The sequence below is a fragment of the Salarias fasciatus genome, chromosome 8, assembly GCF_902148845.1.
Source record: "Salarias fasciatus chromosome 8, fSalaFa1.1, whole genome shotgun sequence".
In the NCBI taxonomy this organism is placed as follows: Eukaryota; Metazoa; Chordata; class Actinopteri; order Blenniiformes; family Blenniidae; genus Salarias; species Salarias fasciatus.
In genome coordinates this window covers 13,979,968-14,094,429 of record NC_043752.1, presented here as the reverse complement: position 1 = coordinate 14,094,429, position 114,462 = coordinate 13,979,968, and the positions used below count along the sequence as shown (strand labels likewise).

At 41.7% G+C, this 114,462-nt stretch overlaps 9 protein-coding genes across 12 annotated transcripts; 4 read left to right on the top strand and 5 right to left on the bottom strand.

The window, feature by feature from the left end:
• Positions 1 to 13,983: 13,983 nt before the first annotated feature.
• On the bottom strand, positions 13,984 to 22,688 carry chatb (choline O-acetyltransferase b). The gene is made up of 15 exons (XM_030098411.1): positions 22,676 to 22,688; positions 21,974 to 22,094; positions 20,990 to 21,181; positions 20,332 to 20,450; positions 18,707 to 18,760; positions 18,410 to 18,590; positions 17,336 to 17,513; positions 17,064 to 17,233; positions 16,888 to 16,988; positions 16,643 to 16,771; positions 16,420 to 16,542; positions 16,188 to 16,329; positions 15,871 to 15,933; positions 15,458 to 15,595; positions 13,984 to 14,753 (listed from the first exon to the last, which is right to left on the bottom strand). Exons 2-15 carry the CDS (start codon positions 22,016 to 22,018, stop codon positions 14,487 to 14,489), a joined length of 1,902 nt encoding a protein of 633 aa, XP_029954271.1. The 5' UTR covers positions 22,019 to 22,094; positions 22,676 to 22,688; the 3' UTR covers positions 13,984 to 14,486.
• Positions 22,689 to 23,869: 1,181 nt separating this feature from the next.
• slc18a3b (solute carrier family 18 member 3b) lies at positions 23,870 to 25,742 on the bottom strand. Its single transcript, XM_030098412.1, has one exon. It carries the CDS (start codon positions 25,735 to 25,737, stop codon positions 24,169 to 24,171), a length of 1,569 nt encoding a protein of 522 aa, XP_029954272.1. The 5' UTR covers positions 25,738 to 25,742; the 3' UTR covers positions 23,870 to 24,168.
• A 5,214-nt stretch (positions 25,743 to 30,956) lies between these two features.
• On the bottom strand, positions 30,957 to 34,819 carry rgrb (retinal G protein coupled receptor b). Its single transcript, XM_030098044.1, has 7 exons — positions 34,610 to 34,819; positions 34,219 to 34,375; positions 32,799 to 32,920; positions 32,440 to 32,593; positions 32,236 to 32,353; positions 31,547 to 31,660; positions 30,957 to 31,375 (listed from the first exon to the last, which is right to left on the bottom strand). The coding sequence occupies exons 1-7, from the start codon at positions 34,683 to 34,685 to the stop codon at positions 31,235 to 31,237; spliced, it is 882 nt and encodes a 293-aa protein (XP_029953904.1). The 5' UTR covers positions 34,686 to 34,819; the 3' UTR covers positions 30,957 to 31,234.
• Positions 34,820 to 38,549: 3,730 nt separating this feature from the next.
• Positions 38,550 to 41,219, top strand: lrit1b (leucine-rich repeat, immunoglobulin-like and transmembrane domains 1b). Its single transcript, XM_030098043.1, has 4 exons — positions 38,550 to 38,671; positions 39,023 to 39,483; positions 39,677 to 39,982; positions 40,150 to 41,219. Exons 1-4 carry the CDS (start codon positions 38,550 to 38,552, stop codon positions 41,217 to 41,219), a joined length of 1,959 nt encoding a protein of 652 aa, XP_029953903.1.
• A 1,566-nt stretch (positions 41,220 to 42,785) lies between these two features.
• LOC115393182 (leucine-rich repeat, immunoglobulin-like domain and transmembrane domain-containing protein 2) lies at positions 42,786 to 44,881 on the top strand. The gene is made up of 3 exons (XM_030098042.1): positions 42,786 to 42,895; positions 43,112 to 43,893; positions 44,094 to 44,881. The coding sequence occupies exons 1-3, from the start codon at positions 42,786 to 42,788 to the stop codon at positions 44,879 to 44,881; spliced, it is 1,680 nt and encodes a 559-aa protein (XP_029953902.1).
• A 2,068-nt stretch (positions 44,882 to 46,949) lies between these two features.
• Positions 46,950 to 57,432, bottom strand: LOC115393181 (cadherin-related family member 1). Of its 2 annotated transcripts, XM_030098039.1 has the most exons (18): positions 57,184 to 57,432; positions 56,937 to 56,939; positions 56,654 to 56,749; positions 56,230 to 56,375; positions 56,096 to 56,146; positions 55,740 to 55,829; positions 55,423 to 55,509; positions 54,615 to 54,731; positions 53,900 to 54,043; positions 53,737 to 53,815; positions 53,519 to 53,619; positions 53,220 to 53,423; positions 52,961 to 53,113; positions 52,179 to 52,343; positions 51,485 to 51,552; positions 49,983 to 50,211; positions 49,643 to 49,897; positions 46,950 to 48,437 (listed from the first exon to the last, which is right to left on the bottom strand). In XM_030098039.1, exons 1-18 carry the CDS (start codon positions 57,242 to 57,244, stop codon positions 47,895 to 47,897), a joined length of 2,592 nt encoding a protein of 863 aa, XP_029953899.1. In that variant the 5' UTR covers positions 57,245 to 57,432; the 3' UTR covers positions 46,950 to 47,894. The 2 variants fall into 2 exon arrangements, with proteins under 2 accessions (XP_029953899.1, XP_029953901.1); XM_030098041.1 differs by lacking the exon at positions 56,937 to 56,939 and having other exon boundaries at positions 57,184 to 57,423.
• Positions 57,433 to 60,836: 3,404 nt separating this feature from the next.
• ghitm (growth hormone inducible transmembrane protein) lies at positions 60,837 to 65,141 on the bottom strand. Its single transcript, XM_030098630.1, has 9 exons — positions 65,046 to 65,141; positions 64,740 to 64,895; positions 63,725 to 63,827; positions 63,468 to 63,579; positions 63,155 to 63,296; positions 62,868 to 62,976; positions 61,769 to 61,957; positions 61,150 to 61,321; positions 60,837 to 61,069 (listed from the first exon to the last, which is right to left on the bottom strand). The coding sequence occupies exons 2-9, from the start codon at positions 64,869 to 64,871 to the stop codon at positions 60,982 to 60,984; spliced, it is 1,047 nt and encodes a 348-aa protein (XP_029954490.1). The 5' UTR covers positions 64,872 to 64,895; positions 65,046 to 65,141; the 3' UTR covers positions 60,837 to 60,981.
• A 4,071-nt stretch (positions 65,142 to 69,212) lies between these two features.
• Positions 69,213 to 71,804, top strand: LOC115393579 (carbohydrate sulfotransferase 3-like). The gene is made up of 3 exons (XM_030098629.1): positions 69,213 to 69,232; positions 69,859 to 70,075; positions 70,175 to 71,804. Exons 2-3 carry the CDS (start codon positions 69,987 to 69,989, stop codon positions 71,364 to 71,366), a joined length of 1,281 nt encoding a protein of 426 aa, XP_029954489.1. The 5' UTR covers positions 69,213 to 69,232; positions 69,859 to 69,986; the 3' UTR covers positions 71,367 to 71,804.
• A 1,521-nt stretch (positions 71,805 to 73,325) lies between these two features.
• Positions 73,326 to 79,264, top strand: LOC115393292 (carbohydrate sulfotransferase 3). Of its 3 annotated transcripts, none has more exons than XM_030098196.1 (3): positions 73,326 to 73,539; positions 76,759 to 76,977; positions 77,090 to 79,264. In XM_030098196.1, the coding sequence occupies exons 2-3, from the start codon at positions 76,898 to 76,900 to the stop codon at positions 78,291 to 78,293; spliced, it is 1,284 nt and encodes a 427-aa protein (XP_029954056.1). In that variant the 5' UTR covers positions 73,326 to 73,539; positions 76,759 to 76,897; the 3' UTR covers positions 78,294 to 79,264. The 3 variants fall into 3 exon arrangements, with proteins under 3 accessions (XP_029954056.1, XP_029954057.1, XP_029954055.1); XM_030098197.1 differs by having other exon boundaries at positions 73,326 to 73,543; XM_030098195.1 differs by having other exon boundaries at positions 73,326 to 73,548.
• Positions 79,265 to 114,462: the final 35,198 nt, after the last annotated feature.

Here is a 114,462-nt window from a genome sequence, read left to right as displayed (position 1 = left end):
ACAGTTTAATAAGGTCACACCTTTTATATAAAGTGTACATGACACCTCATTAAGTGAAGAGTAGATCACAGCACGTCCAGTCAGACGGGAGCGCCATGCATTGGGACTCCTGAGTGGCTCTGTCTTTTCTATCAAGATGAAGCCGGCCGATGGAGCCTCTTCACTTTCCCAAGTTTTATTCTTCAGTATATACTATTGTGATATTTCTGTTTGGAGTTTAATGACTGATTCAAATGAAATCAGCTCCGATGTCTGTCCTGAATGAACTCCTTCCAGTCTGTCAGTGAATGAATGAGTTTTAGGAGCCTCGGAGCTTGATGTCTGCCTTCATGAAATCAGGCCCTGAAGCAGGGGGGTCTCTCTTTGTAGCTTGCTGAGTTCAAAACCAGCCTTTGGTGGCGTCGCTCCCGAGGGGCTCCGCCACACCGCAGCGTGTATGGTGGTTTGATCCCCCTACTGTCAGCCTCATGTGTGCTTCTGACCTTTAGGCAACCATCTGCCTTAAAGTCATAAACGCGTAGTGTTTGGTCCTTAAACACAATCATCATGTTGCATTGCAGTGATTGGGAAGTGAGAAGACGACTGCAGTTTGCTGAGAGGATTATGAACTTTACACAGCTTCCAGGCACGATAGCCAAATGTTATTTATATTATTTAACCTCTTTTCAACTCTCTCAGCACACATTAACCAAAAATCAATCATATTCCAAGTGTTTCTTTTGCAACTCCTGCGCGAACTGAATCATTTCAACACATACAAGAAGGTTTCTCATTTTAATTACATGTGTTATTGCAGATTCCCAAAAGTCATTTGGTCTATATGTCCATAGTCGGGTAGGATTGATTGGATCTAATCTGAGAAATTTTGTTTAAAGCAATGATGAAATGATATTTGAGTGGGACGTGTGGCCCAACAGGTCACCAGGTGCTCAATCAGATAATTAGCCATGTCGATGGAAGCTTCTTTTTCTCATTGGATCTCATCGCACCAACATGAGAACAGTTCGTCTTCAGCTTCTTTTTGAAACTAGAACATCTCGTCACTCTTCTACTTTTGATTTGTTTCCATCCAATAAGGTCACCTCTGATAATGTAGGGTGCTGTATTATAAATGTGGCGGCCTATAAAAATTAAACATAAGCTATTTACTTCTGAGCTCTTCGTCATTTTTGATCATTAGTGGAAATTCCCTGCAGTGTTTGGACGAGCTTTGCAAGGATCTCTTGGCCACAGATTAAAGGCTGAATGTTGATATGTTTAATCAAACCCTGGGAACTGTGGTTTCTATTTGTTTGCGCTGAAGACATAAGACACAAACAGGATTCATTGTCATGAGCACTTCTTGGCTGATTATTCAGACTCTGTCCTTTCTGTGGTAACTATGAATGATAAATGTTTCATAAATACTGGTGCATCAAGGTTCTTATGGGATGCCGCTAATTTGCAATGAAAGTGTGCAATATAAGCTTATTTATTATTGTGATTTTACTCTATTGGTAGTTAGAATTGGCTGGTTTGTCAAAATAACCAATGCCACAGCACTTCTATGCAAATGAGATTTGCTAATATAACATCAGTGCATCACACATTTCTCCACTTGATTAAAAAACTTCGCAGTATGATCGTTCAAGTCAACTTTTTAAAATGGAAAATCAAACTTTTAACAGCGAAGGCTTCGTTCTCTGATCTCATTAGCCTGTGCACCGCGCTATTCAAAGAGATTTATTAAGACGTGTCTTTGGCAGGAGCCTGAACACAGGTGCATCTTGTTATTTTATTGGAGCAGGCCTTACAGCCGAGGTCACGGGTGAATCCATCATTGTTTACAGCGCATAGATCCAAAATGTGATCATGAAGTCAGGATTATAAACAAAAGTTAAATACTGATTGAAGTGATTCCTGTGTTCCAACACAAAAATGGTGCAGTTATTTAATACTGTAATTTATTTTATAGTTACCGTCGCTGGTTTGTAACTGTAAATGTTATTTTTTTTAATGTTCACATTTTTTTAAACATTTCTATTCTGTTGATCAAATTTCTGCCTTCACGACTCACACAGTAGATCTTTGTGTGTGATAATGTCCTCTGCTCACACACATGGATGTATCCGTGAGCACGCTTGAACCCGACTTGACCTAAATGTTTCCCCGCTTCCTCTGTGTCCTGTGCGACGCCCCGGCAGTGGCGTGGAAACCGTCGTTTGATGATAATTGTTCCTCTCCCCCGGCCCTGCACATGCTGAGACGGTTCCTCGTCCGACGGCGGTTCCTTCACCGCCGCTAAAACATGCTTGCTTTTGCCTTTTATCGAAATATCCTGCAGTCCGAAATCCTCTTGGATAGAAGCTGCTTGAGAAAGGGGGTGGAGGTGGTGAATAAATCCATGACAACAGCAATTACTTATCAGTGACAGCTTTCTATGGCCATTTTAGTGCAAATGTTTCCACTGCAATTGATCCAGAAAAAAAAAAAATCCATTTTATGTGATAGCCTTAGCTTTTAACCAAACTGACTGCCCGCTCTGTAAGGTCAAGGATTGAGTGAGTGAAGTTATTTTTTGCTGGTAGTGTTAATAGATTGCCTATCTATCATTGGGGTGTCATGTGATTGATACTGACTCAGCTTGAATGAAAGATGGAGCCGGGCTGCCGCAGCGTGCGCACGGCGGCAGGGAGTAGCCTAGCATTCTGCTCGTGTTTAAGACGCTCTTAAAGGAAATAATGAAGAAAAATGTTCCCGCTTGCTGCTTCTGTTCCGTCATTTTGCATTCTCGCTCATTTGAAACGAGTGTTGAAGTTTTCACACACGCTATGTTTCCTCGTGAAAGCTACAACCTCAGCATGTTTTGTAAAAAAAAAAAAAAAAAATAAGAAGAAAAAAAAACTGCTGGATAGGCAATTGCAGAATGATGAGTGCTCTAAGTATGTATGCAAAAACTGTTAATTTAAGGACAATGCTCATTTTGCTGACCGCGTAAAGTTGCACCTACCGTTCATTAGCTTTCATGTGTCATCACTTTACCATCTATTAGCACTCTAGACATCAAATTTAACTCTCCGGCTGCGGCAGGAAGAAACGATTGGCTTTTTGCGGTAGGCAGCTGAATTGGTTTACTTTCCAGAGTTTATCGGGCTTGTATGAAGTATGTCTTCAGGCCTTTAATTGCACACTTGTTACTCGTCTCACCCAAGAGGTAGATATAACACCATCTGTCCTCGCGTCCGCACAGGAAACATCACAATTTCAAAAAGAGAAAAGCATATTCAGCTCCCTGCATGGCAAAATACTACTTGGGAGACTTAGGAGAGTGAAACAAGGGTTTTATATTTGCTCTAAATCAAATAATTAGTTGATTTGAGAATGCTGCAGATGTTAAATTAAGATGAACTGATGCAGATGTTGATATTCTGATGTACTTTGAGCATCACACTGCATCAGACAGATGTTTTTTTTTCTCGAGGTTTCAAAGGTGCCAGAGACAGATGCTTCCCAAACATATCAAAGGAGATGTTTTACTGACTTTTGGCCTTGATCATGTTCAGGATATGATTAGATTCAAACACATGGCAGCAGTTGTGGTAAACAAAGTGCAAAGCATTAAGTTTGAGGATATTTCACTTCGGTAACTCTGGTTTCAAACAAATCGACAAAGGTTTGAGGTCATTTTATTTGTGGATTCATTAATTTGATCCACAGTTTAAATGATAAAAAAACATAACATGTCTTTTCCTTAACTCTCTCAACTGTTTTATGCATGTATGTGAAGAGTCTTTGACAACGGGCTCAAGGGAATTGAACCGCAGCGTGACTGCAGGCGAAGGCCTGTCACGTGTCGCAGGTTGACTCAGTGTGTGTGTGTGTGTGTGTGTGTGTGTCCTCAGAGAGGAGGGAGCTGTCTGCCAGTGCTCCCAGTGCTTTGCAGAGCAGGACTGGCAGGGGGAACCTCCAGGCTCTGCTCTGCGGCTCGGCTTGTTATGGAGCTGTCACTGCCGGGGCGGCAGCGCACCACACAACTCCCGCTTTTCTGGATATTTAACAAGAAAAGCCACAAACTGACTGTTACTCCCAGACAAATGGGGAAGCCAAGCTTCTTTTTTTTGTCTTTTTTTTCCCCATAACAAAGCTGTAATTACAGTGTCTTAAACAAGCACTGGCGAGGCTGCGCAGGGGGTTGTGGGTTTTCCTGGTTGAAAAGTGAATCCCTGCCGGCTTTTTTTTTTTTTTTTTGCTCTGTATTAATTAGATGTCCTCTGTGAAAGCCCTCCAGTTCTTCAAGAGACATCATTTTTTATCAAAACATAAATGAGACATACAAACGTGATAGCAGCTACCATTACTCAGGGGGATTTATGGCCTCTAATGAGTTTACAAGTGCATGGACAGATACTTTTATCTCTGCATTCTGCGATCTTATTAATGACTGAAGCCTTAATTGGAGGAATGGTTTAGGAATTTAAGCGTTTTAATATGTAGCTTTAACAAGGGACAAAAAGGTAAATGGATCATTGACACAAGCGTCATTTCATATTTCGAATCCCATTTGTGAGCTGTTCCTGTCAAGCCAAAGCACAAAGGAGCTCTGAGTGGAGATGAAACAGGTGATCTTTAGGCTGAAGGGAAGGAAGGAAACCATCAGAAATAGAACGAAAATACATTCTCGAGAAAGAAAGTGCACTCTGGTGAGCCTGGGAATTCCAAGAAAGAAAAGAATGTTGTATTAAAATGATGGAAAACATCTGGAATTCATTTCACTAGTACCTGATGTACAACATTAATTTTGGTTATAGATGGTTCTAGAATTGAAACACATCCACTTTGTGGTCTTCTGTTTGTGGGCTTTGGCTCTTTCTGATTTTGAAGTTTTACAGTGAAAATAGCACAGTACTTGTGCATTATATAGGATAAATAGTAAATAGATTTCATTTATATAGTGCTGTTCCACAGCACTTTACACTGTTATTTACGCCCGCCCGTTCACACAGTGACCCACCAGTATTCTGTCCAATGTACCCTCAGAACTCTGACTTTGCAGGTATTTTTTTGTCATGACGTTGGCCTTGTCACTGATGAAAACAACACGTCGTTGCCAGCTGATGGTCCTGAGTCATTTCAGAGAATGAAAATGCCACATAGTTTGTCTCCGTGTTGGTAATTGTAAACTACAGAGACAAAGCCCATTTGTCGTGCCCATCAGAGCTGTCTCGCAGTGCCAGTTTCCCTGACAAGTGTGGCTTGAGGGGCCATAAAGCGGCGCTGCCACCATCCCTCAGTCCGCTCCTCTATTCCATATCAACCAGTGGCTAAAATGACAGGCTTATTTACACCAGGACATATGTAGTCAAGATTATGCCATCGCTCCAGTGCCAAACGCTGATGGCTCCTAAACATATCCCATTGACAAATTACAGAGAGTTAAAGGCAGCAGGGAGCGGGTAAAGAGTCATTTGGTTTGGATGCGCTTCTTTTACGGATAAGTGGATTAGATCCTCTCCCTCCTGCTGCTCAATTACCTGAGCACCCATAAAAATCTGAAGTTGTGTCTCGAGAGTGAGATATTGTCACGCCGCTCGGCGCAATAAGAGCAGGATTTAGGACGAGCTCCTCCCCTGCGACAGAGAAGCGGCACTGGGACTCTCTCTGTCACCAGATATTGCGTTCCCCAGCCGCTCATTAAACACGGACCCGTTGCTTTACAGTAGCTCCTCGCTGCTCCTCTTCATCTAACTTCACAGCCCACTAGGAGTAAATAAACTCAAATGAGGTAAAGAATGTACAGAAAACACGCGAGCCAGATTTAGGAAGAGTGGCCATGAAATGAAACTTCACAGCTCGGTGTCCACTAAAGTTCTTAATGACTGTTTTCGTTATTTCTCACTGCACCTTTGTGTGGCTGCATTCAGTTTCTATCTGACTGCAGTCGTCTGTGAAACCTGCAGCTTACTGTGCTCACGGTTTGCAGTATTAGGGTTCCCTTTGGTGTTGTTTGTGTTTCAGCTCTCTTATTTACTTCACAGTGGAAAGACAGCCGCAGAACCTGTTTATTCATTTCCGCCAGTTGAGCCTGTTGCTACAATCTTTTGGTTATGAAATGCTGGATTTGTGTTTGTATTCAGTTAATCGCTAATATACCCTGTGTGTTCAGTTGGTGTTTGTTAGCTGCGCGTAAACACTCACTGGCCACAATATTAGGATCGCCGTGCCACAATACCAGATTGGGCCTCATTTTGTCTTAAGAGCATTCTTCATTCACAGTTTCAACATGGCGCTGGAAGCATTCATCTGTGTTTTCGTATTGCTCTGACTCCACAGCGTCATGCACTTCCTGTGTGGGTTTCAAACGACGGTGCTGATCTCATGCTCCATAATGATTTAATGGTGCTACACTGGATGATCTGGTGTCTGCTGAGGTGGAGTGTCATGCGTGCTCATCTTCGGAAAAAACCTTTTGAGAAGATCTGAGCATTGTGAATTCAAATGCTGAAATTAGACATCACAGCATAGTCTAATGATGATGGGATGGTTCTGGTCTGCTACGACACTTACATAGGCCAAAGTGTTTGAGTAACACTTCATTAGTGCTCCAATTAAAGTATATTTCCCACCATCACAACACACTGAGCAGCCTGGAACACTGATAAATACGACACATCAGAAAGGATCCACTGTCACATTGTTTGCATTGAGCTCTGACTCCCTCCTCTTTAAAACGCAGCAGAAATCGAAGATCATCCGACCAAACTATGTCCTGGTGAGTGTATGTAAAGAATAGCGTCCTGTATTGATCTTTCAGGAGAATCACTTGGTGTGGCGATACATTTGTTTCAGATTTTCAGAGATAACCTTTCAGAACTTGGACATCGCCTGTGCTTATTTGAGTTACTGTTACTTTATGTCTCCTTGGAACCATCTAATTATTTTCTTCTGACCTTCTGGTAGTGATTGCATGGAAGTATACTGTACATACATGGATGCTTACTTTTTGCATCTTTACACCCTTACAAATGATCTGACAAGTTTCCTATATACCACAAAAAAATGATTTTAAAATGTTACACGAAGAACTGACTGAAATATATATTTACTTTTTGTCCCTTCAAACTAGCTGCCAGAAACTTCATTAGCATCGAGACAGTCTCCTGAAAACACGGGAGTGAACACACTTCCGGCCTCACATCTGTTGCAGCTGCATCGGTTCGTTTTAATGGGTGGCTGTAATTGGCAGGAGTCAGGAAGCGAGCTCCGCTCCGCCGCCTGTGGTTCAGTTACTGGAGTCTTGAGAGGGCTGCAGCGACTGGCAGCTGTGGGCTTGAGGAAGCTGCCTCTTGTTCATCTTCCTCTCCTCTCCACCCCACACAACCCTGCTCCACAGGGACGGAGCTACTGGGACAAATGGCCACCTGGGAGCTGAGTATTTAATGAAGCACACCTTTTTTATTTACTCCTCTTCCCCTCAGTCAACCTCCTTTCCGAACACTAACAATCCCTGCATCTCACATCTGGCCTGCCGGCAGTCGTGGAACTTAAAGCGAGGGAGAGAGAGAGAGTGAATTACCGACTGCGAATAGTGTTTCACATGACCAGAGCCACGAAGCCTACATGCATGCAAACTCATGCCTTTTTATTTGTCTTCCTGACAGTATAGCTATTAGCTGCCTGGTGGCGCTTTTCACTTGTCAAGTGTTATGGGATATCCTTCAGGACTCATGGCCAGGTCACAAATTTCTCAGCATTACGGAGATGGCGTTTGTGAGGAGAGCGCTGCTCGCCTAATGAGTTCCTTCCATCTAACTTTTCTTCCTCCTGTCGCCTTGGATCGTTCATATTTGCACTTATGCAACCGGCTCTCATGCTGAATCGAGAGGCCGCGCAGGCGGACGAGCGGTTGTTACTCCGATGTGAGGAGAGCGTTTAAGCGTTTGTCTCTTTGCTGGGCCTTTTGTGGTTGATTGAGTCTGGTCTTCAGACGATGGCCTGGCACAATGATTTACCTTCCAGATCACTCCAGTCACGATTTCTCACTTTTCTTTTGTTTTTCTTTCATGAACAATCATTGACTCTTGATTTTTTTTTGCCCCTTTTTTTCTTTCACCTCTCACACTACGACTGTCTGCAGTCTTTCTGATTCTAACACCCTGACCCTTTCACTTACCATCCCCACTATTCATTCAGACGCCTCTTTCACTGAGGCCTCTCAAATTAGCCCCGGCTATTCGATGAGAGCCCAACCACGGCTGGGTCTGTCGCAGGACCGGGGCATAAATCATTCCCCGGAGCAGGAGCCGTGGCAGGGCGAGACACACATCCACCAACCGAGATTTACGCTGCACATCCAAGCACAGCCTCGCAATCTGGATGCTCTCCACCAGGTCATCTTCAAATTGGTTATTGATCTTCCAATCACAAAATGAATCATACCTTGCCAGCGCTGTTTAGGTACTGCGGTTACAGTAGCGTGGCTTCTGTTACGGCTGATATGCAGCCGGGGGATGGATTATAGTTTGGAAACCACGAGAAAACAAGTGGCCGGGCTGAATGGAGAGTTAATAGGAAAAAGAATTAGTAGTAGCCTACCTTGAGATGAATAGGTGTCATGTTGTCATCCAGCAGTGCCTCATTATAACATATCACAACAGCTGAAGAAACTGTTGACAGTCACTAAAAAGAAGAGCTTGAAGTTGGCCATTTTACAGCGTACGATCAAGTCATGTTAATATTTTCATTCAGTAATAATTGCTGGTGTCTATGATATCACTACGCTACTGTCCTTCAAAAATTAGGAGCAACTTGGGCTGTATTTGAGAAATTCTTCACACATCGTCTCGCTCATTCCCCGTATTTGCTTTAGAAATCGAGGAAGCAAAAAATGCACATTTTAGTTTTTCAAGCGAATCCGTCAAAGCTAAGATCAGTTCTTTTATCAACATCTTACTTAAATGGGACTGGTTCCATGAAAGCAGTTCATTTCAGCTCTTGTCATGTCCTATATTGCGGCATAATATTTAATGGCCCCTCACTTCTTGCCCAATTAGGCTTCAAGACGGTGTGTAAATGTAGCTGCTGCCCTGGGAGCAGTTTCCTTATAAATGTCAGAATGGCCATTATCAGATTCTCTTTGTGAGTGAAAACAGACAGATAAAATATAGACTCCGTCCTAACTGAGAGATTGTAAGAATAGCAGGATTGCTATTTTGGAGTTTCCACTTAAATGTCAATATTTGAAAGTGAGAACAATGGGTTATTTCTTTTCTTTTCCATTTTTGAGGGAAAATGTCAAGCTCATTTTCATTATCAAAGGCTCCACATTGTGGCTCGGGTTACAGAATTACTGAAAAAGTTAAGCTAATAGGCTGAATGGAGTCATTCTGTCATGTTATAGCTTCTGAGTTTCATAATGTGTGTGCGCATGTTCAATTACAGATTTCCATTACGATCACGTCATGTTGATGAGTTATCTTAAAGCTACATGCTTTGAAAGATGATTGGCTTTTACTGTTATCATGAGAGAATGAGACCTATGAGATCTGGCCAATAATAATTAATACCAAAAATGTATCTTTCAGACACTTTCTTGCAGATGCATGCTGCACAGTGACATTGGTCATCTTGCCACGTTTCAACCTATCTCCAACATTTTTCCAAGCAACCTTATTAACCCTCTTTCATGCTCATGCTGAAATGAAAAGCAGGCCAAAGAAATGACAATCCCTCTGCGTGTGCACACCTGGTCCAGGCACGTTCCAGGCTTCAACTTGCCTCAAATGTCCATAGTTCATATGCCAGAGAGTTAAGTGTAAGCGACGCTGGGGTGCGATAGGAACGCTCCTTCAGTGGACTTTCATTTTTCTCTTGCACTCTGGCAAAACCTGTAAGCCGGGAGGAGGGGATGTGGATGGACAGCTCCGCTCCCCTCTCCTCCCCGCTCCAGTCGATAGCAGCCAGCAGGTAAGGCTCTGACTCTGTCTGCCGCGTGGCAGACGCTTATTAGTGGTAATGTTCTCCCATCATCCATCTCCAGGTGGGCTTCCGCCATTGATCTCCACGCCAAGTCTTGTCACAAGCTGCTCCTCAAGCAGTGAAACCTCCAGTCACCGCCAGCCCCGGCTTCCCATGACCCAGCTTAATGTTCTGTCAATAGACTGGCGGTAACATGGCCAGCTGTGAGGTGACTCGCACTGCCGTGTGGGGTGTTTTCCTATAGTGGACAGATAAACTTATCAGATGAAGCCGAACAGTTTAGAAAACATCAAAGTCAACCAGGCTTGAAATTGAATTAAAAAACAAAGAAACAGTAGGATAGCAAATGGTAAATAGATTTTATTGATATAGTTCTTTATTCATTGCTTTCACCCATTACATATTTGCTCAAGGACACTAATGGACAGGGCCAGAAACAGGATTGAAACTGCAACTTTGCAAATAAAGTACACTGATCTTCCAACTCAGATACAACCAGCCACATAAATTATTTAATATCATGAAGGTATCGAACGTTTGTGAAAAACATGTGTTCTTCATTTGCTCTTCTTCCATTAAGGACAAGAAACAGACAATGACAGCTCAAAGGGAATGAAAAGTGATTCTGCTTCATTAAGACCATGATAACAAAAAAAAAAAACAATTTGAATGAAATGTGCTTCATGTGGTATGAATATTGTTTCCTTGTGCATAATATTTACTATTTTGACATTTTATCCCTTTTTATTTGATGTTTAAATGCTCTATTCTATTGAGGTCTTATTTTATAAAGATTCTAGAGATGAACTAGCTGTCAAGACAAATTTTAAAACTAATAGTTTCCTTTGAAAAGCATCAAAATATTCTACCCTGAGTTGTTTGTGACAAATATTGTGATTGACAGGATGACACCACCTAACTGAATTTATTTGTGTGTCTGCCATCAGAGCAACCTACTGAGTCCAGTAATATGGAGTGAAAGAGGAAGGGGAAGCGGAGGGACGACGACGCTGGCCCTTCCAAGGTAAGTTTGAGACGAAGTGACTAAGCTTCATGTCAACTGATTTTATTTGCCTGTATTATCTGTATTTAGTGGTTTGTTCTAATTCATACACATTTTCACCACAATGTTTCTCGTGTTTCCCAATGCAGAGGAGGAAGCTGGAGGCTGAGCCACAGGCTCAAGAATCTTTTATTTACCTTTTGCTTAAAAATTATTTTAGTCAATGAGACAAAACTGACCTTTCAACAGCCAGCTGCTGAAATTACTTTCACCAAAGTCTTACAGAGTGACGTTTCTCGTCTGATTCAAATGTGTTTTCTAACTTTGAGCTCTGTCTGAATCCAACCTGACATGTTTTACGCTTTTTTTTCTTTAATCTAATTGTAGAGATGGAGACAGAAGGAGGAATTGCGGCACCCCTGACTCTTCGGGTAAATACACCAGTGCCAGACTGAACCTAATCTATCACATTGTTCAGAGAAAATAAGCTTGATGGTTCTGTGAGGAATTGATGAATTTGTCATTTTATTTGTCAGATTTCCAAATTTGTGTCAGACCTGCTACATGAACTCCACCCTGCAGAGTCTTCTGACCCTGAACGACTTTGGTCAGACTGTCAACCGGATGAAGAGCGTCTGGAGATTAAACCCAAAGGCAAAGCTGCTGAGGTACAGTAAGATACACTGCAGAGAAGACAATACATTGAGAACATTTAGGAGTTTAGTTAATAATATAGTAAATTTTCACACCTGACCAGGAGTGAGAAGTGTTGCGTGTTTAATGTCCTCCTTCCACTGTGCCTCTTATCAGAATGTCTTCACAGGACTGCTGTACGTACCGAACGGAAGCTTGAATTCTTCTCAAATTCTTCCTCCAATCCACTTCCTCATTACAACAGCATCTTTTCACTTTTGATACAATTATACTTAAAGCGTACAACAATAAACTAAAATGTGAACTAGGAGTATAAAACTAGTACAATTACAGTAGAGAGTGAACTTGTATACTTAAAAGCAGTGTTGGGCAAGTTACTTTGCAAAAGTTTTTTGTTGTAGTTACTAGTTACTTCTTCAAAAAAGTAACTGAGACAGTAACTGAGTCACAATATTTTAAAAGTAGCTAATTACTAGGCAATGTATCTATTGCACTGCTTTAAAAAAATGTGTTAAAACATGTCAAAGAATTTGGATTCCCTCTCAAGGGAACTTGAAGACGCACGTTCAGGAGGATCCAGGAAACAAGAGAGTTGGAAACAATCAACACAAAAATCAGTGGCCTTGCTCAAAGTTTTTATTCTACATTTTCTGATGACCTTTGTGATAACCTGCAATCAAACCTTGCGTGGGAAAGATAATGGAGGTCTCAGTGATGAACGCAGGCCAACAATGATGGCCTGTGCAGCTGGAACTAAGATCACTTTTCTCATCGTCTGCTGCAAATGCAAATGTTTCTGTAGCAATGACTTGCATGCATGTTCGCCGCTCCTGGTGAATCCCTCTAAACATTCTACTAAGTGTCGCATTATTACATGAAAATTAATAGAATGTCTGTTCCTTTGGTGCATTTTTGCAACTAAAAAATCATTCTGTTTGAGTTGATTTAAGCCTGAAAAAAATCAAATGGGAATGGAATATAATTAAAAAGTAAATAAGTGGGCGCTGCTTTACACATGTGACAAAAAAGCTGACAGACTTCATAAAAATCGATTGAAGTTCCCTTTATTTATAGATTTATGCAACTATTTTTGATCCACATGATCTTTTTAATACTGATGATATTTTCATAGTCCCTCCTGAAACTTTTTTCTGCACAAAAAAAAGATAAATACTGGATTTTTCACTTCACTTAATATTAAATGATTCTAGAAAAAAAACAAACTATTATGCCTGTCAGTGACGTGTTACATATCAGTCACATTTACAAAATGTAAATTAATCAATCAGGCTACATCAATACCATATTGCAGTGAACAAAACAGCCTGAATGTGAACAACTCTTTTAACTAACCAAACAAAGACAGAACCAACTGATCAACACAGCAAACATTACATTCTTTTACATACAGGTACCACTTCACAAACACCAAGCAGAAACACTTCAAAGTGACGTCAGAGTTGAAACATACAACAGAATTTTACATCTCACAGGAAATGTCAATAACACTTTGCATTACTTCACTTTAAGGCATTTAGTAGTTCATAGTTAGTAATATTTAATTCATATTTTCAAGTGAACATACAAAAATACAGCTATGATGTAAGAATAAACATGCATGTTTTATCTCCTGACATGAGAACGTTATCCGTGCAGTTTTCACATTCACTTTGGCTTGATGATGCACAAACAAATAACAGACACTCGCACACACTTGCACACACCTCATGGACACAAGACGACACGTATCCTCATTGTCACAGCTACAGATTTCAATTTGCAGTACAGCAAACTGCCACAGATTGGACAAGACCCACATCGTACGTTTGCAGAAGAATCACCACGGTACACTTTGGATGGACGTTTCTGGGGGAAACAGCATGCACAATATTGATTTTTAGAACATTATTCTTTTTCTGCATATCAAAAATAGCATCTCTAGTGATTGATCTTCTATTTACCCCATGCATCTATCGACCTTCATTTTGCACAATGCTCACAGACTCAATTACTGCACTTCCTCTAGTTTTTATTGCGCCTACATTATACAAACACATCACTAACCTTGTTCTACTTCTAAACGCACCTATATATACACATGGACACAGTGGTATGCCTCAGTCGCCGTGGGACTGCATCTTGGTTACAAGATAATACTGTTTATCACACTTTGCACATATTTACTATTGCTATGGTATACATACAGTACAGTACGAGTGTGCCACGAAAACCATATGACAAAACTCAATTTCATCTCTAATCACAATATTTATATCTACTTCTCTTTGCTATGTCTATAAATATATTAAAGTGCCTCACCTGACAGACTTTATTTATGTATGTCGTCATTGCAACCTCGCAATGGCAAAAATATCACATTTAAATACATGTTACAGCATAACTTTTCACACACTGGTGCACGCAAAGTGAGGTTGGCAGGGTTACATTTACAGGGTGTTATGATTGTTATAATTCACTTCAACACACTTGTCTATGCATGTAAGATACACTTTTAGATGACTGAGTTACTAACTGACATAAATATTCACCCTCACACAGCAACACATGGCTTCCGTTTCCTAAAGGCAGCAGACTAGTTAACCACAGTCTACCAAGTCAAGCAGGCTCATTGTTGGACCTGAAATCTTTTGGATCCAAAATAAAAGTTATTCCATAGTTATCATTCATATTTTTCCAATATTTACATACTATATGTAGTTATATGTGAACTTTAAGGCTTTGCATTTGGTTGCAAAAGGAACAATATTGAAACGACGACACATAAAGGCATCTTAGCTACTGAGTCTAGAGTTAAAATCTAAGTCTAAGAGCACTGAGAGGAGCAGTCAAGTGGGCCTGCTCACTCAGTATGGCTTTACTTCCCTGATTTGTGAGGCTGGCTGGCTCCTCGGCTACTTTCGGCCAGTTTGCTCGCCTCAGCATTGCTACGATTGCACAGGTCCCTGATTTCCAGCAGGCCCTCGTTCAGGGCTTTGACGAAAACGGTGGAGCTCGTCTCCGTGTTCTCCCAGAAGCTGGACACGCAGAAGAGGATGTGGTCGGACTGGGGATTGTAGCAGGCGCCGTAACCATTTGGCACCACAGGGCCATAGCAGCAGAACATTTCCACTGTGGTAGGAACCTGCAGACAAGACAACGTTGCAATATGTTCTATTCTTTTAGAGAGAACTGTGTGGAATTAAAAATACATATATACTATATGTACAATACAAATATATTGTATTACAGAAGTTATAATGAACACGTTGCTGCTGATTGAAAAATGCTAATCCTAAATCTATATTACAGTATTATATACTAATATTATTTAATTTTGAAACAACTGTATGGCATAAATAGCTAATATTCTTTGTTTTGCTTTCTCACATTTAAAGTATCAAAGCTAAACGTCTCAGCCAGAAAACGGTGGTATACAAATATACAGTGTAATGAGTGTTTTCTCTGATGTCTTGTGTATGGTTTCCTTAAGCATCACACATAAAATATTTTTGATTGTGGAGATTCCCAGAACACCAGAATATCCTAAGTCTGTTCAACCCCAGAGGTTTGCGAGTATGGTTTGATGTTTGAAGTAGATTTTCTGAGTCCCTTGATGATCTCTGGCTTTGTTATTCGTGTTCAGTCAATGGACAATCAGAAGAAAATCAATATTTCTGTGTTTATCTTGTTGATCGCTTAATTTGTTCTAAACCTATTGGGTCCAGAATATGGAGAATATTATGTTTGTGCACTATATGCTTCAAATGTCATCCATCCGCTGCAAGTTTCAGGCAATAATCTAAGGACAATTATTAAAAACCAGAGTCAAATGGGATTGCATGTTACCTGGCTGGTGGAGAGGATGAAGTGGTTACTCGCCCGGTATGTTTCATCACAGAAGATATCTGGCTTCTCCATGCGGAGCTCTGCTGAAATCCTCAGGAGCCCGAGGAGATGATTGTCCATCGCCATCCCTGTAATAGCCTGAAAAGAGCAGCTGTCTATTTATTATCATCAAGCAAAATCGAAGTAAAATCCAAATTCCTTCCACTGAGAGGCGACATTCATGATAAACCAATTTCACAATCCTCGTTCATCCATTTAGCTTCTATCCTGCTTTCTCCTTCTCAGTGTCCACAGCGGCTGCAATAATCCCATCTGACTTTGAACAAGGACAAGGATTTTTTTTTCTTTAAATGACCTATTAACCTCTTCTATGTGTGTACATTAACATAATTTCAAAGATTTTAATTACTTACCGCAACTGTATAATTTGTCTGGGCATTTATTGCGTCCCTCAGTCGTTTCATTTTCTCAGAGTCCTGTTGGGAGAAATAAAAACACTTTTCAAGGGAAAATAACTATGGAGCATTTATCACATGTTACAAAAAAGGCTACAGTACAGGCGATCATTTTTCATAGATCTGCTAAATCTGCAGGGAGCTCATCTGTCTGAATTGGGACATTGGCTTCAGTGTGCCAAGGTGGGCCAGTCGCACCTGTTTCGTTTGAGCTGGCATGATGAACTGTAATCTGGGAGTTAGTAATTGGAGCGGAAGTAAGAAAAATGACTCACGGTGAAAGTTACCCTCTCATCTGTCATCGATTTCACGAAGGCCAGGGCTTCGGCGGTCGCCGAGCGAATGTTATCCACTCTGCCTTCCTGGAAACGCCGAATGGACGCACTTTCGTAAGTAGAAACGAGTCTCCCGCTGCACCTGAATTCAGGACAGACGCACCGTGAAAAGGTATGACAGTGGTAAAACGTCTCAGTTGAGTTCAAATCTAAGTATAATAAATACTTTTACTTGTAAAATGCAAGCTGTAAGGCGACTTGTATGAAGGCATCTGGACTCATCTTCTGTTTCTTGATGAACTCTTTTCCATAAGCTTTAAAATCGAATACATCCATGTCAAGATTGTTCACCAGTCTGAAGCAAAAGGAACAAACAAAAGGAAGTGAGATTCTTAAAGTTCCTTCAATTACAGACTATACAGTATGTATGTATGATTATCAGCTTTGTGTCTTGCCTCTGAAGTCTGTCTCCAGATGCTGTCAGGAGTCCTTGGATGTTTGAGTTGCATTTCCACCGCAGCCTCCTCGGAGGGGAAAGTTCTCTCAAGGAAGAGGAAGCAGCGGTCTTGGACGGGTTTCCTGTTCTGTTTAGCACAACGACAACATCATCAATGTTTTCTAAACTCCTGGACTCAGCAGCTTTCACTGGTGTCACAGCGTCCAGCGGGTAATTAAATGCTGCCGCAGGAATCCAACTTACACATATTTCATGAGGTATTCTGAGCACTGCACCATGACGATCCCTTCAAACGGGGAATGCTCACACACTACTCCACAAATCCCGTTCATTCCTATAACAAACTGAGACAAATTCGATCACCGACAGCATGGATTTTACACTCAATGAAGGCAGAGCCGTCTCCGATATGGTCCTACCTGCATTGACTTATCATACCAGCGGTTTGCACCATTTTTTTCACGCCCGCCTCCATGTAGCATCATTAGAGCTCGGTTTGTATCGCTGGCCTCCAGCCTGCTGGGCTCATCCAGACATATGACACATATACAGCTCTCGATCAAAGCCAGAGAGTCCTTGTTTGTTTGATCTGGATAGAGGAATTATCGGAGTCAGCCATGACTTGATGAGACAGTTGTGAAATAAAGTTATAATGATTAAGATAAAATAAAAGACAGAGTTGGCCTGAGACCTTTTATCAGTGCTTCTCTGGCTTGCGCCCATTCAGTTCTCCCATCAGACGTCAGTATACCGATCGGAGGGAGTCTCTCTTCTGCGTTTTCAGACATTTTCATGATCTTCTCCAGCTGTGATAAAATCTCCGCTTCATTGAGCTGCTTGCCATTTGCGATGATGTCCAACACGAAAAACTTGAGAGACAAGGAGGGAAAAGAATCTTCTTAAAAGCATACACAATGCACCTTAGTATGATGACTCATGTCTAAATATGTCCTTGCTTGAGAGTACTTTGTGAGACTGCAGTTACTGCTAAACAATATTAGAAGGACTACAGTAGCAAGGACATTCATAATAAAGACAGGGACTAAAAATGGCCACTTGCTGCCTACAATATGGCACCTTCACTGCGATCAGTTAAGTACGCAACTCAAGGAAGCTCTTAGACAAAATGGCAGATTTAATCAGCAGTAATTAAGTTAACTTCCTGGATCTCTGCGGGGACGGGCTCTTATGCACTGCAGATTGATAGCTCCCACAACCGTTTCTAGGTGAGGGCTCCTGCCTTTTTCCACGGCAATTGGAAGCCACAGACCTTGACCAAAATAAAATCAATATTGCAGCCTTGCACCGTAAGACATGCAGATGTTGGCATGAGCTCCGCGCAGTTATGTGAATGAGAATCATCAGCGAGGACTGAGATACTTTGAGGGAAATGAGAGGGTAATGACCACATGCTGGAGATTATAGTGAGGCTAAATTAGGCAAAGTTGAATTTGGGACTCGCTATGTGTGATCTGACGCTTCGCATAAAATCACACAAGACCACTGCTAAATGAAGGATTGGGTATATGTGCATCAGTTCAATTAAGATCAGTGCAGTGAAATGTAGAGTTCCCATCTGTAGCTCAGCTCCAGTGTGTGCACACAGGCTGCCTGCAATGTTTAGCATATTTGAAGCCTTCCGGTGTTGCTGTGACAAGTCAATTACATGGAAATGTTAAATTGTTGTATTTTGGTTTAATATGAACTATTGTTTGTATTTGTTTATGTATGTTTGAACGTCCTCCTCAGAGATCAGTGCACTGACCTGGTTCTTGCACGCAACAATCATGTGATCAGGCGCCGAGGAGGCTGTGTTCATCTGGACCTTCAGCAGGTCTGTCTTTAGCCCCGGGAATCGGTAGGAGGTAAAGAGGCGGTAGTACTGCTCCATGCAGAGAGGAGTCCCAGCAAGCTGACCCCGGGCAAAATCCACCGGCAGTGCTCGCCTGAGACACGATATTAAACACCTCACATGGGAACTCGTGACCCATTATTATACGTTGGTTTTACTTAATGTGCACTGTGTGAGGCTGGCAGGTAATCTAATACAGGTAAAACTTACGCATCAATGAGAGCCTTATACTCCAGCACTCCCCTGATGAGACGAGCAGCAAATCTAAAAAAGAAAAGATTGAAGTTATTTAAAAATAGGGGTGAAGAGTTTGCTCTGCTATATTCTACACAGAAGGGCCAGTGATTATATTTCGATGGACTCCAGCATCTCACAGGTCTAACAGTAATCATATCATGGTAAATTACTGAGATACAGTAAATGAGCCATGTGCATTTATCTGTGTGTGAGCGAGAGCAAGACTTTATGTGTGAGTAGGCGGCGTGGGCAAAAAAAAGAAAACACAGAGCCTTGTCAGGTCTTGTGTTGTATGTCATTTGTCTCGATGTTATTACGTTCAAAGCCAGATCAATACAAGAGAGGCAGCCACAGCGCACCACACCCCTAAATGAGGCCTGACTAGCAGTCTCTGTGGAGAGCTTGGCCCTGTCACTCCCAATCTAATAAGTGACTGTGTCAGTAGATTACCAGCTGCTTGGGGTGCTCTGGAAATATTCAGTTAGTGCGGTGTGAGCTGACAAAAGCTAATGTTGAGTTACAGGGCTGGATGGACCGGTGCAATGTCTGGTGCACCACGGCTCATTTAATAATGGGCAGAGAGTCTCCCCATGACTGTAATTCAGATCTTAATCTGAATCTGCGTCCGCCGAACAGGACATAAAGCCTGTCAGCAGCTAAAGAGCTCAGTATGTACAGTTCCTACATTTAGCTATGATTCAGTGCAGTATTATTTCATAAATGGCTTTTTCCGTTTAGTTGATGCTTTTATTACTTTGAAATTAAGAGTAGATCAGTTTCAATAAGTTTTTGTTCCTCGCTCAACTTGGCAAGTGATCTGTGTTATTTTGTCTCCCTATTTGCTTTGTTGTCATATTAGGGTTTTTTTTCTGTTATTTGTTTGTTTTTTAATCTGGCTGGCTCCAGAATTTAAGGTGATATAAATCTGTGGCTGAAAATAAAATAAAACCCTTGACTTTTAACTAAAAGTCATTTTGAAATTTGATGTCCTGAATTGAAAGGTTTTAACTTTTTGGTTACTTAATAAAATGTCAGCACTCAACATGGCATTTGTGTTTAATCTCCAAAGTATGTGTGACTGTAGTATTTCCTACCAATAGACTGAGTCTGGGAAATATCTGCATATTGCAGGAGACAGTATTAAAGTTACTCATTATCCAGATAACTATTGCAAAGCACCAGTTCCACCCAATGTTTTGGGAACAGACTGTGCAACAACTGGAGCGCTGCTGGTTCAAATACCCTGGACTTGCAAGAGGTTGCCGTGCAGAAAGTGAAAGTTGCTGCTTGTCCCCACTTCACTCCCACACACTGTGGGCCCTTGCACACAGCCCATTAACTCCGGGGGGCACCACAGTGCCCGCGCACAGCTCCTTTGGGAAGGGTTAAATGCTTACTCTTTCTTACATATTGCTTCTGTTTGAGATTAAATGCCTCACTTGAGGATTTCTTTTTTCATTTGTTTCTTTTTCACGTAGCCCAGATCATTGTGGTCTTTCTGTTTGAACCTTGCTTGAAACACTGTTTTCAAGATCTATTGATAGTCACTAAAAAAAAATAGAATGAAAACACTAAAAGCACACAAATAATCAACAAACCTGAGTGCATCAGCGTGATCCCTGAACGTCTGTTTAGGAAACACCATGACGGGGCTGGAGTTGACTGGTAGAGCCAGCCTGTTGTTCAGGTACATGTCTTCTAGCCAGTAGTCGTACACCTAGATGTAAACACAGGAAGATGTCCTTTGAGAAATGTTGTTTTGTCAAGTGTCCTGGACTGAAGTTATTACTCTTCGAGTTGAGATCTGTGGGCAGTGGAGTAAAAATCCATCACAGTGTATCACTGACGGATGAAAAAGAGAGTAGGAGAGAGCCAACGTGAGAGTGGGAGTGTGATAGATCTCGCTGAGCTGGATGACTTGTGGAGCGACCGAGATGCAGGACAGCAGACTGACGCACTAGAGAACAAGCAATAGCTCAGATAAATTGTCAGCACCAGGTGTCAGAATACTTTGTTTAACTTTTCATACAAATGTGTTGATTAAACTGAAAGTCTGAGTCAGTTTTATAATAAATCTGCAAAACTTCACCATAGTTCAGTCACATTGCAATATAACTAAAAGCTTTGCAAGGGTGAAGCACAGATGGGTACTTAGGCAGACAACAAAATACAACAAAAAACAGATCTTTATTGGAATCAGGGCAATCGAGTGTTTTATAAAATGTTCAACAAAAAGAAAGAGAGCTGTTGTTTTACCCAGTTGGTTGTCTTGTCCCTCCTCTCCACGAGCTTTTTCTGCAGAATCTCTCCGACACCTCCAGGAGCCCCGAACTTCTCCACGATGGTCTTCGTTTTTCTAAACTGCTCCTCTTTCACCAGATGCTGCACACACTTCAGGTATGTGTCCAGGGTTTGTTTCAGTGGAGGGACGGGAACCTTTGGCAACCCCTGTGAATAACAATAATAACAATATTAAAAAAATAATAATAATAAATTAAAAATAACAATAATAATAATAATAATATCAACATCATATTTAACGATTACTCAAAGAGAGCATAGGAAGGACATGAGCTGGTCAACATTTTAATATATTCCAAGACAACCTTCATTAAAAGTGGAGTTATTTTCTCTCTTTTTTTTTTCCTTGATGCTTTTATCATTAGAGTCAGAGTTAATAATTAATCTGGAGTGCTTCGAGGCATATTGGAGACTGTTTCTAAGGGTCTCATGGGTGTTGTTTAGTAACGATGAAAAGTGCAAATTTATTATCTTTTCCGTGTGATGTTTCTGAATTTGCATACCGGAAGCTGTTCGTAAGCCAACATGTTAATATTGATATATGGGAGGCTCTTCAAAATGACGTTTATCTGAAAGTTCATGGACAGGATGGTGTTGACATTTTGTGCAGTTTAAGGGACGGTTTAAACATCAGAATTTAAGTCATATTCAGTCAAAACATATAGTGATAATTATATTTATCACATTCAACTATTACCACCTGATAAAAGAAAGTACGGTAATACCCTGACAATTTGTTTAATAAGACTTATCCACCTGAAAATAAAAAGGCCTGCTGTGTGATTTTTGCCCCTAGTGGTCTCTCAGGCGAGTGACAGCGGCGCTGTCCGTGGTGCTGAAGGTGTTTCTGCTTTTCAGCACCGCGGACAGCGAAACTGTTCACTGTTCAAACTTTCAAGAATCAAATGGAGAATGTAAAAGACAAACGTGTTTTCCTACTTGACTTTCCCGGTCTCTCGCAGTCTCCCTCTCCAAGATAGGCATGTTTGCGATCCAGTTCAGTCCAGTCAAGGAAAAGTGATGTGGAAACCCCCTTGAGAGGGTTGAAGTTCAGCCTTCCCTGCACCAAGCATATGAACACATTTAAAAGAAAGGACATTGAAAGAATTAATGTTTTTTTTTTTCCTTATGTCTATTGAGGAATGCAGCTAAATGATGCCGTCTGGAAGTGCAGCCAGCAGGCTTCCATTCGTCATGATTTTTCAGTCCAATGCAATTTGCTGCTTGTCCTTGAAATCCAGCTGCGCCCCATTGCTCCCCGCAGCAGAGACATCTTACAAACCCATGTTATGTTATGTGTCGTTTTCAAAGCAGATAAATCGCAAAGTAAATTAAATGAAACATTATGTAATTTTAAAACACGCTTTATTTTGTTTCATTTTATTTTATTTTATTAAGTTTGATGTTGATATATAAATCTATGTTATACAGGAGATGGCTCTTTGTCGTTGGAAGTGAATACCTGTAGCAATAAAAACAACTCAAAAAGTTTGTTTTGTTCTTTAAGTTAGGAAGACACTTTCAAATAGTTTTCTCCAGCTTCTTGTAATGAAACATTTCCTCGCTGTGCGTCAAAGACGCTCATAAAGTACATATCAACTTTTCTTGTCAGCTTTTGAAAGCTAAAAAAAAATTCCTTACCCGATCAGTGCAGTACTAAAGGGGGGCTCAGAGGAGTGCGTGGAAGTTCACATTGTCTCGTATACTTCCACACCGTGAAAAGCCATCTCAGAGTAAAGGTCCGTCCGTCGTGCGGCGGTCCACGCGCGTGGCTCCACATTAAAGCGCACCCTGGAAAAGATGCTGAAGGTGTTGGCGTTCACCTTCCCCCTTGAGGCAAGAAACTCCTCCCATCGAAATCTATTCGCGGAACATATTATCTGACAGCTTTCTTCCCCACTCCCGCCCACACCCGGTAATAATTTTAATATATAAAAACGGCTCTCTGACAGTTTTTGGTTTGTGGTTGTGAGATCCGACCCATTGCCGGTCGACATGAAACCTGTGGGGGCTTTTTCTTTTTCTTCTTTTTTCATACTGAATGATCTGCAAATAGAAGCTGCTTTGCAAAAGCTTTATTATCTAAACTGTATCACTCTTGCATATGTTTATTTTGGTTTTTATGTTGTTAACTTGAGTGATTGTGTTTTTTTATAGACGTATCACTTGAATACGGGCAAATCTTTTAAATAACGTTTTTGATCCGTGTTTTATAATTGCAGTTTATTCAAATCCATATTTTTGACACTTTGAAAAAGATTTTCCACATGCCTCTTACAAGAGTAAGCAACAATAATCGCCTCATTTCGTTTTATTTCCGACTTTTGTTGCTTGAAATGAAAATGAACTCATCGTTGTCACGCAGATCCAAACAGAGATTTATTAAAACAACAATTTTTAAATGAATACATCTGTTTTTTTTTTCATCTTGAGGAGACTCTTCATAAGCTACGAGTTGACAAAATGTTTCACACACGCACACGCGCGCTCACGACACACATACACACTTCATAGAGGTCCACATATGTTTGAACAATTTACATTGTGCATATATCCACATATATACAGTTATTATTATTTTTTTTTTCATATTATACATTTAGTTTCAAACAACAGAAAAACACTTTAAATAAAAAGCTGTAACAGGCCCACTAGTTACAAAATGAAAACTGAAGAAAGACAGAAAAAAGAGGCCATTGATGTGCAAGTAAAAAACGTTTCCTCAAAGACTAAAAATATAGGCTATTTTGTGTGAGGGGGGGAAATGTGCTGCTTATAGTTGGTCCCATATGATCTTGTACGCACATTTATCTATTTATGTCTCCATTTTTTTTTAAGATACTCATTAATACACACAGTTTCAACATTATCTGATAGATCTCTCACAAAACTCCAGTTACACGTCCATGACAAACGCTACACAGACTTGTTGACACAATGAAATCACAGTCAAAAAAGAAAAGAGTAAACTTTGGAAAAACGGGTCACGCAATCATGATTTTGGTGATTGGGTGTTCATATTGCACATCGGTACTTACAAAAAGTTGAAATCACGAGATTAAAACCTGCCTGCCTCATCAACAAATCTCCTGGTGGGAATGTTCCGGGTGGCGCTCGGAGTGTGTGCGCCTGCTCTAAGTGTACTCCGGACCGGACGACTCCTCTGACAAGGACCGCTGTGCTTTGAAGGGGTCAAACCCGTTTTCATCTACTGACAGGCAGTTCCCCGCAGAACTGTAGCCTTTCTTTTTAGCTCTCCTCTCCTCCATCTTAATCGTGTCATACAGCCCCTGCGGAGCCTCCTCTAACAGGTTATCTCTCTCTGAGTAGGACGGTTTCATTTGGCACACGTTGCGCAGCAGCAGCAGGGCTGGCGCGTAAAGCACATTGACAAGACCCATGCCCAGATTAAGTTGTACAAAGCCGAGGGTGTGCACGATCTGCCCGGCTACAATGGGACCCATAGCATATGCAACGGAATAGGAGATATCTGCTATAGCGTAAACGCTACCGTACACAGAAACATGCCGCACGTCAACTAAAAACGCAAGCGTGGGCAACAGTGCAGTGTCTACAAGTGCAATGCCGAAACAAATGCCGCACAACGGGGCGATAAGCTGCCCGAAACTTTTGCATGCAGGGACCGTGCAGGAGCTCGCTCCTATGATAACCATGCCCAAGGCTCCGTAGAACCACTGCAGATGCGGACGCTGTGCTGCCAATTTTACGGTTATGTACACACCGAGGACATGAGGGAAGAAGGCTGGGAGCCAGGTAAGTCCCATTTCCCACTGAGAGGAGTGCATGGTGGTCTCCATCCAGTTGGCTATGGTGGGCTCCAGAAAGGCAAGGGGGATGTTGCAGACGGTGAGCGCCCCGGCCACCACAGCTATGTAAGGGTCAATCATGAGTCTGTAGATGGGGGTGCCGACTGGCATGTTCTCTCTAGTCCTGTTGGAGAAAGGCTTGATCACGGTCAGCAGCAGAAAGCCGTCCGCCAGGCAGATGCAGGCGAGCACGATGAAGGGCACTTTCTTGCCCGCGAACTCGTACAGGACACCCCCGAAGGGAGGCGCCACCAGGCTCCCGAAAGAGATAAACGCCAGGGCGATGCCGAGCGCCGTGCTCCTCTCCGCCTCCTCCGTGTACTTGTCTGCTATCATGGCGATTCCAGAGGTGTCCGCGAACGCAGACCCCAGACCCTGCAAACTTCTGGCCACAAAGAGAGTCGCATAGTTCTCCCCAACAGCAAATATACAGGTGGACACAAACATGACAGTGAGTCCAATTAAAAGTGGAATGTCATATCCGACCCGGTCTATGAAAGTTCCCGACAGCGGGTTAACTAACAGCTGGAGGATGGCCTTGGATGCAAAAAGTACTCCTATCTGGACATCTAAATTGTCCTTGTTGCTTTTGTCTTGGCTTGTGCTGTTGGCTGAGCTGTTGGGGTGCATCACAACGTGGACGTGCTCTGACTGCTCACTCTCCAGATCAGCAAGATAGTCTGGAATAATTGGCACGATTACCATGTAGAGCATATTGTCCAACAGAAGCGCCACGCAAACAATCACTAATATGATCCGTCTTTGCTGGTGAGGATCCCTCATCGCAGTGCCAAACTGCTTGGTTCTTTCGCCCATCTCGGACAGTTTTACAGCGGCTGATTTGGCCAGCCCGGAGGATCTTCCTTCTCCATCCATGGTGTGCTTTTCAGGAACGATTTTCGATTAAAAAAAAAACAAAAAAAGTAGTTGTGCTTCTCCCGTCTGTTTCCGCTCTTTCAACACCTCGGACGACTCATTGGTATTTTCTTTACATTGATGTTGTGCTCTCCGTCCTCACCTCGCCTGTGCGTAAAGGGAGAGGCGCAGAGGAACTTGGCTGCTTCATCGGTGAAGATGGCTTTCCTCCGCTTCCTCAACTCGTCCTCGGCTCTGCCTCGTCCGACGCTGTTTCATGATCTCCCGAGAAGTGACGTGATGAAATCGTCGGATTTCTGCACCTTGCAGAGATTTCGACCACTGTTCTTACATGGCAAAGTTTAGTTTGAATAGATTTCATCAGTTATTTGCAGCACCGCGGACGCGCAAACTGCCTCATCTCTGCGTTCATGCCTCCTGTCACCTGTGGCACTTTGGCGCTCTGCTCTGAGACCACGAGTGACTCCGTGGCCATTGGTGCACATTAACCCGCAGGTTTGGCGCTATTTTAGTCCCTTTTTTGTCTTCCCTTTTCACCAAGAGCTATGACGCATCACCAGCTTGCCCCCAAGTGGATCCCTTCGCCACTTGCCTCCTTTATGTTAATTTCCAACCGTGGCAGCAATCACTTCAACCAATAAGAGTCGGTGAGCACGACAAGAGCGAGCTTAGAGAAAATCTTTGTATTCAGAATGACCAGTATGTGGCTCTTGACTTTGATGTTACGGAAAAGTACAATGTTCCATACTTATAGAGATTTACGCACACGAGCAGCACGTGCTTTTCAGGGAAATATGCTTAACACTATCTAAACGTTAAAGGAAAAATCGTCAAACATACAACAGCCTACACAAGACTATTCAGGTTTTTCTCTTATGAACAATAAAGTCTGACTGTAAACACAATATAGATTAAAAAGCTATTTTAAAGATAATAATTATGAACGCAGTGTCTTCTATGATTTTAGAATCCTTTTTTAAACAGACGATTTATGTATGCGTTCACATAAAATTTGACTGAATAATTCATGAAACGCCCAAGGAAGTGATTGTGGTTTAGTGAAATTGCCTGTCCTGCTTTGAATATTCAGTGAAACCGCGCACCGGACACGAACTCATCCGCCCGCTGCTGCTGGAGCGGACAGGATTTCAGCACCACGGAGCGGTGGACAGCTCCGCTCAGCACGCGAAACAGCTCAGGTTTGCAGGTTTGACAGTTTGGGCAAGAACACGTAGAACAGCAACACTTCTGTTTCCTGTTTAGAACACAAGTGGAAACCTAATGTCCGAAATGGGAAGAAAGGAAAAAAAAAAAAAAAATCCCTGAGCCTGATGCGTGCAGCTCCTGTCCCGGAGTGCACAAGTCAGAAAAGCAGTAGATCTGCATTCGTTTAGGCACTGGTGACACCTTGTGGATAGAATTGAAAAGCACATATCACGATGTCACAACTCTGGAAATTTGTTTAATTTGCACACACTGTCCGACTGAGTCTGAAAATAGATCAATGATTCATATCAGTTGACAGTAAATCCTAATACTTTTAAGCATTAACATACTAACATTTGCGCGCGCGCGCGCGTGTGTGTGTGTGTGTGTTCTCCCCACCTTACCTCTACCCAAAGCTGGTGAAGGAAGAAGAACACAGAGGATTTGTGGATTTAGAAAGTTTAAAATACATGTAACTACTCAATGTTTCAAAAACATGTCTCACCTCCTGCCCGTAGAGGGCAGCAAAAGCTTGAAAATAAAAAATAAAACAAAGTCGTCATGTCGAGTCACCTTCCCCGCGCCCACTCTGAGGATCACCTGATTGGATCTTCCTCTTCAACAGCAAAACAACACGCCATCAGAAATGAAGTGAATTGGTTCACAGGGTCGTATTTGAAAATTAATTACTGGACAAACATTTTCGCTTGAAAAAAAAACAACAACAGAGTTCTGATTATATTGTCAGTAATGATAACATCACTTAGGACAATTAAACCAAGACACACTTCATTGGTTTATTGTCAACTTTGTAGTGTGTATTACAGATGAATCCTGCAAAGAAGAATATAGAAGAAAAAAAAAACAGTTTTGCCACAATCAATCCACAGTGAAATTTCCAAATATCATAGATACATAAGTGGAAGGATTAGGATTATTTCATAAAATGGATTTGGATATTTTTCCTGCTTTATTAACTGCAGGCTACATTATTATCCTAAGTTAAATTTACCAAATTGCTCAGAATATCTGACAGGAAAACTCATTTTTTAAGTTGCACATCAGAACTTGTTCAATAAACAGAATTCAGAGGATTATTTGAATCATAATAAAGCAACAGGGGGGAAATTATCACACCGCAGGAAATAACTGATATAAATAGCAGTCTGCGAGACACTTAGAATCTCATCTTTATCAGTTTGGTGAAGTTACAGATGTTGTTTTGGCCTGACAATGAGAAACTGCAAATGAGAATGAAAGAAGACTAAACAAAATACATATCCAGTGATGCACATTTAATCTTATTCTTCAAAAGTGTTTCATGAAAATGGCCAAATGGATATGAAACATTGACATTCTGATGTAATAAAATCACATTTTCACCCTGAAACCGTTGAAAGCAATAGATTCGATGTACACCAGCATTATGTAAGAGATAAACCCAGCTCCAGGTCCTGGTTTTAATCATGTGACGTGTTTGCCTTCAGTCTGTGATATAACCTGACCCGTGGACTTCAATATATAAAGTTCAATACTCTGATAAAATAGCCTCAACTTTGAGCAGGATTGAAACTTACAAGAGTAAACAAGTTCTTATTTTGACATTTTTGTCAATGCAAACGGGCGGAACTGCACCTCTCAAGCCAACAGAGTTAAGGCGAACAGTGTTTTCCCTCACTTGACCCTCTGTGCTGTAGTTGTCTCTCACTACTGATCCAGTGCATTTCAGCGGGGTTGATCCTATTCAATTGAACTAGTTCTAGTGATATGATTTGGGTGTATAAGGTCATATAAAAAGATGTAGAAAGTCAGAAATGTAGAGAGGACTGTGGTCGTCAAAACTTGCAATGCACACAAAAAGGAGTGAATGGAAATTACAGGAAACTTTTGAGTCAAATGCTTCAGATTAAGGTCACATGGAGTTGTGGTATAGTCTAAAATTGCGCACTTCAGATTAAATGGTGACACCAAATTTCTTGCAGGTGTGGATAAGAGTGTGTGGTTGTGGTTGCTGTGTGTGTCGAATGATGGACTGACCTGTCCAAGGAATTCTCTGCCTCTCATCCATATTCAGCCTGGATTAGATGCAACTCTCAGGACCCTCGGTTTGATAAAAGCAAGACCCACAGATGCTTGACATCAAACATTTGTCCTTCAACGTGTAATTTCAAAATGAATCTCAGTGATGTGATTAATAAAAAATGTCCCAGTGCTCTTAAGGTCAGATTTTGACTGTGATTAACTGAATCACATGTGTGAGCCCATGTGCGACAGCGCCGCTGTCTGTACAGTGTTCAGACAGATGTTTTCCTTTTTTAAACCCCTCTGTCTGTTTCTGTCATTAGATTGATTAGCTTTGCTGGTCTAAATCGAGACTCCGGTGAATAAGAAAAGCTTGTTGTCTGACTTTTTTCTTGGTACAATGAGACGGAACAAAGCTCAGTGTGGCTAAATCTGTCTGCTACAAGACCAACTTCTTTCTTCCGGTGTGCTTGCTCGCTGCTATAACCATCCACGGCTTTGACTGAATTGGATCACTAACCCACACACTCTCATGTAATCAGCCGTCAGCGAAAAGGACAACGGCTTCTGAGAATCTATCACTAATCTGCTGGATTCTTCAGGCTCCCCTGAGGAAAGCTGTGATCTTACAGGGTAAAAGTCGAGCAGCTTTGAGGGAGAATATGAGTACGCCCACCGTCCGACAGCAGGATTCCCATTAGGCCAAAGGACAGATGACCCAGATGACTGTTAAGCTCTGTAGGTGAACAGCAATACATCCTGACTCAGCTTCCAGTCTACTTCCATCATTCAGCTGATATTCACCGTCTCTGTGCCACAAATTAATATTTAAGGCTTTTCATTTTATTTTTATTTAGTTTGTTTTATCTATATTGATAAATGAAATAACAAGAATGCAACAAGATTTAAAGATTGAAAAATTATGTACAGAACAAAGTCTTGTTTCTATGCAGCCTCCTCTATTTTGTGATTGATCAGAAAATGCAGTCCTCTGATTTTCAGCATGTTGTGTCTGTGATAGTGTAGCTACAAGCAATCCACCGATCCGTACACGTCTGACTTAATGAACCTTAACACCTGTTTCAGCAACACACACGTTCAATGCAGGGCTGCATCACTCCGGTCTGTGTTTCACACATCACGGCATTACTATTTCAGGACTGTTGACACTGCAACGGGCGGAGCGGATTGCAGATGAATCCAGCCCTGTTAGATCACACCGCCGCTGACGGTGAGAGGATTTCACCTGCCGACGACAACGTCACCGCCGAGGTCAGTGTGACACAGACTTTGTTTCTGCGCGGCTTATTTCTGGGGTGGATGCGTTTAGCGGGTTGGAGAACGCAGTGGTGCCGTCATTAGGCCTCAGAGGCTTCACTGACTGTAACGCTTGTCGTAAATGTGGCGTTTAAAAAGACAGCAGGCGTCAAACTGCCAATAATAACACTACTTTACATTAAAGAGATTAATAACTCCTTTTCAGTTCTTTTATATGCAGAACAAGAGATATTTTTTAGTGAGTACTGGTGGAGATTAAACAAAAAAATGAATCCATCCATCAGTGTTTACGTCACCACGAGATTTTTAAAGCCTCGGTGCCACAAGTTTCACAAATAAGCTTTTTCTAAATCCTTCACAAGCAGCATTCATCTACTGATCAAGTAACCAAATTTGGTCATTTGCCTGAAAAAGGGTTAAATTCAAGCCCAAGATGACGGATTATGATTTGCCTCAGCAGCCATGCTTACAACCTGGTCAGTTTGCGTCCCGAGGAATTCAAGTCCCCGCTGCCTCAGGTGAAGCATAATTACATAATAGAGTCTTAGCACACTAAATGCTTCCTGACTATTTATAAAACTTACATCACAGCTCGCAGTGCGCTGAACAACACAATCGATTCATCTGTTTCGTTAAAGCTCGGGACTTCCGCGTCATGAAAATGGGATCTCTAAAAACTTCTCGCTTTAAGATAAATGAAGCATTCGGTAGAAGAGAGGCAGCATCTGTGTTTATTGTGAGTGGTTTCAGTGTGGACGGAGAGTTGCTGGAGAACAAGGAGAAACGACCTGCGGCGCATTTTGCAGATTTACACGAATCCAGTGTGAGTTCAAGGGACTGCAGTTTGATTTAGTGTCAAGTAAGAGGTACGAAAACGACACGACTGTACAGACATCCTCATGGCTCGGGCACTTAACAACATCTTAGCATGTAAGCAGGATGAGTCGACGTTGGCACTAGACTTTTTTCTTTTTCTACAAGCGTTTTCATCTCATTTAGACTTCTTGAGATTAGGCTCAACAATCTTCTGTCCAGTGAGGAAGTTCCAAACGCCTCCGCGGTAAAACTCATTCCCAAATGAGTAGAGGAGGGCGTTGAAGATCGGGTTTGTCTTTGCAACAACTGGAAGCACCTATGAAAGAAAAACAAACAAACATTATTTCAGCCATTTATAACATTAATGACACTGATCAACGTGAGTTTGATCTTTTGGTTCTCATTGGAAGCGTCATTAAATTGCAAGTAAAATCAAGAAAATGTCTCCTCCTTTTGATTTCGTCTGAGTTTCGATCCAAACACTCACCATCCTGAGCTTTGGAGACACCACCTTCACGTTCTCGAAGCAGGCGTAGATACACATGAGGACATACGGGCCCCAGCACATCAGCATGACCCTCAGAGGCACACTGGTGTTAAACTACAGCAAATAAGAATCCACAGTGTTACATGTGATACAGTGGATTTACATTCCAACAATGTTGCACAAACACTATTAGGCAACAAGTACCGAACACATTTTAATGAACAAGTTCTTTTTTATAGCAGCTGTTGCAATGGATGGATGGAAATAATGGAAATGCTAAATTTATATAGTATAATTTACAATGAAAAAAAAAACAATGTGTTAAATTCTTATTACGAGTTCATTTTTTCCATATTTTGTCCACCCTTTCACTGTTTCTATTCATGTTCGAGGTAAACACTCTTGTTCTATGGTTGTTTAGTCATTTTTGTAAATTTACTTACCAGACTGTAGTCATAATAAAACATTCCTGTTTCATTTAAATCACATAGAGTATCGAGTTAAAAACTAACCATACACTCTGTTATGTCTGACTGTCAGGTAAATGTTTGCTTTTTTGGTCGAACTATACTAAATATAACTCTACTTGTTGTTGTTCTTCATAGGCAAGTAAAAAAAGCTGACAACAGATTTAGTAGATTTAGTTCTTCCTGTGAAACGAGAAAAAAAAAACACCACAGCACATTTACCCTGTGGTGATGGATCTTCTTGAAATGTTTGTGGATGGCATTGTAACACGACAACATGGTGAAAGCTGGGAACATCAAGTAGAGCAGCACCAGAGTCAGCATGTAGGTGACGTAGTCCCTGTTCAGTGGGAACAAACGGGTTAAATAGTTCCCTTCAGAGTTAACGGACTGCAATCCCACAATTAGGAGCAAATGTTTCTCTACCTGTCCCCTCTGGTGTAGTCCAGCGTGCAGCACGTCCTCATGGGCTCAAAGTCATACACGCCCCATCCCATGAGAGGCACGGCGGCCCAAAAGATGGAGAGAATCCAGATGATAGCGCTCATCGTCACAGTGGTGCTCCAGAAAAGCTTCTGTCCTGCAGGAGAAACACATGGAACCTATCAGATTTACTGGGCTTCACTATGAAGGCTCAGCAGCTGCAAAACTGTATCAACTGACTCATTTTTCCAACTGGACAGCAATGATCATACATTAAACTGATGAAAAATAAATCTTCTAAACTATCTTTACTATTGCTACGGTGCCGTTTTAGTGGATTGTGAGTTTTGCTTTGCTCTCACGGGTGCAGTACTGGTGGTATCTGTCCCAAGCGATAGCAGCCATGAAGCTGATGGAGGCCAAGACTGAAATCATCCCCTGGAAACCGTGATAGGCGCAGCCCTCTTGACCGAACGGCCATTGCCTAAAGAGGGACAAAGATGGGTGTGTCAACAAATAGCATGCAGATGCAAAACTGACTCATAACAACAGTACAATAGAGAGAAAATGGCACATAAGGTTAGTTTCCTTTTAATCAATGCAGAAGAAAGTGCATTTTATTGTCCAATTTAGACGAACTATTGATTCTTGGTGGAGAATCCAACATAATGCTGGGACATAATCCAACATAATCCATGATGGGAGGCATTGATGTGAGTCATGACAAATTAAAGGAAACAATCAGTTTTGGTTGTTTTTGTTTTTTTTACTGGATTAATTTCAGATAGACTTACTATATTGACTGACTAACATACCAAATCATAAACACAGACACTGGGATGAAACAGCATCGACATGAATGCATGATTATGAAACTCAATTTATAAACTTTTGTCCTTTTGTTCGCCTACTTTTTGCATTTTGGATTCTGCCCTACTGTGTGTCAGTATTGAGCACAACATGCACAGATCAGCAAGGAGGCAGCAAACAATTTAAATCAGGGCTCCAAAGTAACTAATGAGCATGTAGTCTTAGTTTTCTCATCACAGTTTGGTAATTGCTCAAAGAAATTTAAATGTTCAGACTAAATGCATTCAGGTTTATGAAGTTTGGACTGAATAATATAGGCACTGATAAGCTTCTGCTTCAGCCTACTCCTTTTGGGCTTTTATTGAATGGTTGCATATTCTTGTTCATATGTTTGTTATGTGATATGCCCAAATAAATGAAACGAAACGAAAAAAAAAAAATCATTATAGGACATTGTTGGTCTGTTAAGGAACTTAATGAAGCAATAATGTGCTCACATGTTCATAAAAAGGGTGTCAATGGAAGAAAAGTTACTGATCTTGCATGTGTTTTGCAGATACGTGAAGTACGGTAAATATTTTTCAGATAACTTTTTATTTGTTAGTTGTATTTTCTACTTGCCACATTCATAAAACCGGTTTTTAACTATCGGTCACAGTTGTCGATACTGAAGCTGCAGGAATTGAAGAATTTCAGAGGGATCCAGTTGCTCACTGATGGTTATAGTCCTTTCAAAATATCAGCTTTAAATGCAATCCATAGTGTTTTTAAGTCCAACCAAGTTATTATCAGTTCAGTTCAGTTCAGTTCAGTTCAGTTTGTGAAGTGCAAACATGTTTTTGCATAGTCCAAAAAGTTTTTATGGGTTTTTTTTCTATATGAGATCATTTCATAATCTTTAGATTTACAAAATGAATCAATCAAATCTGTACCTCTACTTTTCAAAATGACAGAATTCTAGGTGTCTCAAACCTGAGGTAACTGGCATATGCAGCTGTGAGTCCATTAATATTCAAGCTGAGGTCAGCCAAGGCCAGGTTGAACACAAAGAAGTTGCTGGGGTTGCGCATCTCCTTCACTCTGAGATAGGACACGATGCTGATGGCATTGAGGAAGAATCCCAGCATGCCTGGAACAGAAAACAAGAGGATCAGATGTCCCTGCTATCACATTTACCTACTCACCCAGTGCCAATAAACGTGTGCCGTAAATTACTGTTTCTGATTGCAATTTGGATTTTAAAAACATTTTCACTGTTTTTGCGCACATTTCCTGGACTGACTGGACCTTTATTCCCCGGTGGCTCTGTCCCTTTAAATCCCTGCACACAGAACCCTTTCCGTGTTGGTGATCGCTCTCTTACCTCCAACCAGGAGCGCAGTGCCGAATGTAAACATGTCAAACTCCGAGAAACCCTCCGGTAAAGTGTACGCTGCCATGTTGAAGCGCGCGAGCCAAACTTTCACCGACGGACACTTTCCCTGCTGCGCAGCAAATAACTTTTTGCCTACAAAATGGCGCCTTTTAAAGGCTCTTTCACGTGAAAAAGCATAAAGACTAATCTGAGTAACCCCCCCCCCCCTCCCCCTCCCCTTCTTTCCCTCTTTTGCAATCCCCCGAAGAATGTCCTAACGAGCGGAGCGGGCGTCCCTCAAAACTCCTGCAGGCACACCAAAGTTTGCGCAGAAGTTGTTGATAAGTCTCTGTCTGATGAGTCCAGGGGTTTCGTTCCCTCAACTCCTGAGACAAATCAGGGAAGAGAATGGAAACATGGGAAATGTTGTTTTTTTGACCCCAAAGCCAGGTTAGAGTCCTTCAACTGAAAACACAGCAATCAGCGTTGACCTTTGAATGCAGGTCACTGATATCCTCTCTGTGTTTTTGCGCCTCTGTCGCTCCAGCTTGAGAAAACTTCTTTCCTCAAGATGGAGATTTCCTCCACTAGTGTTGTTTGGGGTCAATCTCAGGTCACGCCAGTTTAATCCCTCAGTCCAAAGACATGCATATTAAGTTTATTGTGGCGAACTCTCAGTGAGGAGGGGAGAGATCGTGGATGGGCGTGTTCCAGTCTCCTCAAACAATGGCAGTGTTCCAAATAAAGGCAACAGCTGTTGTGTTGTGTGGTTTGCTCAAGTTTGCCCATTGCCTTACTTTTTAAGTAATTCAACAGCATAACACAGATTTCACTGATTTCTATCTGTCTGGTTTAGAGTGAAACAGGTTTGTCTGCAAAGCTGTTACGGGTTTGTTCATATTCAGGGTATAAACTGGTGAGCTGAAACAGTTTTTAGCGTTTTCCCTGAGAACTGATATCAGATTTTAACTGTGATATTCAAAAATGGTAGTTTTCATTCATAAACTACTTGAGAAGTCTGAGGTCAAAGGTCACCTCATTCACTAAATCTAATTAAATAGTTGTAAAAAAAATAATTTAAACAATCAAGGGCAGCTGAAAAGCGAGCTCTGGCTCCCACAGCAGCCCGGAGCATTTTAAAATGTAGCATTTGGGCAGAGTCTGATTGCACCACTAATCTGCCCGCAGATTACCACAAACTCATTAACTATGGAGTAATGATGTGTCCCAATGGGCTTATAATACCCTTTTCTCAAACTGCCCATATTGTCATGACTGAAAGATCAGCGTTCGCCGCAGTCACGGACTTCCTCACGTCCAAGAAGAGCAAGCTTAACGCTGCATCTGCTGCTCCGACACATGGGGCCACTGAAACGCATGGCGTCTGACAGATAAACGGACAATTTGGAGCATCTGATTTGTATCAGAATATTTGTCTGCTGGCCTTAATCTCAATACGAGGCCTGGAAAAGTTGATTGTTTTTGAGCAGGTGTGAAGTCATACAGGCTCGTAAAATGGCCAATTTCGTCAGTGAAACATCCAATCTGTTAGTCTACTGCAGCTGATGCTGATGAGACTGGAGCCAGTCTGAACTGAAAACATGAACACAGAGGACGGATCTGCTGGTACGACGCATAATCTGCATTGTTTTGTGTTTTCAAAAACGTATTTGCTGATTGATCTTCTATCCCAGCATCATCTGAGTTCACCTTCTCATCATGTGTGGTTACAAATGCATAAATAAAAGAAACCAAATGTGGATCTGTAAATAACCTCATGTTAACTTCTATGAAAAAAGAATTTGTGCCGTGGTTAAACTCAAGTCCATTGGCAAATAGTTAATTACTCCAACATAATCTGCTGGCTTTGCAATGAAACAAAGGTTTCACTGTTGAGATTATATTTGTGCCAAAAGACCAGAAGATCATTAACAAGGAAGACAGAAATAAAACAAATGGTTTTGTTTTCAAAAATTGAGAAAATATAGACGGATGAATGGGTTACTAGAGGTTATTTAGTCACACAAAGCTTTAAAACTTTCATGAGTTTTTCAGTTTGTTATTAATTTCTACTGTCTGATCATTTTAAACATTTAACACATTGATATTAGATTTTATTTTTTATTTCACTGATGTATTTTTAGAAGACGGCTCTCTGTAACCTGCTCCCACTCAGAGAAAAGCTCGGTAGGGAAGACTCCGGGTTTAAGGTTGCCCTGTTTGGGACAGCCCTCCCGACAGAAAAGAAACAAAGACTGATAATTAAGTGACGGAGGGATGACTGGATTAAAGGATTTGAAATCCGGCAGTGCCGCCGTGTCCTTTAACCTCTGCACCTGTGGAAAAACCCCTCAGAGGATTTGAAAACACATCTGCCATCTACAAAGTGTGTCACTCTGAACACGGACGTTTTCTGCTTTTTGTGACTGAATACTTACACGTTTTTTTTTTTTAACTATCCAGTATAACAGCTACCAAAGGTTATCAAGCAGATGTGAAAAGTGTTTTAATGTACATCTAATCCCAGCCAGTTTTGAATTATTCCAAATAAACGTGTCAGTACATCAGTGGTGTCCAGTCCTGATCCTCAGCCCCAGAGCCCTGCATGTTGTAGATGCTGACCTGTACACCTGATTCTGAAGAGCAGCCCTGGATCGAGCAACACTCCTATAAATAACCTGGGAAATTTCACACCGCCATCTAGTGGTGATAATGCAGTACCATTTAAGGACAGGACATGTACTTCCTGTTTTGACAGTCATTTGTATAATCATTCACAGAAAAGATTAAAGTTTTCTATAGTTAGAACTTGTGTCTCTGGTTAGAAAAACTTTGTAATTTTAGAAAATATTGTAATACAGTAAACACTACTTAAGAAATATTTCATGTCTATTGATGTGAAATACGTGCAACATGCACGTATAATAATAATAATAATAATAATAATAATAATAATAATAATAACAATAATAATAATAATAATAATAATAATAATAATAATAATAGTAATAAAGGATAATTATTCGAATGCAATTTGGCTATTTACAGAAAGCAGTTTCAAAGTACAATGTTTCATTTCAACAGATGTTACAAAACTTCTTGAAGGATCTGGTTTGCAGTACTCGTTGATTCCGCCCTTATTTGTTCACACTCAAACAAAATATTAATGTGGACGATGCACAAAAGGGAAGCTCACTGGAAAACCATGAAGCAAAACCAAAGCAAAACAAACCAAAAAAAATGTATAGAGCATTTATTAAAATAAATCACAAAAAATATAGAGCAGATTGATTTAGCAATCACTCGAAATTGAAACATGTCCTCCAATTAAAATAAGAAAAATCAGTTGGTGGGTTTGACATACTCAGTCCATTTAGTCAAAATGTATTGAATCTTTATTGTGTTTATTTCCATCATCATTCTGTTCCAATCATTCCATTATTCCAATCATCAATAGTAGGAGGAGAATGAATATCCGCTTCCTGTACTGAACATTTCATTTCCTGTTAAAATTACCTGTTGGATAACCACCCAACCTACACTGCTAAAAGTACTGAACCAGCTGAAACACATTGTAGGTAATGACTGTAAACTGGACCAAATGCAGTAGATTTAAATATTCTAATATAATGATCCATCTCATTATCAATCATCCAATGAGTGGTTTGAAAATGTTTCTTTGAAACTGAAAAGTGAAAACCATGCAGCCTATCAGCTTCCAGGAAGCAATAGCCTAATCGTGTGAATGAAAATAACCCAAGTCCCTCTCTAATCCCTGCCTATCCTTTTTATCTGAGGACTCAGACCAGTCCGAGCAGTGTGGAGCTGCGAGCCTGCAAACCACCACCATGCATCCGATGTCCCGTTAGATCGACCACCTTCAGCCCCCAGTTCCCCCCCTGAATTGTAGTTTAGTTGCAATAGTGACTAGTTGCTTGCAGGGGGAAACATGAATCGACACTTCACTGCTGCTTTTTGTTTGGCTCTAGTGTTTTTCCCCTTGTTGAGCAGGTCATGTCCTGCACAGTGCAGCTGCTTCTTCCACAAACTCAGCGATGGATCTAAAGCAAGGTAAATTCTTTTTTTTTTTTTCTTCTTTAAACTAAATTCATTGCCAGTAGGGCTGTTTTATTATAAACTGGGTTTCAGTGTAGCTTTACTCTATTCAGTCACTCTGCAGTGGAGGATTAACTTGGAGTTGCTCTTTAATCTTCTTTGCTTGTTACTGTGAACAATAGGCCACTACGTTTTTTTTTCTCTCAAACTGAACTATATTATATTTAAAGAAAATGCAATTTTAAGGTGACTTGTTTTATGTGAAAACCACTGTTTGATTCTTAGGCTTTAAAGTAGTTCAAATATTAATCCAAAAACTGTGTTGATCTTACTTTTATTGTTTTCTTCTACTGTTATTTCTTGCAGGAGCGTGCTTTGCAATGACCCGGAGATTACAGTGATCCCGCCAAATTTCCCCACTGACACATCAAAGCTGCGCATCGAGAAGACAGCAATCACGCGGATTTCCAGCGACAACTTCCACTACCTCAATAATCTGGAGTTTCTTTGGATGTCTTTCAATTCACTGAATTCACTGACAGCCGACAGCTTCCGGGGACTTTACAACCTGATTGAGCTGAGGCTGGACGGAAACGCGCTCACCTCCTTCCCCTGGGGTTCTCTGACTGACATGCCAAACCTGAGGCTCCTTGATTTACACAATAACAAGATCTCCACCATCCCAGCTGAAGCAACCGCCTACATAAAGAACATCACCTATCTGGACCTGTCGAGCAACAGCCTGGCGACCATTCCCGGTGACGTTCTCACCCTGTGGCTGAGCGTGAAGCCGTCCCAGGAGAGCGACTCCTCCAAACTAATTCTAGGTGAGGATAATGCTGTGACATTTTGGGACATTGGGAAGTGTGTTTTTTAAGCTGCCTTGCACGGTGACCACTTCACTGACATCAGCAGTGTTTAAAGCTGGGTTCGGGATTAGTCTAATTATAGTTATTGTCTGTGCTGTGTTGGACTAATTCTGTTTATTTTAACGTGCTGTGCGAACTCTTTCCTCTGCAGGTCTTCATGACAACCCGTGGATGTGCGACTGTCAACTGTACGATCTGGTCCAGTTCCAGAAATCCCCCTCGTCGTCCGTGGCGCTCATAGACACGCGGCTGAAGTGCGCCGACCCGGAGAGCCTGTCCGGGGTTCTGTTCACCGAAGCGGAGCTGCAGAGGTGCCAGGGCCCCCGGGTGCACACGGCTGTAGCTCGAGTCCGGAGCTCGCTGGGCAACAATGTCCTCCTGCGCTGCGGTACCGTCGGAGTTCCCATTCCCGAGCTGTCCTGGAGCCGCGCCGACGGCAAGAAAATGAACGGCACCAGTGAGTTAGTTTGTTCATTTTTATTTTTATTTTTTCCCAGGATTAATCCAGATGTGCTTAAATTAGAACATTTATTTCAGTCCCAGTAAAAGTGTCAATGAGATTAAAACTATTGTTCCCGTGCTAATCTGCTTAACTCTTTGGATGTCTCCTTTTCGATTTTTCAGTTCAGGAAGAGGTCTCAAAGGAGGGCATCATCTGGTCGATTCTCAGCGTGCCCGCCGTCTCTTACCGCGATTCTGGGAAGTACGTGTGCAAAGCGACCAACTTCGTGGGCACCGCTGACGCCATCATCTCCCTGGTCATCACAGACTCCATTCGGTCCGAAGAAGCAGGTGGCGCTTCCCCCAAGAGAGCGAGAGGGAAGAGGCCTGGCGGCATTGGACGCGCGGCATACCAGGAGAAGCTCATTGCCAGATATGTCCCACCGCCGACCAGCGCAGCTGCGCAACCCATCATCGAACCCCTCAACGGCAAAGGCGTGACGGGGAAGTATGAGATTGAGAGCTACAGCGTCTCCGATGGAGCTTCGCAGGGAGCAGGCAAGGCGTCAGACCTTCAAAAGTCCGTGGAGGTGCCGCCGGATGCTTTGAGTAACTTGGCAGCTAATGCCTCCTCCTTACAGCAAGCCCCTGAGAAAAGGGTGGTGCGATCGGTGAAAGTGATCGGCGACACGGACCACACCGTCTCGCTGAACTGGCGGGCTCCGACGTCCACGAACACCACGGAGTTTAGCGTCCTTTACGCAGTGTTCGGCGAGAGGGACATGCGCCGGATCAATGTGGGCGCCGGAAAGAACCGCATCACGATCGACGGCCTTGTGCCAAAGACAAAGTACATTGCTTGCGTTTGCGTCAAAGGCCTGATCCCCAAAAAGGAGCAGTGCGTAATCTTCTCAACAGATGAGGCGGCGAGCGCCAGCGGCACTCAGAAGCTCATCAACGTGGTGGTGATAACCGTGGCGTGTGTGATTGCCGTCCCCCTGACACTCATTGTTTGCTGCGGGGCGATCAAGAAACGCTGCCAAAAACTGCTGGGGAGACAAACCAAGGAAATGCAGGACTCGTACGTCACGTTTGAGACCCTCGCCCCAAACGCCAGAGCCAGAGGGATGGAGGGCGAGTACCTCACCCGGCTGAATCCCGACGAGTCCAACAGGCTGCTCTCGGCGAGGTCAAGTGTTGACTCGGAGGCCACAGCCAGGACTGAAGGGCCGCCCAATGAGTACTTCTGCTAGAACCAAACATATCCCTCCGTTGTAAGAGGACACACTTTCTAACCGCCTGCAGTGTGAATGGAAAAACCGTCGTGCTGCTCAAAGACTCTTCAGAGGACACTGTTAGCGTTGGACATGCTGTGTGACGATATTTCACAGCTGTGAGTGAATAAAAAAGGGAACTTATACACAGAGGCTCAGATTTACTATATAAATGTGGTGTACATGTGTAAAAATAACTTTTTTTTTTTTTAATTCACCCAGCACTTTGAACGGTGATGTTTTTCGGAGAAAATATCTTGATAATTTTTGATCATGAAACTCTGTTAAACCCATTCAATATTTATTATTTTTTTTTTTCCAAGATACATGTAACCTCAGCATTGTGTTTGAATCTTTGAAGCACAAAGTATTACGGCAACCAGCAGTTTAGTCCATTTTGTATGTCAGTACCACGTCCATGTGCCAGCTTTACTGTTGGGTCCAAAACTTAAAATACAGTATGTTTTATAATGTGCAACTATTTCTAACCTGAAACATATGTGTATGCATAAATGTACTATATGTTTTTTTTTTTTTTAAATAAAAACAAAATACATGAAAAAACATGTATTGATACCTGCTTACAACTTCATTTTGCGCACAGTAAAAATTCTTTGTAAAAAAAAGAAGTGCTTAAGTGCATTATACAGCTATTTTGAGGCAGGCTACATAGCGTGAAATGTTTTTATGATTAAAAAATTTGTTTTTAAAGAAAGATTTCTCAGAGCTTGCAGTTGAAAGTGAAAATGCAGTTTCCAAATATGGAGGAGTGAGGTCTTGGAGATATAATTGATTGGCATTACAAAAACTCTGTTCCTATCCATTGTTTTAACCGGATAACACATCATTTTTTATCTTAAAAACCACTTCCCAGATACAAATCTATATAAAACATCCTAATATACTGCATGACATTGAATTTGAAACTTAAAGATTATTCTATTTAACTATAATTGTAGTTATTTAAAATGCTTGGACATAAAAAAAAAAGTTAAAGATTAAAATGACAGTGAGGTAGATCCTATGTTTTAACACTTGTAGTGTTCACTAATTCGGCCTTTAACAACCTGAGTGGCGACCAGCGTTGAGCTTATTGAGGTCAGATTACAGCTCTTTCCAGACATCTGTCTCTGTCGCTGTGCAGCCCTCCCTCTCAGCGCCGCTAAGCCTGACGGGCTCCGGTTCGCTTAATACAGATGGACCTCCTGTCCTGACAGCGCTACGGCCTCGGCGGGGCAAGGAACGAATTCAATTACAGTGATGCACAGCATTTAGGAGAAGTTGTTCCTGAAAATAAACAAAACAAAATGAAAAGCATCTTTTGATGAAGAACAGATTAGAAATGCAAAAAGGTAAACGTTTCTGTTATTTCATGCAAATCCAACAGTAATTTCCAAAGTGGACCATCCCTATAAATACACCTTTCCTGTGTCTCATATGTCTTAAGTGTTACGTCAAGGAAGATTAAGGTAATAGGCTTTCTTCCACTCAGCCCACAGCCATGTCCAGCCCTCACAGGCCTATTTCACATGCTCATCCAGGAACATGGACACCTTCGGTGTTGCATTACGTATCGCTTTAGTCATGTATCTCATCAGCCCTGGATCATCAACTTGTCTGCTCGGTTGCTCCTGTACAGATGAAAACCTTGGGAGGTAAGTTACCACTGAATCTAGAGGCTAGAGGTTTTTAAAGGAAGGGCACGACTCAGGAATAAACCTGTTTAGAACAACCAAAGCTCCGGTTAGATTGTGTTGACTCCTTTAGAGTGACATCAGAAAGTGGTAAAAATGCTTATAATTGTGTGAAAGATAAAATGCGTGCTCAGCGTGAGTGTCTCTTCTCAATATATGCTTTATCTACCATCCTAGATCTTTACTATGTATGGAAACCTCCCTGGGGCGAATCCCGGAAGACATCCCTGATAACTTCACAAAAATCAGAATAGAGAATTGCCACCTGACCGAGTTACCTCACAGATCGTTCTCCCACGTCCGTGCCTTGGAGTTCCTGTGGCTAAACTTTAACGACATCACCCTCATGAACATTAAAAGCCTAGAGGGGCTCGATAACCTGACAGAACTGAGGCTACAAGGAAACAAGCTGACTTCAGTGCCATGGACAGCTTTTCAAGACACACCCAAACTCAAGATTTTGGACCTGAAGCACAATCGACTGGATGTGCTTCCCGAGCACGCTCTGAGACACCTACCAGGACTGACCTATTTAGATTTATCCTTCAATCAGCTTAGTGTCATATCAAAAGAAGTTTTCACCAATTGGCCCCTTTACCAAACGGCCGAGAAAGCCTGGGGCAAAGAAGGTGTGGTGGCCAATGTGGTTCTGGCGCTCCACGACAACCCCTGGTTATGCGACTGCCGCCTCAAAGGCTTCGTTGAATTCATCCGGACGGTCGGCCCGCCCATCATTCTGATGAACTCCTATCTGATGTGCTCCGGGCCCTCTTCCAAAGCAGACAAGTACTTCCACGAGGTCCAGCTGAAAACGTGCATGAAGCCCGAGGCCTCTGCTCCAGAAACAAACATTTCATTACCTCTTGGTGCAAATGCAACACTCACATGCTTAGTGAAGGCCAGGCCGGGCCCGACCATTCACTGGATGTACAGACTGAAGATTATAAGAGGATTTGCCGGTAAGATGTTTTTATATGACTAACATCCATTAAACTGTTGTAAACCTGTTGTGAGCGTACTTAGTGAGGTGTATGCGATTTTTCATCCTGGATGATTTTCTGAACAGAAAAATGCCATTATACGAATATTTATACTTACTTTGACATGACTTATGTTGGCAGGCTGCTTTAGTTCCTGATGCCCTGTGTTCTCCTCGCAGCTATAGAGACCCAAGCAGACGAGGAGACTGTTACCTCTCAGCTGGTGATTCCCTCGCTCCACCTGGTGGATCGAGGAGTCTACACCTGCACGGCTAACAACTTCATCGGCAACTCCTCTGTCAACATTTCGCTCAACGTCAGCTCCTCCAATTCCTCCAGCAGCCTCTCTCCGCCTGTCCCCATGCTCTCGTCGGATGAAAACGTCTACATTGATATCCGCATTGCCAAACAGACAGTTTACGGTATCACCCTGGAGTGGCATGCAGTAACAGAGAACCCATCGGAAACCTGGTTCACCATCCACTTTGGTAAATACGATTCGCCCAAGAAGGAGATGATCTACATTGGGCCCGGCATCAATAGCTACTCAGTCAGCGATCTGCTTCCCGCCACCAAATACGAGGTGTGTGTGACCTTGAAGAACCACCCGCCCAGAGACGGCCAGTGCATCGTCTTTGTGACGGGAAGCGACATCAGTGAGCTGGAGCAGCGGGAGCGGCTCATCCACATCATCGTGATCGTGTGCGCCATGGTGCTCTCCGTGCCCGCCGGCATGTACGCCTGCACCACGGAGGCGCGCTTCAGCTGCGTGGAGCGCTGCGTGAACCTGTGGAAGAAGAGAAGGATGCGGGGGGAAAACCTGCAGGCGACGGACAGGCAGGGCACCTTCGACAGCCTGCAGGCAGCCAGCGATGAAGGCCTGTGCAGGGACTCCAAGGAGAAGCCCAAGAAGAGGCGGAAGTCTGAAGATCGGTGCAAAGGAGGCAGCGCAGCTCATCTGTACTAGCAGATTCAAAGGCTGTACAAACGCATGCAAATAATGTCTGTAAACAGCATATCTTAAGAGGTTTGTGCCTGTCATACAGAAGCATCTCAAAAATATATACACATAAGCTGAAATATTTCAAGCTTTTTTCTGTTTTATGTTTTGTTTAAGCCCAAAATAAACCATTACAAATTACTTTAATATTACCTAAAAGAGGTTTTTTCATATTTCTCTATCCCGAGGTCATTTTAAAGATGCATACAAATCATATGCTGTGAATGAAACGTATCACAAAACAATTGACTTTTCAATGACAATCTAATATATTTTTTCACTTGTATTTGAATTACATTTCAGTCAAACAGTAGAAATGTTCATTAAGAAATCTTCAATTTCCTAGGAGCTTATTTCTCTATACACGTTCTTCTAACTGTTGTTGTAATACTACAGAAAACATGAGATGCACAAAGTTAGTGTCTGCTAAAATCATAAAATGCCTTTTTTTAATCCTGTTATAGGGAATGTTTGTTCATATAAAATGTTGTTATAATTGTACAGAGCAATGTTTTGATACTGAGTGTATATAAATGTATTTTTATGTACCAAACATACAATCCTGTGCAGATTTCTTCAACACCATCAGCAGACTAAATGATAAATAAGGATCTTTTGTGAAGATTTATGGTTCCACTGCGCTGAAAACAACACATCTGTATTATTTAGTGTTATATTTTTACAGACTGCTGATTTTATTTATTTTTTCAATCAAGTCATGACTTAAAATGTGTTGCTTGTGGATTAAAATGAACTGAAAGATGAATGCCGAGACATGCTGAGATTTTTTAGCACAATCACTCAGAGGATTTGTTACATAAGCAGTGTTTTCCTGTGCATTTATACATACACTGGTAAGCAGATTAAAGCGATTTTCTGTCCGAGTCCCTGTCAGCGGGACATGATATTCCCATTTAATGACATCTCTGAACTCCCCTAGTCAGGACATAATAACGGTCATTTTAAATGATTTTTGTTCAGTTTACACACAGCATTGCACTCGCATCCACATTAAATTCTCACAGTGTTTATTTGAATGAGTATAGATGTACTGAATAACTTGTATTTTATTTTATGCATATCATTTTAGGCAATGTTTCAGAAGTTAGAGTTAAAAAAAAAAGACATTTTAATGATCCTGTACAGGAAAACTGCTTGAATTAATATAAAGTTATATTCTAAGGTAAATTAGAAAAAAATTAAAAGGCCATACTTTGTAATTTAAGCTCTGCGTTGAGTCCTATAGGGCTGAGGATATTGGTAGAAATATCAGATTAGTGGGAAAGAAAGAAATATGAACAGTTTTTATTGCAGTTTCCATTTGATTCTTCAATTATCTTTTAACTTTTAAAAATCACAAGCTAGTCTAACAAAATTAAGAATACCTCCAGTTGAAGCTGGCATGTGTGTGAATTGACTCTGCATGACTTTCATATTCATTTAGGACTTTTTCTTTTGCATCTACATTATTTCAATTACAGTTATGGGCGCTTTAGTTTACCCCAGCTCATTTATACTCAGCAAAAATATAAACGCAACTCTTTTGTTTTTGCTCCCATTTTTCATGAGATGGACTCAAAGATCTAAAATTCATTCCAGATACACAATATTACCATTTCTTTCAAACGTTGTTCACAAATCTGTCTAAATGTTTGGTGGTGGGACGGATTATCTCAGCAAAGCAGAAGTGCTCACTATCAAAACATTTAGACAGATTTGTGAAAAACGTTTGAAAGAAATGGTAATATTGTGTATCTGGAATTAATTTTAGATCTTTAAGTCCATCTCATGAAAAATGGGAGCAAAAACAAAAGTGTTGTGTTTATATTTTTGTTGAGTGTACATACTGAGGCAGAAATGCAGACAGAAATGTAAAAAATGTCTCTGGGTGATTTCCACTTGTTTTATGACTTTTAGCCTTTTGTTTTGTGCCTTTAGAGACATTTAACATTAACCTGACAGTAAAACTACATAAAGGCAAACTAGTCTAGCAACCAGGAAAAAAAAATGAGCGGAGTCAAAACTATTTTCAAATATTTATTCAAAATCAAGACAGTACAAAGACGGTACAAATATGTTACTTTGAAGGACCAGGCAAATGCAATCCACATTTAAGATATATAGTTGACCCTAACTTACTTAAAACAGTAATAAGTTAAGATATAATCAAATACTAGATATTCATTACTCTGATAACATTTTATTTGCCTACATTTGAAGGCATTGAAGAATAACATGGAAAGTATCATTGTGGACCCTGAATGTTTGAAACCGCATCTACATTTAAATATCTGAATCCTCAAAGTAATTGTATACATGGCAATCTGATGGCATGTACTATTGCGAGATGGAATTTGAATCTTGTTATATATGTAGTCTATAAAATAAGGAAATCATGTCACGCTGCGTAAATAAAAGGGGCCCATGTACAGTTATATAAAAGCATCTTTCTGCATTTCTTATATTTACTCACTCAAATAAATTAAACCGAGCTCTGTTACTGGGAGAATCTACCGTGGCACATTGTAATCATACAAAAAAAGCAACTTCTCAGCCGCCGACGTAACACAATAAAAATATTACCACACAGGTCCTTTAGCACTTCATAAAAATCTGTGTTTTTTTTCTTCCAAGTGTCCTTCATTTGCATGCTCCAAGAAGCATCAAGGATTCTTTTTAAGGATTTAAAGGGCAAAAATCCTTTTTTTTCTCTGGTTGAATATATTACATGTTCCTCTGGGGGAATTTACAGCGGTGCTTCTTTTTGCTAAGCTGATGTAATCCTCCTCAAGATGGCAGTGTGGTGTGTGATCTCTGACTGCACCAGACTGTTAGACTTCTTCCCCTGAACCCGGTTTGTCAAGGAGTCCATGATTATATTACCTTTCTTACATCTGGGCTCATCCTGCCAGATCTTCACATGTAGTTCAGGTGAATTCAGAGCAAACAAAAAGCTGACAAAGATCATGGTACGCCATAGTTAATAATAACCTTGGTTGCTCTCATTGATTTTCTGCTCCAGCTTCATTTTGAGCTCCGACACTAAAGCGGAGCTCATGTTTCCTTCTTTGCGGCGGCCTGACTTCGCCTTCTTGGAGCCTTTGGAGGCCAGCGCACCAGATATGGTTGGGACTGCCCGCGGCCTCTCGCAGGACCGTGTGCTGGAGGGGGGCGGAGGGGGGAGCGAGGGAGCGATGGGAGGCGGAGGCTTCGGCCGGGGGCTGCCTGAGTCCCGCTGGGGGGCGCCCTCCGGGTCGCCGACGAGGAACTTCTCCGAAGAGTTGGTGAATTTGACACCGGGCAAGCTGAAGGTCCAGCTCCGGTGGTCCCTGGGTCTCCTCTTGATGATGCGGCGTACCGGCATGATCCTGTTGGACTTTGAGTTGCGCATGTACACAGCCGTAGAGATCAAGACAGTCACTCCTACCAACACACTAACAACAACAGTGACCATGCCTAGGGCTTTCAAAGGATTGTCCCTACTTTTCATTAAAAAGGCCGCCATAGGCCCCTTGAGAGGAGTCTGTAAAAGAGCACAAATGAGATCGTTTGAATCTGAATCCCAGCCTTGTAATGCAACATTTGGCCACAGCATGCAAGCGTGAGAGATGGACGCACAAAGCACTGACAGAGGAGACCCGGACAACATGTCTACCAACACTTTCACGCCCACGCTCAGCCACACTGGCTTCCTCTGTCCTACGGTGCGAGGCTGCTGATGCACGGCTAGGAGCTAAGCACGACGCTAGTTGTTGGGAGCGCGTCTGGCAGTGCGGTGCATTAGGATTTCTCCGACAGGGATGACAACCAAAACTGTGACATGCATGTTTGTGGAGGGGGGGGTGAAAAAAAATGGAGATTAAGTCAGCAAATCCAGCTCTAAATCCAAAGTAAAAGGCTCTATCTTAGTCAATTTAACAGCCAAATAATCTGAGTTATGCTTCTGATAAAAAAAAGTACATATACTCTATATTTATAAAGTTTTATAATAGTATAAAAATGGTACATGTGAAAAGTACATAATTAGAAAAATACCTCGTTTATATTTTTCCAATCAAAATATAGTAAAAATACAAAAAAAACAAAAATGATCAATTTATCCCAACTCTTACTGTATTGCTCCTATAAGTGTGCTCCAGTACTCTTTTACAGACAATAGCCAGCCAGTAAACATTTGCTTAGTGATCACGAATGAGCAATAAGTTGCCAGTTTATCTCTCACTTGACTCTGCGGATCACTTTGACATAGTTACTCTCGGGGTTGATTCGGGACTTTTTCACCGCGTGACAGTACAGGATTGTGGATATGCAGATTGTCATTAAAATGAGGGACGTGACAATGCTGAAAAAAATCCCAAAAACAGTCAGCGGACGCTTGCTGAGGCCCATGAAGTATGAAATAACTCGGCCTTTGATCTGAAAAGCACGATACACAACACAGAAACAAAAACCAAAAGACATTGAATCATCATGAAGAGTGAAATGATGAAATGAACGATGAAAACATGAAGGATCTGAAAAAACTGGACTGAAATGACTGAAAACTTTGAAGGATAACATTTAGTTTTTTAACATACAAAGAATACTGTGTAGCTAGACGGTAATGTGGCTGCCTGGTTCAGCAGTAGCAGCATGATCACCGAATTCATCTCAAACCGCCTAAAACTACGCCTCAAGCCTGGAATAAGAAGCGCTGCGAAGCGTGCCGCCAGCCAGATCACGTCTTACCGCCTCCGTGATGTCGATGTTGACCACCGCCGTCGTGCTGAAGGACGGGGAGCCTCGGTCCTTGGCCTGGACCACCAGAGACCACTTGCAGTCCTTCTGCCTGGTGATGTTCTCCACGATCTCCATGGACTTGATGTAGGGCTTCAGCTGGATCTCGCCTGTTTCGGTGTCGATGTCGAACGCGTTCTCAGGGTCGGCCGCCGTGATGGAGTACTCGATGACGTTGTTTGGAGACTCGGCGTCGTCGTCCACCGCCTGGAAGACACGGCACTCGGGTCTGAATAGAGAGACTTTACACTGGTCTCTCTGTCCGGCGGGATAATGTTCGGGCTTGATGTACCTCGACTTTGACAGGCGAGCCTATGACCATGGTCTTCTCCAGGAGTTTGTCATGAAACTCAGGGGAGTGGTCGTTCATGTCCAGGACGGTGACAAACACTTCAGCCAGACTGTACTTCCCCTCCGAGTCCTCGGCCTTGACGTAGAAGTTGTATTTGGACCTGACCTCTGCGTCCAGGCTGGTCCAGGGCTGCGTGGAGATCATGCCCGTCCACAGGTTGATGGCGAACCTGCGTCAGAGACAAAGCGGCGCATGAGTCAGAAACACATTTAGATAAACCCTGTGAAGCACTGCGTGACTCATACCGACTCAAAGCAGATGTCTATGCTTTACTAAAGGAAACATGCTGAAAAAAAAAAAAAAACTAATCTGGGTGATTCATTAATATACAGAAACAACACAAGTGTAATTTTGCACTATATCTGGTTTGAAGTCCATTTCTTAATAGAAAAATAGTAGCGAAAGCTTTTTTTAATTGCTGAAGTTCAGTTAATGAACAACTCATACGTATTACTGATTATCCTACAGTCCTATATAAACCCGAGATAAACTTGCATTTTCAGCGCCATTATGTCGAAGATCAACAAATCTGTGGTATAATTTATAGGCAGCAGCAGAAGGTAAATTTTGTTGCAGTTTTTTACATTTGCTCCATACTTTCAGATTTTCAGATTTCCTGTACTTTTCAAAAATACAAGTTTTAAAATAAAATTGTTTGATAATAAGTTCATTCAGGCATTTCTGAAATTTTTAATAAACTGAATGATACTCTTTGTCAACACGAGGGATTAAGCTGGTGTATGTATTTGTGTGCATATTCATATAGTCTGTTTGCCCCTCTACCCCTTAACTCTTCCATTTCTCTCATCAGAACAAGAAACTTCTGAATTGACAGAAAAAGGCGGCATAAGCATCTGAAAACCAGAACGTTTTCAATACGTGGAAGTTGAGACGGTGCTTTTTATGTGTTTTCAAGTGTGTTCAATGTTGGCTCGGCGCCATCTTACTCAGCCGACTTTCAGTCTTGTTTTCCACTGTGAAAATTCACAAGTTGCTTTGAAACTGATAACTTTCGCACAATTAACTCGGGTCGCTGCTTGCAGACGGGCATAAATTCTCACTTTTCCTTCGCTTGCATGCTGCCTTGCTTTTCAAAGCTGCCATTTCTGGGGCTCCAGCTGTCACATTGCATGTTAATTGGCTCTGCCTATGTGAGACAGCCAGGCTGTCTATTTTTAACCCTCCAATCCAATTAGGAGATTAGCTAGCATCTTGCAGCCATTTTACGAGCGAAGCTGTTTGTGTGGCAGTGGGGCCAATCAGGCAGGTTTCCTGTGCATCTCCGCCATCAAAGGCACAAAGATGACACCCGTCTGATGTCCTGTTGGCGCTTACCAGGACCCTTTCAGCAACTTCCTGTGTTGTGAGAAGAGCCCGGTGGAGGAGCGAGAGTTAAATATCCGATCAGATTAAATCGGCAGGATTGACTGGTTTTCACTTACAAATCTGATCCTGATCCATAAATCGTGTATTTGACTTTTCCCCAAGGCCCGGTGTCTGGATCATTTGCCTGAGGGAAAAAAGACGTGACAGTTCATACAGTTTGAACTTATTAAACAAGACTGGAAACAAATTTACAGTGAATTTCTATAAATGTTACTGAAAAACAATCAAGGTGACTGCGTATGATTCATAGTGCCTTTTTTTTTATTATTTTTAAATAAACCCTGTTGTAGCCAGCTGGGGTCTTAAGCTCATGTATTTGTGGGTGGAGTCTTTTACCATGATGAGCGGGGATGCAAGCATAGGTCAGCACGCTTAACCTTGAAGCAAAATAAAGCTTTTTACATCACATGATGCAACCTAGACATATTGCCAGGGCGCGCGCAGTTTAATGGAAAGCACGAGACAAAACGTGCCAGCATTTCTACTAATAATCCCTCTCAATGAGGAATTACATGGAACGCAAGCCAGACCGTGACATGGCGATATTATATTTCATAACCAGAAGCAGCAGAGGACGGGAAAAGCCAGGGAACACGGCGGACATGCTCTTTTTTTTTTTTTTTTTTGGGTGGGCTCTAACCTGCTTTCACCTAATGAACCGCACTGAGTAATATGCATTCGTCAAAGGATTGGTGGATTATATAATCACTTTGCCCAGGTTAAAGTGGAGTTTAATGGTGATTGACTCACCGTCACAGTCACAACACTGGAGCCTCCGGGAGAGTTCTCGGGCACCCGGGCGATGTAATACTCCGACGTGAACTTGGGGACGTTGTCGTTGGTGTCCAGCAGGTTGATCAGGATGTCGGCCGTGGCACTGAAGCGCTCGGGAGTGTCGATCTCCACCGCCAGCAGCTGAGGAGTCACAGAATTAGCACCGAAACGTTCAGTGGATCAATCAATTAGCCTGTTTACAAACTGAACCCAGAGCAACACGAGAGAGCCGCTGCGTTGTGAGACTGTCACTCTCAATGAAAGGATGTTAACACATTTCATGTCTGTAGGGCATACAGACAACACCAAGTGTTTATTGCAAAACAATTCATTCCTTCAACTTCTAATCAGAGTTGATGGAACAAAAGACCTTGCAGGGGTTACACTCTCACATTCATGCCTACAGGTGACCTTATGGTGTAATAATCCACATTTGTACAAATGAAAACGCATCTGCATTCATCAGTGATTCCAGGAGTGAAGGTTATATAGCTCACAGTTTAACATTTCCTCACATGTGAGATAGCGTGAGCCAGAAACAGATAAAAAGAATTAATTTAATGTAATTCATAAAGCACTTGGTGGGAAGCCAAGACATTCGAATAAACTGATTCTGATCTGCTTATAGCACCATAATAAGAATTAAGCGGTCAAACACCGGACATAGATCTATTAAAATGTATGTTTTCAACAAACACATTATTGACATTAAACAGACCAAATGTCACAACTTTTTCAACCGCTATCTGAAATCTGACCTTGAAAGAAAGGGTGGACCCCTTTTCATAGTCGATGCCAGAGGCGTCCTCCACAATGATGGTCACCTGCGCTTCGTTCAGGACCGTCTGAGGAACCACTCGCAGCACCCGGTTCGGTCCCACCAGCCTCAGTTTGAACTTCGCATTTGCTCCCTTGAAAACAAGAGTGGAGACAGAAACAAAGAAACAAAACCAATGAAGTTGGAGACTGACTAGACTCGAGGTTACTTATTATACTGTCAGATGCAGGAACATGTACCTGGTCAGAGTCGTTGACTGTGATCTTGAAGCCTCGGAGGATCTCCCCTGCGGGCGGGTGCTCGTACATGGTGACCTCGAATTTGCTCTGAGGTCCATTTTCTCCGTAGAAGGTTGGAGGATGGTTGTTGAGATCCACCACCCGCACCGTCACCATGGTGATGTCGTAATCCAGCAGCGTATCGTTCGGTCCAACCTCAGACGCCTGGGATTAAACATGACATTAACACATTCGGGTAAAGCACTATATTATTTGTATATTTCTCATATATTAGTGTAAGGACTCAAACATTGTGTTACCTTGACTTTAATTTCATACAATTCATTCTTCAGCTGGGAGGGATAGGTTGTCAGAGTGATGCACCCACTGGTGCTATTTATGTCAAACACGCCATCACTTCCTGGAAGACATATTGAAAGTGCATGCAAAGTGTGAATATGATTTCAAAGAACGCAATCAAGGATATAAATCTTGATCATGACAACAAACACATTAAGTTGTTGCCTCTTGTTCTCACCATCTACAATGGAATAATGGATGGGGTTGGGATTGCCTTGGTCTCCATCTTTGGCATATACTGTGAATATTTCTGAGCCCTGCAGCAAAAAAGAAGAAGATATTTTTAAGTATTTTCCTTTAAAAACAAAATCTGCCAAGAACAAGACAATGCAGAGACTTACAGGAACGGAGACTTCGTAAATGTAACCAAAGTATGGAGTTCCCACAAAGGATGGAGGCATGTCCTGGGCGTCAAGAACATTGATTGTTATGGTCGCTGTGGAGGTCAACACCTGGTGCTTCCCTTTGTACTTCCCACCTCCGTCCTGAGAACAAGTGAGGCAGAAAGCAGAATTATCTTGGTTTGACATGCATCTTAAACTGACACTTGTATCCAGATTAACAGTTGCTATCATCGTGTTAACCTTTCAGTATCTGAAATATGACCAGTATCATGAAAATGAGCTTTTTTTTAAGAGGTCAAATCTACTTACTGCTATCAACAGTTACTCACAACTGAACCTAAGTAAAAACACAGGCTTCATTTCCATCGAGCTCATCAGCGAGACGATCGCCGTCGCTTCAGGAGAAGCACTTTCAACACCGCACCAGACATGCTTGTTAAAATCTCCCTGGTTCTTAACAGATTTAATTTGAACAACTACCAGAATAAATGTGTCAAATGCGAAGCTGTTTGTGGAAACTAATCAGGGTTACTGATTCACCCCAGTCATTTTCATATTTTCTGTATTTTTTCAGACCAGACTTGATTATTATATTTTCTCCCTTAAAAATCTTAATAATGTGATTAGTTGGGTATCATAATGTGCATAGAGTGTTGAGAGAGAGCAAATTATGACCCAGAGCTGAATATGGATGACAACAGAAGTGTCTCACCTTTGCAACCACTGTCACAAAGTGTGTAGGCGTGGTCTCGTAGTCCAAAGTCTCTCCAGGTTTGACCCGGAGGATCCCGCTGTGCCCATCAATGGTGAACTTGGCGAAGGGGGACGTCTGATGAGACAACGTGTGAAATTTCCAGTTCAGCTATTTGGGCAGATGCTCAACTTTCAACCTGCAACCTTGGCCTTTTCTGAACAGTTTTATCTCACTGTTCACACATGAACAGTAACAAACGGCTCTGCTGTCAGCTGTTGGCCCTGACCAAACCTAAGCCCCTATTAAGCCTTCAATGCCTTGCTCAAATGTAATTGAAATTTAATCCACTGAAGTAACACCATTTCCAGACTGCTCTCTGGTATGAGATTAATCTTTCCCTCCACACCACTCGAATGCTCTTTTTCCTCCCGGCACATGTCGGGACAGCTCTCATGATGTCAGTTCAACCTCTGGGCTCACCCCCGACTGACTCAACCGGCCAGTCAGCATCACTGGAACAGAGGTCTGAAGGGAGCCGTGATTAGTAATAGCACCATGTGCAAAATGAACATTTTGATCTTGTTGAAAGATATTTCTGCACTTCTTGCTTTGCAGAGTGCTTCACATTTTTAAGATAAATTCATCAATCGGGTGTATTAACTGCTAAAGCAACGAGGCCAAAGCCTGGGGTCTTCTGCTATTATAATCCTGTTAGGTCTCCTTATTCTGCTTATGCTGTATAAGTGCAAACGCACGTCAGAGAGCACGTTCTGCATAATTATGGTTTACTGTGCAAAAAAACAAACAAGCAAAGCTGTAAATGTACCTGTAGATAATATGAGACGCTGCCTCCGGAGCCCATATCTTTATCCACTGCTTGAACTTTGTAGATGCTACTTCCTGGAGCAGTGTCCTGTTAACAACATAAGAGAAAAATTAATTGTAAAACTCACTTTACTCACAATAATTATCCTTCTGTTAGATCAAGTTATGAATATTCAGAGGTAAAATGAAAAAAGTCAATTAACTTTAGCAACAAAGTAAAACTAATAGGTAACTTGCTTCCTCTGGGTTTAGGCTTAATAATGGTAAAATAAAACAATTCAAAAACATTTACAGTTAATTTAATTTCAGATATTTCACCTCAGGAATGTCAATGATGAAAGGCAGGTTTTGAAATTCCGGTGGTTCGTCGTTGGTGTCTGTGACAAACACCCTGACAGTCTGAACAACCTGAGAGAAACAAGAAAAAAACAAGAAGAATTATAAACCAATGATATCAAATATGAACTGCAAGATACTTTATGCTGCTTTCACCTTTTGTTGTACCCAGAAACATCATTAAATATATATTTGTTGTGCCTTTTTGCTACACAAATATACTGTAAATTTGTCACATGAATGTAAAAACTTCATGTTATGAAACTTGGAATCTATAGGAGAACAATGCAATAAATTAATCACATATGAGTATAATTCAGCATTTAATAAAGACTTACTTTGTTTCGACCGTCTGTTATGCTCACAAGCAATGAGATTTCAGCTTCTTTCTGTAAAAAGAACATTCATAATATTAACGAGTCAAGGGGTTTTCTGCTCTTTCTAAACAAGAGTGTTTTATGAGCAGGCTCACCTCTCGATCGAGCTCCTGAATCAAAGTAACATTTCCTGTTTTAGGATCTACATTAAAATATTCTTTTGTGCCCTTTTCGTACGTCAGACCGTATCGCACTGGATCTCCCTCTGGATCCGTCCCGTTCAGGACGTATATCTGTGTTCCTATTGAGGAAACAAACGGTGAGCATTGACATCTGTTCGATCATCAGGTCAGCGGAGCCGCCACCCACATTGTTTTCTTCCCATAAGCCCTGATGTGCGTCACAATCCAAAACGTATTACAGTGATTAGCCGGAGCCTTGATACAAGGTGTGATCACTTCGTTTTGAAAATCAAGACACTTAAAATAAAGTTTTAACAAAAATAACTTCATTTTGCGTCTTTAATTTCCGAGCATCTATCACTGGTGAAATCAGAATGAGATTGGGCGTGAGCCTCACCGACGGGCGTGTCCTCAGAGATGCTGAACAAGGCCATATTTCCATTTGTACTGCTGGGGCCATTGTCATGAAAATACGGAGCATAATCTGTTTGTCCTTTAAGGCAAAAACAACAAAAACATGATCTGAGTTATCTGGAAAGAAGAAGTGACTCGACCTCATCTGCTAGAAAGCTCCTCCACATTATTGAAACATTTCACAGTCATTTCAATGGAATTCTATTCAATTTTAAATATGAAGTACTAAACACGGTGAACTACCAACTGAGAACTGTAACACTCACTTGCTAAAAAAGGGCAGGAATCGAGAGCAGGAGAAGGGGGAAGGAGAGGAATTATAAACACATTTGGGTTCAATGTTACACAATGAAAACACAAACAAAAACTTCAATACACACACAGTCTAATGGAGCACAGGCATGAACAGTCTGATGGACGTGCCCTCTGCGTTAGAGGATTAACCAGATAAAAGCAAGGCAGGGAGTCTTAAGAACACACCAAGACGGGGGGAAAAAAAGAGCAGAGCCTCACCCAAGGTGAAGTGAAGCAGCAGGAGAAACAGCAAAGCGTGCGTTTTCTTTTCTTTCTTCATCCTGGTGGGGAGGTAAGGCTTGGCTGGCTCATGTGGAAGGCTTGGTGGAGGGAGAGCGGAGCCGGGAGTGTCGTGCCCTTCTGGAGGCGTCTCAGCAGGCTCAGGAGGAAGAGGCTGGGACGGATTCTCAGGCACTAATCCAGTGACGCATCCCGTCCCTCCACAGACATCTTCCACTGCTCTGATCTCGCTCCGATTCCCCCTGAAAAGCTACTCCAGGAAAGAGGAGAGTTGATTCTTCACACTGCACAGTGTGATCATCACACCTCCACACACATGCGATGATATACATGAGGCACTCATTTATCATTGCTGTTAAGGTATAGGCTTAAAATAAACTGTCTGAAATCAGAGATCCTTTGCATCACACTCATTTTTCTCACTAATTGTCCCCAAAGAAACCTGTCTCTAAATGAATACATCTTCTAGATTTTTTTCTCTTTGTTTGGGTCAAGGAAATGTGCACCAGTACAGGTCATAAGGACAAACACAGACAGAGAGAGAAAAGCAGCATACACACTCACCTACAGGTAATTCGGTTCAAAAAATAGCCTTAAGCACAATTTGAACCCATTACAGCTCTCTCACCTGCTCCACTCAAGAAAACAGTACCAGTCTCTTAAAAGCAGGATAACCTGATTAACCCCGAGCCTCTTTCCCACTGAAATACATCTCCTGAGTGCATCCAAATAGTCAAAATGCCTTATTGACTCCCCCACATCATGTATCTAGGCTAGTTTGACTCGACTTGTGACATATAAAGAGAGGACAGCCACACAGCGGCTTTATGAGAGTATTCAGAAGTTCAACATTAAAGAAAAAAGTATTACCAGACGTGATAGCTGGGCTGAATGGTGGTCCGAACTATTTCAGAATTACACTTTTACTGAAACTCAAGGAAAAAAGTTTGTAATCCTTTGCTGCACATTCGTTTATTTTTGCTCATTTGTTAGGAGGCTTGGCATATTTGGCTCCTCTCACTGTTGTTTTGAAGATTTTCTAACCTCTCAGTAGTCACACAGGGTGACAGGCCCAGTAGTCTAAGCTGCTGTTGAACACTTTCCTTGGCAGCTCACTGACCAACATGGGCCTGATCTGCACTTATAGTTCTCTTATGCACTTAAAGCCAAGAGGCTTTATTTTCCCTCTGCTGTCCACTTTCCCCAGAAAGCACAGTGACCTGGCAACCTGTGTGCCTGAGGACAACAGAGACATGGCCCACAAACGGCTAACCTATCCTTACATGTTACCAGTTCTGTAGTTTTTGTTGAAGATTTCGTTCGTATGATTTAGCTGTGAGGGAACTTTGCAGATTTTTTTTGTTCAGCTCAGCCAGAATCCTTTTCAAACACTTGAATTGTGAGTGTATTCTCATCCGCCATCTCAGTGAAATGTGTTAACTACGCTGATTTCCAGAGATGTTCACAAATATAAAAATAGTGTGGTGGAATGAGATGTAATAGGGGGGCGATGTGGGGAGCACAGGAACACAAAAATGCTCTGGATAATGTAGCCGACATACATTCAGGTGCTGCGCTGGCAGAAAGTCAAGTTCCTTCCATTTCTATTTGTGTCAGTGATGTGTTACCTTTCCCCACTCTGATAGGTGCTAATAAACACTCCCCAAATCCACAGCCAGAGAAAAGAACGCTTGCCACCATGCCATCTTTCACACGCAAGTTGCTTCAAGCATATTTTAAGCTTTAGAAACCTCGGACTCATCCCAAATATTGGTCATCAATCTGAAAATGACTGCCAGAGGGCAACTTTTATCCCCAGTAATGGCAGATCTCCTCAGCTTTTCCCCAATCTCATCCATTATTGCCCTCTTTATCCCTCCCCATCTGCAGGCTCTTTCCACACACGGCAGGCATGAATCATATGTGTCCCACACATGACCACGAGAGCTGGGAGATTTAAAACGCCGCCCGCCCGGCCGATGAGGGATCCACATGTACGTGCTTTAACAAAACACCTGTGTATATTTACAGATGTTAGCATCTGTTGCGAGTGCCCTGGTTTGAAGGTTTAATTTCAGAGGAGCAGCCAGATGGCGGACAAGAGGATTACCGCGCTAAGCCTTTGTCATCTGCTGCTACAACGCTGACTGTTTATCAGGGAAGTACAAGGTGGGCCCTCGCCGGTTCTCCAGCCTGATCTTCGGAGCAAACGTTAAAATGCAAGCGTTTCGGAGCGCTCACTGACAGGAACGAGGGATTAAGAAGTAACGTTTGACACAAATAACTCAGAAACTGTCCCAAGCTGTTAGGATAGAAGGCTGAACTCACACTCATGAAGTTCCTGAAAATAACAAGGCTCACCACATGGTTTTCTTGTTAATCCCAGCAACATCAGAAAGCAGATTGTACAGTAGATCTTGAATTCAAATCAAAAGATCTGATTCAAAGTTTAGAATTCTATTTACTGCATTTCCCCATTATCTTTTAAAATAATTTAGATGTAATGAGAGAAAGGATGGAGACCAGCTGAATAGCTGTATTCCTAGACTGAACTCAATTGAAGACCGTTCTGCCTGGAGTTTAAACATGTTTCCTCCAAACACTTTGGTTTTCTTCCACAGGAAAGAATCACATTATGAGATAAATTGATCACATCAATTTACCTGTGCAAGTGCAACTGTAATGTAGTGAGCTGAGTTACAGAAGAATACCTAAAAATATTCAAGTGCAGTGTTATTTCTGTTGTTGACCATGAATCAAATACTTTTATTTAGAAGAATTGCTAATTTTCAGTCAAGTTTCTATCTTAAAATGTACGTGGATGTTTTTTCCCCAACTTTACATGCTAGGGTTCTTTCTAAACACGATGCCATAACTATAACTAACTATAAAAGATGGACTTATTACATAATGAGTGATAATTTTTTCTAACTTTTAAACCTAATACACAACCAAACATTTGGTTGTAAAAAAACAAAAGAATAGAAACAAAAACTGAGCATCACTTTCACTCAAGGGCAAAAGTAATCTGCTCTATGACCCAGTCAAGAAAAAGCCTATGAAGTACTTTGTCTATTTTAAGGACACACTGAAGGTTGCATGAAGCATGTTTCTGCGTGGAGTTTAGGTCACGTTGCTCTGAATAGTAATCTTTCCTAGTACGAGTAAAAGCTACAGAAAACGTGACGCTTACGTTTCATTTTAATGTCATTTTTTTAGAGGCAACAAAAATTTACACCAACAACATGTAACAAAAATGATCATTTCTGACCTCTTTATTATGTGATTCCACAGTTAGACGTATTGCCTTTTTATTTTTACCAGAAATATATGAGCTAAAGTCATTTTCTTTCACCCGTCACAGAAGTGCATCGCAGCTGATAAGCACAGTTATTTCCTGCAGCGAGAATGGGCGACATTTGCAGCAGCTCTGTTTGATTTTTTTTAAAGATTTTCCTCTTAATGTAACGGAACCCACAATCAAGAGAAAATAAATAGGAAACACAAATGAAACGAACGTCTGAGGAGACAAAGCCATACTTTACAGAATGAACTCAACCATAAACTTCAGAGTTTCCCGCTTTCTTTCAGCCTCGTATTTGGACAAAAAAAACATGTCTTTTTTCCTTCAACCAGTCCTCCTCTGAATACACTTGCAAAGCTGATCTATTGGTTTTAAAAGATTTGCCACTAAAACTGAACACCTGTTGAATGTGATAAACATGACTTGGGTTAACTGTGTAGAAGGTGAAGCTGAAGCTGGAGTCAGGTGGGCGTTTACTTCCTTCTGCCGCCGCCGCCGTTGGCCAGGATCATCACCAGCCTCATGAAAATGTTCAGAGTGTCCATGTAAATCCCCATGCACCTGCAGGAAGGACAGAAACGCGGGATGTTATCCACTGTGCTACGAAGACGCATTTCACCTGCAGTCTCATTCTGACTCACGCGTTGATGGGGTCGTATTTCTGCACGCCGTAGAGCGGGTGCGTCTCGGCTCTCTTGATGACCTTCTGTGTGTCGTAGAGGAGGAACATGCTGAAGAGAACCAGACCTCCGTAGACTGCGACGGAGTACAGGCCTGCTCCGAACGCCGAGGTGGGCGGCAGGAACATCGATCCTAGAGAGACGCAAGTGAATGCGAAATGCTGTAAAATATGATTTTGCTGGACAAGCTCACAGTCAAAAAAACATGTGAATGAATTCATCCTTAATAAAGACTATTGTGTAATCACATACACGCTGATCTGGATGAGTCATCTGAATTAATAGTGCGAAAAACACTTTTAGTGTTATTTACTCATCACTGTTCTTCATGAATTTTCAAATATGTAAAAGAATTTTCTCATGTAACACTACAGAGAAGGAACCAATATAAAAAGAATTAATACCTGTAATATTACTGCTGAGCTTGAGGGCTTATAAAAAATGTGATATTTATTTGCTAACATATAATCTACTTTATCTTACCATGCTGCTCACACTTTTACATTTGTAATTTTCATAGAAGCACTTTCCACTGAATAACGGACATCATTGAGGGGTTGAAAATGTATTTACTACTGACCAATAGAGGAAGCGAACACCACTCCGAAGCCGACAGCCAGAGGCCCTCCCATGCTGAGGAACTTCTCGCTGGGAGCGCACATGGCCACGGTGGACAGACCTCCCACGATGCCTGCTGTGTACCAGGCGGCCCTCATCATTAGCGGCCCTCCCAGAAGAGTGAGCGGGGCGATGACAGCTCCCATCACACCTGAGAGACGGAAAAAAGCAACGATCACTTTCAAAACAACAACAAAACAGAGGAGTGCAGAGGAGCTTCTGGAGGACTGCTTGGAGTTCTCAATAAGCTTTTACATGACTGCCTCCTAGTGGTCAACTGAAGAAACTACAGAGCAGAAATGTCAATTTTATCACTTGTTCGCTTATGGATGTAATTTACATCAACCATTCAGATAGTTTACCTTAGATTATAGTCTCATTGGACGCTGATAAAGCATTTAATAGGACTGAGTGGGGATACCAGTTTGCAGTAGTACTTCTAGCGTCATGTTTTCGGATAAATTTACTTGATTTTAAGGATACAAGCTAAATCTTAATAAAAGCGAATGTTTCCTCATTAATGCAGATGCTGAACTTGGTCCAAAAAGAAATTATTAGCTATACTTCTTTAATTGCCAAACGCCACCGCCTCATGCAGTGGAAATCTCTCAACCCTCCTTCTGAATCACAGTGGCTTACAGAGCTCATGTTCTTCCTTAAGCTTGAGGAGATTAAATCTAAGGATAAGTTCTTTTGTAAATGGCAAGCTTTTCTTTCATACTTTAAGGACTTGCAGGTCCTGCCAGATTAAGTGCTATTCTTTTATGTATAGTTTGTATGATCTACATCTGAACCAGGGTGGGATGGGTGAATGTTGTTGGGTCTGATTTGTGTGTGTGTATTGTTTTCTTTTTTGCTGTGTGTGTTTGTTTGTTTGGGAGAAAGAAATCTGGGGAATAAGACAATTGCATTGCATAATCAGAAGTTGTCAATTGATATATTTTCCAATAAATATATTTTGTAGAAAAAAAGCTAACTTTCAGCTTAAAAAAAAGAAAGAATGTCAGAATTAAGTGGAATGTCAGGAAAAAAAAGATTTTCCACAGTAAAGTAATGCAAACCTGCATGAAGCATCCACGCGAGGTGTTTGGGCATTGGGCTGTGCTCATATGAAATGGACCGAACCAGCACGCCAGCCCCAATCATGGCTGCAAAGGTGGCTCCTATTGCCTGAATCAGAGGAAACGGTGGGAAATCATATGAATTGGTTCATGTGAAGACGTCAAATACATCAAAACACTGTCTCAACAATATAAAACCATTCTGACTGTTAAAATGATTTGAGTGATAAAAGGGCATAAGAAAGGGGGAAAAAATGTGTTTGCTTTAAAACAACGGCAATGTTTACCAGCCAGGATCCTCTCATCATCAGACCCATCAGTGCGGGGGTCCTGCTCACAGCCACAGCCGACAGAGCCGTCAGTCCAACGCTGCCAGCAAAGTACATGTAGGTGGAATGGATCCTGTCCTTCACATACTGAGGCCAGATCCTGCACAGAAAGAAAAGGGAGTCATAAGATTAAGGCTGTCTGACGCATGAGTAAAAGGGCAGAGTGGGAAAGGACCAATTCCAGCTCTTTGAAAGCTTCTACTCTCCAAAAAAAAAGAGCTGAAATAAGTTTTACATTAGGTTATATGCGAAAAAAGACTGCTGTACTTACACTGCTTTCTCAATGGCACCGATATCATTGGACATGCCGAGTCCATAGTAACACAAAGCCCCCAGGCCCACCGCTGCACCTCCAGCCAGGATCATTCTCCCCATGCTGTCAACTACAGAAGAAAACAAAACAAAAAAATCAATCATCAAGGTTTGGAAAACCACAATTTGTTAAGAAAACTGGACAGTATTCACTTATAATCACATCATGGCAGCAAAAACAGTTTTGATTCATTGAACATGAATAACAGTCGTTACTTTTGATGGCTGTGTCTGTTGCCGGCTCAAAAGCCGCTTCTTTGAGCTGGTCTCTGGTTGTCCGTGCACGACGGAAACCAAATCTGGCCTTAGAGGAGAAACCCTGCAGAAAACAAAAATAGATGACTTATTACAGCCCTGAGTTTGGTGGTAGAAGAAAGAAAAAGAAGAAAAAACAAACATTTCATTAATAATTTTACTCCAGGCAGCAAGAGAGTAGGAAACCTCCCAATATGGCTAATGCCACATGTCAATTACACACACAGAGGAGATGTTACATCAACACTTCCTGTTTCAATTATTCATTTTAATAACTATCAATGTAAGCCTTGCAGCCTTGTTTAAAAACTGCAAATTGATGCCAGCATATCTGACATGGTCGTGTAGACAGTCTGCTCCACGCTAAAGCAGTCAAATTCAAATTGAGAAAGCTTACAAAACAAACAGGAGTGGAGGCCTAAGACTCTTTCATGTTTCACTGTTTCCTTTTGGTTACCAAAACACAGATGTAGACATAGGGACACCACTGAGTACAATACAGGGAAAAGTATACTGCATGCAGGTGCAAGGCTGATTAAATGAACAGATTTTTCTGCCCTTACATTTGTGTCTCTGCTACAGGGGTTAAAATCCATATGACAAGAATGACTGCTACTAGTCTCTTCTTAGTACAATAACTGGGTGGTGCATAAGTGAAAAACAATCAGGGAAAAAAAGAGACTGCTTTTTCACCGCATTATAAGTTACACGGGCTGCATATTGGGGCAGTGGTTAGCAAGAATGTCATAAATACCTGACCGTTCTGTGTGGCGTTGGCATGTTTTCCGTGTGTGTTCTTAGCTTTCCTCGGGATTCCTCCCGTGACGCACACACGTGAGGTTAATTGGCGACACAATTAAATAGTGTTTTGGTGTCAGTGTAGTTTTCTGTCTCTTTGTGTCTGTCTACAGAGAGATGGGAGAGACGCCAGTGTCCGCCGTTCAACGGTTACATGGGCGGTTACATGTGGACGTACCTGCTGGGGCTTGAGCAGTGGAGGACAGGCCTTGAGGACCGGGGACCTCAGGGCCGGGGAGCCATGGGTGAGCACAGGACGGAGCCCGGCGAGCGGGACACTCCGCAGGCACGTCAGCCTCGCCACTAACATGGTGCGTTGTTATCCTGAAACAATCTGAGATAAACAGAGACTCACAAAACGGTAACGTCTCAAGTTGAGTTAGCGACAAAAATACAACCACTACATTCGCTGCCAACCACGATCAACAATAATGTTGCTATTTCTTCCTATAACTCTCTCATTTGTCTCTTCTTCGTTACCTACCGAGAACAGTGTTCACCTTTCGAGAAAGAAGTGCGCAAGTTGGTGACGCAATTGTTTTGCAACCTTCCAGAAGATTCGTCTTACGTCATCATCAGGCGACAGAATGTCTTGGGAATTGTAGTCCACCGCGGCAAACAAGTTCTTGGCACTATCTAATTACAAAAGTACACGTATTATGAAGACACACTTAAAAAAAAAACCAAACGATTTACTCCGATATTTCATTTGTCAATTAGCTTATACTCAGATGTACTTTCTCACGGCTTTCACCGGTGTAGAGGACGCAAACAGAGCATGTATTTTTTTTTAAGGTACTGCAACCCAAAACCTGTGGAAATAAATACACCAATGGCTAACTGCCAGGTCTGTTAAAACAGACTTGTTTTCAAACTACGCAGACTGGAAACTTCATGGAAAACAAATTGAATTTCTGGTGAATAACCTTATTATCATGTCCAAATGATTTCACATGTAAAAATCCCCCCATCATGGCCTCCATTGAAATATTATCTTTGTAATAAAAAGGTCAAAACTGCACAAGCAACAAAGTTCTGCTTGTTTCTACTTGAGTAGCCTATACTTGGAAAATTATATGCTCATTATTAGAAGTTCGTGGTTGGTCAGGAGACAGAGAGCTTTCTGGGCGAGGTCCAATCCTTTCGACAACGTGACATACTTGTGATATTGTTAGTGAGTCACTTGACCTGTTCCCAAGTCCATTTTTAGCTGTACTATGCAGGGTTAAATTTGAGATAATAAAGTCAATAATGGTCACACATTGCATGACCGCAACTGTCCAATCTTGTCATGCACTTCATTAAACTTACCTGTTTGTCTTGTTCTATCCAAAATGTTACCAGGCTTGCATGTTTATTTTTCCGGATTTGTGATGATTTTTGACCCTGTGAGCACTTTTTGTTTGGTATTTTCGTAACACTTTACTTGAGACACCCGGTATAACACAGTATAAGTAGTTATAAACACTCATAAATGATCACAATGCTTTATAACCCACTATACAGCATAAGATTAGGGTTAGGGTTAGGGTTAGGTCCTGATGTTATAAAGCATTGTGATCATTTATGAGTGTTTATAACTATAGTTATACAGTGCTATAATGTACTTATAATGTATTATACAGGGGTGCTTCAAGTAAAGTGTTACCGGTATTTTTCATTCTCTCTGTGAGTGCCTTTCTTTGTTATTTGTTGTTTTTTTAATTGAGTAAAATAAAAGTCTTTTAATACAAAACTACAGGTACTGAGTTGTGCATTTGAATCTACATGTTGTGTGTCTAAGGTCTTGACACCCAGTTATGCAAATGATTATTTCAGGTAAAAAAAAAAAAAAAGGACATTGAGTAATATCTGAGAAGCCTGTCTGAGTTTTCAATTTAACAAACCACCTTCTTCAGGTCGAGGACCATGGCGTCGGATTTGGAGGTGCTGATCCTCATTCCCATCGTTTTAACACTTAGCTGAAAACCGCCCCAGTGCATGCTGTAGGTTTATGTTCAATGAAGCCAACAGGACAACATCGTCTGCAAAAAGCAGAGATGAAATCCTATGGCTACCAAATCTGACCCCCTCTGGGCCCCCAGCTGCACCGAGACATTCTGTCCCCTTTTTAAAAAGGGGAACCAACACCCTGGTCTGCCAATGGAGAGGCACTGTCCCCGACCGCCACGCGATGTTGCAGAGACGTGTCAACAGACAGTCCCTGCACATCCAGAGACTTAAGATACTCAGGACGAATCTCGTCCACCCAGTGCCTTGCACCTGAGGAGCTCACCAACCACCTCGGTGACTTCAGCTTAGGTGATGGACGAGTCCATCTCTGAGACCTCAGCCTCTGCTTTCTCCACAAAAGACGTGGCGACAGGATTGAGGAGGCCCTCGAAGTATTCCTTCCACCGTCAGATAATATCCCCATTTGAGGTCAGCAGCTCCCCACCTCCACTGTAAACAGTATTGGTGGAGACCTGCTTTCCCCTCCTGAGGCGCCCGACAGGTTTGCCTCCACAACCGCTCGGGCTGCAGTTTGCTTGGTCTGCCGGTACCTGTCAGCTGCTTTGGGAGTCCCATGAGCCAACAAGACTCCATAGGACTCCTTCTTCAGCTTGATGACAGCCCTTACTTCTGGTGTCCACCACCGGGTTCGGGGGCTGCCGCCACGGCAGGCACCGGAGACCTTATGACCACAGCTCCGAACAGCTGCTTCAACAATGGAGGTGGAGAACATGGTCCACTCTGACTCAATGTCCCCAGGCTCCATCAGGACATGAGAGAAGCTCTCCCGGAGGTGGGAGTTGAAAATCATGCTGACAGAGGGTTCCGTCAGACGTCAATAAATAAATACAGAAATCTCACTTACAGAGGATATAAAACTTTTCGTGACTGATCTGTTTCCCCAAACCCTTTTTCTCAGTAACGTCTCTTTTGGGTGGAGCTGTCATTAATTTCAGTTCAAAAAACATATTTCAGTTGACTGTCAGGTTTCACTCACAGTAATTAGTGATGAGTCCGGCTGTTTTGTCACATAAAGTTAGAAATCTCAGGTGGAGTCACATTTTCACCCAAGGCTGACCAGCTTCTCAGATTAACCACGACTGGGTTCAGATACTGCAGTTCATGTGTGGTGAGTGGATATATTATTCTTTACAATTAAGAATTAAACTTCATTAATAATGAAATACATCAGATGGAATGATTGTTACAATGCTTCCAATGATCTTGGTCATAATAACTAACAAATTTTGAGAAAATAACATTGCTTCCCTGAAAAACTGCTTAAGTTAATTGTTATCTAACTGTATTTATCTGCATTGTCAATAACAGATATCTGATTCAAATGACGAGAAAAGCATATTTCACAAAAATAGTATCCTATAATCAACTTCAAATAGGAGAAAGTGGTTTAAAAGATGTTACTGAGCTTGCAAGCCTTATGTCCACTGGAAGTTTTAAGATACAGCCCCACTTTTAACAGGATCTGCCAGGGCGCGGGCCATGAAAGAAGGACAACGGTTGTGTAACATTTTAAGGTATCACAGTAAAGTTTTAATTCTTCAACAACATTTAAATGGGAAGTTAAAGGTTGCTGCTCAGTGCAAAATGTGTAACTGACATGTTGAGGATTTTTCCACATGAAGAATGAAACAACGCCTCTGAAACAGAATCCAAATAACTGAAAGGCTCTTTTAGAAGAAAGAACTGGAGGCGGTGTGCAAGACTCACAGAACATTTTCTGAAGCACATTGAGGCGAAGTCACATCCAAAAATGAAGATTAACTACAAAAGAGCGATTGCCTTCTTGGTCATACTTTTTCTCATTGTGTCATACCTGAGAGGGATAAGCAATTTATTGCCATAAGTCCATTTTACGACTGGAGCACTGATTTCTCTCTCAGCTCTCTGTGTGAAGAGTCTGCCTGCAGCCCGCCCATCAAAAGGGACTCCAAAACGAGAGACTGTGGGGCCCCTAAACCTGACCATGGCTTCTGAGTTATGCCTCCAGAAGAAACACAGGGTTATTCAAGTTGAATTTTCTCATTCTCTAGCCCTTAAGCTGAGGATCCAAGCCTTGACATCAAATTTATTCAGCTGGTTCGCGATCCTCGGGCCATAATCGCTTCACGTATGGTGGCCTTCGGCAGGTATGGCAACTTCTCTGCAAGTGCATCAATAACTACTAAACAATGAAGTTGGTGTCAAAACAGCCACGTGCTATAACTTTTGTAGGTTTTCATCTTACCATTGTCCAGCAGGTAATGTTTAATGAAGCGTGTGAGACTTGTGCTGGTAGCTGTCCACACAGAGTAGAAAGTGTGTGAGCAGCCTGACTTTGCGCCTCTCGCCTGATATGGAATAATGCTTTGTTTTCAAAGTTCTTAGGAACACAGTGTGAAGGCCGCTCTGTTTTGTCTGAAGTCACTTGGAAATAGCGTCTGCTAGTCTGGTGAGATCTCGCTATATGTCCTGGAATGGCCGGAAGTCTTGCCGGAGTCGGATTGTATTCTCCCCGGAGCAACAGCCCTGCTCTCAATCAGCTGATTTGTGTGTGCTTCCTCTGCAATCCTCAATAAATCCTCCTTGTGCAGCGTCAACGCCTTGACTCGTCATCTTTGGCTCTGATTCACCAAAAAATCCACAACACCGCCTGAAGCTCCTCTCCTCCTGAGTGTATCAGTGAGCAAATTAAGCCGTCTACCTTGTGCTAATGCAAATTTGAAAAATGTTTTTTTTTTGTTTCCTTTTTATTCCTTCTTGATTAATATTATAATTTTTAGTCATTTTTTTGTGTTACTTGACTTATTATTTTCACATTGCCAAAAAGTTATGGCTCAAGATTGTGTCCTTGCAAGTGTACATTTAAATAAATATGTTTGAAATAGCATACCGTTGGCAGAGCGAGCTAACACCTCGGTCGCCTAACGCTACCTACTGCTGCATTAACAACCTGAGATTCGAATGTACTGCACACAAAAATCTGTAGAAATCAAACAAAGTTTTGCTTGTTTCTACTTGAGTATACAAGCAAAATTTTCTGCTCATTCAATGTCCACAGGAAGTTAAAGACACAGTCTCAGTTTTAACATGATCTGTCAAGGCTAGCGGTATGACAGAAAAAAGACGATGGTTGTGTAACATTTGAAGGTATCACAACTAAGTTTTATTTCTCCAACAACAGAGTGACACTTCCGCAATTAAATGGGAAGTTAAAAGTCATTGCTCAGCAGCAGAAACTGACTTGTTCACAGCTGTCCTAAGTGCAAAATGTGTAACTGACATGTTGAGGATTTTTCCACATACAGGATGAAACAACGCCTCTGAAACGGAATCCAAATAACTGAAAGGCTCTTTAAGAAGGAAGAACTGGTGGCGGCGTGCAAGACTCACAGAACATTTCCTGAAGCATACTGAGGCGAAGTCACATCCAAAAATGAAGTTTAAGTACAAAAGAGCGATTGCCTTCTTGGTCATACTTTTTCTCATTGTGTCATACCTGAGAGGGATAAGCAATTTATTGACGTAAGTCTATTTCACGACTGGAGCACTGATTTCTGCCATTTATTTAATCGCTTTTCAAATTTGTTTTATGGAGAAGTCTAACTTATAATTAACTTTCAGGGTGTCAGACAAGACCACCTTAAGGCAGAGCACCAGGAGCAATCCACAGTCCCACGTTTACCTGACGCACAATGGCTCCTTCCCCTCACTCAGCAAGATGAAGGCTCACCCAGAAAACGACGACGGAGAAGATCGAGCGGTGATGACAAATGGCAAGAAACACCTTCTCATATTAGCCGCCACCAGGACAGGCTCCTCGTTTGTGGGTGAGTTTTTCAACCAGCAGAGAGACAATATGTCTTACCTCTATGAGCCCCTCTGGTACGTGGAAAGGATGCTGACTGTGGATGGACGCATCAACGTGACAGCGACAGACATGGTATACCCTGATGTGCTGCGGGAGCTCTTCCTGTGTAACTTCTCCCTCCTCGAAAACTTCATACAGCCCCGTCCTGTTGACCACATTATGAAAAGGTTCTTCCGTAGACACGTCAGCAGCTCTCTGTGTGAAGAGTCTGTCTGCAGCCCGCCCATCAGAAGGGACTCCAAAACACCCAACTGTGGAACGAGAGACTGTGGGCCCCTAAACCTGACCATGGCTTCTGAGTTATGCCTCCAGAAGAAACACAGGGTTATCAAAGTTGTAAGGGTATACCATTTTCACATTCTCCAGCCCTTAGCTGAGGATCCAAGCCTTGACATCAAATTTCTCCAGCTGGTTCGCGATCCTCGGGCCATAATCGCTTCACGTATGGAGGCCTTCGGCAGGTATGAGAACTTGAAGAAGTGGGGCAATGGTGAGGATGTGCCCCTTGATGAAAATGATTTGAAGAAGGTGAAAACTACCTGTGAGACTGTCAGGAGATCAGCTGAGTTGGGTCTCAGTCAGCCACCATGGCTTCACAGGCGCTACATGCTGGTGCGATACGAGGACATCGCTCGCTTTCCCATGAAAAAAGCAGCAGAAATGTACCAGTTTTCTGGGATACCTTTCACCCCAGAGATGAAATCCTGGATTCTGAACAGCACTTCGAAGGAGACCTGGGGTTCCTACTCAACGCAGAAAAGGTCCTTCGAACACGTAGATAAATGGAGGTTCACGTTACCCTTCAAAGTGGTCCAAGTTATACAGAGGATTTGTCTGCCCACAATCAAGTTTTTTGGGTACAAAATTGTGACCAGTGAAGAAATGCTAAGAAATAAGTTTGTCAGTCTCATTGTAGACAAAGATTCTAGCATTTCATGGACATGAACACAAGTTAACTCCCAAAGTAAGAAATGCTCTGCGGAAAAAAACTTCCGTAACCTGGTAATAAGTGTTTTCTGTCATCATAAAGAGTTGTTACAGTTTCAGACAATTTCTTGCTCTAAATCTAACATTTGATGAAAATGGTCACTGTTCCGACCCAGAGTCGTTGGGAGGTTTGGGGAGTGGTTTATTTTGCCTTGCCATTGCCCCCGCCTCTCCTCTCTGCACAGGTGCCCCGGGATTTGATGATTGCTCCGTGCGCCGGTATAAAAGCCAGAGCGTGCACGTGTTCTGGGTTGTCTCTCCCCTTTGCACCTCCTGATGACATCCACCGCTGTGCACGTTTGAGTTGGATCTCTTTTGTTTACTTTATTTTGTAATTAAACTTTTCCTTTGGGCACGTTGCGCGGTCTCTGTCTCCCTCGTTTGGTTGCGGCTTTGAGACGGTTGTAACAGTCACATTAAAAACATGAAGAAAACTAGACTATATCTTTATTCTTAGAGTCTACACTTTTTTCTCTTTCCAGTGCCAACAGAATGAAGAGAAACTGTTGTGGATTTGTGAATAACGTTGACTTTTTTTCCGAGCACATACACAACATTTGGCTACATATCTGCTTTCACATTAAATAAATCAATGCGACAACAGTGTGGGTAATGGAAATGCTTTGCTTCGTGTTTTTAGACCTTTTTTGGAAATTAATTACCAGTAATATTCATGTGGACAAACATCCTGTGCACATTTTTAGGCAGGTTCTAAACCTTTCTGAGAAAGACTGGATGGGTACCGCAATTGAAAACAGGTACCTTATAATCAGATATAAATTATTTTGCCACGGTATAGGATTTGGTGATGACAGGAGGATTGTTTATGGTGTTGCACTGGTGTGGTTTCACTGTTGACTCTGGTAAACTGATGCACTAAAATTGATGTTAAATTTGGAAAATATGTTGTTTGAAGCACAAAATTACGACTAAACTAGTTTTGTCTTCCTCCTACTCCCTCTGGGGTGTTATTTTTTTCCCTGTATTTCCTTCTTCCTTTCTTTTAGTCACTGTGAATTGCAGGGATAAACTTATTATTATTATTATTATTATTATTATTATTATCATTTTAGTATTTCTTATATGAGATAACTACTGTAAAATTGCAGCCCGGAATGACATTTTCTACTCAGCATTTGACTGTTCACATGTAAATTGTTGGGTGAATACAGATGGATATTGTGTGGACTTCTGCTCTCGTTTTTTTTTTTTTTTGTTATTTATTTATTTATTTTGCTGTAGTCAGTCGTCAAAATTTCAGACCCACAGACAAGAGCTATGACTGACAGAACAGCACAATAGCTTTGTATAAAGATGTGCACGTTTTTCTTTCTTTCTTATCTGGCTATATATTTAATATACACTTTATTACAATGTACATATCTATCCCAGTCTCAGATTTCAATCACAGTTGAGATTTTAGAGTTGGGTGGACCCCAGAAGTTTCTATGATTTTTCAAGTTATCTCTGTAAAAATATACAATATAATATAATATAATATAATATAATATAATATAATATAATATAATATAATATAATATGTTTCCCTTCTTATAAAAGTTGAGACGCACATCACGTCTATGTCCACTAGGTGGAGTCCTTGTTCTTCTTTGCGAGCGCATCAATAAACTACTAAATAATAAAAGTTGTTGTCAAAACAGCCACGTGCTATAACTTTTGCAGGTTCTCACCTTAACATTGTCCAGCAGGTAATGCTTAATGAAGCGTGTGACGCTCGTGCTGGTAGCTGTCCGCACGGAGCAGGAGGTGTGTGTGTGTGTGTGTGTGTGTGTGTGTGTGTGTGTGTGTGTGTGTGTGTGTGTGTGTGTGTGTGTGAGCAGCCTGACTTTGCGCCTCCCGCCTGAAGCTCCGCTCCTCTGGACCGAAGTTCTGAGTGAGTCAGTGAGCCGCAGCTCCCGGACTCACTGATCACTCAGCTCACTGCACACTGACCTGCTGTCTCCTCAAACATGACTCCATTTCACTTTCAGCTTTTTCACACTGAAACCAGTCCTGCTGTCGTTTTTGGATGGGATTACTTGTTGCAACACGACTGAAGTAGTCCCTAGTGGTAATGGGATTACTTTTTCACCGGAGTGGCTTATCAACTTTACGAATGAAAAGCAGCATGGTGGGTAAGGTGAGATGACACAATCCTATTCACTTTTTTTTTTTTTTTTTTTTGTCTTTAAACGGGACATAAAATAATAATAATTAAAAAAACACACAACCATCACTGGGAATAATTTCAGATTTTAACTGTATCTTATTTTGAGAACACAAGCAACTGCAAATCAGTCACTGTGCTTTCTCCTTGACGGTTTTAATCAATGAGGCATGATTTCAGTTTCACTGCAGCACATGATCCTCACAAACCAAGCCACTGGTAGTTTACCAGCAGTCTGACTTTTGCCCCCCTCATGGGGCTCTCTTTTAAAAAATTAAGAACAGCTTTGCCCGCAAGTCAGTTTCTTTGGAAACTGGCAGTAAAACCACGCACGTGTGTGTCTGGCATGACTTCTGCATGTGTCTCCACCTTGAATGCACCAATGAACATGTTACCTGCCTGCAACAAACTGATGACATGTTTCATCTTCTGTTCCTGCAGTTGTCCTTGTGACCTTCCCCCAACGCTCTCTGAATAATGAACTGCACTACTACTTCAGCCTGACTGTAATTATCAATAGGACATTCATTACTTTGGACCCCCCATGCCCCTTCCCATTCATTTCCACCCCCACATCCACTCCAAACATACATAGTGTAGCTGATGTAAATTGTAAAAAACATAATTAAATCTACATGAAAAGTATAATTTTGATGCACCTGTTCTAGTCTTGATGAAGTATTGGTTACTGCAGTCATTCCCTATATTGTAGTACATATTGCACATAATGACTGGAGGCAACTGGACATTCATAGAAAGGCACAGATAGACCATGGATTACCACAAATTCTAATCTGTGTTTATACAAAGTCTATAAATACATACTAAGACAAATCCTGTAATTATCTCAAATATACACTGTATATCAGGGTTTGTTTTTTAAACAAATGCTTTTGGTCAGTGAAGACAGGGATTTTCAGTGTCTGCAGTACACGTGTATTTACCATAGCAGCCACTCGCAGCGAAAGCAAGAAGGCTTTGGCTGACTGATGTTTAATTTGTCTTCACATGAGATTTACATTAAATAAGGGGCGGCTATTAAAAGCATTTGTAACAACATGATAAATGGTGCAGTGGCGGTTTTGTTATGAGCAGATGATCAAACGTGTCATATGCCTCAGTGGTTTGTGAATATTCACGAATGTCAGCTCCTGCGTTTTTTTTTTTTCCCCTTCTTTTTTCACTTTAGACAGCAGATGCAATAAGCTGGGATAATTGGTGTACATCTAATTTACCTCCTAAATGACAAAACATAAGACCACTTCTTTTCTTGGTGAATTGTTGATGCCAAGTTTGCTTTTTTTTTTTTTGTTTGAAACCATACATCAGTAGAAAAACTTCAAGCACCAAGCGGCGAATATATGCTGAAGAGGTATTCATACATGCTTTACTTATCAAGGCACATAAGTGTGAGTGTTTATCTTTATTTCAGGTACATCAATTGTGAAAAATATGCGTTACTATTTGTACAGGATTAGTGGCGTAAAGCTCAAACAAACTGTGACTGTATTTGTAACTTGTAAAGCAATCCCAGTGGGCGTTAAGTCTTGTCATCTCCTCATGCTATCTCACCGGTTTTACATGACTTGCAACTCAGGGGCTTAGTCAGTGACCCTGTGACGTGTGAGTAACCTCTGAGTTTATGTTCTGCAATCTCAACCCAAAAGGGGGGGTTCGGAATCACTCCAGTGTAAAGAGTCCTTTGTGGCTGTGGCATGCGGCAGGGTGGTGCAAGACAGAGTTGACTTTTCCTCCCAGTGAAAACGTGTCTCAGTGCACGGCCTGTTCACCTTTTCATTACATGCCGTTCCACGTCAACACTGCTCTGCCGGAGCTGTAAACTTCCCATTCCCACTCGGAGAATTTCGCACGCGGCGTCCAGCCATTCTCGGTGTTTAGACTGCAGTCATTTGGGCCGACTTCTGTGCTCCAAACTGGCCCGGGACAGAGGTCACAACGGGATGTGAGACGGGGAGACTTCCAGATGTATTCCACAGAAACTCGGAAAAACATTCAGGCTCCCTTCTTTCAGAGCAGCTTGTTTCCTATCCAACGTTCTTTTAATGCGGTGACATTCACAGGTGGATCTGTTGCTCGTGTCTCTGTTGATTAATAGGAGCAGGTTGATGATGCTTTGCAAATTTCCTCAGTGTGGAGCCTGTCTCATTTGTGCCTGCTGTGTTATTGACCCACTCCCTGGCTGACAAAGTCGACAGGATTATGCTAAAATCTAAAGATTAGTCAGGGATCTGAGTCAAGCTGCTATTATCTTAGACGTGAACTAACATTAATCTTGCAGGAATGTCTAAGATACTCTCAAAAAACACAATTAAATCTACCCTTCTCTTCATTTGACTACGACTGCTTGCCCTCTGCAGACTTGTAAATGTACTGAAATGGCCCCCAGGCCTTTGTGCGGTTTAATTTATGGTTCTGTGACAGCCAGGCTTTCCCCTTCAATTTCAATAACGCGGGGTTATACCTCATAGCACCTGGATGTGTGTCCGTCTTTACGGAGTGTTTTAAAACAAAGCCCCCAGTCGCCCATGTCACCGGTGACTTCTTCTCATGAAATCCTCCCAGTGTTGAAAACCGAGGTTAAAACATCAGGCTGCTCTCCTGCCCACATCTGAGGGAGGTAGTGGATATCGCTGCTTACCAGACGACTCAAAGGTTTTCTGGCATTTTCTTGGCTGGTCGTTTCGCAATTATGGAATTACACTTTAATAAGGGAAGATTGTCTTTGATTGCAGCCTGCCGCTTATGTTTCATTGCACCCCTGCAATTGTTTTTATACTCTTTTTTTTTTTTAACGTAAATTTTACCCAGACAAACACATAAATACAGTTTTACTGTGCAAACCAGCCCTCAGTCTTTCATGGTGGGTGGGCATGTTCCTGAGATGCACTGGTGCACTTAAAGATAACAAGGACTTCCTCGTGGTAAGAACTGGTTTAGATTCCACTGGAACGCACTCTGCCATTTTCTATTCTTATCGTCTCGAAACAGGATATTTTTGTCTCTGAGTAAATGCCCCCTCCTCATTCCCTTATTGAGTTATTTCCTCATTTTCGTGGTGGGTTAAAAAAAATGCGTTGGACACGGTGAGAAATGAGATGCTCACGGTCGTCCAACTAAGTGCAAACTGTGTAACTGACAGGTTGATGTTTATTTCATTTACAGGATGAAACGTCGCCCACAACACGGAATAAATAAAACTGGAAGGCTCTTTAAGAAGGAAACCGGAGGCGGCCTGCAAGACTGGCAGAACCTATTTGGAAGAAGTCTGTAAAATCATATCCAGGCAAAGCTACATCCAAGAATGAGGTTCAAATACACAATATCCATCGTCTTTTTTGTGGCTCTTGTTATCATTGAGAAAGAAAACAACATTATCTCAAGGTAGGTGTATTTTAGCCATTGGAAGCAATTTCTCAACAAATGAAGTCTCTTCAACCTTTAAATTGCAATTGAGATATTTAATTTTCTTCTCCCCCTTTATTTATACATTCAGGGTGTCGGATAAACTCTCCTTAAAGCAAACCCCCCAGACCCCTCTGCAGTCCAGTGGTTTTTCCCACATACTGCTGAAGCACAATGGCTCCTTCCCGTCTCTCAACAAGATGAAGAGGCGCTTGGAAAATTACAGCGAACACCAAGAGGTGACGATAAAAGGCAAAAAACACATTCTCCTTTTCGCCACCACCAGGACAGGCTCCTCGTTTGTGGGCGAGTTTTTCAACCAGCAGGGCGAAAACATGTTCTACCTGTTCGAGCCTCTTTGGCACGTGGAAAAGATGCTGACTCTGGAGACCGGGGGCACCAACGCAACGGCGGCGGCGAAGGCGTACCGGGACGTGCTCAGGCAGCTCTTCCTGTGCGACTTCTCCCTGATGGAAAGCTTCATCGAGCCCCGTCCCGTGGACCACGTCACGCCTGCCCTCTTCCGGAGGGAGTCCAGCAGCTCTCTGTGTGAGGAGTCCGTCTGCAGCCCGGTCGTCAAAGGGGTCTTTGAGCGACACCGCTGCCGGACAAGGCGCTGTGGGCCCCTGAACCTGACCATGGCTTCTGAGTCCTGTCTCCAGAAGGAGCACAGAGCCATCAAGTCGGTCAGGGTGCACCAGCTGGAGAACCTCCGTCCTCTGGCCGAGGACCCGCGTCTGGACATCAGATTCATTCAGCTGGTTCGAGACCCTCGGGCTGTACTCGCCTCGCGCATGGTGGCCTTCGCAGCCAAGTACAAGAACTGGAAAGACTGGGCCATGGGCGGGAACCAGCCCATCGATAACGACGAGGTGAGGAAGCTGAAAGGCAACTGTGACAACATCAGGTTTTCGGCCGAAGTCGGCCTCAGGCAGCCGCCGTGGCTGCGCGGGCGCTACATGCTGGTGCGATACGAGGACATCGCTCGCTTTCCCATGAAGAAGGCGGCAGAGATGTACCGATTCACTGGGATCCCCTTCACGCCACAGGTGAAATCCTGGATTCTGAAGAACACGCAGGCCTCCAAGGAGGCCAGCGGTGTTTACTCGACGCAGAAAAACTCCTCTGAACAGGTGGAGAAGTGGAGGTTCCGTCTCCCCTTCAAAATAGCCCAGGTTGTGCAGAGAGTATGTGGACCGACGCTGAAGCTTTTTGGGTACAAACTGGTGACCAGTGAACAGATGCTAACAGATAAGTCTGTCAGTCTTATTGAGGACAAAGTTTTCAACTTTTGAGAAAGAAACAGAAAGGACACAAAATCTTGATACCAAAAGCTCAGTGGATTGTATTTATTAGGATTTTATCCTGATACAAGACTGGATATTTTAAATGTGTACTATTTAAGTTTTTTTTTTTTTTTTTTACTATTTAAAATAGTTTGATGAAGAAAATAGATGTTATTTACATCTAAACATTTTTGAATATTGAATCAAGAATGTTTGACAGTACAAGGAAAACTTAAACCCTGAAGAAAACAAGAGTCTCATTATTTTTGCACTCCAGAATGACTTTTCTGTCCAGCACCAGCAGTGCTGTTGCACTGCCCTGAATACCTACTCCACGCTCACTTTTTTTATTTTTTTTATTAAACAAACATGAAAAACTCCAGGGGGAGATAGCCATTGGTTTGTGAGAAATAAGCTTTTTCAGATACTTCCAGGAACCCAGGTTATTTTTGTGGAACTCCCAAGTTAGCTGCTTTCATACCAAAGACATTCAGTTAAAGAGAAATGCAGGGCTTACGACGAACAGAAGCACCTGCATCCGTCCAGGTAGTACCGTCAACGTTTTGTGATCTGCTACTTTATTGATTTCTTCCCTTTGCTCAAAGGTCATTATGACTTCATGTCTGAATGTGCTCCATGGATTCCTTTTCCCTCTGCTCTCCGTCCCGCTCTCTCTCTCTTCTTTCTTTTACACCTACACACCCATACTGTATTTTGTTGTGCATGCACGTTTGTAATTTGGCCAAAGGCTGTTTGAAGTTGTCATCGGGACTGTCAGGACTCATCAAATAAAACAGATGTTTACACTGCTACTGTACGCCAACATTCCAACTGCAGCTGGTTTGCAGGATTGTACGAGGTTTTTGTCGGCGGGGATCCGTCTGTTGACAGAAGCCTCCTGGCTGGTAATAATAAGAGGCCACCATACTCTGACCAGCTAATGTTCACTTTCGTGTTTTCATGTATTCTTTGCTGTAATAAACTGCTTTTACATTCACTGGAAAACACTTAATTCTTTAGGGCGCAGCTTCACAATGAAGACTCCAGAAGATCCAAAAGGGCAAAGGTCATCAATGAATTCTAACCACAATTTGCCAAGCTCAGAATAATTCATTCATAATGTAACAGAGGGCAACACAGCATATGTTCAAAGTTAGATATTTTATAATTCCGTTCACTAACACCTCATTCAGCCACTTTTATCATCCTGAATCACCCTCATATTCTTAACAGTCAGTAAATGTCTCCTTTGTTGGAGAAACAGTTGTTGGTTATTTTTAATATTCTGCCTCTATAAACTGCTCTTTTTATACTGACTGATATAGCCAATTAACTTAAGTGGTTCTAAAATTCTAATGTAGCATTTTGTTTTAAATGAAATCCACTTCCTCTTTAGTCTTTCACTGCCCCCGCCCTGACATTTTGGAATGTCTGATGTCTTATCTGTATTCTGTGAATGAAATATAACTTTGTGGGAATTACAAACCATTGCAATCCCTTTCCATTTACATTGTATATGCCACGCTAAGCTGTTTGGACATGAGGTTGTACAGTCAGCTAACATTAGAAGATTATCACGAACACATTCCTTTTTTTTAATCATCTCTTACAGATATATTAAACTAATCACAGTATGACACAATGTCACTATGGCAGATGCATGGAAAAGATGATCTGAAATACTGTGAATTGCTTTAATTTTTGTCTCTTTGTGACCTAGTTTATACATGACAATTTTATTTACATAAGATTCTATATATTGACTTTACAAAAGCAAACCAATCATCAGGAGATTTATACAAACCTCAAGACTGTTAACTCTTACAACACTGAGATTAAGGAATGATCAAACTATAACCAAAGTCTGGGTGACTCCTCTACTGTGCTGCTATGTTCAGAGGTCTTCTTAAAAAGCACTTTGTATGTTGTTAGGCATCGAAGTTAGACACATAAAGGCAACAAGGACATCTGCACAGGTCTGCACTTCACTTCACAGGAATTCTTAAAAAGGGTTTTGAAACTTTAACTGAAATTTGCAATCCTTCTTCCTGTTCTCAGATCCATTACCTGCATTCGACCCCGTGTTTTAACCGTCCGTCATTGTTTCATTAAAAGAGAAACGTTGGTAGAAAACTGTACAATAACCATTAGTTTCACAGTTTTGTGGCTATTTTCAATGAAACAGTAATCAGTCAGTGCTTTCTTGTTTACATTTTGCAGGATTTATTAAAGTGACCCTGGTTTTTGTTGTCTGATCAAACCAAATGTTTAGTCTTTCATCGCAGTGGCTGGATCTCCGTTGCGAGCCACGAAGGAAGAATCCTGCAGAGGCAGCTGCCTGCGCTTCCAGTGTGTTTACCACAGTGGGCCCAGCTATTTAAGTCTCCCAAACTAGTAATTACCCAACTTTACATATAATGTGGTTGGAGTCATTTTCATCCACCTGACCCCACCCGCTGACTGAAATGCTGCGAGGCATTCACTCACACAGTCTGCCTTTTTCTACTTTTATCCTTTCTTTTTTACACATTCTCGAAATGTTTATGTGTCAGCATTTATTCAGCCGTTCAGCAACACTTTTGCACGCTGCATATTGCTAAAGCCACATCAGACGGCTGCAAGCGTGTTCACTCAAATCAACAGTTTATTATCGGGTTAAGTTGGTGGCTCTATTTTTGTGCCAGGTCCGCTGCATCTGGGGCCAAATCTAATGAGAAGAGGCTCAGCATTCATAAACTCCTCTATTGGAGTGACTTTATGTGGGACGTGCGGAGGGTGGAGTCTCAGTATGGCTGGGGCAAATATAGAATAACCACTTTCCACTGAATTAAAGCCTTCTCAGCCCCCTTCACTCCCCTCTCCAGGGCAGTAAAATGAGGGCATTTAGGTGGCCACACCCTCCTACTACTCTGTTATATGGCGCTTTTGCCGAACCCACCATGAGGGGTTTGAAATATGCAAAGCGGCACGAGCCGAGAAGTGGAATGATGGCGTGCGTTAAGCTTTGATAAACTGCCACGAAATTGAGGTAATTCAGACGCGTCTGAGATCGACGTATAAAACTTATGCGGTGGGTGATAATGATGGTTGAGGAGGAGACATAAATCTAAATACACAGAAGATTATCTCTCACCCAGGAATGCAATTCATAAAACTCAGGTTGTTGCATGTGATAATGAGTGAGAGTACAGGGAGCGTGAATAAAATCCGCTCCGTAAGACTCACAGCACACTCTCTGGTAAGCTTTTCTTTCTTTCTTTCTCTTTAATCTGTCATGTAAATCAGGCATATTGGAAACGTTGATCTTAATATTGAATTTTCTCTCATCTCGACAATTTTTCACTTGTACATAAGATCTATTTGGGCAGTTTCCAGGGTCTCAGCAGAAGCTGCATTCAGCCCAGTGGTAAACTTTGCACGAGAAGCAGTTCTCGGTCCTTCATTGCGCTGCTTCAAATAAAGTTCACCCAGTAAAACTGCTGGCGTTTATTGACAGCGGATCAAAAGTATGCAAACTGTCGCCGGAGTCAGCCTTTTTTTTTTTTTCTTCTCATTTTGTGCTTCTACAGGAAATGGCAACCTGTGGATTTATGGGAGTTTTTTATGCCAGTTAATTTTTTTTTCTTTACATTTGCAGACGCCAAAGGTCTGATGTGGCTTCGGCCCCTGCACACAGGCGCACTGAGTTGTGTGTTTTTGAGGCTTCAAAGAGAAAAAAACTTTACTTAATTAAACTAAACTTTGAGATAGAAACTGCAGCAAGGAAATTTCCCCCCATGTAACTGTAATGTGTGAAACATGAGTGCGTTTGGTGAGGATAGCGCTTTTCAACATATCTTGGGTGGGTTCGCATTCAGGACGAGGACTTCTGTGCAGAGTTTGCAGCTTCCTGCAGGTTACTACATCACTATGGTTTCCTCTGTTTAAAAACATACATGGTAGATGAACTGGTGACCCCTAAATGGCCTGTCGGTGTGACTGTGACTGTTTGACCTGTGACCTTTCCAGGTTGTGGAGGACACCGTCTTCTCCCACGGTTAACTGCGATTAACTCCACCGCCACACAAACCTGAATTAACAAACAGAAAGATCTTCACATCAAATCAATATATTCATATTGTGATTCACTTACCTCTTACGTGATACTTTACCTAACTTTATAGTTACATGACACATAATGCAAATATTCAACTTGTGTTTGTCTGGAGGCCTCTGCTGTGGCAGACCACACCGTAAAAGCCGTTGGAAGAAGGGAAATGGATGCCCATTTTCTCTGGATTTAGACTGGGAGGAACATGTGAAAAGCCACTCCGAGATGTGGGCAGACACTCAAGCTGTCTGACCATTACGACCACTGAAATGCATGAATAAATAAAATAACAATAATTGAGATAAATTGTGGCATCTTAAAAATTCCAGCAACCAATTTTCAAAGCAATAAAATGTTCTTTACTGACTGAGGTGCTTCCTAAAAATGTACAAGTGAAAGTAATATTTAAGTCCTCAGAAAGTTATCTCAAGTATTGTTTTTTCGGTGAAGCGTCATGATTTAACATGTAACACAGGGGAAAGGCAATACCATACCCAGGCATTCTCTGCACTTCGTTCGTTTTCATTTCCTTCCATTTGTTTTCACTGGAACAGTCTTTATCGTCTTGATTATGAGCTCAGAATTTATGCAGCAGTTCCATCTGAACAGCCCACATGAAAACATACACCCTCTCTAAATTTAGACGTCGATTGCCATTTAAAATGACTTCAGCATTTCATGGTTTTGTCAAACTGGCGTGGCATTTACTCCCAGGCAGCCCCTGCAATCCAAACAGTGGCTTTGTGTCCGGGGAGAGACAGAGCAAACGTTTGGAGCTGGGTCAGCAGGTGGCAAAAAAGAAAACGAGATGACAAAGCGCAGCTCTGATTCTCGGTGAATAGGCGTCGTTCCCACATTTACATACGGTTCCTACTGGCGACCTGTCCAGGATGTAACCAGCCTAACCCAACCAGTCTGGGTTCACATGTCTTTGTGAGAAAAGAAGCTGTTGTTGTGATTTCTGAACTGAGTTTCGTTTGGCCTCTGAGAAGCTGAGCAGGAAACATCACTCTGAACTCGGGTATTTTTAATTCAAAATCCTGTATCAACAAATCACAGGGAGCGTATTTTCTTGAGTGTTTGTTTTGTTTGCTAAAATAAAAAAAAGGGTCCTCTAACAGTGCCAGCATTTGCATTCTGAATTAAGGTTTGGGAAAAAGCTGCTTGAACAGCCACAAAGCTTCAGTCTTTTCTTACATCAATACCTCCTTTTGTGGCAGCACCGAGCTGGAGAGGACTCTTTAATTTTTTTTTTTTTCTTTTTCCCCCCGAAACGCTCCTGAATGGGTCACTCCATTTGTCCCACTCTGCTGGCTCCACTCCAGATACACAGTAAGAGCCTCTCCACCACCACTACTGGCCACAATGAAACAGGCAATACGGTTAAAGGCTTAGACGTAGCTAATGAGAAACATTATGCATCAACACTGAATCTCCTCATTTCCCACAAGATGTGATGCTGATGCATTTACCAATTATAGACAAATCTCCAGCTTCAGCGACGTAATGACAGGCCTCCGTCCTTCACTTGACGCAACCATGTGACGCCGCCGCGTGGCTGCCGCAGATGAAAGGAGCCAATAAAAAAAGCTGAAAAATGCCTGTACAGGAGGGCAGGATGACTGCGGGAAGCAGACGAGGGTTTTCGCCAGTAGGAAATGTGAGTGGAGAAACTGCACCGCAGCCCATCAAATAAAGTCTAATTTGTGGTCTCTCATCCCCACCTTGCTACTCATTTGGTTTGCCTTCTGTTTTTAATAGAGACGAAGAAAAGAATGGAGTGTAAGGAGGATGGAGTTCATTTTTATTTGGGTCTTAAGCTGGGTAATAATTACAGACTCTCACTGTCAAGTGTGGCATTTGGAATTTAGAGTTGTCATAGCAAACATTAAATACTTCCTTTGTAGCTATTACACTGCGATACTCTTTATTACGGATTACAGACAAGAATAGAGCATTAATGATATGCTTGTGTCCACAAATGACCACGAACCACAGCGCTAAAATAACCGAGCCCTCCGCTGTCCTGTGCGCCGCACCACAGCAGGGCAGCAGGCGGCTCTGGGAAGAACAAAACGAGGAGCACACGGTCATCCATCAAGCTTAATGTGACAAACACGCACCGAAAACTGTATCTGAATAGTGGGAAGTGAAGCTAAAGGAAACAGAACCAAGTATTTTCAGGCCTCACAATGAAACTGAAATTCTATGATGGATTGGACATAAAAAAAAAAATAAAAAAAAAACTCCACCCTTTTCTTCTCTTTCTGTGTTTTCTATTGGTGCCTTTGCTAAATATACATTGTTCCAAACAGTGAGAGGAGTCAACACGGGAGGAAAGGAGTCAGCCCTTTCCACAGTGGCCACTCTGATTGCAGCGGCGGCGGCAGGAAGGGAACATTTTCGTACCGTTGCCTCGGCCGTTTCTCGTACACAAAGCTGCTCTATTTCCAGCGCACAAGGATGTGGTCTCATATGGTCGCAGGGTGCAGATAAAGTATGAGTAAAATTCCCCTTGGAAAAAAAAAAAAAAGGATGTTATATAAAGAGGCCACAGCTCCAAGTGAGCTAACATTTACCTTCTACTATTGCAAGATTTTTATCAAAAAATTGAGGTGTCTCTGATCAAGACACAAACAACATTGTACCCACCATGAGAAGCAGTGCTGCGTGTGCCTTGTGCACGTCAAGGTGGTTTACAGTGATAATAATTGCTCAGAGATCACTAACTAACATTATTCCAACACTTAAGCAACAATTGTGCATTACAAAGTCACTTATTGCACTTTCATCCTCAGGCTTTTGTTACTTTTATTGTTATTTTTCTTAAATCATTTATGTGCAAACTGCCATTTTCTAGCTCTTTCAACACTTAGGTTTATGCATTAACACACATAAATAAATATCCAACAAGACAACACAACACATAGCATGTAATAAATAACATCTGGCACCAAATTAAATTAAATATTCCAATGTTATCTTTTATGTGGTTGTTTTTGAAGGAAATGGTTCACTGAATTAACATCCCCCTCAGCAGATAAATGAGATTATAGATCAGAGGTAAACAAATATACATCACAGGTTATGGCTAAAATACATATGGTTACATATGTATTTAAATACAGATGCATATGGTTAAAATCTGTTTGTGTGTGTTTCTTTCAAAAAATACTTGAAATCATAGACGTGCATCAGCAGGAGGCGGTCCTGACCCCCGACTACACCCAACATTTCAACCGATGTGACACAAACTGTTGTTCAGCCTTTCAGTTGGCGTGAAAATGCCTAAAATTGCTGCTCTCAAAGGTATTTTTTGTTGTGATGCACCTGCGTGTCAGACTGAGGGGCAGATGCAGGTGTGCATACCTCTAAACAGATTATTATCGTTACCACCACGACTCCAGAGGTGGAGAAAACACAACGGATGCTGCACATACCACACGCGACAGCTACCCCTGCCCTCAGAGAGTTGTCCCCTCCAGCTACTGGAACATCTGTGTGGCACTACAGTGTGCAGGACAGGTGGGTGTGTGTGTGTGTATTAATGCCTGATGACAGATGAGTACTTATGTGACTGGACTCAGAGTTCCGTTTTTTTTTTTTTTTTGTGACGAGCGACAAAGCAGGACTTTCAAAAATGGTGAAAACTGTTAGAAAACCACATCTTAAGGATTCGGAATCGGTTAAAGCTTAGCGCATGTTTATCAGGAGCAATCTTTACTAATGAAAGAGTCGAGGGTTTGATAACCGGCTTGATCACCTGAGCTGCCTTTCTTGGTCCCTGGCCACAAAACGCTCAACAGTCCCTTCCCTTTCCTACTATTTACCCTCTCTCAACCACCTTAATACCGAGTCTGAGCAGGAAGGAGGCCCCTCTGAGGTGAACACACACCTCTCTTTACTTTTCCAGGGGCAGCTGCTGAACTCCGACGACGACGAACACTGAGAGCATTTTATTCAGGAATTTTGGTTTTAGTGAAAATATAAACACCACCTTCATGTCTTCATGTCACCTATAGACACCGTTCACGAGCAGGACAGCAACAAGTAAGGTTTGTCAAATATTGCTGCCTTAATACTAAAATATAACTGGTAGTGATCAGCATAATTTCTACAAAAAGTCACATGTGGAGTTAATGACCTGAAATTACATTTTACCCGAGTGCCTGGTAGTACCTACAAGGCTCATAAATGACTGGTTACACGCAGTCAGATAAGTCCCTTTATATGCCCACCATTTCCTTTCCTGGTTTCCAGATGCAGCGAATCAGATCTCCGGCAGACTGACGGGTCGACCAGCAGCTGAAAATCTGACGTGAGCTGCTCAAAGGAGGGCGTCGAGGGAGCCGGCGGTCGCCCCAGCTGGACCACAGAGCTGTCGGCTGGCTGGAAGAAAGATAACGGTCATACCAGTGATTCACAGGACAAAACAGGTCTATTATTACAGATATGAGTATTTAATATAATCCATTATTTTAAACCAGGAATTGACTTACAATAGCTTTTACTTTATAATGAATGCACAATCCAGACAGTTGTCCTGCATGCTGGATTCCAGAAGAAGTACAGAGGTTGTGGAAATGTAGCTGAAATGAAAACTGTGAACAAACCGAAAAAAATTACAAAGCATCATTAATAAAGGTTAGTTTAAACCTTTGATACCTAGACAATCATTCAGTCTTCAGTTGGAAAATCACAAATCGTTATATTATTGTCGCAGAGGTTTTCATGTTTATTTACAATGCAACATCATTATAGGAGAAAAGTACATTGTTCTATGCTGTCTGTGGCTAAATTGTGTGTTTGCTCTCTAATTGGAGGGCTCCCATTTTTAACGGCTTGAAACAGAGGTGGGCACTCCTATTCCCAGAGGGCCGCGGTGCTGTACGGTTTCAACGTCTTTCTGCTCCAGCATATCTGATTGTAAAGTGTAGATCAGGCGTTCTTCCCCACGCCTGCATGAACCCAACATTAAAAAAGCCAAAATGAGCGGCAATCTTTCTAGATTTTTTCCTCTTAACTTTGACGACACAATTGCACCCATTACAAATAGTTCTAGTTTTATCTGATTGAAAAATAAGAAAAGACTCTTTCTTAGTTTTCCTTCACAGTAATTCGGTCAGCTATAATTTAATTTCACATGTTTGATAACGCGTGTACTGAAAGATTAACTTCCACTATTGGCTTTTATTGATTTAAGCACTGAGCTGACCTAAAAAAAAAAAAAAACACTCCAACTAAAGGGAATATTTAGCACATTGTCTTATTTTGTAGGTTTCCAGGTGATGTGACAATCTTCAACTTTCTAAAAACTGTGTAATGAAGGAAAACAGCAGAGCAATAAAGCACGAGGAGACGACAGGAGAGCTCTGAGGCCACGGCTGCTTTTCATAAAGGAGATAATTCATGTGTTTGTGTTGTGACTGCACGTCAAACTGAACGGCGTAAACACCCACTGCAAAACACCGCAGCGCTGCTGCGGCCTCAGAGCGCTCAGTTTATACGCAAACTTTAAATACAAGCGCAATCTCCAACCCTCAATTTAAGATGCCCCTGGTTTTACAAAAGTCGGTGATTTAAGAACAAAAATACAGGAAGAGCGAACAAACCCTCAGTGCTATATACAACACGGCACGGCTGGCGAGGACAACATGCTAACAGTTTACCAGAAAGACCACCGGAGGAAACCGAAGAGGAACCTGCTGTTTTGCCTCCAGACACAACACTCCACCATTTTAAGAAAAGGTGCACGTTTTAAACCTGATCTATTCTGAAAGGGAGACGTAAAAACGTCCCTGTGGACGAATCAGTCATTTACCGTTCTGTCCATGTCGAGGTCAGAACAGTGATTCAGGACCAGCCATCACTGTCACTTACAGCTTTTTATACATTGTGACAGTGATGACTATATATCCACGTATGGTCTTTTTCTTTTTTTTGCTATGTTACATCATGATAATCTCCTTTCCCACAGTTGAATTTACAGCCCTATACACACTCAGACAATGTGTTGACAGATTTACCGTGAACTGTAAAGCGACTGCTGAGTTAAAGCGACACGACAAACATTTGATCACATTGTTGCCCCCCCCCCCCCCTTCCCTTTTCAGTTTCGAGCTGGGAGCGCTTCCTGCGAAACTCGTGGACTCAGCGGCTGCTGCCGCGCCAAGTCTTAATTGTGAGAAGAGAAACAGAAATGGTCACGGGGCTCCCCTGTCTGTACCATCTGCATAGTTTCCTCCATGATTGCTTCCTGATTTTCTTTAGCAAGGAAGTGTGAGGAATTACATCTTCAAAGAGTTGTGCGCCCCACCAGCGGTAATCCGCAGTTAATGGCCGGCCGGAGCAACAGACCTCAAAAGCCTCGCAGCCTGCAGAGGCTCCATGTACATAATACCTTAGCAAGGTTAACAAACTGCATGAGAACAGATCTTTGAACTCAAAGCTTGAATTAAGGGTTTGCCATTGCTGGAAAGAAACAAAATACTAGAATTTGTATAATTTCCTCGTATGTTGGAAGCTAAGGTGAAGGAGACAGGCTCATCATTGCTTTGCTGGTTGTGAAGCTGACTGAGGCTGCTTGTCCCAGTGACTCTGAGAAACAGGCACAGCTCTCCCTGGTGGCCCCGGGCTCAACCAGCAGACCGTAATTGGACTCACAACTCTTCAATTTACAGAAAGACATCAGGCTGTTTTTATTCCACTGAAAACATGTTCTACAAGAAACATACCAAAAGCCAAGGCTGACAAAAAAAAATGTTTTGGGGCATGTAAGCATCAATTCTGCTCCAACTATTTAAAAAAAAAATGTCTCTCTTAGTAAATCCAGAAACACTGACTTCCATGCAAAAAGGATTCCCAATTAAGACTCGAATGCTTCAAAGTCAAATATTTACTCTAATACAGGCACAATTAATTGGAATTAATACGGTGAAACACGGGTGTTTCTGCAGCACACATGCAGAACAGATGCTGCGGAGCCTTGGGGAAGCGCAAACACTTCACTTCCACGTTGCCGATGATCTCTCTGGCTGCTTGGAAATGATTTAGCATTTGCTGGAATTACACAGACGTCTCAGTTTGCGCCGTGTGACCTGTCAGCGCTCATTACGGGGAGAATGAGGCTGAAGAGGTCTGACGCGCTTCGGCCACCGTACGGTTTGAGAAGGCCGCCGTTTCAGAGCAGCTTTCGGCGCGTCGCAGCGTCGAGGAAACGCCTGTAAAATGATCATCAATCAGCATCAGTTCAGGGGAGTGTGATTAAAAACATGGAAAGCACTAAAGCATTTCCACAATTTCATCACAAATAATTCAACATCCTCATGATTCAACACTTTCTGATGTGTTCTTTAATTATTCATGCATTTAGATGAATATTGTACTCTTGATTTAATTTCTCCCTGAGATTTGCAAACACTTCGATAATTTCTGGATTATTTATCTTCCTCCTTCAATATTTATGCCATCTGTAATAGATATCAACACACTTTTTGAGCTAATGGTTGAGGAGATCCCAGCAGAGCTCAGCGAGGAGAACATCTATTGGTCGGACCACAAAATGTTGAATCTTTAATCGCCTCACCTTTTGGCTAATTCATAATTCAGTGAAGTGAGAGTGAAGCATTTAGCTTTTCCTGCCTATGGCCCGCTAAGGGAAATGGTGTGGAAAGTGCGAGGTCATTAACCTGTTACAGGTATGTTCTCTCCTAATATTAGGGATAATGTATTCCACCCAAGTGTGACAAAAAGAGGGCGAAGTCGTTCCCGGGAAGATGGCAGTCACTCGTTTTTCAGAAAACTTCATTTCAGAACATTGAGTTATGAAAACTTAATACGGTTTTTAATTAGGGGAGATATCCCTTCATATCAAGGTAAGATTTCCACTCTGCTGCCTGTGAGCCGATTGAGGAAGAGTACAAGATAATTTCATCATCCTCCTGTGGATAGCACAGTCTGCTCATTTACAGCACTCTAGGTTTATTCTAACTATTTGTTTTGCCAGTGACCCTTAAATATTCACCTACTGATAGATTGGATTCACACACCTCGGAAGAAATATAACAATCCATCTGTGCTCCTTTGTTTTCCCCTCTTATTTATTAGTGACAAATTCTTAATTTGCTAGCTGAGTGATAATTGTATCATCATAATTTGGACACATTGTTTTACAAAACTGTATTGATTCCGAGCATATGGTAATTAACAAATAAGCAACTAACTGGAAATTTGTCAGACGTCACATATTACAGTGCAGAGCTACATATTAAATTGCATTGAACAATACATTGATGATATAAAATGTGTTTTTGCAGATGTAACATTGCCTACATCCCTTTAAAATGCATGCAATAAATACACACTGAGAACAACTGCAAGAAGCATTTATAAAATTCAGCATTTGCATTCAAGATTTGTCATTTTTTTCTTTTAATTCTACATTAAATACATCCTTTTCATCAACTCTGCAACCTCATGCAAACACAATGTGACAAAACAAATCTAAATGTAAAATTAGAGTGCATGCATAAGATCTACAGACAATAAAAATGGGATAAAAGTTAGATTTTTTAATTAGTGCACTTTGCTTTGTGTTTAATTCACTTAAGTTCTTCTCTATATTGAAGGCCTGGCTGCTGCAACACATCATCAAAAACAGTTACTGATTTATATGTTGTGGATATTTTTTGCACTTTAGTGTATTTGTGTTTTTTTGCTCTTGGACAGCTCCTGCATACATCTCAATACAGTTAATGTTTCCATGACGCTCCCTTTGACTCGGTACAGACGAGGCCATAATTCCTGACGTGTATCGATCCTTCAGTCTCTGCTGAATTTATTTCTACAAGTCCATACAAATCTGTTTCTGCGCAGCCTATTGTACCAGAGGGGTTAATGTATTATACAAAGTGTTCAGATCAGGGATTAGATTTCCCCCCAATTCCATCAGTCAATTCTCGGTGTTCTCCAGGGCATTCATCATTCTGACAGTTGCAGATAAGGCAATTATTTTCCTCGAGCAACTACAAAATGTAGACAAGTGCTTCTGTGACAGTGTGTCTGTTTGAGGGGGAGAACACAAATATTATTCCACTAGTCACTGATGGCACATATTGCGTGCTACAAAGCAATATCCTTTGTAACACAAAGGGAACAGATGTTATGAGCATTTCTGTGTCCTAATGCACTTCAGCGTTTTGCCTTTTTACAGAGAACTGAAGCTCCGTACTCTGATTCAATAACACGTCTTTACAATTTATTTGTTGTTAGAGCCCTGTTTTCCAGAGCTGGGCTGTATATTCACTGAATACAAAAGGCTTAAATAAATCATTTTTAGACTAAACTGTCTTTTTAACATCAGATTTATGTAGAAAAGTAATACTCGTGTTCAAAAAAACAGCAAAAATCAAACAAGGCAGCTATAACAACTGTGTTAATAAGATTTATATGATTATAAAGAGGAAGTTTTACACAGTTTTAATTGTTCATTTAAACATTCTGAGCTCTGATTGTCTGCATGTGTTAAAAAGACACATCATGAGTCTTTTTATGAAGCAGAGCGCAGTCTGCGATCTCCTCGACAAACCCCTGGGGGGCAGCAGAAGACCTTCCTTTCCTTTCCCACTGAGTTACACCACCGTCACAAGCTGCTCAGGCTCAAGTCAGGACACTATTTGGACTGCTGGTAAATCCTTCAGAAAGAAACAAAGTTTTTCTCATTGAAACAAAAAAAAAAAAAAAAGATGGAAACTTGACTTCTGTTCTGCTTCTGTCTTTGTCAGAGTTCAAACGAAATCAGCAAATTCAGGCTGCAATTTGACAGTCAATAGATTGCTTCCTAAAAATCTCCAGAAAAATAAAAATAAAGCTTTATTTGTGTGAAACATGGATTAAACTTATAATGATCAATGTGAGGTTGCTAAAGAGAATCGTACACTTGCTCTCTCCTCGATAAAAATGCATAAAAAGCCATAATTATTAAATATCACATACTAAATAATAACATCCCAAAAGATAATGGTCCTACTATAATTAAGAAAACAGACCTGCCTCAATGTTTACCTCCTATTTTGCTGATCTGAACTAATTTAAGCAACAAAGCACCACAGTTGTCCATGCAGACGCAGCAGTCTTGGTGGATTATGCTCCTTATATGCCATAATACCTCTTAGATAAATATAATAAGTGCGTATTTGTCAGATTTTGAGTGGAACGAGTTTGTCGACTGGAGCTGAGGGTGAGAGAGGGCAGAGACGGAGCGGGAGGATGACGTGAGGCTGAGCTCAGGCCTGTCGTCGGATCAAAGTGGAGACTTGTTCTCCCATCGCTGTCAGCACGTTTTAATGACCGCTGAGCCGGGCCGAGCCGGTCCTCCCTAAAACTTTCCCATCCCAAGCGTGTGATGGAGTCATAGCTTAATCATTAACCTGCGTTTAATTTGTCTCACATCTCAAATTACAAGGGGATTTTGATAAAGGTCAATCAGCTCTGTCTGGAAAAACTCAGAAATACACAGGGAAGTGGAACAATAGATGGGAGAAAATTTGGTTTTAAAAAGGGTACATAATATTGATGTTTCATTAAATGCACATATTTGAACACTGAACCACACAAATAAACGAGAGAGTCACTTTATAAAGTAAAATGTGTCAAATATAATTATTTGGTGAGATACATCAAGCAGTATTTAAAAAGTTTCATGAGAAATGGAAGGATTAAAAACAGTTAAAACAGAACAAACGAGAAGAAAAAAACAAAACAAAAGATATTTTCCACAACAAACAACAAAAACTATGTGATTAGTAGACTGACAAAGGTTTCATGAGGCTGTCTGAGCTGAGCCGGTCTGACAATAAATCAAACAGAGAAAGAAGGCCAAGGCCTTTATGGGGAGTGCCACCCATATATTGACTGCGCATCACAGCAGCCCTCATGTTGCAGGCCGGAATATAAATCCCATTTCTGAAAGATATATGAGACTTTTGATGTGCCTTTTCTTGTGCCTAGCCATATGCTTGATTTTCTTTTTTTTTTTTTTAACTCACTGACAACCACATTATTCCCCTAACAACTTCCAGCTCAAAAGGAAAAAAATATATATAACCAGTTACAACAGTAATTCTTCCAAACGGCAGAGTGTTAGTAATTCTTGCAGGAGAAAATGTTTCTACTTGAAATTAACTTACCCCCTTTTTTGTGTGAACGTGTCCTGCCCGCCTGTACGTCTGACAGGATGCATGGTGCATGTAATGAATGAGACGGCTGCTGTAGGCTTCTATAGGGCTGGAAAAGTAGAGGGAGCGAAGGAGAGAGAGAGAGAGAGAGAGAGAGAGAGAAAGGGAGAGAGAGAAGGAGAAAGGGATCAGTTAACAGATGAGGAGAGGCGAATCCAAGCTGAACCGAGGATCATCCCCTTCGAACTGTCCCTAAAAACAGCCCTCTGTCCCAGCAGAAACTCTGCAAGCCCGGGCCACGGGACTTCCAGTGTAAGCCGGGGTGTGAAATCTCAACACTCTCTGAGTGTGGAATCGATTTCTCATAGCAGCTGGTGTCAGAAAACAGGACGCGACATGTGCCTAAGAAAAAACAACCGAGTGTGTTTGGATTAAGACACTGACAGTGTTGTCTACAGATACAAGATAAATATGTTTGCTGTCAATTAAGTACTATTTTAAGGGGAAAACAGGAGAATATCAGCTCGTTTTACAATCTCTACATAAAATTCTAAAGTATTGTGATTATGATGAAATCGCCCCAACAGTGATTTGAGGAATGGTGCAAACAAACTTAAACTGGGGGTGGATACAGTGTGCACATGTATATAAAAGATACAAGGCTGACTTCAGAAATTTATATTGTTCTCAGAGCTTATTTGAAAAGTGTAACAAAATATTGCTCAAGAAGTATTTCCTATTTTAAACATTTCAGAAAAGGCTTTAAGAACATGAAGTAAAAAGCTGTGTGATTCTTGCCACGCCATCCTTTCTATTCACTGTCTTCGCTGTGTTTAGGAAGCAAATGCCTGGAAATGGCTTTTTTTGAAATGGGAAAAAAAGGTTGAATGATTATTTGTCAAAATGTAATTTCCAAGAAAAGATGAACTGAAGTGATACTTCAGTATTGGGTACAATTCTCAGAATTTTATAACAGAGAGAAGGCCCTCGCTGCAGAGGACCTCCATTTAAAGTTGAAAACATTAAGAGATGAATATGACGAACAACTGAAAACCATATATCAACATGTTTCTAGAAACAAGTAAATATTCTGTTTATCATATATAATAAGAATTTTCAAGTTTTCTTGTGTTTATAAGTGTATTATTCTGTCTAAATATTTGCAACTATATAAATTCTCGCCTTCCAAACTTTCTTCTTCAGACAGGAGCACTTTCTAACAATTAATGCATTCACATTGTCTTTCCGTGAGAAAACATATTTACATTTGCACTGCACGGATTGCGCTGAAACTATTACAGTGTCGAGAGTGACTTATGGTGAGTTCACAGTCAGCGGTTTGGAGCACAAACAGATACACACACACACACACAAACACACACACGTTTCGATAGAACTAAATGCACACACAAAAATGTCCATGTACACAAACACACACACACACACCCTTCAGAGCCATTGATTCTGTTTTGAATAGTGTATTTTCTCCTCAGTCTAGATAGTCTTGCTACTGCCCATGCTGTTAGTGCGCCAGGCATTTTCAAACTCTTTACATCCATTACATTCCACTAGGTAAATACCTAATGCTGGAAACATTTGTCAATGTATGCGCCTGGCTGAACAGAATAGATTATTGGGGGCTGAGTAAAATACACTGCATTTCCAAGCAGCACTATGCTGGTGACATATTAAAAACTTCACACAGGACCCGATGCAGTTTCCTCCAGCACCAATGCAATATTTCAAGGGGGGGAAAAGCTCGGAAACAACAGCAGACACAAAATAGGGATGGCACTATTTATAATAATAGAGGCAGGTGGGTCATGTCTGCTACTTCAGAACCAATATACCATTTTTAGATGCTCCCCATGTATTTACTTTGAATGAGATGTTTAATTGGTAACAACAAACCTTAATAAATCATTATTCAGCTGGATTCAATCATTCATTCAATGATTATGATCCCTGTTACTGAACTTGAGAGAAAAATAGGAAGTCGAATGTCTGAATTGCAGAAAAAAAATGTCATCTCGCCTATTAAAACTGGGTCAAAACACAACCAGAGCATTTTGTGGAGGAAAACAGTGAATTCCCTTTTCCATCTATCCTGATGGAGCCTATTATAGAAACATTTCAAGCTTCTTCACTGAATTGCCTCAACATTCAAACAGGGATAACTGACTCATCTCAGTGTCTAAATACACCTAAATAGTAATGGGGAGAAGACCAGTTTGAGTCCCATTAATTGGATTACCACTTCTCTGAAATGGCTGGTATGAATATGCATGGAGCTGTGGGATGTCTGCGAAATGTGAGTTACAGAAAATAAAATCGAATTTTTTTTTCCCCCTTTCATGTGACTGGATTTAGCTTGAATGCGACTTCTAATTTTGGAAAAGACCGAGTTTAACGTTGGCATATTCAACCAGAGTCTCTAAACAGGCTGGTTATTCTTAGTATTTGTTAGTTACTGTCTGATCTCTAAAAACTTTCTGACAGTGGGAATCTGTGTTAATATCAAGTCTTTTTTTACGAGCTGAAAAATTCCCGATTCTGTCAAACTCTTAGTTTTTTTCCACTTTGTTGCAACTACAAAGAAAGGCACAATCTCCTGACCTTGGCAATTCAAATTGCTAACATATTTTCATTTTAAAAAAAGTTGTTACAGATCATTTGAAGGCTCAAAAAAGCATTTGTTCAAGTCAGCATGCCCTGTCTGTGTGCAGCTTTGATCTTCAGGTAATTAAAAGAGAATGGGACTCCTGCGGCGGGCCCTCTTCAACAAAGATATACAATGAGGAGCAGGCACTGAGAGTGGACAGGGGTGATACTGGGTCTCTTATTTGGGTGCGTTTCCATTCATTCTTTCAATATTCCATTCCTGGTTCTGCTTCACGGGTTTGTCTTTTGTGGAGGCCTGAATGGGAGAGCGCAGGAGCGTCTCTGCTTCCGTTAATTAGAGCTTTATGCAGCTTCCGCCGCTCGAGGAGTCAAAGTTGAAGCGGAGAGAGGGGAGGAAAAAGAAACCCTCTGTGTGTTGCTCCAACCTCGGTCCTCCATTGTGGCTTCAAAGACAATAAATGGTGTAGTTTACCACTGGTCGGGCTGTAGGTGGCTGCGGTCGTGAAGAAGTCAGAGCGAGAAGAACAACAAAAAAAGAAAACATTTAGACCCCGATTTTGAGAACAGAGCCAAGCATCCCAGGTCAGCGGTTTTGGAAGCCGAGGAGGATTTTTTTCCCAAAAGCTGCGCGGCGAAGACTTGCACGTCCGATGCCGAAGTTCACGAGGAGTTAAACGTAACGTCGCATTCCGGGGACTATTATATGCATGCTGATTGTGCAGGAACCCCTGCTTGTCTTTTACACATGAAATGACCAATTGTTCGAGCGGGCTTTAAGTGATGTGCGAGGAAAAAGAGGAAGAAAAAAAAAAAAGTCCTGGGGTCTGTTATGACATGTGGCTATGGGTGTCCTTTTATACCTTGAGATTCCCTTTGCCTCATTAGTTAACACACTTTCTTAGTTTTGAACAATACCATAGCTTGAGTTCTCCCAGCAGAAATCCCCCCGCTCAGTCGATATTTCCAGGGCCTGCAGCAGAGTTTCAGAGAGAGGGCCCTTTCCCCCCTGTCCTAACAGCTTTAATACTTGTAATTATCTCTTGCTGGGGGAGGCTGGAAATTGGATTAGGGTGGTGAGTCTCAGCTGAATGAATTACCTCCATCTCCCCACTTGGTGGGCCACACACTGATAAAGTGCGGAAAAACGGATTTGGATTCAGCCTTAGCATTCATGGCTTCCTTGTGGAAAAATGAAATTTTCCAACAGAAGGGGCCAGTGTGCCAGCAGTATCTGTCCACAGCATGTTTCATCTGCTCCTGCTCTTCTGGAAATGCAATTACCTGCGTTATCAGGGCCTAAATGGTGACAGTTTGGCAGGGGAGCAGTTCCACCTGCCAAAGGCATCATTCCACACTGTTTTTGTTGCATTCACTATTCCTTCAGTTCAAAGTTATACTTCCTCATTTCCACCTGTTAGAAGTAAAACAATGTGTTGATTTCCGGAGACAGAAAAGGGCAAAAAAACTACAACGATTATAATAAAAAGATAAATGTTAGGCTGAATTTGGCGTTGGAATAATTTAACGTGACCTATTTCTCACTTCCATCACTCAAACATTTTTTTTTTTTTTCTACAAAGTTTAGTGAAGTGTAGCGCAAACTCTGGGACAGTGGAATGTCTTTCACGCCTGCGACATTTCACAAGAAGAAACTAGTTGAAGCTGAGGGTGGGAAAAAAAGTACAGAAAAACAGACCAAATAAGTACAACCAGTAACACCGATTTATTTGGAGACTGTATGGCATGACTGGCAGCACATGCAGCATAAATTATTTACCAATGTCAATTCAGCTAATGTTCTACATGTGTTGTTGCTCTCAGAGGAGAAGAAGTGAGCTCTATTAGAAAGTCTCCTAAATCAATATGTGGCCAGACCTGCCACAGCGCACACACACAAAAAAAGGAAGTTTGTAATTAAACTGCTGAATTTGAGAGTATTTATTTACACCAGAGCTTGAGTACATATCATGTTCCGTTTGTGTTCCTTTACATAAATCTGCACGACAAATGCCTTGAAATTGGGATGTTATTACAAATCATCAAACACTTCCTTAAACGTGGCGTCTAAGCGGAGCAGAAATTACCTCAGACTAAGCTGAACTAAAGAGATAATGCTCTAAGGAGAAGTTAAAGACTTTCACTTAAATTGAAATGGGGCCAACTTTGTTTCCCTGTAGTTCATTAAGCAGTGGTTTAAATTCGGTTTCATATTTAATTTCCCGCTGTGTCATTGTAAGGAATCAGATCAAACAGAGGACAAACTAGCCCTACATACCCGGTGCTCGCTATCAGACACCCCCCTCGTCTTTTCCACTTCCCATTCTTTTAACCCCCCACTGAGGACAATCCTTGAAGGTAGATAAAAAGAACAACAAAAGATAATTAAATCTAAAAAAGGAGGGAAAAATCTCTGCTTTCTCACTCAAACAGTTGGGGATAGATTTCAGCACAGTAAGGGTTTGGCTAATTTATACAATGGCCTGATGGGAGTCCTTTAACTCTTACACTCTGCCTGGGACATGGATGGGTAAAGGGAATATTGCACTTGCCTATAACTGTTATACGTCCCTTTTTTTCCCCTCCTTCTGTCCTACCTTATCAGGCTTCCCAGCACAAATAAACCACGCCGTATTTGCATTTGTCCAATGGCAAAAACCACCAGAAGGAAAATTTGTAATAATTTAAAGATTATCAATTTACAGCTGCGCCGTTATCAGGAGAGTGAGGACTGCTCTGACGTGCCTTGTTGTTCCAACTCCAACCTGCATCCCATCGGTGACAAATCTAAAATTATAATACAGTAATGCTTCACATAGACCCAGCTATTTAGGCGTGAATTTAATATTCATTGCTTTTGCAGCTTGGTTGGTTTTAAGGTGCTATCACCCTTATCCACCCTCCTCCCAACCCCACCCACTCCCAACACCGCTGCCATCTACACTACTATATCCACCAAACGGGGCCAAATGGCAGTCACCGGGACAGACGTGCAAATACAAATTCAGCCGTCTCTTTGTCCCTCCCTCCTTCAGTCATTTTCCCCCCATTCTCTTTCTCCGGCTGCCTCTCTCTGTCCCCCATCACTCTCCCTGTCCTTGTTTTTGATCTTCAAACGCTGGTAGGGATAATGACTACAAATCAGGGATGAAGGTGAGTGATCACAATGTGGCCCACCCATCCCAGCTGGCCTTTTTACTCCCCTCATATGATGCATCTTCCTGACTCTTTTTGAGAACCCGCTGAACTGCCCCGTAAGGGTTTCATATGTGGTTCACAGCAGGCTGGGTAGAGCCGGACACATTCAGTGTCTGAGGTTTCTTGAAGGATCCAAATTTCCAGTACGGAAACAAAGAAATGAAACCTTTATGCAAGCAAGTTGTGTATGCAATGTTTTTGTAATGTATTTGGAAGAACAGCTCTTTTTTTATTGAAAATCCTGGGCCATGCCTTCTTAATTTTGTACTCAATTCTTGCAAAAAATTCTAAATTTGGAGAAGAAAAAAATCAACTGACTATAAAGATGACAGTGAAAACTATAAAACTGTGGCATGTTGTCTGCAATAAATCAGTGATGACTTTTACAGAAACTTGACTGCAGTGACACCGGCCGTCCAAAGTCTGATTAAATATGCAGAAACTTCAAGATCTCCTTTCTGTTTAGACATCAAATTTGAAAGTGTCCTCGCACCAGGAGTCCTATCCTTTCACATCATAAGTTTCTAATGGGCAGTTTAGATGATTCATGCCAATCAAACATCTGTTCTGCATTCCCCCTGTCAAGAGGAGCACCTGTTGACCTCTACCTGACCTCCACCGCTACGCTGCGTGGCGGGAGAGCGGGACCGTGGTTTCCCGTTTCAGGCAGGAGAACAGAAAAGACCAGGAAGAGGTAGTTTTATGACCACTGTTTACCTTGGTGGAGGCCTGCCTCTTTTCCTCTTTTTTTTTTTTTTTTTCCCCCTTAATGTGCCCAGCAAAAAAATGTTTCACTAGGGAGCAGGAGGTGAAATTTTTCTCATCCAAATGGATGGCAATTTCCCACCATTTAGCACCTGAAGGTAATTAGCTTGAAGAGATTGCGGAGTGAGAAACACGTTCATGGAACATTAACTCTCGTACATTCTCCAGTTGCAGAGAATTAATAGGAAAGATTAAAGTTTAAAGAGAGCAAATGCCATTACCACACAAACCACCTCTCTGTGGCACCATCTTGGGCTAACTTTTCCCCCTCTTTGTAATAAGTCTGTATTTCATAATGGCATCAGGGTCTGGATTACAATAGCAGGTAATAAGCAGTGGAAATGAGACAGTTCTGCAGCTTTGCTGCGCGGTTGTATATGAGGCGGCGTAGAGCAGCTTGCTGCTGGCTTCGTCTATTCAGAGATGCAATATGCTTATAAAAAAAAAAATTCTCATGTGGAGCGAATGTAAATGCATGCCACAGTTTGATAAAATACCAAATAATCAGTCATCGCTACTAAAAGCAAGCCGTGTCGAGGAAGGACAACAAGCTTTATGAGCCCGACGTGAAAATGCAGACTGGTGTTTGTTCTTCTTATGGTATCAAAGTTAGCTACAGCGAGAAGAGTGTATTTTAAAGATGACAAAACCATACAATAAATCACACCTTTGGATTTAAGAGCTGAAAGAAATTAAATTGAGACATGGTGGAATTTATTGCCCAGAAAATCCCATTCTACTATCTGATTCAAAAAGTCCAGTCCTCCAAGCTCTAGAAAATCTATTTTCCACATTTTAATACCCTGCATAACAGTCCTCATAATTCATTCGAGTGTGTTAAGCACAGTTTTATTAGATCTGAAACAAATTTTGGTGGGGGATCCTATAGGCCATTAACCATGGAGTAATTTTATCCTTGTTTCCTTAATGATGCCATAATGGCGAGTGAATTTCTTAACTAAAGACCAAAGAACATTTTGAAGGTCAGCTTCATCTGCAGACTCCTTCATGCGCTTCTCTGAGAGATTGGAAAAGTCGGAGATTTTTGAAGAGTCATTAATAACGCTAAAGCTGAAGGCCTATTTGCGTTCTCGCTTTCTACCTTTTAATGTTACCATTTCTCCCTCTTCTTTCTCTCCTTCCTCCCTTGCTCCCCTCTGCCTTGCAGCCGCTCTCATGCAGAAAGAATGGAGTGCTGATCGAGAGGGTAAAAATGGCAGAGCAGTGACATACAGATCCCAGATGTGGTGCCTCAATAATTTAAATTTTATGCCTTTGTTATCACTTTAATCATTTTCTTTATTCGTTTTCTTTCAGCGATTGGAGAGGCACTTGATAGGCCAAAATACCCTGGGAACAATTTTTATTTGGTGTGTGGTGCAAAGTCTAATTAGAATTAGAATTTTGCTGAGCCTTGAAATGGTTGGTACTTTATCCTGATCGCCTTAGATATTGTTCGAAGTCAGTCATTTGTCATAGCCGAGCATGCTGGGAAGGCTGCTGCTAATCAAGGCTCCATCTCCTCTACTCCTTTTCTGCTGCCATTGCACCTCTGTCCAAATAAATGCTGTTAGGTAAGGATGAATGCAGGGTTGGCTCTGACACTGAATCCTATAGAAGCTCCGCGATGCAGCTCCTCGGCCACGATAAACCAGACGGTAACTTTCAAAGACACGAGCGTCTTTTATTGCCAGTATCAGCTCATACTTTCATTAAATACTGAAAGTCGTCTGAATTGTTAAGATTCTGTCAAGTGTAACTACAAAATATGCAGTTCTTCCAACTTTGGGTGGGGATTGAAAGCAGGTTTAAAAACCATAATTTTGTGTGCACAAATATGACTTGGTTCCTCCAAGGTCGCCAGGCTTTCAGTTGAGTTTCCCCTATGAAATGACACACCCAAGCACGGCAGAGCCCCTCACTCCCTGAAGATAAGCCACATAAATAAATTAGAGGCTGGGACAAAGGAGCACTCACCCCGGTGTAGAACTTCACTGCCAGAGGCCATAAGTAGTGGCGTTTTTGTCACTGTCTGTCAGGGATGGAGGAGTATTTCCCAGAAACCGCACAAGCATTTCATCCAGCAGGTGAGTCAAGGGTCTTTAAAGAAATTGAAGCTGACAACCCTGAACATTTAGAAATGTACCAATAAATGGCTTTTATGCAGACGTATTCCGACGCCTCGGTGGCGCACGGCGCCGGGGCCTGAGCCTCTGTTCACAAGTGTCATGTTGAGTGAAGCTGTCAGAGCGGGAAAGACCCGTGTCCAAAAAAGACTCCCGGGAGAATCGGTGCTTTAGTGAGACGGCCACTGCAGCCGCAAGGACAAATAATCCTCAACCACCTATACATTTAATGGTACCTTTTCTGGCTGATATAATGAGGTGATAATTAAGAATAATTAAGGAAAGGGTGCCCTTGATCATCATAATCATAAGCCAGGATGTTGTTTTTTTTTTTTTTTAACTATAACATTAATAAACTGTGACTCTTCCTGCTCAGGTGCCAAATAAACAGATCCAAGAAAATTATATAAAACAACACAATTACATTCATATACGTCCATTTGCTTTGGGTTGCTTTGTTCAGGCCAGCTTGACATGAGGAATTGCCTCGAAGCCACAGCCTCTCCCCGGCTCTCTTTCTTCCAAATGTTCAGAAATTACCTTTGGTGGAAAAAGACCTAACATGGCAAAATGTACCTTTAATAGCCAGCGACATTTTCTTTTTCAGCAACAAGTTTAATTGGAAAGAAGTAGAATTCACTTTGAGCGGGCAGAAAAAAAATAAATCGCTGTGACAAGATGATCGATTACCTGTAACTCTACCTGACACAGAAATTAGGGTTTTTTAATGATGGGCTGCCTCTTCTTGGACATGAAATTCAAATGCTCTCCCAAAGTCTACCTTCAGCCATCACTTGTCTCTTGCGCTTGTACGCTCCAAACGCAGGCACTTTGTCTTTGTCACCGGAGAAAGGACATTGTTATTACCGACATGCCTTTGTATTAACCAATTTTATTCCTCTACAAGTAACATCTCATTGGTTTCACCTATGCCGCTGGCTCACATTACTACCTTCAACACATTTTTATTGTTATGATTTTACGGAAAAAATTTTTAGAAAGAAAGAAATAAGGTGACATTGTTTTAAATTTAGAATAATATAAAGTCCAACGGGATAAACAACTCTCTATCGTGCGGAGCAGACAGTACAGAATCAGCGATCAGCTCCGGCCCTTCCGTCCTATGTATTTAATATATTTTGACACTAAAATAACCATCCATGAAGGGGCACTCATTTACACTTCATAAAATCCACATATTTCTCATTTATGACCGTAAGATCTGCTTAATGTGACACTTTTCTTGATCAAATTATAAGATGAAGTGTGTCAGAGGAGTTGCGAGGCTCACTCGAAGCTTGTGAAGCTCAGAAGGCGAGAGGGGTGGAGGTACGGGTGGTGGTGGTGGCGGGGTGGGGAGGGTGAGGTGTTTGCAACTCAGTCGCCTGTGAGAGTAGTGATGCAGTTCCCAGCCGGCTGTCCACATGGCTGGAGGTATTGATCCAGTTATCATTGCCAGATCATCACTATATAGACTCAGCAGCACGGAGAGCCGCGACGCTGACTGACGGACTGAACTGACAGCAACCACATGCACTGAGTGACTGCCAGGCACAAAATAAAGAAGGAAAAAAAAAATACTATAACAAGTAAAAAAAAGTGAAAGCAGCCACAGACTTTATAAAGTTTCACCAAAATGATTAAGTATCTAAATTCTTTCATTAAACCATAACTGGTGAAAAAAAGTACAATTACACTCCATTCCACTCTAGTTTTAATTGATATCTTCATATTTGTCCAGAATGTAGAACTCAAAATTTGACAGTTTATAGACAAACAGTGCCAATACCTTGACATTGAAATGTTTATAAATGTGTTATCGAGAGGATCACATTCCACCTCAATATAGTGAAATGCATTAGAAATTACAAAACCACCCAAAACCACATAGAATTAACATTCTTAATAGCTTAAAAGTCAAGTTTTAACAGATTTTTAACTGGATTTCAGAAAAATGTTACAACATCACGTCCTACTTGAGATAATATTAAACATTTATATAATGTATTACACTAATTATCTTTCTAGTGTATTCAAGTGAATTGTTTGGCTTTGACATGTAGCTTGAGTTTAGCCTATATGTAGCACAGACAACCTAATTATTTCCTGTCTAGGTGGATTTAAACAACTCAAAATTCACATTTGAGTTTAGACTTACTATTATTAGATTATGAGAAATCCAGAAGTCACTAGATGTGGTCACTTGTCCAATAAATATTGAGACAATTTCTGTTTTAGCTCTTTGCTCTGCATCTTTATAGTTAATCAACATTGCATTTAAAAAGCAGCTGTTTGATATTAATTTAATAGCAGTTGTAATTCTTAGAAATCCTGATAGAAACTCAGGAGTGCTTCAGTGCTTACTGGTACTCTGTGTACTAATGCAGCTCCAGGTTTTGTGTCTTTAAATACTTTAATTATAGTCCCGGAAACAGAGAAACCCACTGAGAGTTTTCATTCACTGCTGCCTCTGGGCCAAAATAAGGTTGTATCCTCATAGTTCAGTCAACAAACTCGGCATTCAGGTAAAAAAAAAAAAAAAAAAAAAAAAAAAAAAAACCCAAAAAAACATTTGAGAGCCTGAGAGCTTTCACCCCAGGAGGCCTCAATGCATTTAGCTCCGGCACCCACAATTTTTTCCAATTAATCGAGCTTCTATTTTTACCATCTTCAAGCAACCAGACAACAACAACAACATCAGCGAGCTCTCAAACACGCAACGCTCACATAGACAAGCGCTTTCCGAGTGAAGACGGAACACGCAATAAGAGAAGCAAATTGCCCAGGACATGCGAGGTATGGCTTCCCTAGAGCAAGGGCCATAAAACGCACCTCACCTCACTGAGTTATATGCTAAAGCCCAGATATTTCATTTGCTTGATCACTTTGCCTCATCATAATCACTTTTATACAGATTTATTGCCGCGTGGGTCACAGTGCAGTGGAGGTGCAGCATTCTCCAGCTGTTTATGCCTCCTAAGAGCTTTCTGCTCACCCGCCTCGCACGGTCTTTGTCTTATTTAGAACGAAGAAAACGTGAAATATGACAGGCGATGGCGCTCTCATTTGTTCTGTAGATTGCCTCACACACACCTCCCCACATGTCGGTGCCAGTCTCGGTCTACCAACAACTCCTATTTCACCCCCCCAAACCCCCCCCCCCCCCCCCCCCCCCCCCCCCCCCCCCCCTCCACCTCCGACTTCCACCCCGCTGCACCCCCACCCCGACTCTCCCCGGTGTTGTGTTGTCCCCGGCCTCCACAGCGAGGAGGAGGTGGGCACAGGGCTGTGGAGCACAACCGCCACCGCCGCCATCGCCCCTGAAGGATAATGCAGTTTATTGCATTTGTCAGGCACGCGCAGCAATACTTTGTAAGTCTATTGGCCACTTACCGCCGTGTACTTGAAGCCGGCACTGATGTGGCTCCTTTGTGTGGGTCTGCCTGTGCCGTTTGGCAAATTGACTCATGGCTGGAGGTTTGGAAACAGAGCTGCAGACGAGTTAACGCATTTTATATCATCCTGCTCTTTGTGCCTTTCCGTCTGTGTTCCACTCTGCGTCTTTTCTTTCATCCCATCAAATATTTTCCCTCTTTTTTCCCCCCTACACACTCCGTTCTTCCAGACCACGGCTGATGATTCAAAATAAGTAATTCTATTAATTTTTTTTTTTAAGCCACAGGAGCTCTTCTATGTGAGTCCCTGTGTAACATTATTGATGAGATCATTATTATGTATAGGATCCCTCAGTGAATAATAACCCATTATCTTTCATTTTTCCTGTTTTTGTCACTGGATGTTGGAAAGGTTAGGCAATTTATTTTAATGTTAAAACTGTCAGGCACTTACACAGCCATGTCTTGGTTCCCAATACATTCTGCACTTGGGGCCATGATTGGTTTTAAACTAGGCTACATCTTTGAACAAGCTATTCCCACAAACCTCAATGCAATTCTTTTTGCTTGGGCCTTTATATCGAATTGACTTCGGGACACATTAAGACAAAGTATCAGAGCTCAAAGAGTTCAGCTTATTTAAAATAATTTGAATTTGCCCCACGCTAAATACAACATGAACAGTATGCTACTAAAATCTTCATTTTTAATACTGCTGGGTTACAAAACATAAGGCAGCTTGATAGTGATATAAATATACTCCCACCCATAGACAAAGGAAGAGGAGTGGAAAAAAAAAGCCCTGAACGCTTCAGTGCATTTAAATTTATACAAACTCTCTCCTTGACAGTGATGAATGTTACAATGTATTCTACAATATGTTTAATGCATAGGCCTGTTAAGTTAAGTTTTCTATTCCAGTGCCGCGGAGTGGAGTCACCTCTATGGTTTACCAGACAATATTACCAGAGCCACAACAAGAACACATCAGTCAATATCTGCATGGATGTTTTCATCTTGTAGATTATGAATTTGATAGCTGACAGTACACTCACAACATACATTGTTATCGTTTACGATTGGAAAGATGTAAAGAAACACTTGGCAGATAAATAGTTAAGCTATAACTTTAATTGCGAGCTACTATCATGCTCTACAGTCAGTACATTTTATTGTTTATGAAAATTCTATGAATGCTTGGATCTAGAAGTGAACAGATGAATGCGTCAAACATAAACTGTGGAAATGAGTTGGTGAAAACATGCAATAGTGAAAAGGCTGTAAAAGTGCACTGTATACAGTTTAAGCTATCATTTTAGTGGTTCAGTTGTCTGAATGTGGGGCCTGAACTGAAATGTGTTCACACCACTGCTTTAAATTATGCCTTTTTACTCAATATCACTTTTACTTTAATGTCCCAACATGAATGAGCAGATGTACTCTTACTTCTTACATATATTGTTGCCTACAGCAAAAGTGTGAAGACACACTATAACAGTGATGAATGGAAATATTTCTGATTCATTTATGAAAAAGAACAAGTAAACAACAAAAGCTTTTAAAGTGGATTTCATGAGTTAGTGTGTTATGTTATTATTTTACAACTGCTATATTTTTGGCCGCTTTAGAGTCGGTTAATGCTTAAAAACAGTTTCTGACTGCTTCTGACTTCTGTTAAGTTAGCATTAAGGAATCGTATTGTGTCACCTCTGTCGTTTGACCCCTGTAATACTTTCAGCAATATTTTCACTTTAGTATCACTAAAATGCCTTTGCATGTGAATGTGTTTGTCCTCTGATGAACTGGTGAACTTCAGCAAGCCCGAGATGGATGAAGCGGTACAGAAGATGCACAGACGTCTTTCTTCATTGTAAACAATAGCATGTTAGGGAAGGAAAAAAAAACAACTAACAGCTTAACTATTACTATACTAGGACACTATTTGTTTACGTAAGTGAATGAGTTCATGATTTTTTTTACAGTGAAAGAGCAAATCGGTGGCTGCTTTGACAGGTCATCTGCATCCCACCGACAGCGTGGATAAACTGAAATGCAGTTGTTGCAACACATTGTCTGCTCAGATACCATAAATGCAACACCAGCAATGAATGTTTATGTAAAGAATAGAAAGAAAGAGAGCGAGTGAGAGAGAGAGCGAGTGAGAGACTTATCTGCTCATACAATACATAGTCACTCAGGCAAGGCTTATAGATTCAGGGGAATGGATTCCATGTCAGGATATCACACTTACCGAACCCTCAGAGTGTGGCACCTTGTATCCTGTCCTAACCTGACGTTGACACAAATACTCCGCGGGCCATATAAAATCACCTCCATAGGCAGTGTTTTACAGACGACCCCTGATGACAAAAAGAGCACAAGAGAGGTCAATTAATTAGATCCAGAGTAATAAAATGGAGAGCTATGAGCAACATGTCTGGAAGTCCAGGTTAACAGCCAAGTTTTATGACCTTGATACTGATCCAATATAACTCCACATTGGTAGTGTAAATACAATTAAGCATGGGTGTGCAATTAAGTAAAACCTTTACAAGTGTTTTGATTTGGATGTTGTGAAAAGAGCAGGATTAAACGGCAAAGTTTTTTGCGATGGCAAACTTGAAGGTGACAGCAGTAAGTTATGTTTTATGAGATCACACAGATGTGATTTATGGCATTTTAAAATAAGGAGGCCATCATAAATGCATGAGAGCAGTTGTGCGGTGACCTCTTGATGAGCAGATGGAACAGTAACTGCAAAAAAAAAAAAAAGAAAAATACAAAAGCTGGGCTGTATTGTTCTGCAGCAGAAACATCTTGCAGTTACACACAAGCAACAGCATTTAAATGGTTACCCGATGAGATACAGCAGTGCTTCCTGCTACCATGTAATTCAGACACGGCGCACTGAGAGCAAAGGTAGGATGTAGTCCTGCTCTCTGCTCAGGAGCTCACCTGCTCGGTTTAATGCAGGTGACTGGGAGAGGTAATTCCTGCAGAGTCTTTTTTAATGAGTGCACCGGTGTAACACAGCACACTCAGGAGTTCAATAAAAGCTAATCCTGTATATTAACCTCTCTGAATAACATGTACAGTGCTGGCTTTTTCCTTCCTTGGTTTAGTCTGAAAAAAAATCTATCCTTAAAGTGCAGCAGCAAGTTTCTTCTGAGCACTACAAATCACCTTTGGGTCTGTTTATAGCAGCAAAATCTCCTCATTTTGCTTTAAAATGACATTTTTTTTCTGGCTTGAATGGCACATTGCCATGTATTTCAGGACATTTCTCGACGTTTCCATGTGTATTAGTTTGACAATGATGCCACAACACACTGTTGAAGCAGCAAACCACAGCAGCGTTATATTCCTTCTTTAGTTTTATGAGCCATACACGGAGGCAGGGTGATGTAAGGGCTGCTGAACCCTTCAGACTAGAGTAAAGACTGTAATATGTAAACAAAGCTGCTCATAGGCACTCTGATTTACAATCCTCCCTCCTTACCTAAGAGCACAAGTCTTGCTCCCTGCTGAATTGGTTGCACCGCTTTAGTGACAGTATGAGCTCCGGTGCATTTTACCCCTCACCAGTTTTTATGGCAACTTCGCAACTTCTGACTCAATGCCATTGCCCTGAAAAAAATGCCAAATCTTTTTTTTTTTTTTTTTGCCCCACACACACACACATACATACACACAAACACAGATCTTCACCCTCCCCCCCCCTCCCTAAAAGAAAAACCAGCTCTGTTGTCAGAGATCAAGCACATCCTCAGACTCTTGATATGCCATCTGTATCTTCACCCCTCCTTGAGATTAACTAAGGTGGGGTAACCAAGCCGCGAAAGGTTTTTAACATCTGCGCTGGGCTGCTGTAAGTGATACTGAGGAGTTATAATTAAAGGTTCCGACTGAGGGAACAGTGTTTAATGTGGAGCACCCCTCTGCTATCCATCTGAAGTAATGGGGTGCAATGCAAGCACCCGACTGCCACTCCCCAGGCCCCGTTTCACTCTCTCATCTTTACCCCACCTCTGATGGATGGGGAGGACCGGGGGCCAACTCCACAACGACTTCGACTGATAGTGTACCGCACATCTCCCCTCTTGCTTTTGGCTTTCTTCTCATTTAGCCGGCATTGCGCGGCAAGTGCGGCGGCGTGAACGATGGCTGGGAGGATGACTGTCTCCAGATTGCGCCGCGACTTAATTGAGAGAACGTGATCGCGACGAGAGGACGATCCGGAAGAGTCGAAATGAAAAATATCGCCCGGGCTGACTTTCAGCAGATTGACCTTTTCCAATGATAGCGGAAGAAAAATAAACGTCATAACGCCGGATAAATCAAGCGCACATCATTGCATTAACATAAAGACGGGCTCTTAGGTTTGATGGAGCCTGGAGATGATGTCTGTGATAAACATGAGCTCCTTATATGAACATAATGCCCTCCAATGATGCACACACTAACCTGCGTGCAATAAGGCGGCGGTGTGATTACAATGAGGCATTTTCTTGCGGTACAACAGATGTAGCATTCAGGCTTGGCTTAAAGGAGTTTGAACGTGGATGCATAAAATAATACCGAGCTAAAGACATTTTACACTCGTAATGCTGCTTTCATCTGCTTCTGTCCTGATTTCTCACACTCACAAGAGAACAAGGTCCTTCAATTGCTTTAAATAGTGTCCCTCATTTTTCATGTCTGTGCCAGAAAATCAGTTGTGACAGGTAAATTCTGACAGTACAGAAAATCTAGCCTCAGCCATTAGAGTTAATATTATGTTTCTTTGGCAATCCCTCATCATTTTTGGGCCTCATTGACTATTTTTCTTCATAAGATATTAAGTATTCAAACCTCATTTACATCCTTATTTTTCAATTTGCTGCCGCAGTAGTTTAATTTATTCCATATAATTTCTTTTTCTGAGAGGGACATTAATCATTGCCTGTTCCTTTTAGTGCCTCTGGGATTTTTTTTTTTTTTTTAAATCAATAAAATAAAGGCTCTTCCTTTGCTGAATATGATAAAACATTTTGCCAAAGGATATCAGTGTCCTAGCCAGCCTGCTTCCTCCTTCTTGTTTTATTCATTTTAAGCTTTCCAGGCTTGTTTATTTATCTGTCGGCCTAATGCCTGCGCATGTCACACACACATGCAGCACATGAGGGAGAGGTCAGTCCATCCGGCAGAAGGAAAAAAAAAAAAAAAAGGGTGAAAGTGCAGCGAGTCGTTTTATCATTCACGACGAATGGCCTTCCCCTTGATCATCTTCATAAGACACCACGTGATTTTTTTTTTCTTTTCATTTTTAATAGCTGATGTGGGATAGTCAAGTGTGAAGAAGGGGGAGGTTGTTATAGAAATTTAACTATCCTTTACAAATTGATTCACACTTCACAGGCGCACAAGGTCCAGTAGGTAAATTACCAGGAGGACACAATCTTAATTCTCATGCCTCCGTGGCATTACTGCGGTGTCCGGAGATGATCACGGCATTAGTACATGGATAGAGTTGTGGAAGACACTTTTTCGCGGACGCGCCGTAAACGTGCGACCGCAAATCCTCCGCGGTCGCCGACGCTTCGCAGGATCACTTTGAAAAGTCTCTGTGAGATCATAATCTATGACCTTTTGTTTAGTCTGACATCAAATGCCTCACATCTCACTGTCACTTCAAGAGAAAACTTCAGGGAGTACGTGACAAGATCATAAAAGCCGTGAAGTTTCCGATGTGTACAGCTAAATGGATGGTGGGGTCTTACTTTAAATGGTTGCCCCCCTCATAGTCAAACTGCTCATTAGTATCGAGTGTTAATCTATATTAAATTATTATAAAAATGGTCGTCCAAAAGAGTTCAAGTCAGCGTTTTCCAAACATCCACTCCTAATGACATCATTCTTCTGCTGTCATTAAGGATATTAAAAATTCATTAAGAAGAAAAGTACTGCTGAGTGGTAACAAATCAGTGAGCATTTCCCCTTCAAGACTAAAGAGTAAAGAGGGTGCCAAAGTTTGAGGTGTAATTTTAAATGACAAAATGTAGCCGGTTCTTCTACGCCGCAGCGGTCGTCAAACATTTCTGATTTGCTGTAATTCGTTTTAAAAACCACAAAGTCGACTTTGAAGGTGGCCCCTGTTTCCAGGTACTGAATGCAAAGCAGAATCCAGTGGAAGCATGTTTCTGACAAAACACAAGAGGGATAAAAGTTTAAAAACTCCAAAAAGTGAGCCGATCTTTTACACGATCGCGATAAATATCTATGATAGATAACAGAAGTGACGTGGTGGGCAATCCCGCCACATACCAAGAACCAAGTTTGAGACTGCGTTGAGACTTTTCTGTGTGGATTTTACATGTTTTCATTTGGTATGGAGGGTTTTTCTGGGAAATCTGGTTTAGTACGGCGCTTCTGAGGTTAATTTGTGACTTTAAATCGCTTCAGTGTAAAAGTAAGAGCACGTTTGTCCAATTGTCGGATGGATGGATGGATGACGACCTTCTTATGTACTATAGTGAGCAAAGAGTTTGAGACACCTCAAAATATTCAATCAACTTCATAATACAATAGCACAGCTTTTTTCAGGCAAACACACACACATTACTTTTTTTTATAAAAGATTAATAAACACCATGTTGTTTTTTTCAGAAGGTGATATACAACAGTGCAAGGATTGCTCACATTCTCTGGTTTGCGGTGTTTTATAAGCTAATACCTGCCCATAATGTGTTTGTACTTCACATGTCGCAGTACTTAACATTTGCACTCCATTTTGTCGGTCAGGGCCCAGTGAGTATGTACAACAATTTCATTTATGCTATAGGCTTCTCTCAGCATTTTAATGGTTTCAACTGAATACACATCTCGTTGAATATATACTGTACACACGGCGCGCTGCATTTTATCGATGTAAGCCTATGTTCAGTGCCACCACGGCCCATTGCTCTATCAAGTTTTCTATCAAGATGCTGAAGCTTCGGTGCCTCTCGTAGCCTGTCCAATTCATCTGAGTAAAACAAGCAGAGTCTTCGACCCCTTCAGTGTCTCAACCAGCAGCACACAGACTTTACACCCAGCCAGAGAAACCCTGGGCTTCTGCCCCACACTGTCGTTTCTACTGTATTTACTAAGCACAGTCATTCTAATCACTCTGCCAGTTTTATCTACAGACAAGTTAGTGAGCGTTAGTAGAAATGATGATAGTGGAGCAAGAAAATGTTTGGATGAGGTAGAAATCATGAAACACTCCAAAGCGTTTAAGTGAAAAGAAGTCAAAAATGTAAATAAGTACAGTATCAAAACAACCTCTGGACGACAGTGAGTCATTTAAAATATCAGAATACCCTCAACTGTGTAGTCCAGAATTGAAGCTAGTTGACTCCTCAGGCAGTCCAAATAACCAAAGACAAGTTTTAATTAACTACAGATTTAATTCTATCTTGTTCATAATGTATTTTAAAATTGCTGAAAATAATTTTACTGTTCTTGAAAGGTATATGATGATCAGCTGTTGATGGATAACTGTTTAAGTTCATAAAGACACTGAAACTAAAACTTTGATATAATTTGTGACGATGGAACATAAAATCATGAGTTTCGATTATTCCAACGGCTCCTTACACATGTGGTCTGTAAAAACTGTATTTTTAAGCTTTGTAAGTGAAAAACAATGTACAAACAAAAAATATATAACTACTTTTCCTAACTTCTTTTGACTCACTTTGTCAGTTAAGTGACAAAAACCCATTAAGACACTTTTCATTAGAATTTCATGCTGTCATTTTTTTCTTCCCACTCCAGCCTTAAACTTATCTACAGAACTATAAATTTCTATCTTCAATGATAAAACTAAGAGAAATTTGCACCTTTGGCGTGTTTCTGTTGGGTGGAGGAACCCGTTGCTGCCCAGTACTCTGACGTCTCCTTTAGTGGATTTTCTGGTCATAAAGTTTAATCCTCTTCTTTTATTTGCCAGCCGTTTGCATTCGTTCCAAGAAAACTCCTTGGGACATAAAACACATCAGTATAGGGGGGAAAAGTGTGACACGAAATGAACGGTTAGGGGTGAAAAAAAAATATGATGGAAGTTCAGCTGGAGTCACATCTTAGTTCACGTACAAACTAATCACCATTAGTTTGGAGGCTGTGAAATGAACGAGGAGGCAATGAGAGGGTTTCGCGGGGGAGGCCGGCCTGGCTCGGTGGGACGCGCATGGACAGTGGGAAAGGAGGCGGCAAAAGCACAGGAGTGATAACGCTGATGAGATCTTAGCGGGGCGATCTGATTTCAGTGTGAATTAGAGTTGTAGAGAGCTTCCTGCTGGGCTCATACTTAGGACAATCTCCCTCACTACCAGACATTCATTGTTAATATGACATTCCCTGTGATCCGGGCTAATAACACTCTCAGAGGGTGGGGTCTTTTATGACTATAAGAAAGAAAAAAAAAACATACACACAGTTATTCTGCCTTTTGCTTAATGTTTATCTCTCGGGAATTGCACAGTGGCATGGCACACAATGATACAATCGCTTTTAATTCTCTTTCTGGTCTGTTTACACTGAGAGGAGACGCTGAGAAATCAGGAAGGCGGGGGGCTCTTCAGCAGAGACACTCAGCCACATCTACCCTACAGCAGCTAATGCTTCAAAGCCATTATTTTCTGATTGGAAATCTAATAAACAAATCATTGATCTTAATGTGAAAGTACTCCAAACATCAGGGGGGGGCTGAGAGTCGCTTCTGTTTCAAACCCAAGACAACCACAGATACAGTAGACAGGCATGATCACCTATGACTTAAATCCTCATGAC

Bases quoted from the DNA above. Each gene is read 5' to 3' on its own strand.
- chatb (XM_030098411.1), bottom strand. From the start codon at position 22,018: ATGCCTATCTTGGAGAGGGAGACTGCGAGAGACCGGGAAAGTCAA. The intron at 17,514-18,409 runs GTCAGTGCACTG...TTGTCTCTCAAG, and splicing joins TTGTTGCGTGCAAGAACCAG to TTTTTCGTGTTGGACATCAT. The intron at 16,772-16,887 runs GTAAGTTGGATT...TGTGCTAAACAG, and splicing joins GAATACCTCATGAAATATGT to AACAGGAAACCCGTCCAAGA.
- slc18a3b (XM_030098412.1), bottom strand. From the start codon at position 25,737: ATGGATGGAGAAGGAAGATCCTCCGGGCTGGCCAAATCAGCCGCTGTA.
- rgrb (XM_030098044.1), bottom strand. From the start codon at position 34,685: ATGGCAGCGTACACTTTACCGGAGGGTTTCTCGGAGTTTGACATGTTT. The intron at 32,921-34,218 runs GTTTGAGACACC...GTCCCTCTTTAG, and splicing joins GCATATGCCAGTTACCTCAG to GCAATGGCCGTTCGGTCAAG. The intron at 32,594-32,798 runs GTGAGAGCAAAG...TTTCTCCTGCAG, and splicing joins ATACCACCAGTACTGCACCC to GACAGAAGCTTTTCTGGAGC.
- lrit1b (XM_030098043.1), top strand. From the start codon at position 38,550: ATGAATCGACACTTCACTGCTGCTTTTTGTTTGGCTCTAGTGTTTTTC. The intron at 38,672-39,022 runs GTAAATTCTTTT...TATTTCTTGCAG, and splicing joins AGCGATGGATCTAAAGCAAG to GAGCGTGCTTTGCAATGACC. The intron at 39,484-39,676 runs GTGAGGATAATG...TTTCCTCTGCAG, and splicing joins CTCCTCCAAACTAATTCTAG to GTCTTCATGACAACCCGTGG.
- LOC115393182 (XM_030098042.1), top strand. From the start codon at position 42,786: ATGGACACCTTCGGTGTTGCATTACGTATCGCTTTAGTCATGTATCTC. The intron at 42,896-43,111 runs GTAAGTTACCAC...CTACCATCCTAG, and splicing joins ACAGATGAAAACCTTGGGAG to ATCTTTACTATGTATGGAAA. The intron at 43,894-44,093 runs GTAAGATGTTTT...TTCTCCTCGCAG, and splicing joins GATTATAAGAGGATTTGCCG to CTATAGAGACCCAAGCAGAC.
- LOC115393181 (XM_030098039.1), bottom strand. From the start codon at position 57,244: ATGAAGAAAGAAAAGAAAACGCACGCTTTGCTGTTTCTCCTGCTGCTT. The intron at 55,830-56,095 runs GTAAGTCTTTAT...TGTTTCTCTCAG, and splicing joins TAACAGACGGTCGAAACAAA to GTTGTTCAGACTGTCAGGGT. The intron at 54,732-55,422 runs GTACATTTACAG...TTGTCTCATCAG, and splicing joins GCGTCTCATATTATCTACAG to ACGTCCCCCTTCGCCAAGTT.
- ghitm (XM_030098630.1), bottom strand. From the start codon at position 64,871: ATGTTAGTGGCGAGGCTGACGTGCCTGCGGAGTGTCCCGCTCGCCGGG. The intron at 63,580-63,724 runs GTAACGACTGTT...TTTCTTCTGTAG, and splicing joins AACAGACACAGCCATCAAAA to TTGACAGCATGGGGAGAATG. The intron at 63,297-63,467 runs GTAAGTACAGCA...CTTTCTGTGCAG, and splicing joins GGTGCCATTGAGAAAGCAGT to GATCTGGCCTCAGTATGTGA.
- LOC115393579 (XM_030098629.1), top strand. From the start codon at position 69,987: ATGAAGTTTAAGTACAAAAGAGCGATTGCCTTCTTGGTCATACTTTTT. The intron at 70,076-70,174 runs GTAAGTCTATTT...ATTAACTTTCAG, and splicing joins GGGATAAGCAATTTATTGAC to GGTGTCAGACAAGACCACCT.
- LOC115393292 (XM_030098196.1), top strand. From the start codon at position 76,898: ATGAGGTTCAAATACACAATATCCATCGTCTTTTTTGTGGCTCTTGTT. The intron at 76,978-77,089 runs GTAGGTGTATTT...TTATACATTCAG, and splicing joins GAAAACAACATTATCTCAAG to GGTGTCGGATAAACTCTCCT.